Here is a 144,179-nt window from a genome sequence, read left to right on the forward strand (position 1 = left end):
CATCTCCACTCATTGCAAAATGTGCAACATGGACCTGGATCACCTGTCATCTTCACAACAATTGGTAACATAGGCCTGAAAAATCTGTAATCTCCACAGTAATGTATCGTATAGTCCTGAACCTCATCTAATATCTACAACAACCTGTAACATAGGCCTGAAACATCTGGATTTTCGCAAAAATGCGCAGCAAAGACCTGAGATATCTGCAATATTTCTAACAATGTGTAACTTTGTTCTGAACGTCTCTAATCCCTGCAACATTGTGTAACATAATCCTGGAACATCAATAATCGCTCCATCAATGTGTAACACAGGCCTGACCGACCTGTTCCAGGCCTATGTTATACAATGTTACAGAGTTTAGAAATGTTTCAGGCCTATGTTACACAATGTTACAGAGTTCAGAGATGTTTCAGGCCGATGTTATACAATGTTACAGAGATTAGAGATGTTTCAGGCCTATGTTACACAATGTTACAGAGTTTACAGATGTTTCAGGCCTATGTTATACAATGTTACAGAGTTTACAGATGTTTCAGGCCTATGTTATACAATGTTACAGAGTTTAGAGATGTTTCAGGCCTATGTTATACAATGTTACAGAGTTTGTAAATGTTTCAGTCCTATGTTATACAATGTTACAAAGTTTAAATATGTTTCAGGCCTATGTTCTACAATGTTGCAGAGTTTTAAGATGTTTCAGGCCTGTGTGAAACAATGTTACAGAGTTTACAGATGCCTCAGGCCTATGTTATACAATGTTACAGAGTTTAGTGATTTTTCAGGCCTATGTTTCAGTTTGTTACAGTGATTACAGATGTTTCAGGCCTATGTTATGCATTGTGGAAGAGATTACAGATGATTCAGGCTTATGTTGCACATTTTTGTACAGTTCTTTGTTGTCTCTCCCTTGTATCACTGCATCTTTCGAGTTGATTTCCTTTTGTCACTTTACTCTATCAGATTTTATGTTGTTTCCATTTGACATTCACTTGCAGAGGTTTCTGAACAATCGTTGTTTTGAAGGTTACTGGTTTGTCTTTCAGCAGGTTACAGTTGTTCATGAGATTCATTGCCTGAAACGGAAGAATCTGGGCTGGGGAATCGTTTTTATTTTTGTCTCAAACCCCCATTGAAAACAAAACAAAGTGCGCTGAGGACTTTCTCCACCTATTATTTTGCACCGGACTCGGGCCGAGGAGCAGATCTCAGCTCCGGCTGAAATCTCCGTTTTGCTGAAACAGACGGACAAGCTGAATTTAAAGCGGCGCCGACAGCTCCAGGTGGTCGGGGAGGGGCGGAAAGTGGACGGGGAGCGACGTTCGCTGCAGTACGGAAGGTACCGAAAAACTGATTCCTGCACCGGATAGTGAAAAAGCTGCTAGGTATATTTTGCATTAACCGAATGTTACAATTTGGGGAAATGTTCAGATAAACGCAGCTGCAATAACATCTTTATTCTCAAACAGCCAGTGAAATAAACGTCAGCTTTGAAAAGCAAAGTCCGATCAAAAAAATGTGAGCAAATGGTGATTGCATTCCAGTGTTTAAAAGGGGTGTACTGTCAGTCCCGGATCACTCTGTGTCTGTTTAAAAGGGGTGTACTGTCAGTCCCGGATCACTCTGTGTCTGTTTAAAAGGGGTGCACTGTCAGTCCCGGATCATTCTGTGTCTGTTTAAAAGGGGTGCACTGTCAGTCTCAGATCATTCTGTCTCTGTTTAAAAGCGATGTGCTGTCAGTCCCGGATCATTCTATCTCTGTTTAAAAGCGATGTGCTGTCAGTCCCGGATCATTCTGTCTCTGTTTAAAAGCGATGTGCTGTCAGTCCCGGATCATTCTATCTCTGTTTAAAAGCGATGTGCTGTCAGTCCCGGATCATTCTGTCTCTGTTTAAAAGCGATGTGCTGTCAGTCCCGGATCATTCTGTCTCTGTTTAAAAGCGATGTGCTGTCAGTCCCGGATCATTCTGTGCCTGTTTAAAAGCGATGTGCTGTCAGTCCCGGATCATTCTATCTCTGTAAAAAAGTGATGTGCTGTCAGTCCCGGATCATTCTATCTCTGTTTAAAAGCGATGTGCTGTCAGTCCCGGATCATTCTGTCTCTATTTAAAAGCGATGTGCTCTCAGTCCCGGATCATTCTGTGTCTGTTTAAAAGCGATGTGCTCTCAGTCTCGGATCATTCAGTCTCTGTTTAAAAGCGATGTGCTCTCAGTCCCGGATCATTCTGTCTCTATTTAAAAGCGATGTGCTCTCAGTCCCGGATCATTCTGTCTCTGTTTAAAAGCGATGTGCTCTCAGTCCCGGATCATTCTGTCTCTGTTTAAAAGCGATGTGCTCTCAGTCCCGGATCATTCTGTGTCTGTTTAAAAGCGATGTGCTCTCAGTCTCGGATCATTCAGTCTCTGTTTAAAAGCGATGTGCTCTCAGTCCCGGATCATTCTGTCTCTATTTAAAAGCGATGTGCTCTCAGTCCCGGATCATTCTGTCTCTGTTTAAAAGCGATGTGCTCTCAGTCCCGGATCATTCTGTCTCTGTTTAAAAGCGATGTGCTCTCAGTCCCGGATCATTCTGTCTCTATTTAAAAGCGATGTGCTCTCAGTCCCGGATCATTCTGTCTCTGTTTAAAAGCGATGTGCTCTCAGTCCCGGATCATTCTGTCTCTGTTTAAAAGCGATGTGCTCTCAGTCCCGGATCATTCTGTCTCTATTTAAAAGCGATGTGCTCTCAGTCCCGGATCATTCTGTCTCTGTTTAAAAGCGATGTGCTCTCAGTCCCGGATCATTCTGTCTCTGTTTAAAAGCGATGTGCTCTCAGTCCCGGATCATTCTGTCTCTGTTTAAAAGCGATGTGCTCTCAGTCCCGGATCATTCTGTCTCTGTTTAAAAGCGATGTGCTCTCAGTCCCGGATCATTCTGTCTCTATTTAAAAGCGATGTGCTCTCAGTCCCGGATCATTCTGTCTCTGTTTAAAAGCGATGTGCTCTCAGTCCCGGATCATTCTGTCTCTGTTTAAAAGCGATGTGCTCTCAGTCCCGGATCATTCTGTCTCTATTTAAAAGCGATGTGCTCTCAGTCCCGGATCATTCTGTCTCTGTTTAAAAGCGATGTGCTCTCTGTCCTTGATCATTTGGACCGATTCTCTGACCCTCTCCATTCACGGGCCGCGCTCCACGTTTGAAGCCCGAGCTGAGCGAGTGTTGTCTCCCATTGTGACGTCAGAGGCGCAGCGACAGGATCCCGAGACTCAGTCACCCGGTCCCACAAGCACTGATTCTGCACGATATCCGGGGCTGAATGTTCACCAATGGAGCATTGTCTCAATGTACAGACAGGAATGGACAGAGCAGCACTCAGTCTGGGCTGCAATTGGACACTAGTTCAATGTACAAACAGGAAGGGCTCAGTGTGGGGCTCAGTCTGGGCTACAGTGTGACACTGGTTCAACATACATACAGGAAGGGAACAGGATACGACTCAGTCTGGGCTACAGTGTGACACTGGGTAAATGTACAGACAGGAAGGGAACAGGATAGGACTCAGTCTGGGCGACAGTGTGACACTGGGTCAACGTACAGACAGGAAGGGAACAGGATAGGACTCAGTCTGGGCTGCAGTGTGAAACTGGGTCAACGTACAGACAGGAAGGGAACAGGATAGGACTCAGTCTGAGCGACAGTGTGACACTGGGTAAATGTACAGACAGGAAGGGAACAGGATAGGACTCAGTCTGGGCGACAGTGTGACACTGGGTAAATGTACAGAAAGGAAGGTCCCAGGGTTGGACTCAGTCTGGGCTACAGTGAGACACTGGGTAAATGTACAGACAGGAAGGGAACAGGATAGGACTCAGTCTGGGCTGCAGTGGGTCACTGGGTCAAAATACAGACAGGAAGGGAACAGGATAGGACTCAGTCTGGGCTGCAGTGTGAACTGGGTAAATGTACAGAAAGGAAGGTCCCAGGGTAGGACTCAGTCTGGGCTGCAATGAGACACTGTGTCAATGTACAGAGAGGAAGGGCCGAGGCTGGCGCTCATTCTGGGCTTCAGTGGGACACTGGGTCAATTTACAGACGGAAAGGGCCCAGGGCGGGTCTCAGTCTGGGCAGCAATGGGACACTCAATGTACAGAAGGGTCCAGGAGGCCCTCAGTCTGGGCTGCAGAGGGACATTGGGTCAAGGTACAGACAGGAAGGGCCCAGGGGAGGTCTCAGTCTGGGCTGCAGTGAGACACGGTGTCAATGTACAGATAGGAAGGGCCCAGGGTGGCGCTCAGTCTGGGCTGCAGTGGGACACTGGGTAAATGTACAGACAGGAAGGGATCAGGCTGGGTCTCAGTCTGCGCTGCAGTTAGTCACTTGCAATCGGACTCAGTGTTCCTGGGTTTGTGGAGTGAGAACACCCAAGGTTCCCGGTGACTGCTGGAAAGTGCACCTGTGTGGGTCTCCCATTGCCCCCTCAGTGTTGGATGAGAATGTATTCATAAATCTCTGATTGGCCCCTCAGTGAGGGAGGAGGTTTAACCCGCTGTACTCTTGAGGAGGAGTGGGGATCTGGGGTTAAAAGAGATTGGATTTTTTATACCCGGTTTACGCGGGAAGTAAATCACCCGAATGGCACGAAAACCGGGATCCAGGGGGAGGCGTTGTTATCCCGATTCGGAGCATCAGACCGACCACTGAGCCGCTGATATAATGTGGCGGGTGAATGTGGCATGGTATTGGCGATTCGAGACTGTTTCAAAGTGCAAGTCCAGTTGTTATAAAGCAGCGCTCGTATCGTTAAACTAAAAAGTACTGATATTACTGAGAGTATCTGTGTTGATTATATTGCTGATATTACTGAGAGTATCTGTATTGATTATAGAGTTGATATTACTGACAGTATCTGTATTGATTATAGAGCTGATATTACTGACAGTATCTGTACTGATTATAGAGCTAATGTTACTGAGAGTATCTGTATTGATTATAGAGCTGATATTACTGACAGTAACTGTATTGATTATAGAGCTGATGTTACTGAGAGTATCTTTCCTGATTTTCGAGATGATACCACCGACAGTATAAGTTTTGAGTATAGAGCTTATACTTCTGAGACTAGCTTTATTGATCATAGAGCTGATAATACTGACTGTACCTGTGCTCAATATAGCGTTGATATTACTGACTGTATCCATGCTCAATATAGGGCTTTTATTACGACAGCATCCCTGATCATTTTCGGGCTGATAATTCTGACACTGTGTGTTGATGAAAGAGCTGGTGTAATAAAAATATTCACTGACTGACAAAGAATTTTACAGATCAGGAACAGCCCACTTGGCCCAACAGATCTTTGTCTGGATTTATGTTCCACACGAGCGTTCCCCACACTACTTCTTCGCATCCTATCAACTTATCTTTCTATTTCTGGCCCCCTCGTGTATTTATCCACCTTCCCCTTAAATGCATCTGCACTTTTCGCCTCAACCATTCCACGTGGTAGCGAGTTGCACATTCTAACCACTCTCTGGGTAAGATGTCTCTCCTGATTTCGTACTTGGTTTCATTAGTAACTACCTAATATTCATGGCCTCTAGTTTAGGACCTCCCTCAAGGGGTAACATCTTCTCTAGGTCCACCCTATGGAAATCATTTTGAATATAAAGACCTCCATCAGGTCGTCTATCAGTCTTCTCCTAAATAGAGAACAGAGCCACAGCCTGTTAAGTCTTTCCTGATATTGCTGGTAAATAATGCATTGAACCAGTGACTCCAGGAATTGAAAGAAAGTAATGGCAGGAAGGAACACCCAGGCCACAATCTTCTCCCCTAGGACCGGATTAATGCCGGCAATGTCGGCACAATCCAGAGCACGTTAGAAGGGGAACTTAAAACTGCACCAATAAAATATCCGGAGCCGGCAGGCCGTGTTTGTGCATTGCTGCGGTTCAAGCAGATCAGTTAGAAGGACTGCACTGTCAAACTCACAAATTAAAAAACAACTTTCTGTACAATTGTTGTCTTGTCCTGCCAGGTGGGTGCGGGAGAACTGCTGGGACTCGCCCGGCAGAGGCGGAGACTCCGAAACGGCGCCAGAGAGTTCGATGTTCTGACCTGTCTCACTGTTTGTCGACTGAACGACAAGATTCTTATGATAGCGTGGGTTTGGGTGGGGGGTGAATTGAGATCCAGAATCCTGGACACATCAGGTCAGCATCTCGGCAGATACAAAAAGCATCAATTTCAGGACCTTAGTATTTAAAATCTATAGAGACAGAATCTCTTGTTCTGAACTTTTAACCGTCCCCGAAATAAAATCGCAGGTTGGTTTCAGGGTTTCACTGTTTAATTCTGACTGGACACAGGGTGGAACAATGGGTGTGTTTACTATATTGAACAAAGTTTACCTTCGATTCCCTTGCACCGATTATCTGATCTTTTCAGTTGACCCAGAATCTACAACCTATTGGAGGAGGGCATTCCGCATGTCCAGTAAACTTTGTGTGAAAAAGTGCGTCCAGGTTTCACACCTGAAGGGCCCAGCGCTAATTTTAGTGTTGTGCCCCCTTGTCCTGGACACCTCCATCAGAGGAAATGACTTCTCTGTATCTAATGAGTATGGTGTATTATATTTTGGTAGGAAAAATAATGGGGCCACATACTGCTTGGATGATAAGTGTCTAAATAGTGTAGAGGAGCAGAGGGTTCTGGGGGTAAAGATACAGAAATCACTAAATGTGACGATGCAGGTTAATAAGGCCATTAAAAAGCAAATCAAGCACTGAGGTTCTTTCCAGATGGATGGAATTGCAAAGCAGAGAAGTTATGTTAAAGTTGTATAAAACCTTGGTTAGGCCACACTTGGGTTACTGTGTACAGTTCTGGTCTCCATATGATAAAAAAAGGATATAGAGGCACTGGAGAAGGTGCAAAAAGGATTTACTAGGATGATACGAGAACTGAGAGGTTATAACTATCAGGAAAGATTGATCAACATGGAGCTCTTTTCTCTGGAAAAGGGAAGATAGAGGGGTGAACTGATAGAGGTCTTTCAGATCATCAAAATTGCGGGAGAAACCAGAACTAGGGGCCATAAATAAATGATAGTCACTACTAAATCCAATAGGGAATTCAGCAGGAACGTCTTTCCCCAGAGAGTAGTTAGACTATGGAACTCACGACCACAAGGAGTCATTGAGGCGAGTCGCCTAGATGAATGTAAGGGAAGCTAGATAAACATCCGAGTGAGAAATGATATGGTGGGAGGAGAAGATGAATTAAGGAGGGAGGAGTCTCGTGTGGATTATGGACCAGTTGGGCCGAATGGAGTGTTTCAATGCCGTACGTTCGATGTAATTCTGTGCAATTCTCTATTGAATCGTTTTATCAATTTATAAATCTCAATTAACGCACCCAGAGTCCATGCAAACCTATCATTTACCAACACTGTCCACGTAACAATGTACTTAATGAGATATCAACCCACCATTTAAGCACAATGTCCATTTAACGGTGTATTAAATGATATATAAACCCACCATTAAACCACACTGTCCATTAAACAATGTATTTAATGATATATAAACCCACCATTTAAGCACAATGTCCATTTAACGGTGCATTTAATGTTACATAAACCCACCATTTACCCACACTGTCCATTTAACAGTTTATGTAATTATGACCACAATCTGTCCCTGTGATTGATCACAACAATCCGTCCATCCGAATTATCACCACAACCTATCCCGGGGATTGATCACAACAATCCGTCCCTCGGAATTATCACCACAATTTGTCCTCAAACACTTTCTCTCTTCTGACCTCTGAAAATGAGTGAAATTCAATCCTTCTACCGATCACAGCACAGAAATGGTCCTTTCCGGATTTAACAATTTAACTGCTGTATCTTCAGAATATTTACTATGATAAATGTAACTGGGGAAAGACAGTGCTCATTCCACAAGTGACTGAGGTGGTTGATGCTCAGCGACAGCTGAATTCGGCGGTTAAATGGTTAAAGTCCTCACTTTCAGAAACAGCCTCTCCTCAGCTCACTGACGAAACACTGTCTTTTGGCCCCAGGTTTGAAAGCGCAAACATCAGAAAATCGATGGGACTTTGAGCAAACAATGTCCCTGATGCAAATGTAACAATTTATTTCTAACCAAGTATCTTTTTTTACTGAACCTCCCTGGAAAAAGAAGAGAAGAAGTAAAATTTATAACTGACTTTGTTCGCAATTGGCAGCGAATCGTCAAACCGGTTCGATTAGATTCCACCAGAAAGGCCGCTCCCTGTTCTGAAACAAATGAGGAATGTTTGTGTTGAAATCCATCCTCATGTCTGGCAGCAGCTTTCACAGAAGGCGGAGCTCTGAATCTCACATAACAAGGATCAGATCAAATTCCCAAGTTGTGAACTGCTAAAATAAAGCAAGGAACTTGTACTCGATTGGTTTCAATGAAATAACAAGGATATAATTTGCAAAATCTGCACGGACAGTGAGAGACGGAAAATCCTCGCGGGATCAAGGTAAGGTTCATGTTGTGTCAATTTGTTTTATGAATTAACTTTTTCTGCCCCTTCCTCCTTTCTAAAGCCGATTTCCCGCGGTCTGATATGTTCCCCAGCGGATGGAGCTCTCTTGCTCGCGGATGGAACAATTCACTAATTGTTCGCTGAGACACGAACTGAAGGTCGGCTATTTTATACCGGGAATTTCAGGGCTTATCCCTTCATGGGCCCCACCAATCTCCCCACAGATACATTTTAAAGCGGTGACAGGACAGAAAGCAGGAACACGAACTCTGGAGATTTACACAACCGTAGTCCAGCGGTGCCTCCTCTCCAACTTAGAAATTGATATTCAGTAAACAGGGGTGAGAAACTGACCTTTCTCACTCTATATGCATTCATTTGTAACTGTGACACTGGCTTTTTTTACTCACTGAATCGTTTTCTGCACGGTACACTTTTATTTAACTGACCAAAAACTGATGCAACATTCAGTTCAACTTAGTAAAGTTTTAACACAGTCGCAATGGCCGATTATCGCGCTCTACCGGGCACCTGGAAAATCAGCCGATTACAACTACGAGCAGGTCGGAGGATCCATCACTAATCTTTATATAAAAAGTAACCACTGAAATTACCAACAGGTGGGAGGGACCATCACTAATCTTTAGAGAAAGATTAATACTGAATTACAAACAGGTAGGAGAGTCCATCACTAATCATTATATAAAAAGTAACCACTGAATTCCAAACAGGTGGCAGGGTCCATCACTAACCTTTATATAAAAAGTAACTATTGAAATTACCAACAGGTGGGAGGGACCATCATTAATCTTTATACAAAGAGAAACACTTGAAATTACGAACAGGTAAGAGTGTCCATCACTAATCTTTGTATGTAAAGTAACTCCTGAAATTACCAACAGGGAGGTGTGTGGATCACTTATCTTTATTTTAAAAGTAACTATTATATTACAAAAGGTAGGAGGCTGCATCGCTAATCTTCGTTTAAAATGTAATTACTGAAATTACCAACAGGTAGGAGGGTCCATCACTAATATTTACATAAAACGTAACTACTTTAATTACCAACAGGTCGGTGGGTCCATCACTAATCTTTTTAAAGAAAATAACGAATGAAATTACCAGCAGGAGGAGGGTCCATCACTAATCTTTTTATAAAAAGTAAGCATTCAAATTACCAACAGTGAGGATGGTCCTTCAATAATCTTTATACAAAAAGTAACGACTGAATTACAAACAGCAAGGAGGGTCCATCGCTAATCTTTAATGAAAATTAACTACTGAATTACAAACAGCTACCACGGTCCATCAATAATCTTTATATAAAAAGTAATTACTGAAATTACCTACAGGTAGGAGGGTCCATCACTAATCATTATATAAAAGTAACGACTGAATTACAAACAGGTGGGAGGGTCCATCACTAATATTTATTTAAAAAGTAACTGCAGTTATTACCAACAGGTGGGAGGGTCCATCACTAATCTTTATAGAACAGTAACTAGTGAATTACAAACAGGGAGGAGGGTCCATCACTAATCTTCAGATAAAAAGTAACTACAGAAATTACCAACAGGTAGGAGGGTCCATCACTACTATTTATATATAAAGTAACTCCTGCAATTACGAAGAGGGAGATTTGTCCATCACTTGTCTTTATTTAAAAAGTAATTATTGAATTACAAATAGGTCGGAGGCTGCATCGCTAATCTTCTTTTAAAAAGTAATTACTGAAATTACCAACAGGTAGGACAGTCCATCACTAATCTTTAACTAAATAGTAACGACTGAATTACAAACAGGAAGAAGAGTCCATCGATAATCTTTATATGAAAAGTAACTAATGAAATCAGCAACAGGTAGGAGGGTCCATCACTTATCTTTATATATCAAGTAACTACTGAATTACAAACAGCAAGGAGGTTCCATCGCTTATCTTTAATGAAAATTAACTACTGAAATACAAACAGCTACCACGGTCCATCAATAATCTTTATATAAAAAGTAATTACTGAAATTACCGACATGGAGCAGTGTCCTTCAATAATCTTTACATGAAAAGTAACTACTGAACTAGAAACAGGTTGGAGGGTGCATCACTAATCTTTGTATAAAAAGTAACTACTGAAATTACAAACGTGTAGGAGGGTCCATCACAAATCTTTATTTAAAAAGTAACTACATTAATTACCACCCGGTAGGAAGGTCCATCACTAATCTTTATGTAAAAATAACTACTGAATTACAAACAGGTAGGAGGGTCCATCACTAATCTTCAGACAAAAAGTAACTACAGAAATTACCAACAGGTAGGAGGGTCCATCACTAATATTTATATAAAAAGTAACCATTCAAATTACCAACAGGTTTGAGGGCCCGATCTCTAGTCTTTATATATAAAAGCAAGTAACTGCTCAAATTAATCTTGTGTTTGATTACACTAATGTAATTAGTGTAGGTGTAAATTTAAGTTTTTGTTGCTGTTGTCCGTTTAAAGCACTAGTGTGAGCGTGACTGAAACAACAGATAACTGCATCTTACAAGGTCTCAAACTTGGTTGTACATTTATGGTAGAGAATAACTTCAACTATAGTTTGCAGAAATTTCCTGACCGACATGAACCGCTTTTACATTCAAACAGTGTGAAAAGGAAAGCACCGATACTGATAGTTTGATTGGTCGCTCTTGCATTTGCGCACACATACAGCAAGGCGCACACAAAATGGAGAATTATGATTATAAAACAGCCGTCAAATCTTCAACTTAGAAATTTGTGGTGTTTTCTGAGATTGTACGACCCCAAAAGATAACGCAAAGATAAATGTGCAGCATCTGTTTAAAGTTACACGATTCACAATATTATACATTAGTGTTGATATTATTGAACGGAAATTCCTCACCTCCGACAGTGCTCATTAGTCAGGTGCTGATACCATGAGAGATACGGTAAATATATTCAAATAGAAGCACCAACCAAAACACAACTCCATGAACACACGGACAATGTCACTGTCCATAGAGAGCAGAAAAATCACACCCAGCTCCAAACTCTGTATGTAGATAGATATCAGGTTCATAAAATACCGGAATTTAATATCAAAACTCAACACATTAAAAATATTAAAAATAAATCTGTGAATAAAATAATACAACAGCGCCAGACTGGGTAACACCGAGTGAAGGATCATTTAATTCATCACCTCGCTCCATATTGCCCTCCAGAATATTCACTACCTCAGGAATAAGTCTGGTGCTGGCCTGCACGGTGAGTAAACCTGACCAATTGGTGCTCCCAGGGCAGAATCTCGGCCGGCTACAACTGGGTTGTGAAGATCAGTGGGTCTCATTGGGTTTCACTGGGCAGCTGTCTTTGCCGCACCTCATGTGGAGAGTTGATCCTTACAGTCGGGAAATGCTCGATTCCAGAGCGAACAGCTGTTGTACTGATGGGGGAGGAGGGACTTGATATCGCGACAAGGCGACGTTTTATCCTTCTCATTTCAATATTTCACTCTAACCCTCCTATTAATATATTTATTACAGAGCATCAGAATCTTGGAACGCCTGTCACCTCCATGGCTGAAGGACCAAACAGGGGAGAAGACCCAACATCTTCAACAAGAATGAGAATAGACACCGGTAGGTTCAGAACAACCTTTAAAATATCAATTGTGTCCTGATAAAGGGACCAGCTCACGAACAAGAACCTGCAGCTCACACAAGAAGAGACAACCGAGCAGATACTTTGTGGATAGAGAGAAGTGAGTGAACATCGAGTGGGGCAGTGCAGTCACAGGTAGAGAGACATCAGTACTGGAACTGTCCGGTAGATAACTGGTGTTAGGGACTGCAAGGTGGATAGAGACAGTGACTCAGGCTGGCCTTCCTGATGAATAGTGTGACACCAGGGAGTAGGGGGACACCCCGAGTGGCGCAGATGTGACAGGCAGGTTAGGCACAGGAATAGGGGAGCGATAGTGTTGCGAGATTCTATAGTCAGGCGAGTAAACAGACTGTTCTGCAGCCCTGAGCAGGTCCCAATTGGTAAGTTACCTTCCTGGTATCAGAGCGAAGAACTTCCTGGAACAGGTTGGACACTCTATGGGAAGGAAAGGAGAGAGGAAAATAGTCATGGCCGGAACGAATAACAAGGAAAGAGCTCCGTTTATAGAATGAATATTAACTCTGGAGCCCAAGACTGAACAACAAGGCCTGAAGGTGGTGATCTCTGGATTGTTTTGCGCTGGGCTGCTTAAGGAGGACAATATGAGGCAGGTCAATGTCCGGCTGCAGGGCTGGAGCAGGAGGGAAGGGTTCATGTTCTTGGGACACTAGGGTGAGTTGAGGAAGACGGGAAGGGACGGTTACGATCTGAACCGACAAACAACAATAGGGTGAGTTCAGGACGAAGGGAACGGATATATAAACCCATAATTTATCGACATTGTCCGATTAACAGTGTATTTAATGATAAATGAACCTACCATTTACACACACTGTCCATTTAACAGTGTATTTAATGATATATGAACCCACCATTTAACCAGACTGTCCATTTAACAGTGCTTTAATGATATATCAACGAACCATTGACACACACTGTCCATTGAACAGTGTATTTAATAGAATCATAGAATCATAGACAAAATTGTAATAGAATCATAGAAGTTACAACATGGAAACAGGCCCTTCGGCCCAACATGTCCATGTCGCCCAGTTTATACCACTAAGCTAGTCCTATAATGATATATAAACCCACCATTAACACACACTGTCCATTTAACAATGTATTTAATGATATATAAACCCTACATTTACCCACACTGTCCATTTAACAGTGTATTTAATGATATATAAACCCTACATTTACCCACACTGTCCATTTAACAGTGTATTTAATGATATATAAACCCACCATTTACCCAGACTGTCCATTTAACAGTGTATTTAATGATATATAAACGAACCATTGACACACACTGTCCATTTAACAGTGTATTTAATGAAATATAAACCCACCATTTACACACACTGTCCTTTTAACAGTGTATTTAATGAAAAATGAACACACCATTTACCCACACTCCCCATTTAACAGTGTATTTAATGATATATAAACGAACCATTGACACACACTGTCCATTTAACAGTGTATTTAATGATATATAAACCCACCATTTACACACACTGTCCTTTTAACAGTGTATTTAATGATATATAAACGAATCATTGACAAACACTGTCCTTTTAACACTGTATTTAATGATATATAAACTCACCATTTACACACACTGTCCTTTTAACAGTGTATTTAATGATATATATACCCACCATTTACCCACACTGTCCATTTAACAGTGTATTTAATGATATATAAACCCACCATTTACCCACACTGTCCATTTAACAGTGTATTTAATGATATATAAACCCACCATTTACCCACACTGTCCATTTAACAGTGTATTTAATGATAAATAAACCCACCATTTACCCACACTGTCCATTTAACAGTGTATTTAATGATATATATACCCACCATTTACCCACACTGTCCATTTAACAGTGTATTTAATGATATATAAACCCAACATTTACCCACACTGTCCATTTAACAGTGTATTTAATGATAAATAAACCCACCATTTACACAGACTGTCCATTTAACAGTGTATTTAATGATATATAAACCCACCATTTACACAGACTGTCCATTTAACAGTGTATTTAATGACATATGAACCAACCATTTCACCACACTGTCCATTTAACAGTCTATTTCATGACATATTAAACCATCTTTTACACACACTGTCCATTTAAAAGTGTATTTAATGATAAATAAACCCACAATCTATTGACATTGTCCATTTAACAGTGTATTTAAAGATATATGAACCCACCATTAACAACATTGTCCATTTAACAGTGTATGTAATGATATATAAACCTACCATTTACACACACTGTCCATTTAACAGTGTATTTAATGATATATGAACACACCATTTAACCAGACTGTCCATTTAACAATGCATTTAATGATATATAAACCCACCATTTACACACACCGTCCATTTAAAAGTGTATTTAATGATATATGAACCCAGCATTTGGACACAATGTCCATTTAACAGTGTACTTAATGATATATGAACCAACCATTTAACCACACTGTCCATTTAACAGTGTATTTAATGATATATTAAACCACCATTTACACACACTGTCCATTTAAAAGTGTATTTAATGATATATGAACCCAGCATTTACACACACTGTCCATTTAACAGTGTATTTAAAGATATATGAACCCACCATTTACCAACATTGAACATTTAACAGTGTACTTAATGATGTATAAACCCACCATTTACAAACACTGTCCATATTACTGTTTATTTTCTGATATATAAACCTACCATTTACACACACAGTCCATTTAACAGTGTGTTCATGATATATGAACCAAACATTTAACCAGACTGTCCATTTAACAGTGTATTTAATGATATATGAACCCAACATTTAACCAGAATGTCCATTTAAAATTGTATTCAATGACCGATGAACCCAACATTTAATCACACTGTCCATTAAGCAGTTTATTTAATGATATATAAACCCACCATTTACCCACACTGTCCATTTCATAGTGTATTTAATGATATATAAATCCATCATTTACCCACACTGTCCATTTAACAGTGTATTTAATGATATATGAACCCACCATTTACCCACACTGTCCATTTAACAGTGTATCTAATGATATTTAAACCATGATTGACCCACACTGTCCATTTCATAGTGTATTTTATGATATATAAACCCATCGATTACACACACTGTACATTTAAAAGTGTATTTAATGATATATAAATCCATCATTTACCCACACTGTCCATTTAACAGTGTATCTAATGATATTTAAACCATCATTTACCCACACTGTCCATTTAACATGTATTTAATGATATATAAACCCACCATTTCCCCACACTGTCCATTTAACAGTGTATTTAATGATATATAAACCAACCATTTAACCACACTGTCCATTTAACAGTGTATTTAATGATATATAAACTCACGATTGACCCGCACAGACCATTTAACAGTGTATTTAATGATTTATAAAGTGTCCATTTACCCGCACTGTCCATTAAACAGTGTATTTCATGATATCTTACCCACATTTATCCACACTGTCCATTTAAAGGTGTATTTATTGGTAAAGAAAGCCACCATTTACCTGCACTGTCCACTTAACATTGCATTTAATGATATATAATCAAATATTTATCCACACTGTACATTTAACAGTGTATTTCATGATATATGTGCCAACATTTAACCAGACTGTCCATTTAATAGTGTATTTCATGAGATATAAACCTAACATTTACACACACTGTCCATTTAACAGTGCATTTAATGATATATGAACCCAGCATTTAGCCACACTGTCCATTTAACAGTGTATTTAATGATAAATAAACACACAATCTATTGACTTTGACCATTTAACAGTATATTTAAAGACATATAACCCACCATTTACAAACATTGAACATTTAACAGTGTACTTAATGATATATAAACCCACCATTTACAAACACTGTCCATTTAACTGTTTATTTTCTGATATATAAACCTACCATTTACGCACACAGTCCATTTAACAGTGTATTTAATGATATATGAACCCACCATTTAACCAGATTGTCCATTTAACAGTGTATTTAATGATATATAAACCCACCATTTACACAGACTGTCTATTTAACAGTGTATTTAATGATATATAAACCAACCATTACCCACACTGTCCATTAAACAGTGTATTTAATGTTATATAAACCCACCATTTACCCACACGGTCCATTTGACAGTGTATTTAATGAGATATGAACCCACCATTTACCCACACGGTCCATTTAGCAGTGTATTTAATGATCTGTAAACTTACCATTTACGAACACTGTCCATTTAACAGTGTCTATAATGATATATGAACCGACCATTGAACGAGACTGTCCATTTAATAGTATATTTAATGATATATAAACCCAACATCTACGCGCACTGTCCATTTATCAGTGTATTTAATCATATATGAACCCACCAATTTACCGCACTTTCCATTTAACAGTGTATTTAATGACATATGAACCCACCATTTAACCAGACAGTCCATTTAACAGTGTATTTAATGATATATAAACCCACCATATACACACACTGTCCCTTTAACAGTGCATTTACTGATATTTTAAACCACCATTTACCCACACTGTCCAGTTAACAGTGTATTTAATGATAAATAAACCCACAATCTGTTGACATTGTCCATTTAACAAGTGCTTTTAAAGATATATGAACCCAACATTTAACAGCACTGTACATTTAACAGAGTATTTAATGATATATAAACCCACCATTTACCCGCACTGTCCATTTAACATTGTATTTAATGATATATAAACCTACCATTTACCCACACTGTCCATTTAACAGTGTATTTAATGATATTTAAACCATCATTTACCCACACTGTCCATTCAAAGTTTATTGAATGATATTTAAACCATCATTTACCCACACTGTCCCTTTAACAGTGCATTTACTGATATTTTAAACCACCATTTACCCACACTCTCCTTTTAACAGTGTATTTAATGATATATAAACCCATCATTTACCCACACTGTCCATTTAACAGCGTATTTAATGAGATATAAACCCACCAATGACCCGCACTGACCATTTAACAGTGTATTTAATGATTTATAAAGTGTCCATTTACCCGCACTGTCCATTTAACAGTGTATTTAATGATATCTGAACATATATTTATCCACACTGTCCATTTAAAGTTGTATTTAATGTTATATAAAGCCGCCATTTACCTGCACTGTCCACTTAACAGTGTATTTAATGCTATATAATCCCATATTTATCCACACTGTCCATTTAACATTGTATTTCATGATATATGTACCCACCATTTATACACACTGTCCATTTAAAAGTGTATTTAATGATATATGAACCCACCATTTACCCACACTGTCCATTTAACAATGTATTTAATGATAAATAAATCAACAATCTATTGACATTGTCCATTTAACAGTGTATGTAAAGATATATGAACCCAACATTTACCAACACTGCACATTAAACATTGTATTTAATGAAATATGAACCCACCCTTCACCCGCACTCAAAAATTTAACAGTGTATTTCATGATTTATAAAGTGCCCATTTACCCGCATTGTCAATTTAACAGTGTATTTAATGATATATGAACTCAACATTTAACCAGACCGTCCATATAACAGTGTATTTAATGATATATCAAAATACCATTTACGCACACTGTCCATTTAAAAGTGTATTTAATGATAGATGAACCCAACATTCCCCACACTGTCCATTTAACTGTGTATTTAATGATATATAAACCCAACATTTAACCACACTGTCCATTTAACAGTGTATTTAATGATATTAGAACCCAAGATTGAACCACACTGTCCAATTAACAGTGTATTTAATGATATATAAACCCACAATTTATCGACATTGTCCATTGAACAGTGTATTTAATGTTACATGAACACACATTTTAACAACGCTGTCCATTTAACAGTGCATTTAATGATGTATGAACCCACCATTGAACCAGACTGACCATTCAACAGTGTAATTATTGATATATAAATAAACCAATAACACACACTGTCCATTTAACAGTGTTTTTAATGATATATAAACCCATCATTTACCCACACTGTCCATTTAACATTGTATTTAATGATATATATCCCCATCATTTACCCACACTGTCCATTTAACAGTGTGTTTAATGATATATAAAACCACCATTTATCCACACTGTCCATTTAACAGTGCATTTGATGACATATAAACCGACCATTTACACACACTGTCCAATTTACAGTGTATTTAATGATATATTAACCCACCATTTACTCGCACTGTCCATTTAACTGTGTATTTAATGATATATGAACCCAACATTTAACCATTCTGTCCATTTAACAATGTATTTAATGAAATATAAATAAACCATTTACACACACTGTCCATTTAACTCTTTATTTAATGATATACGAACCCAACATTTACCCACACTGTCCATTTAAAAGTCTATTTGATGATATATAAACCCACCATTTAACCAGACTGTCCATTTAACAGTGTATTTAATGATATAGAAACCTACCATTTACACACACTGTCCATTTAACAGTGCATTTAATGATATACTAAACCACCATTTACACACACTGTCCATTTAACGGTGTATTTAATGAAATATGAACCCACCATTTACCCACACTGTCCATTTAACATTGTATTAATGATAAATAAACCCACAATCAATTGACATTGTCCATTTAACAGTGTATTTAATGATATATAAACCCAACATTTACCCACACTGTTCATTTAAAAGTGTATTTAATGATATATTAACCCACAAGTTATCGACATTTGTCCATTAACCAGTGTATTTAATGATATATGAACCCAACATTTAACCAGACTGTCGATTTAACAGTGTATTTAATGAAATATAAATCAACCATTTACACACACTGTCCATTTCACAGTGTATTTAATGATACCTGAACCCACCATTGACCCGCATTGACCATTTAACAGTGTATTTATTGATTTATAGAGTGTCCATTTACCCGCACTGTCCATTTAACAGTGTATTTAATGATATATGAACGTAACATTTACACTCACTGTCAATTTACCAGTGTATTTAATGATATATGAACCCACCATTTATTCGTACTGTCCATTTAACAGTGTATTTAATGATACATGAACCAACCATTTAACCAGACTGTCCATTTAACAGTGTATTTAATGAAATATAAACCAACCATTTAACCACACTGCCCATTTAACAGTGTATTTAGTGATATATAAACCCACCAATAACACACATGTCCATTTAACGATGTATTTAATGATATATAAACCTACCATTTAAAAACACTGTCCATTTAACAGTGTATTTCATGATATATGAACCAACAATTTAACGAGACTGTCCTTTTAACAGTGTATTTAATGATATATGAACACAGCGTCTACTCGTAATTTCCATTTAACAGTGTATGTAATGATATATAAACCCACCATTTACCCACACTGTCCATTTAACAGTGTAATTATTGATATATAAACCCACCAATAACACACACTTTCCATTTAAAAGTGTATATAATGATATATGAACCCACCAATTACACACACTGTCCATTTAACAATATATTTAATGATAAATAAACCAACAATCTATTGACATTGTCCATTTAACAGTGTATGTCCAATTAACAGTTGATTTAATGATATTTAACCCAACATTTACACACACTGTCCGCTTAACAGTGTATTTAATGATTTATAAAGTGTCCATTTACCCGCACTGTCAATTTAGCAGTGTATTTAATGATATATGAACTCAACATTTAACCAGACCGTCCATATAACAGTGTATTTAATGATATATAAACATACCATTTACACACACTGTCCATTTATAAGTGTATTTAATGATATGTGAACCCAACATTTCCCCACACTGTCCATTTAACAGTGTATTTAATGATATATAAACCCACCATTTAACCAGACTGCCCATTTAACAGTGTATTTAATGATATATAAACCCACCATTTACAAACACTGTCCATTTAACATTGTATTTAATGATATATGAACCAACCATTCAACCACACTGTCCATTTAACATGTATTTAATGATATATTCCCCCACCATTTACACACCCTGTCCATTTAACAGTGTATTTAATGATATATGAACCCACCATTTACCCACACTGTCCATTTAACATTGTATTTAATGATAAATAAACCCACAATCTATTGACATTGTCCATTTAACAGTGCATTTAATGATATATAAACCAACCATTGTCACGCACTGACCATTTAATAGTGTATTTAATTATTTATAAAGTGTCCATTTCCCCGCACTGTCCATTTAACATTGTATTTAATGATATATGAACCTACCATTTACACACACTGTCAATTTAAAAATGTATTTAATGATGTATGAACCCACCATTTTACCAGACTGTCCATATAACAATGTATTTAATGAAATATAAGTCAACCATTTACACAAACTGTCCATTTAACAGTGTATTTAATGATGTATGAACCAACCATTTAACCACACAGTCCATCTAACATGGTATTTAATGATATATAAACCCACAAGTTATCGCCATTGTCCATTTAACAGTGTATTTAATGGTATATGAACACACATTTTAACAACACTGTCCATTTAACAGTGTATTTAATGATATATGAAACCACCATTTAACCAGACTGTCCATTTAACAGTGTATTTAATGATATATGAACCCACCATTTGTTCGCACTGTCCATTTAATAGTGTATTTAATGATATATGAACCATCCAATTAACCACACTGTCCATTTAGCAGTGTATTTAATGATATTTCAACCCGAAATTTACCCACACTGTCCATTTAAAAGTCTATTTCGTGACATATAAACCCACCATTTAACCAGGCTGTCCATTTAACAGTCTAATTATTGATATATAAACCCACCAATAACACACACTTTCCTTTTAAAAGTGTATATAATGATATATGAACCCACCAATTACACACACTGTCCATTTAACAATGTATTTAATGATAAATAAACCAACAATCCATTGACATTGTCCATTTAACAGTGTATGTCCAATTAACAGTTGATTTAATGATATATAACCCACCATTTACACAAACTGTCCGCTTAACAGTCTATTTAATGATTTATAAAGTGTCCATTTACCCGCACTGTCAATTTAGCAGTTTATTTAATGATATATGAACTCAACATTTAACCAGACCGTCCATATAACAGTGTATTTAATGATATATAAACATACCATTTACACACACTGTCCATTTATAAGTGTATTTAATGATATATGAACCCAACATTTATCCACACTGTCCATTTAACAGTGTATTTAATGATATATAAACCCACCATTTAACCAGTCTGTCCATTTAACAGTGTATTTAATGATATATAAACCCACCATTTACACACACTGTCCATTTAACAGTGTGTTTAATGATATATGAACCCACCATTTACCCACACAGTCCATTTAACATTGTATTTAATGATAAATAAACCCACAATCTATTGACATTGTCCATTTAACAGTGTATTTAATGATATATAAACCCACCATTGACACGCATTGACCATTTAATAGTGTATTTAATGATTTATAAAGTGTCCATTTACCCGCACTGTCCATTTAACATTGTATTTAATGTTGTATGAACCCACCATTTTACCAGACTGTCCATATAACAGTGTATTTAATGAAATATAAATCAACCATTTACACACACTGTCCATTTAACAGTGTATTTAATGATATATGAACCAACCATTTAAACACACAGTCCATTTAACAGTGTATTTAATGATATATGAACCCACCATTTGTTCGCACTGTCCATTTAAAAGTCTATTTCATGACATATAAACCCACCATTTAACCAGACTGTCCATTTAACAGTGTAATTATTGATATATAAACCCTACAATAACACACACTTTCCTTTTAAAAGTGTATATAATGATATATGAACCCACCAATTACACACACTGTCCATTTAACAATGTATTTAATGATAAATAAACCAACAATCCATTGACATTGTCCATTTAACAGTGTATGTGCAATTAACAGTTGATTTAATGATATATAACCCACCATTTACACACACTGTCCGTTTAACAGTGTATTTAATGATTTATAAAGTGTCCATTTACCCGCACTGTCCATTTAACAGTGTATTTAATGATATATAAACCAATCATTTAACCACACTGTCCATTTAATAGTGTATTTAATGATATTTAAACCATCATTTACCCACACTGTCCATTTGACAGTGTGTTTAATGATATATAAAGCAATCATTTACCCACACTGTCCATTTAATATGTATTTAATGATATATAAACCCATCATATACCCACACTGTCCATTAAATAGTGTATTTAATGATATTTAAACCATCATTTACACACACTGTCCATTTAACAGTGTATTCAATGACATATCAGCCAACCATTTACCAACACTGTCCAATTAACAGTGTATTTTAATGATATATAAACCCACCATTGACCCACACTGACCATTTAACAGTGTATTTAATAATATATAAAGTGTCCATTTACCCGCACTGTCCATTTAACAGTGTATTTAATGATATCTTAACCCATATTTTTCCACACTGTCCATTTGAATGTCATTTGAATGGTATATAAAGCTTCCATTGACATGCACTGTCCACTTAACAGTGCATTTAATGATATATAATCCCATATTGATCCACATTGTCCATTCAACAGTGTATTTCATGATATATGAACCCACCATTTAACTACACTATTCATTTAACAGTATATGAAATCATATATTAAACCATCATTTTCACACACTGTCCTTTTATAAGTCTATATAATGACATATGAACCCGCCATTTACAAACACTGCCCATTTAACAGTGTATTTAATGATATATATACCCATCTTTTACCCACACTGTCCTTTTAACAATGTATTTAATGATAAATAAACCAACAATCTATCGACATTGTCCATTTAACAGTGTATTTAAAGATATATGAACCAATCATTTACACACACTGCACATTTAACAGTGTATTTAATGATAAATGAAACCGCCATTTACACACACTGTCCATTTAACAATGTATTTCATGATAAATGAACCCGCCATTTACTCGCACTGTACATCTAACAGTGTATTTAATGATACATGAAGCCACCATTCACACACACTGTCCATTTAATATTGTATTTAATGATATATAAACCCAAAATTTACCCTCACTGTCCATTAAACAGTGTATTTAATGATATAAGAACCCACGATTGAACCACACGGTCCAATGAACAGTGTATTTAATGATATCTTAACCCACAAGTTATCGACATTGTCTATTTAACGGTATATTTAATTATATATGAACCCAACATTTAACCACACTCTCCATTTACCAGTTTATTTAATGAAATACAAATCAACCATTTACACACACTGTCCATTTAACATTGTATTTAATGATATATGAACCAACCATTTAACCACACTGTCCATTTAACATTGTATTTCATGATATATAAACCCACAATTCATCGACATTGTCCATTTAACAGTGTATGTAATGGTATATGAACACACATTTTAACAACACTGTCCATTTTACAGTGTATTTAATGATATATGAACGCACCATTGAACCAGACTCACCATTTAACAGTGTAATTATTGATATATAAACCCACCAATAACACACACTGCCCATTTAACGATGTATTTAATGATAAAAAACCTACCATTTACACACACTGTCCATTTAACAGTGTATTTATTGATATATAAACCCACAAATTACCAACACTGTCCATTTAACAGTGTATTTAATAATATATAAACCCACTATTTACCCACACTGTCCATTTAATAGTGTATTTAATGATATATAAACCTATCATTTACCCACACTGTCCATTTAACATTGTATTTAATGATATATAATCCCATCATTTACCCACACTGTCCATTTAACATTGTATTTAATGATATATGAAACCACCATTTACACACACTGTCCGTTTAACAGTGTATTTAATGATACATAAACCTGCCATTTACACACACTGTCCATTTAACAGTGTATTTAATGATATATAAACCTATCATTTACCCACACTGTCCATTTAACATTGTATTTAATGATATATAATGCCATCATTTACCCACACTGTCCATTTAATAGTGTATTTAATTATATATAAACCTAACATTTACACACACTGTCCATTTAACATTGTCGTTAATGATATAGGAACCCACCATTTATCCACACTGTCCATTTAACAGTGTATTTAATTATATATGAACCCACCATTTACTCGCACTGTCCATCTAACAGTGCATTTAATCATATACAAAACCAACATTTACCCACACTGTCCATTTAACAGTGTATTTAATGATATATAAACCCACAAGTTATCGACATTGTCCATTTAACAGTGTGCTCAATGATATATGAACCAAACATTTAACCAGACTGTCCATTTAACAGTGTATTTAATGAAATATAAATCAACCATTTACACACACTGTCCATTTAACAATTTATTTAACGATATATGAACCAACCATTTAACGACACTATCCCTTTAACAGTGTATTTAATGATATATAAACACACAATTTATCGACATTGTCCATTTAACAGTGTATTTAATGGTATATGAACACACATTTTAACAACACTGCCCATTTAACAGTGCTTTAATGATATGTGAACCCACCATTGAACCAGACTGACCATTTAACAGTGTAATTATTGATATATAAACCCACCATTTACAAATACTGTCCATTTAACAGTGTATTTAATGATGTATGAGCCCACCATTAACCCGCACTGACCATTTAACAGTGTATTTAATGATTTATAAAGTGTCCATTTACACACACTGTCCATTTAACGGTGTATTTAATGATATATGAACCCACCATTTACAAATACTGTCCATTCAACAGTGTAGTTAATGATATATGAACCCACGATTGAACCACACGGTCCAATTAACAGTGTATTTAATGATATCTTAATCCACAATTTATCGACATTGTCCATTTAACGGTATATTTAATGATATATGAACCCAACATTTAACCATACTGTCCATTTACCAGTTTATTTAATGAAATACAAATCAACCATTTACACACACTGTCCATTTAACAGTGTATTTAATGATATATGAACCAACCATTTAACCACACTGTCCATTTAACATTGTATTTAATGATATATAAACACACAATTTATCGACATTGTCCATTTAACAGTGTATTTAATGGTATATGAACACACATTTTAACAACACTGTCCATTTAACAGTGCTTTAATGATATGTGAACCCACCATTGAACCAGACTGACCATTTAACAGTGTAATTATTGATATATAAAGCCACCAATAACACACACTGTCCATTTAACAGTGTATTAAATGATATATGAACCCACCATTTACACACACTGTCAAATTAACAGTGTATTTAATAATATAAGGACTCACCATTTAACCAGACTGTCCATATAACAGTGTATTTAATGATATATAAACCTCCCATTTGCACACACTGTCCATTTAACAGTGCATTTAATGGTACATAAACCCCGCATTTACCCACACTGTCCATTTTAAAGTGTATTTAATGATACAAGAACCCACGATTGAACCACACCGTCCAATTAAAAGTGTATTTATGATATATAAAACCCACAATTTATCGACATTGTCCATTTAACAGTGTATTTAATGATATATGATCCCACCATTGAACCAGACTGACCATTTAACAGTGTAATTATTGATATATAAACCCACCAATAACACACACTGTCCATTTAACGGTGTATTTAATGATATTTCAACCGACCATTTACAAACACTGTCCATTTAACAGTGTATTTCATGATATATAAACCCACCATTTACCCACACTGTCCATTTAACAGTGTATTTAATGAAATATAAACCCACCATTTACCTACACTGTCCATTTAACAGTGTATTTATTGATATATAAACCCACCATTTAGCCACACTGTACATTTAACAGTGTATTTAATGATATATAAACCCACCATTTACACACACTGTCCATTTAACAGTGTATTTAATGAAATATGAACCCACCATTCACATACAGTGTCCATTTAAAAGTGTATTTAATGATAGATAAACCCACCATTTAACCTGACTGTAAATTTAACATTGTATTTAATGATTTATGAACCCACCATTTCACCACACTGTCCATTTAACATGTATTTAATGATATATTAAAATACCATTTACACACACTGTCCATTTAAAAGTGTATTTAAAGATAAATAAACCCACAATCTATTTACATTGTCCATTTAACAGTGTATTTAAAGATATATGAACCTAACATTCACACACACTATCCATTTAACTGTTTATTTAATGATATATGAACCTACCATTTACAAACACTGTCCATTTAACAGTGTATTTAATGATATATAAACCTACCATTTACCCATACTGTCCATTTAACAGTGCATTTAAAGATATATGAACCCACCATTTAACAAGACTGTCCATTTAACAGTGCATTTAAAGACAGATGATCGCACCATCGACACACACTGTCCATTTAAAAGTGTATTTAATGATATATAAACCCACCCTTTACCCACACTGTCCATTTAATAGTGTGTTTAATGACATATAAACCCGGCATTTACTCACACTTTCCATGTAACAGTGTATTTAATGATACATAAACCCACCATTACAAACACTGTCCATTTAACAGTGTATTTTATTAAATTTAACCACACCATTTACCGAACTGTAAATTTAACAGTGCATTAAATGGGATATAAACCCACCATTTACACACACTGTCTTTTTAACAGTGTATTTAATGATATATGAACCCACCATTTACACACACTGTCTTTTTAACAGTCTATTTAATGATATATAAACCCATCATTTACCCACACTGTCCATTTAACAGTGTGTTTAATGATATATAAACATAACATTTCCAAACACTGTCCATTTAATAGTGTATTTAATGATATATAAACCCAACATCTACTCGCACTGACCATTTATCATTGTATTTAATGATATATGAACCTACCATTTATCCACACTTTCAATTTAACAGTGTATTTAATGATATATGAACCCACCATTTACCCACACTGTCCATTTAACAGTGTATTTAATGATAAAAAAACCCACAATCTATTGACAGTGTCCATTTAACAGTGTATTTAAAGATATATGTACCCAACATTTACCAACACTGTACATTTAACAGTGTATTGAATGATATATAAACCCACCATTTACTCGCACTGCCCATTTAACAGTGTATTTAATGATATATGATCACACCATTGAACCAGACTGAACATTTAACAGTGTAATTATTGATATAGAAACCCACCAATAACACACACTGTCCTTTTAACGGTGTATTTAATGATATTTAAACCGACCATTTACAAACACTGTCCATTTAACAGTGTATTTAATGATATATAAACCCACCATTTACCCACACTGTTCATTTAACAGTGTATTTAATGATATATAAACCCACCATTTACCCACACTGTCCATTTAACAGTGTATTTAATGATATATAAACCCACCATTGACACACACTGTCCATTTAAAAGTGTATTTAATGATAAATAAAAGCACAATCTATTGACATTGTCCATTTAACAGTGTATTTAATGATATATAAACCCACCATTGACCCGCACTGTCCATTTAACAGTGTATTTTATGATATATGAACTAACCATTTACACACACTGTCCATTTAAAAGTGTATTTAATGATAAATAAACCCACAATCTATTTACATTGTCCATTTAACAGTGTATTTAAAGATATATGAACCTGCCATTTACAAACACTGTCCATTTAACAGTGTATTTAATGATATATAAACCTACCATTTACCCATACTGTCCATTTAACAGTGTATTTAAAGATATATGCACCCACCATTTAATCAGACTGTCCATATAACAGTGTATTTAATGATATATAAACCCACCATTTACACACACTGTCCATTTAACAGTGTGTTTAATGATATATGAACCCACCATTTACCCACACAGTCCATTTAACATTGTATTTAATGATAAATAAACCCACAATCTATTGACATTGTCCATTTAACAGTGTATTTAATGATATATAAACCCACCATTGACACGCATTGACCATTTAATAGTGTATTTAATGATTTATAAAGTGTCCATTTACCCGCACTGTCCATTTAACATTGTATTTAATGTTGTATGAACCCACCATTTTACCAGACTGTCCATATAACAGTGTATTTAATGAAATATAAATCAACCATTTACACACACTGTCCATTTAACAGTGTATTTAATGATATATGAACCCACCATTTGTTCGCACTGTCCATTTAAAAGTCTATTTCATGACATATAAACCCACCATTTAACCAGACTGTCCATTTAACAGTGTAATTATTGATATATAAACCCTACAATAACACACACTTTCCTTTTAAAAGTGTATATAATGATATATGAACCCACCAATTACACACACTGTCCATTTAACAATGTATTTAATGATAAATAAACCAACAATCCATTGACATTGTCCATTTAACAGTGTATGTGCAATTAACAGTTGATTTAATGATATATAACCCACCATTTACACACACTGTCCGTTTAACAGTGTATTTAATGATTTATAAAGTGTCCATTTACCCGCACTGTCCATTTAACAGTGTATTTAATGATATATAAACCAATCATTTAACCACACTGTCCATTTAATAGTGTATTTAATGATATTTAAACCATCATTTACCCACACTGTCCATTTGACAGTGTGTTTAATGATATATAAAGCAATCATTTACCCACACTGTCCATTTAATATGTATTTAATGATATATAAACCCATCATATACCCACACTGTCCATTAAATAGTGTATTTAATGATATTTAAACCATCATTTACACACACTGTCCATTTAACAGTGTATTCAATGACATATCAGCCAACCATTTACCAACACTGTCCAATTAACAGTGTATTTTAATGATATATAAACCCACCATTGACCCACACTGACCATTTAACAGTGTATTTAATAATATATAAAGTGTCCATTTACCCGCACTGTCCATTTAACAGTGTATTTAATGATATCTTAACCCATATTTTTCCACACTGTCCATTTGAATGTCATTTGAATGGTATATAAAGCTTCCATTGACATGCACTGTCCACTTAACAGTGCATTTAATGATATATAATCCCATATTGATCCACATTGTCCATTCAACAGTGTATTTCATGATATATGAACCCACCATTTAACTACACTATTCATTTAACAGTATATGAAATCATATATTAAACCATCATTTTCACACACTGTCCTTTTATAAGTCTATATAATGACATATGAACCCGCCATTTACAAACACTGCCCATTTAACAGTGTATTTAATGATATATATACCCATCTTTTACCCACACTGTCCTTTTAACAATGTATTTAATGATAAATAAACCAACAATCTATCGACATTGTCCATTTAACAGTGTATTTAAAGATATATGAACCAATCATTTACACACACTGCACATTTAACAGTGTATTTAATGATAAATGAAACCGCCATTTACACACACTGTCCATTTAACAATGTATTTCATGATAAATGAACCCGCCATTTACTCGCACTGTACATCTAACAGTGTATTTAATGATACATGAAGCCACCATTCACACACACTGTCCATTTAATATTGTATTTAATGATATATAAACCCAAAATTTACCCTCACTGTCCATTAAACAGTGTATTTAATGATATAAGAACCCACGATTGAACCACACGGTCCAATGAACAGTGTATTTAATGATATCTTAACCCACAAGTTATCGACATTGTCTATTTAACGGTATATTTAATTATATATGAACCCAACATTTAACCACACTCTCCATTTACCAGTTTATTTAATGAAATACAAATCAACCATTTACACACACTGTCCATTTAACATTGTATTTAATGATATATGAACCAACCATTTAACCACACTGTCCATTTAACATTGTATTTCATGATATATAAACCCACAATTCATCGACATTGTCCATTTAACAGTGTATGTAATGGTATATGAACACACATTTTAACAACACTGTCCATTTTACAGTGTATTTAATGATATATGAACGCACCATTGAACCAGACTCACCATTTAACAGTGTAATTATTGATATATAAACCCACCAATAACACACACTGCCCATTTAACGATGTATTTAATGATAAAAAAACTACCATTTACACACACTGTCCATTTAACAGTGTATTTATTGATATATAAACCCACAAATTACCAACACTGTCCATTTAACAGTGTATTTAATAATATATAAACCCACTATTTACCCACACTGTCCATTTAATAGTGTATTTAATGATATATAAACCTATCATTTACCCACACTGTCCATTTAACATTGTATTTAATGATATATAATCCCATCATTTACCCACACTGTCCATTTAACATTGTATTTAATGATATATGAAACCACCATTTACACACACTGTCCGTTTAACAGTGTATTTAATGATACATAAACCTGCCATTTACACACACTGTCCATTTAATAGTGTATTTAATTATATATAAACCTAACATTTACACACACTGTCCATTTAACATTGTCGTTAATGATATAGGAACCCACCATTTATCCACACTGTCCATTTAACAGTGTATTTAATTATATATGAACCCACCATTTACTCGCACTGTCCATCTAACAGTGCATTTAATCATATACAAAACCAACATTTACCCACACTGTCCATTTAACAGTGTATTTAATGATATATAAACCCACAAGTTATCGACATTGTCCATTTAACAGTGTGCTCAATGATATATGAACCAAACATTTAACCAGACTGTCCATTTAACAGTGTATTTAATGAAATATAAATCAACCATTTACACACACTGTCCATTTAACAATTTATTTAACGATATATGAACCAACCATTTAACGACACTATCCCTTTAACAGTGTATTTAATGATATATAAACACACAATTTATCGACATTGTCCATTTAACAGTGTATTTAATGGTATATGAACACACATTTTAACAACACTGCCCATTTAACAGTGCTTTAATGATATGTGAACCCACCATTGAACCAGACTGACCATTTAACAGTGTAATTATTGATATATAAACCCACCATTTACAAATACTGTCCATTTAACAGTGTATTTAATGATGTATGAGCCCACCATTAACCCGCACTGACCATTTAACAGTGTATTTAATGATTTATAAAGTGTCCATTTACACACACTGTCCATTTAACGGTGTATTTAATGATATATGAACCCACCATTTACAAATACTGTCCATTCAACAGTGTAGTTAATGATATATGAACCCACGATTGAACCACACGGTCCAAATAACAGTGTATTTAATGATATCTTAATCCACAATTTATCGACATTGTCCATTTAACGGTATATTTAATGATATATGAACCCAACATTTAACCATACTGTCCATTTACCAGTTTATTTAATGAAATACAAATCAACCATTTACACACACTGTCCATTTAACAGTGTATTTAATGATATATGAACCAACCATTTAACCACACTGTCCATTTAACATTGTATTTAATGATATATAAACACACAATTTATCGACATTGTCCATTTAACAGTGTATTTAATGGTATATGAACACACATTTTAACAACACTGTCCATTTAACAGTGCTTTAATGATATGTGAACCCACCATTGAACCAGACTGACCATTTAACAGTGTAATTATTGATATATAAAGCCACCAATAACACACACTGTCCATTTAACAGTGTATTAAATGATATATGAACCCACCATTTACACACACTGTCAAATTAACAGTGTATTTAATAATATAAGGACTCACCATTTAACCAGACTGTCCATATAACAGTGTATTTAATGATATATAAACCTCCCATTTGCACACACTGTCCATTTAACAGTGCATTTAATGGTACATAAACCCCACATTTACCCACACTGTCCATTTTAAAGTGTATTTAATGATACAAGAACCCACGATTGAACCACACCGTCCAATTAAAAGTGTATTTATGATATATAAAACCCACAATTTATCGACATTGTCCATTTAACAGTGTATTTAATGATATATGATCCCACCATTGAACCAGACTGACCATTTAACAGTGTAATTATTGATATATAAACCCACCAATAACACACACTGTCCATTTAACGGTGTATTTAATGATATTTCAACCGACCATTTACAAACACTGTCCATTTAACAGTGTATTTCATGATATATAAACCCACCATTTACCCACACTGTCCATTTAACAGTGTATTTAATGATATATAAACCCACCATTTACCTACACTGTCCATTTAACAGTGTATTTATTGATATATAAACCCACCATTTAGCCACACTGTACATTTAACAGTGTATTTAATGATATATAAACCCACCATTTACACACACTGTCCATTTAACAGTGTATTTAATGAAATATGAACCCACCATTCACATACAGTGTCCATTTAAAAGTGTATTTAATGATAGATAAACCCACCATTTAACCTGACTGTACATTTAACATTGTATTTAATGATTTATGAACCCACCATTTCACCACACTGTCCATTTAACATGTATTTAATGATATATTAAAATACCATTTACACACACTGTCCATTTAAAAGTGTATTTAAAGATAAATAAACCCACAATCTATTTACATTGTCCATTTAACAGTGTATTTAAAGATATATGAACCTAACATTCACACACACTATCCATTTAACTGTTTATTTAATGATATATGAACCTACCATTTACAAACACTGTCCATTTAACAGTGTATTTAATGATATATAAACCTACCATTTACCCATACTGTCCATTTAACAGTGCATTTAAAGATATATGAACCCACCATTTAACAAGACTGTCCATTTAACAGTGCATTTAAAGACAGATGATCGCACCATCGACACACACTGTCCATTTAAAAGTGTATTTAATGATATATAAACCCACCCTTTACCCACACTGTCCATTTAATAGTGTGTTTAATGACATATAAACCCGGCATTTACTCACACTTTCCATGTAACAGTGTATTTAATGATACATAAACCCACCATTACAAACACTGTCCATTTAACAGTGTATTTTATTAAATTTAACCACACCATTTACCGAACTGTAAATTTAACAGTGCATTAAATGGGATATAAACCCACCATTTACACACACTGTCTTTTTAACAGTGTATTTAATGATATATGAACCCACCATTTACACACACTGTCTTTTTAACAGTCTATTTAATGATATATAAACCCATCATTTACCCACACTGTCCATTTAACAGTGTGTTTAATGATATATAAACATAACATTTCCAAACACTGTCCATTTAATAGTGTATTTAATGATATATAAACCCAACATCTACTCGCACTGACCATTTATCATTGTATTTAATGATATATGAACCTACCATTTATCCACACTTTCAATTTAACAGTGTATTTAATGATATATGAACCCACCATTTACCCACACTGTCCATTTAACAGTGTATTTAATGATAAAAAAACCCACAATCTATTGACAGTGTCCATTTAACAGTGTATTTAAAGATATATGTACCCAACATTTACCAACACTGTACATTTAACAGTGTATTGAATGATATATAAACCCACCATTTACTCGCACTGCCCATTTAACAGTGTATTTAATGATATATGATCCCACCATTGAACCAGACTGAACATTTAACAGTGTAATTATTGATATAGAAACCCACCAATAACACACACTGTCCTTTTAACGGTGTATTTAATGATATTTAAACCGACCATTTACAAACACTGTCCATTTAACAGTGTATTTAATGATATATAAACCCACCATTTACCCACACTGTTCATTTAACAGTGTATTTAATGATATATAAACCCACCATTTACCCACACTGTCCATTTAACAGTGTATTTAATGATATATAAACCCACCATTGACACACACTGTCCATTTAAAAGTGTATTTAATGATAAATAAAAGCACAATCTATTGACATTGTCCATTTAACAGTGTATTTAATGATATATAAACCCACCATTGACCCGCACTGTCCATTTAACAGTGTATTTTATGATATATGAACTAACCATTTAACCACACTGTCCATTTAACATGTATTTAATGATATATTAAAATACCATTTACACACACTGTCCATTTAAAAGTGTATTTAATGATAAATAAACCCACAATCTATTTACATTGTCCATTTAACAGTGTATTTAAAGATATATGAACCTGCCATTTACAAACACTGTCCATTTAACAGTGTATTTAATGATATATAAACCTACCATTTACCCATACTGTCCATTTAACAGTGTATTTAAAGATATATGCACCCACCATTTAATCAGACTGTCCATTTAATAGTGTATTTTATGATATTAAACCATGATTTATCCACACTGTACATTTCATAGTGTCTTTAATGATATATAAACCCATCATTTACACACACTGTCCATTTTTAGTGTATTTAATGACAGATGAGCCCAACATTTAACCACACTGTCCAATTAACAGTGTATTTAATGATACATGAACCCACCATTTAACAAGACTGTCCATTTAACAGTGCATTTAAAGACAGATGATCGCACCATTGACACACACTGTCCATTTAGCAGTGTATTTAATGATATATAAACCCACCCTTTACCAACACTGTCCATTTAATAGTGTGTTGAATGAAACATAAACCCGGCATTTACTCACACTGTCCATTTAACAGTGTATTTAATTAAATATAACCACACCAATTACCAAACTGTAAATTTAACAGTGCATTAAATGGGATATAAACCCACCATTTACACACACTGTCTTTTTAACAGTGTATTTAATGATATATAAACCCACCATTTACACACACTGTCTTTTTAACAGTGTATTTAATGATATATAAACCCATCATTTACCCACACTGTCCATTTAACAGTGTGTTTAATGATATGTAAACATAACATTTACAAACACTGTCCATTTAATAGTGTATTTAATGATATATAAACCCAACATCTACTCGCACTGACCATTTATCATTGTATTTAATGATATATGAACCTACCATTTATCCACACGTTCCATTTAACAGTGTATTTAATGATATATGAACCCACAATCTATTGACATTGTCCATTTAACAGTGTATTTAAAGATATATGTACCCAACATTTACCAACACTGTACATTTAACAGTGTATTGAATGATATATAAACCCACCATTTGCTCGCACTGCCCATTCAACAGTGTATTTAATGATATATGAACCTGCCATTTACCCGCACTCTCCATTTAACATAGTATTTAATGATATATGAACCCACCATTTAACCAGACTGTTCCTTTAGCAATGCATTTTATGAAAGATGAACCCACCATTTAACCAGACTGTCCATTTAACAGTGCATTTAATGACATATAAACCTGGCAAAAACTCACTAAATCCATTTAACAGTGTATTTAATGATATACAAACCCACCATTTACAAACACTGTCCATTTCACAGTGTATTTAATGATATATAAACCAACCATTTACCCACACTGTCCATTTAACAGTGTATTTAATGATATATAAACCCACCATTGACACACACTGTCCATTTAAAAGTGTATTTAATGATAAATAAAAGCACAATCTATTGACATTGTCCATTTAACAGTGTATTTAATGATATATAAACCCACCATTGACCCGCACTGTCCATTTAACAGTGTATTTTATGATATATGAACTAACCATTTAACCACACTGTCCATTTAACATGTATTTAATGATATATTAAAATACCATTTACACACACTGTCCATTTAAAAGTGTATTTAATGATAAATAAACCCACAATCTATTTACATTGTCCATTTAACAGTGTATTTAAAGATATATGAACCTGCCATTTACAAACACTGTCCATTTAACAGTGTATTTAATGATATATAAACCTACCATTTACCCATACTGTCCATTTAACAGTGTATTTAAAGATATATGCACCCACCATTTAATCAGACTGTCCATTTAATAGTGTATTTTATGATATTAAACCATGATTTATCCACACTGTACATTTCATAGTGTCTTTAATGATATATAAACCCATCATTTACACACACTGTCCATTTTTAGTGTATTTAATGACAGATGAGCCCAACATTTAACCACACTGTCCAATTAACAGTGTATTTAATGATACATGAACCCACCATTTAACAAGACTGTCCATTTAACAGTGCATTTATAGACAGATGATCGCACCATTGACACACACTGTCCATTTAGCAGTGCATTTAATGATATATAAACCCACCCTTTACCAACACTGTCCATTTAATAGTGTGTTGAATGAAACATAAACCCGGCATTTACTCACACTGTCCATTTAACAGTGTATTTAATTAAATATAACCACACCAATTACCAAACTGTAAATTTAACAGTGCATTAAATGGGATATAAACCCACCATTTACACACACTGTCTTTTTAACAGTGCATTTAATGATATATAAACCCACCATTTACCCACACTGTCCATTTAACAGTGTGTTTAATGATATGTAAACATAACATTTACAAACACTGTCCATTTAATAGTGTATTTAATGATATATAAACCCAACATCTACTCGCACTGACCATTTATCATTGTATTTAATGATATATGAACCTACCATTTATCCACACGTTCCATTTAACAGTGTATTTAATGATATATGAACCCACAATCTATTGACATTGTCCATTTAACAGTGTATTTAAAGATATATGTACCCAACATTTACCAACACTGTACATTTAACAGTGTATTGAATGATATATAAACCCACCATTTGCTCGCACTGCCCATTCAACAGTGTATTTAATGATATATGAACCTGCCATTTACCCGCACTCTCCATTTAACATAGTATTTAATGATATATGAAACCACCATTTAACCAGACTGTTCCTTTAACAATGCATTTTATGAAAGATGAACCCACCATTTAACCAGACTGTCCATTTAACAGTGCATTTAATGACATATAAACCTGGCAAAAACTCACTAAATCCATTTAACAGTGTATTTAATGATATACAAACCCACCATTTACAAACACTGTCCATTTCACAGTGTATTTAATGATATATAAACCAACCATTTACCCACACTGTCCATTTAACAGTGTATTTAATGAAATATCAACCAATCATTTACACACACTGTCCATTTCACATTGTATTTAATGATATATAAACCCACGATTTACCCACACTGTCCATTTAACAGTGTATTTAATGATACATAAACCCACCATTACCCACACTGTCCGTTTAACAGTGTATTTGATGATATATAAACTCATCATTTACCCACACTGTACATTTAATAGTGTATTTATTGATATTTAAACCATGATTTCCCCACACTGTCCATTTAATAGTGTATTTAATGACATTTAAACCATGATTTACCCACATTGTCCATTTAACACTGTATTCAATGAAATATTAACCCATCATTTACCCACACAGTCCATTTAGAAGTGTATTTATTGTGAAAAATCCCACCATTTTCCCACACTGTCCATTTAACAGTGTATTTAATGATATATAAACCAACCATTTCCCCACACTGTCCATTTAACAGTGTATTTAATGATATATGAATCCACCATTTAACCAGAATGTCCATTTAACATTGAATTTAATGATATATAAAAGTTCCATTTAAACACACTGTCCATTTAACCGTGTATTTAACGATAAATGAACCAACCATTTAACGACACTATCCCTTTAACAGTGTATTTAATGATATATAAACACACAATTTATCGCCATTGTCCATTTAACAGTGTATTTAATGGTATATGAACACACATTTTAACAACACTGTCCATTTAACAGTGCTTTAATGATATGTGAACCCACCATTGAACCAGACTGACCATTTAACAGTGTAATTATTGATATATAAACCCACCATTTACAAATACTGTCCATTTAACAGTGTATTTAATGATATATGAGCCCACCATTAACCCGCACTGACCATTTAACAGTGTATTTAATGATATAAGAACCCACGATTGAACCACACGGTCCAATTAACAGTGTATTTAATGATATCTTAATCCACAATTTATCGACATTGTCCATTTAACGGTATATTTAATGATATATGAACCCAACATTTAACCATACTGTCCATTTACCAGTTTATTTAATGAAATACAAATCAACCATTTACACACACTGTCCATTTAACAGTGTATTTAATGATATATGAACCAACCATTTAACCACACTGTCCATTTAACATTGTATTTAATGATATATAAACACACAATTTATCGACATTGTCCATTTAACAGTGTATTTAATGGTATATGAACACACATTTTAACAACACTGTCCATTTAACAGTGGTTTAATGATATGTGAACCCACCATTGAACCAGACTGACCATTTAACAGTGTAATTATTGATATATAAATCCACCAATAACACACACTGTCCATTTAACAGTGTATTAAATGATATATGAACCCACCATTTACACACACTGTCAAATTAACAGTGTATTTAATAATATAAGGACTCACCATTTAACCAGACTGTCCATATAACAGTGTAATTAATGATATATAAACCTCCCATTTGCACACACTGTCCATTTAACAGTGCGTTTAATGGTACATAAACCCCACATTTACCCACACTGTCCATTTTAAAGTGTATTTAATGATATAAGAACCCACGATTGAACCACACCGTCCAATTAAAAGTGAATTTATGATATATAAAACCCACAATTTATCGACATTGTCCATTTAACAGTGTATTTAATGATATATGATCCCACCATTGAACCAGACTGACCATTTAACAGTGTAATTATTGATATATAAACCCACCAATAACACACACTGTCCATTTAACGGTGTATTTAATGATATTTAAACCGACCATTTACAAACACTGTCCATTTAACAGTGTATTTCATGATATATAAACCCACCATTTACCCACACTGTCCATTTAACAGTGTATTTAATGATATATAAACCCACCATTTACCTACACTGTCCATTTAACAGTGTATTTAATGATATATAAACCCACCATTTACCCACACTGTACATTTAACAGTGCATTTAATGATATATAAACCCACCATTTACACACACTGTCCATTTAACAGTGTATTTAATGAAATATGAAACCACCATTCACATACAGTGTCCATTTAAAAGTGTATTTAATGATATATAAACCCACCATTTAACCTGACTGTACATTTAACAGTGTATTTAATGATATATAAACCCACCATTTGCACACACTGTCCATTTAACATGTATTTCATGATATATTAAAATACCATTTACACACACTGTCCATTTAAAAGTGTATTTAATGATAAATAAACCCACAATCTATTTACATTGTCCATTTAACAGTGTATTTAAAGATATATGAACCTAACATTTACACACACTATCCATTTAACTGTTTATTTAATGATATATAAACCTACCATTTACCAACACTGTACATTTAACAGTGTATTTAATGATACATCAAGCTAACATTGACACACACTATCAATTTTAACTCTTTATTTAATGATATATGAACCGAACATTTACAAACACTGTCCATTTAACAGTATATTTAATGTTATATAAACCCACCATTTACCCACACTGTCCATTTAACAGTGTATTTAATGATATATCAACCAACCGTTTAACAAGACTGTCCATTCAACAGTGTATTTAATGATATATGAAACCATCATTTAACCAGACAGTCCATTGAGCAGTGCATTTTCTGAAAGGTGAACCCAGCATTTCACCACAGTCCATTTAACAGTGCATTTAATGATATATAAACGCACCAGTAACCACACTGTCCATTTAACATTGTATTTAATGATATTTAAACCATCATTCACTCGCTGTCCATTTAATTGTGTATTTAATTATATATAAACACATCATTAAAACACACTGTCCATTTAACAGTGCATTTAATGATATATAAACCCTCATTTACCCACACTGTCCATTTAATAGTGTATTTAATGATATTAAAACGATGATTTACCCAAACTGTCCATTTAACAGTGTATCTAAACAGATATAAACCCACCATTTACCCACACAGTCCATTTAAAAATGTATTTATTGTGAAAAATCCCACCATTTGCACACACTGTCCATTTAACAGTGTATTTAATGATATATAAACCAACCATTTACACACACTGTCCATTTAACAGTGTGTTTAATGACACATAAACCCACCATTGACCCGCACTGACTATTTAACATTGTATTTAATGATTTATAAAGTGTCAATTTACCCGCAATGTCCATTTAACAGTGTATTTAATGATATATAAACCTACCATTTAACAGACTGTCCATTTAACAGAGCATTTAATGATATATCAACGCGCCATTTACACACACTGTCCATTAAACAGTGCATGAAATGGGAAATAAACCCACCATTTACCCACACTGTCCATTTAACAGTGTATTTAATGTTATATGAACCCACCATTGAACAACTCTGTACATTTAACAGTGTATTTAATGATATATTATCCAACCGTTTGCTCACACTGTCCATTTAACAGTGTATTTAATGATATATAAACCTAACATTTACACACACTGTCCATTTAAAAGTGTATATAATGCTATATGAACCCACCATTTACACACACTGTCCATTTAACAATGTATTTAATGATAAATAAACCAAAAATCTATTGACATTGTCCATTTAACAGTGTACTTAAAGATAAATGAACCCAACATTTACAAAAACTGTACATTTCTCAGTGTATTTATTTATATATGAACCCACCATTTACCCGCACTGTACATTTAACAGTGTATTTAATGATATATATACCTACCATTTACACACACTGTCCATTTAACAGTGTATTTAATGATACATGAACCCACCATTTACCCACACTGTCCATTTAACAGTGTATTTAATGAAATATAAATCCACCATTTACCCACACTGTCCATTTAACAGTGTATTTAATGAAAGATGAACCCACCATTTCACCACATTGTCCATTTAACAGTGGATTGAATGATATTTGAACCCACAATTTAACCTGACTGTCCATTTAACAGTGCATTTAATGATATATAAACGCACCATTTACACACACTCTCCATTAAACAGTGCATGAAATGAGAAATAAACCCACCATTTACCCACACTGTCCATTTAACAGTGTATTTAATGTTCTATGAACCCACCATTTAACCACTCTGTCCATTTAACAGTGCATTTAATGTTGTGTTAACCAACCGTTTGCACACACTGTCCATTTGAAATTGAATTTAATGATATATGAACCCTCCATTTACACAGACTGTCCATTTAACAGTGTTTTTAATGATAAATAAACCCACCAGTTGCACACTCTGTCCATTTAACAGTGTATTGTATGATTTATGAGCCCACCATTGAAACAGACTGTCCATTTAACATTGTATTTAATGATATATAAACCCACAATTTATCGACATTATCCATTCAACGGTGTATTTATTGATATATGAACCCAACATTCAGCAACACTGTACATTTATCAGTGTATTTAATGATATATGAACCCAGCTTTTAACCAGACTGTCCATTTAACAGTGCATTTAATGATATATCAACCCACCATTTACACACACTGTCCATTTATCAGTGTATTTAATGGTATTTGAACCCAGCATTTAACCACACTGTCCATTTAACAGTGTATTTAATGATATATAAAACCACCATTTACCCACACTGTCCATTTAACAGTGTATTTAATGATATATAATCCCATATTTATCCACACTGTCAATTTAACATTGTATTTAATGATATATAAACCCACCATTTACACACTCTGTCCATTTAACAGTGTATGTAATGATATATAAACCCACCATTTACAAACAATGTCCATTTATCAGTGTGTTTAATGACATATAAACCCATCATTTACCCACACTGTCATTTAACAGTATATTTAATAATATATAAACCTAACATTTACCCACACTGTACATTTAACAGTGCATTTAATGATATATAAACCTAACATTTACACACACTGTCAATTTAACAATTTATTTAATGATATACGAACCCACCATTTTACCACACTTTCCATTTAACAGTGTATTTAATGATATATTAAACAACCATTTGCACACAAAGTCCATTTAAAAGTGTATTTAATAATATATGAACCCAACATTTACACAGACTGTCCATTTAACAGTGTATTTAATGATATATGAACCGACCATTTACGCACACTGTGCATTTAACAGTGTATTCAATGAAAAAAAAAACGACATTTACCCACACTGTCCATTTATCAGTGTACTTAATGATATATGAACTCACCATTTCACCACACTGTGCATTTAACACTGTATTTATTGTTATATAAACCCAGAATTTATGGACATTGACCATTTAACAGTGCATTTAATGGTATATAAAACCTCTATTTGCAAACACTGTCCATTGAAAAGTGTATTTAATTAGATATGAACCCACCATTTACACACTCTGTCCATTTAACAGTGCCTTTAATGATGTATGAACCCAACATTTAACCAGACTGTCCATTTAATCCTGTATTTAATGATATCTAAACCCACCATTTACCCACACTGTCCATTTAATAGTGTATTTAATGATATGTGAACCCACCATTTACCGAACTGTCAATTTAACAGTGCATTAAATGGGATATAAATGGGATATAAACCCACCAATTACCCTTACTGTCCATTTAACAGTGTATTTAATATTATATGAACCCACCATTTGGACACACTGTCCACTTAACAGTGTATTTGATGATATATAAACCCATCATTACCCACACTGTGCATTTATCAGTGTATTTCTTGATATATAACCCCTGCATTTCCCGAACTGTCAATTTAACAGTGCATGAAATGGGATATAATACAAGCATTTACCCACACTGTCCATTTAATAGTGCATTTAATGATATATAATCCCATCATTGACCCACACCGTCCATTTAACAGTGTATTTAATGATATATAATCCCATATTTATCCACACTGTCAATTTAACTGTATGTTTAATGATACAGAAACACAGCATTTTCTCACACTGTCCATTTATTAGTGTCTCTGATGATATATAAACCCACCATATACACGCACTGTCCATTTAAAAGTGTATTTAATGATATATGAACCCACCATTTACCCACACTGCCATTTAACAGTGTATTTAATGATAGATAAACCTAACATTTACACACACTGTCAATTTAACAGTGTATTTAATGATACATGAACCCACCATTTAACCAGACGGTCCATTTAGCAGTGTATTTAATGATATATAAACCCATCATTTACCCACACTGTCCATTTAAATGTGTATTTATTGTGAAAAATCCCACTATTTACCCACACTGTCCATTTAACAGTGTATTTAATGATATATAATCCCATATTTATCCACACTGTCAATTTAACAGTATGTTTAATGGTACAGAAACACACCATTTTCTCACACTGTCCATTTAAAGGTGTCTCTAATGATATATAAAGCCACCATTTACCCACAATGTCCATTTAACAGTGTATTTAATGATATATAAACCCACCATTTACAAACACTGTCAATTTCACAGTGTATTTAATGATATATGAACCCACCATTTGCAAACATTGTCCATTTATCAGTGTGTTTAATGATATATAAACCGATCATTTACCCACACTGCCAGTTAACAGTGTATTTAATGATATATAAACCTAACATTTACACACACTGTTCATTTAACAGCGTATTTAATGAAATATAAACCCATCATTTAGCCACTCTGTCCATTTAACAGCTTATTTAATGATATATAAACACATAATTTACCCATACTGTCCATTCCCCCAGTGATTGAGCTGATTGATGCTCAGACATAGTTTAATTCGGCGGTATAATGGTTAATATCCTCACTTTCAGAAACAGCCTCTCCTCAGCTCACTGACGAAACACGAGCTCTTGGCCTCAGGGTTGAAAGCGCCAACATCAGAAAATTGATGGGACTCAAGTCAACAATGTCCCTGATGCAAATGTAGCAATTTATTTCTAAACAAGTATCTATTTTACTGAAATTCCCAGGAACAAGAAGAGAAAAAGAAAATTTAGAACCAACTTTGTTCACAATTTCTGAAACAAATGAGGAATGTCTGTGTTGAAATCCATCCTGATGTCTGGCAGCAGCTTTCACAATGGGCGGTGCTCTGAGTCTCACATAACAAGGATCGGATCAAATTCCCAAGTTGTGAACTGCTGAAATAAAGCAAAGAACTTGTACTCGATTGATTACAATGAAATAACAAGGATATAATTGGCAAAATCTACACGGACATTGAGAGACGGAAAATCCTTGCGGGATCAAGGTAAGGTTCATGTTGTGTCAATTTGTTTTATTAATTAACTTTTTCTGCCCCTTCCTCATTTGTAAAGCCGATTTCCTGCGGTCAGATATGTTCCCCGACGTACTGAGCTCTCTTTTCCTCGCGGACGGAACAATTCACTGATTGTTGGCTGAGACACTGACTGAAGTCCGGCTATTTTACACTGGGAATTTCAGGGCTTCTCCCTTCATGGTCCCCACCAAACTCCCCCAGACACAATTTAACGCGGTTCTGGGAAAGAAAGCAGGAACACGAACTCTGGAGATTTGCACCATCCTCGTCCAGCGGTGCCTCCTCCCCATGTTAGAATTTGATATTCGGTAAACAGGGGTGGGAAACTGTCCTTTCTCACTCTTTAAGCATTGATGTGTAACTGTAATACTTGCTCTTTTTACTCACTCAACAGTTTTGTGCCGGTTGCACTTTTATTGAACTGATCAAAGACTGATCGAACACACAGTTCAGCTCAGTAAAGGGTTAACTCTTTCGCAATGGCCGATTATCGCTCTCTGCCTGACACCTGGAAAATCAGCACATGGTTACCCGAGGGGTCGGAATGAACGCGATCCAATGACAGGATAGGAGCAACATCGGAGACAAAACGTATTCCTGATTAATTATAATCAATTAGTTTGATTCCAATTAATAGGAGAATGGAGCAGGGACGTCTGTTTTTGCTAAAATATGTTAGCGAGGGTGTTATTTGTTAAACTGGCTCCACTGAAGAAAGGCCGTTCCCTTCAGATTGAAACAAACTTCACGAATGTTTTAAAGGGATACCGGTTCAGGGCGGAAAACATCTTTCACACAGATGGGTGGTTTCTGATCGTTAATCATGGTAATTTGAGTAGTTACTTTTAATATCAACAGGGAGGAGGGCCACAGCACTGAGTGGAATAAATGAAACTTTTGCAGCAGGAACAGAAGATTTATGAAATAGTGAAAAGTTATGAGCAGGAAAACGGAAGGATGTTTTGAAGAAGTAACTCGATATTAAAAATTGAAAACGTGAAAGGGTCAACATTCCAATGAATTTGAGTTCAGATTGTGTGTTATGTCTGTGAATCTACAAAATATTCAAAACACGTTTGGAAAGTCAGAATCATGAGAGATGTGATCTAGTATCTATAAGTCAGGGCCTGGGTTTTCACAGAACACAGTGAAATGTTCCTGGTTATCACATTTTGAGGAGAGAGGACGCCAGTATGAATAAATGGTTCCATGACAGAGGTGGAAAAACATCAACAAACTTTCAGGGCCCCAGCACTAATCTTGATATAAACAGTAACGACTGAAATTACCAACAGGTAGGAGTGTCAATCACTAATCTTTATATAGAAAGGTAACTACTGAAATTACAAACAGGTCGGAGGGTCCATCACTAATCTTTGTATAAAAAGTAACAACTGAAATTACCGACAGGTAGGAGGGTCCATCACTAATCTTTATATAAAAAGTAACAACTCAAATTACCAACAGGCACGAAGGCCCAAAACAAATCTTTATATGAAAAATAATCACTCAAATTACCAACAGGGAGGGGGGTCCATCACTAAACTTTATATAAAAAGTAAATACAGAAATTACCAAAAGGCAGGAGGGTCCATCATTAATCTTTATACAAAAAGTAACATGCCAAATTACCAACAGGTATGAGGGTCCAAGCACTAATCTTCACATAAAATGTTACAAATCAAATTACCAACAAGGAGGAGGGTGCATCACTAATCTTTATATGAGAAGTAACCTCTGCAATTACCAACAGGCAGGAAACCCATCACAAATTTTATATAAATCACTAATTTTATATTAAAATGTAACCACTCAAATTACCAGCAGGTATGAGGGTCCAAGCACGAATGTTTCTATAAAAAGTAACTTCTGAAATTACTAACAGGTAGGAGGGTCCATCCCAAATCTTTACATGAACATTTACAACTCAAATTACCAACAGGTAGGATGCTCCGTCACTAATTTTAAATAAAGAAGTAACCACTGAAATTACCAACGGGTTGAAGGGTCCATCGCTAATCTTTATATAAAAAGTAACTCCTGAAATTACCACCAGGGAGGAGGGTCCATCATTAATCTTTATATAAAAAGTAACTACTGAAATTTCGAGGAGGTAGGAGGTTCCATCACTAACCTTTAACTAAAAAAAAACCTACTGAAATTACCACAAGGTAGGAGTGTCCATCACTCATCTTCATAAAAATGTAACAAGTCAAATTACCAACAGGAAGGAGGGTCCAGCAATAATCTTTATATGAAAAGTAACTACTAAAATTACGTACAGTTCGGAGGGTCCATCACTAAAGCTTACAAAAATAAATAACTACTGAAATTACCAACAGGCAGATGGCCCCATCACTAATCTTTATATAAAAAGTAACAACTCAAATTACCAACCGAGAGGAGGGTCGATCACTAATCTTGAAATAATAATTAACTATTGAAATTACCACCCGGTAGGAGGGTGCATCACTAATCTTTATATCAAAAGTAACTACTGAAGTTACCAACAGAGAGGAGGCGCCATCACTAATTTTATATAAAAAATAACGACTGAAATAATCAATACGAAGGAGGGTCCATCACTAATCTTTACATGAAAAGTAACTAAAAAAATTATCAACAGGAAGAAGGGTCCATCACTAATCTTTAAAAAAAAAAGAATCGACTGAAATTGCCAACAGGTAGGATGGTCCATCACAAATTTTTATTCAAAAATAACTGCTGAAATTACCACCAGGTAGGAACGTCGATCATTAATCGTTATATAAAAAGTAACCACTGAAATGACCAGCGGGTATGAAGGTCCTATCACTCATCTTAACATAAAAAATAACTGCTGAATTTACCAACAGGCAGGATGTCCCATCACTAATCTTTAACTAATAAAAAAAATAACTATTGAAATTACCAGAAGGTAGGAGTGTCCATCACAAATCTTTATAAAAAAGTAACAAGTCAAATTACCAACAGGGAGGAGGTTCCATCAATAATCTTTATATAAAAAGTAACCACTGAAATTACCGAGAGGCATGAGGCCCATCACTAATTTAACAGAGAAAAAGTGACAACTCAAATTAGCAACAGGTAGGAGGGTCCATCACAAATCGTTATAAAAAAAGTAACTGCTGAAATTACCAACAGGGAGGAGGGTACGTCACTTATGCTTACATAATAAGTAACTACTGTAATTACCACCAGGTGGGAAGGTCCATCACTAATCTTTATATAAAAAGCAATTACTGAAATTACCACCAGCTAGGAGGGCCCATCACTAATCTTTACAAAAAAAACCACTGAAATTACCATCAGGTAGGAGTGTCCATCACTAATCTTTACATAAAAATATAGCGGCTGAAATTACCAAAAGGTAGGAGGAACCCATTACTAAACTTTATATAAAAAGTAACTACTGAAATTACCACCAAGCAGGAGGCCCATCACTAAATTTTTATAAAAATGTAACGACTCAAATTACCAACAGGTCGGAGGGTCCATCATTAATCTTTACATAAAAAAGTAACAACTGAAATCACTACCAGGAAGTAGTGTCCATCATTAATCTTTATAAAAGAAAAATAAACTACTGAATTTACCAACAGGCAGGAGGCCGCATCACGAATCTTGATTTAAAAAAAGTAAATCCTGAAATTACCAACAGGTCGGAGGGTCCATCACTCACCTTTACGTAAAAAAGTAACGACTGAAATTCCCAACAAGCAGGAGGTCCCATCCCTTATCCTCACCGTAAAAAATAACGACTGAAACTACCACCAGGTGGCAGTGTCCATCAGAAATCTTGACGTGAAAGGAAACAACTGAATTTACCATCAGGGTTGAGAGTCCATCACTAATGTTTTGTTCAAAAGTAACTACTTAAATTCACACCAGGCAGTCGGGTCCAACGCTATTTTTTATATAAAAAGCAGCTACTGAAATTACCAACAGGCAGGAGGGTCCATCAATAATCTTTACAAAAAAAGATAAACTACTGAAATTACCAACAGGTAGGAGGGTCCTCACTAATCTTTGTTTAAGAAGTAACAAGTGAAATCACGAAAAGGCAGTGGGCCCCATCACTAATTTTATGTAAATAAGTAACTAATGAAATTACCAACAGGGAGGAGGGTCCGTCAATAATCTTTATATAAAATGTAACAACTCAAATTACCAACAGGGAGGAGGGGCCATCATTTATCTTTATATAAAAAGTAAATACTGAAATTACCACCAGGTAGGAGGGTCCATCACTTATGATAATACAAAAAGTAACTACTGAAATTACCAGTAATTATGAGGGTTCCATCACTAATCTTTACCTTAAAAATGAACCACTGAAATCACCACCAGTTAGGATTGTCGGTCACTAATCTTGATATAGAAGTAACTACTGAAATGATCAACGGTTAGGAGGGTCCATCACTAATACTTACATGAAAATTAACCACACAAATTATCTACAGGGAGAAGGGTCCATCACTAATCTTTATGTAAAAAGTAACCACTGAAGTTACCAACATGGAGGAGGGTCCATCACTAATTTCATTTGAAAAAGTAACGACTGAAATTACCCACAGGTGTGGGCGGGGGTTCATCATTAATCTTTATATAAAAAGAAACCACTGAAATTACAAAAGGGAGAAAGGTCCATCACGAATCTTAATATAAAAAGTAACAGCTCAAATTACCAACAGGAAGGAGTGTCCATCACTATTCTTTATATAAAAAGTAAACACTGAAATTACCAACAGGCAGGAGGGACCATCACGAATCTTTATATAAAAAGGAACGAGTCAAATTACCAGCAGGTATGAGGGTCCCATCACTAACCTTTATATAAAAAAGTAACCACTGAAATTACCAAAAGGCAGGAGGCCCCGTCACTAATCTTTACATAAAAACTAACCACTGAAATTACCAAAAGGCAGGAGGCCCCGTCACAAATCTTTACATAAAAACTAACCACTGAAATTACCAAAAGGCAGGAGGCCCTGTCACTAATCTTTCCATAAAAAGTAACGACTGAAATTATCAAAAGGCAGGAGACCACATCACTAATATTTACCTAAAAAAGTAACTGTTGAAATTACCAACAGGTAAGAGGGTCCATCACTAATCTATATATAAAGAGTAAGCACTGAAATTCCCAACGGTCAGGACGCCCCATCACTAATTTTATATAAAAAGGTGACAACTGAAATTACCCGCAGGTAGGAAGGGTCATCACTACTCTTTATATAAAAAGTTACAACTCAAATTGCCAAAAGGGAAGAGGGTCCGTCACCAATGTTTATAAAAAAAGAAAGTACTGAAATTACCAACAAGTATGAGAGTACATTTCCAATCTTTGTATAAAAAGTAATTACTTTTTTTTAATTCGTTCACGGGATGTGGGCGTCGCTGGCAAGGCCAGCATTTATTGCCCATCCCTAATTGCCCTCGAGAAGGTGGTGGTGAGCCGCCTTCTTGAACCGCTGCAGTCCGTGTGGTGACGGTTCTCCCACAGTGCTATTAGGAAGGGAGTTCCAGGATTTTGACCCAGCGACGATGAAGGAACGGCGATATATTTCCAAGTCGGGATGGTGTGTGACTTGGAGGGGAACGTGCAGGTGGTGTTGTACCCATGTGCCTGCTGCTCTTGTCCTTCTAGGTGGTAGAGGTCGCGGGTTTGGGAGGTGCTGTCGAAGAAGCCTTGGCGAGTTGCTGCAGTGCATCCTGTGGATGGTACACACTGCAGCCACAGTGCGCCGGTGGTGAAGGGAGTGAATGTTTAGGGTGATGGATGGGGTGCCAATCAAGCGGGCTGCTTTATCTTGGATGGTGAAATTACCAACAGTTAGTTGGGTCCATCCCTAATCTTCATATAAAAAGTAACAACCAAAATTACCAACAGGTCGGAGGGTCCATCACTCACCTTTACGTAAAAAAGTAACGACTGAAATTACCAACCAACAGGAGGTCCCATCCCTTATCCTCACCGAAAAAATAACTACTGAAACTACCACCAGGTGGCAGTGTCCATCAGAAATCTTGACATGAAAGGAAACTACTGAATTTGCCATCAGGGTTGAGAGTCCATCACTAATCTTTTGTTCAAAAGTAACTATTTAAATTCACACCAGGGAGTCGGGTCCAACGCTATTTTTTATATAAAAAGCAGCGACTGAAATTACCAACAGGCAGGAGGGTCCATCACTCATCTTGAGATAACAAACGTAACTGCTGAAATCACCACGAGGTAGTAGGGTCCATCTCTATTTTTTATAAAGAATAGAAATTACTGAAATTACCAACAGGTAGGAGGGTCCATCACTAATCTTTATATAAAAACTAACCACTGAAATTACCAACAGGCAGGAGGGTCAACCACAAATCTTTATATGAAAAGCAACTACTGAATTTACAAAAGGGAGGAAGGTCCATCACTAATCTTTTTAAATAAAGTTATTACTGGAATTAGCAACAGGTAGGCTGGTCCATCAATTATATTTATAGAGAAAGTAACCACTGAAATTACGACCAGGTCGGAGGGTTCATCACTAATCTTTATATAAAAAGCAACTACTGAATTTACAACAGGTAGGAAGGTTCTTCACTAATCTTTTTTTAAAAAATGTAATACTGGAATTTCCAACAGCTAGGGGGTCCTTCACAAATCTTGGTAAAAGAAAAAAACTACTGAACTTTCCAACAGAGAGGAGGGTCCATCACTTATCTTCATATGAAAAGTAACTACTGAAATTACCACCAGGTGGGAGTGTCCATCGCGAATCTTTATATATAATGTAACTACTGAAATTACCACGAGGCAGGAGGAACAATCACTCATCTTTGTACCAAAAGTAACAACTGAAATTACCAATTGACAGGAGGCCCTATCAGTAATTTTTATTAAAAAAAGGTAACTACTGAAATTACCAACAGGCGGGAGGTCCCATTACAAAACTCCAGCCAAAAATATAACTACTGAAATTACCACCAATTAGGAGTGTCCATCACTAATCTCAATATAAAAAGAAACTACTGAAATTACCAACAGGTAGGAGGCTCCATCACTCGTATTTTTAAATAAAGTAACTGCTGGAATTACCAACAGCTGGGCGGGTCCATCATTAATCTTTGTAAAAGAAAAAAATACTAAAATTACCAACAGGGAGGAGGGTCCATCACTGAACTTTATAAAAAAAACGTAACTACTGAAATTAACACTGGTCAGGAGTGTCCATGACTAATCTTTATATAAAAAGTAACGACTGAAATTACCAAAGGGAGGAGGTCCCATCACTAATCTTTACATGAAAAGTAACTACACAAATTAGCAAAAGGGAGGAGGGTCCAACATTAATCTTTAGATAAATGGTAAACACTGACATTACCAAAAGGGAGGAAGCTCCATCACTAATCTTTATATGAAAAGTAACTGCACAAGTTAATCTTGTGTTTGATTACACTAATGTAATTAGTGTAGGAGTAAATGTAATTTTTGTTTCTGTTGTCCGTTTATTACACGAGTGTCAGCGTGACTGACACAATCGATAACTACATCTTACAAGGTATCAAACTAGGTTGCACATTTAAGCTAGAGAATAACTTCAACTATAGTTTGAAGAAATTACAGAACGATTTTAATCTCATTTACATTTCCACAGTGTGACTGATAGTTTGATTGGTTGCTCTTGCCTTTGCGCACACACAGCGAGGCACACACAATGTGGAATCATGATTGTAAAACAGCCGTCAAATCTACAACTTGTATATTTGTGGTGTTTTCTGAGATTGTAAGACCCCTAAAAATAATACAAAAATAAATGTGCAGCACCTGTTTAAAGTTACACGATTCATAACATTATACATTCGTGTTAATATTAGTAGAACGGTGTAAAATTCCTCACCTCCTACAGTGCTCATTATTCACGTGCTGATACCATGAGAGATATGGTAAATATATTCAAATAGAAGCACCAACCAAAACACATCTCCATGATCACACGGGCAATGTCACTACGCATAGAGAGCAGAGAAATCACACCCAGCTCGATATTGTGTATGTAGATAGATATCAGGTTCATAAAACACCAGAATTTAATATCAAAACTCAACAAACAAAAATAATCAAACAAATCTGTGAATAAGAAAATACAATAGCGCCAGACTGGGAAATAACGAGTGAAGGTAATTCATCACCTCGCTCCAGTTTGCCCTCCAGAATATTCACGACCTCAGGAATAAGTCGGGGTGCTGGCCTGCACTGTGAGTAAATCTTACCAATTGGTGCTCCCAGTGCAGAATCTCGGCCGTCTTGAACTGGGTTGTGGAGATCAGCGGGGCTCATTGGGTTTCACTGGGCAGCAGTCTGTGCCGCACCTGATGTGGAGAGTTGATCCGAACAGTCGGGAAATTCTCGATTCCAGAGCTAACAGCTGTTGTACTGTTGGGCGAGGAGGGATTTGGTATCACGTTTAACGAGGCGACGTTTTATCCCTCTCATTTTAATATTTCAGTCTAACCCTCCGATTAATATATTTATTACAGAGCATCAGAAACTTGGAACGCCTGTTACCACCATGGCTGAAGGTCCAAATAGGGGAGAAGATCCAACATCATCAACAAGAATGAGAATAGACACCGGTAGGTTCAGAACAATCTTTAAATATCAATTGTGTCCTGAAAAAGGGTCCAAATCACTAGCAAGAACCTGCCGCTCACACAGGAAGAGGAAACCGAGCAGATACTATGCAGGTAGAGGGAAGTGAGTGACCATCCAGAGGGGCAGTACAGTCATAGGTGGAGTGACCTCATTATTGGAACTGTCCAATAGATACCTGGTGTTCGGGACGATAAGAGGGATAGAAAGAGTGACTCAGGCTGGTCCTCCTGAGTAACAATGTGAAAACAGGGAGCAGTGCGGGGCAGCCCGAGTGGGGGAGGGGGGAGAGGCAGGTGGGGCACAGGAATTAGAGAGCGATAGTGCTGGGAGATTTTCTAGTCAGGGGTACAGGGAGACTCTTCTGAAGCCATGAGCATGTCGCAAATGTTAAGCTGCCTCCCTAGTGCCATAAAGAACAACATTCTGGAACAGATGGGACCGTCTCTGGGGAGTAAAGAATAGCATAATATATTCATGGTAGGAAGTACTAACACGGATAGAACTAGGTTTATACAGGGAATATTAAGATTTAAGCTCTATACTGAAAAACAAGGCCTCAATTTGGTGATCTCTGGATTGCTTTGCACTGGGACACTTAAGGAGGAAAATATGAGGCAGGTCAATGTGCGACTGCAGGGCTGGAGCAGGAGGGAAGGGTTCATGTTCTTGGGACACTCGGGTGAGTTCAGGACGAACGAAAGGGACAAACAACAATGGTTTGACAGACTGGGTACATGGAGCAGTGGGAAGGTTTCACCTGATGGGACTGGAGCGTGTGAAATATCTCGATCTGAGACTAGAGAGTGGAAATAATAAAACTGTTGAAGCAGGAACAGAAAATTTATGAAATAGTGAAAAGTTATTAGTAGGAAAATGAAAGGAGGTTTTTAAGTAGTGACACAAGAAGTAACTTGATATTAAAAGCGAAGAAAAACGATAACGGGTCAACATTCCAATGAATTGGAGTTCAGGTTGTGTGTTATTTCTGTGAATCTACAAATCATTCCAAACACGTTTGGAAAATCAGAATCATGAGAGATGTGATGTAGTGTCTGTACAACAGGGCCTTGGTTTTCACAGGACAGGGTGAAATGTTTCTAGTTATAACGTTTTGAGGGGAGAGGAGGCCAGAATTAATAAATGTTTCTATGACAGAGCTGGAACAACAACATCAACAAATTTGCATTCATATAGCAACTAAACGGGGTAAAATGACCAAGGCACTCCAGAGGAGCGATTATCAATTTGACACCAAGTCGCATAATAAGGTATGAGGATGCGTGATCAATAGCTTGGTCAAAGAGGTAGGTTTTAAGGAGCGTCTTAAATGAGAAGAGAGAGGCGGAGAGGTTTAGAACAGAAGGAAGTTCCAGGGAGCTATTTGAAGGTAGAATCAATATGTACTCAGTTATGCAATAGGAAGGGAAATATCACAATTGTTGATGGGTTTTGCAGGCCAGCAAGCAGTGGAGATGAGATAGAGGAAACTGGGGGGAAATAGTTGTGGTGAAAGAAGATTTGGGGAGATACAAAGTATTTCCCTTAGTTTCTAAAAATGATGGCGGAAGTTACATTTTGTTGCAATAGAGGAGGCTGAAGATCCAACGTTGGAGATAACAGTAGAGAAGGATTTGGGTCTGAATTTAATAGCCAAGGTGGATATGTCACCGGGCCCAGAGATAACTCACCCGAGGGTGTTAAAGGAAGTCAGTGAGGAGATTGGAGGGACTTTGATCATAATTTTTCAACCTGCAAAATTTTGATAACACAATTGTTATCAAAAATATCCAGATGGACTGAAGGAGACCAAGTAAAGTCTCTGTTAAAATAGGGAGGGAGGGGTCAACTCGTCAACGAGAGACCAATTAGTCCACTCAATTGTGGGCAAACTCCTCGAAGCAGTAATTTCAGTTCGTATTAGTGAACTTTTATGATTCGAGGAAGGCTGGAACGGATACATTTTAGACATTGAACATTTTATTAGACTAATTTGATATACATTTGTTGAGACGTGACTATACAGGTCAATGGATTGTAACATATGCGGTATATATGGGTTTTCAGAAGGTATTTGATATCGTGGCTCACAGGAGGCGTCAGCCGTTTGGTATAAGAGGAAATGTCGCCGCCCGGATGGAAGGTCGATAATGTGTTTAGTTTTCTCCATTGTTGTTCACAGACCGAACACTGCGATCACTGAGTTCTTGACAAAGTGCGACGGTTACCAACTGATCCAGTTGACGCAATTCTAAATGAACGGAGTGAAAATAATGACAGTCACTCAGCTACATCCTGTAAATACTGACACTCACTCAGGAACATCCTGCAAATACTGACACTCACACAGGAACATCCTGTAAATACTGACACTCACTCCGGAACATCCTGTAACTACTGACACTCACACAGGAACATCCTGTAAATACTGACACTCACTCAGGAACATCCTGTAAATACTGACAGTCACACAGGAACATCCTGTAAATACTGACACTCACTCCGGAACATCCTGTAAATACTGACACTCACACAGGAACATCCTGCAAATACTGACACTCACTCCGGAACATCCTGTAAATACTGACACTCACACAGGAACATCCTGTAAATACTGACACTCACTCCGGAACATCCTATAAATACTGACACTCACATAGGAACATCCTGTAAATACTGACACTCACACAGGAACATCCTGTAAATACTGACACTCACACAGGAACATCCTGTAAATACTGACACTCACTCAGGAACATCCTGTAAATACTGACACTCACTCAGGAACATCCTGTAAATACTGACACTCACACAGGAACATCCTGTAAATACTGACACTCACATAGGAACATCCTGTAAATACAGACACTCACCCAGGAACATCCTGTAAATACTGACACTCACACAGGAACATCCTGTAAATACTGACACTCACATAGGAACATCCTGTAAATACTGACACTCACCCAGGAACATCCTGTAAATACTGACACTCACTCAGGAACATCCTGTAAATACTGACAGTCACACAGGAACATCCTGTAAATACTGACACTCACTCCGGAACATCCTGTAAATACTGACACTCACACAGGAACATCCTGCAAATACTGACACTCACACAGGAACATCCTGTAAATACTGACACTCACTCCGGAACATCCTGTAAATACTGACACTCACTCAGGAACATCCTGCAAATACTGACACTCACTCCGGAACATCCTGTAAATACTGACACTCACACAGGAACATCCTGTAAATACTGACACTCACACAGGAACATCCTGTAAATACTGACACTCACTCCGGAACATCCTGTAAATACTGACACTCACTCAGGAACATCCTGTAAATACTGACACTCACACAGGAACATCCTGCAAATACTGACAGTCACACAGGAACATCCTGTAAATACTGACACTCACACAGGAACATCCTGTAAATACTGACACTCACACAGGAACATCCTGCAAATACTGACACTCACTCAGGAACATCCTGTAAATACTGACAATCACTCAGGAACATCCTGTAAATACTGACACTCACTCCGGAACATCCTGTAAATACTGACACTCACACAGGAACATCCTGTAAATACTGACACTCACTCAGCAACATCCTGTAAATACTGACACTCACTCCGGAACATCCTGTAAATACTGACACTCACACAGGAACATCCTGTAAATACTGACACTCACACAGGAACATCCTGTAAATACTGATACTCACACAGGAACATCCTGTAAATACTGACACTCACTCAGCAACATCCTGTAAATACTGACACTCACTCCGGAACATCCTGTAAACACTGACACTCACACAGGAACATCCTGTAAATACTGACACTCACATAGGAACATCCTGTAAATACTGACACTCACTCAGCAACATCCTGTAAATACTGACACTCACATAGGAACATCCTGTAAATACTGACACTCACTCAGGAACATCCTGTAAATACTGACACTCACCCAGGAACATCCTGTAAATACTGACACTCACTCAGGAACATGCTGTAAATACTGACACTCACTCCGGAACATCCTGTAAATACTGACACTCACTCCGGAACATCCTGTAAATACTGACACTCACCCAGGAACATCCTGTAAATACTGACACTCACTCCGGAACATCCTGTAAATACTGACACTCACTCCGGAACATCCTGTAAATACTGACACTCACACAGGAACATCCTGTAAATACTGACACTCACACAGGAACATCCTGTAAATACTGACACTCACACAGGAACATTCCGTAAATACTGACACTCACACAGGAACATCCTGTAAATACTGACACTCACCCAGGAACATCCTGTAAATACTGACACTCACTCAGGAACATCCTGCAAATACTGACACTCACACAGGAACATCCTGTAAATACTGACACTCACCCAGGAATATCCTGTAAATACTGACACTCACTCCGGAACATCCTGTAAATACTGACACTCACACAGGAACATCCTGTAAATACTGACACTCACATAGGAACATCCTGTAAATACTGACACTCACACAGGAACATCCTGTAAATACTGACACTCACTCAGGAACATCCTGTAAATACTGACACTCACTCAGGAACACCTGTAAATACTGACACTCACTCAGGAACATCCTGTAAATACTGACACTAACTCCGGAACATCCTGTAAATACTGACACTCACTCCGGAACATCCTGTAAATACTGACACTCACACAGGAACATCCTGTAAATACTGACACTCACTCAGGAACATCCTGTAAATACTGACACTCATGCAGAATCTTCCATTAAATACTGACACTCACTGAGGAACATTCCGTAAATACTGACACTCACTCAGCTACATCCTGTAAATACTGACACTCACACAGGAACATCCTGTAAATACTGACACTCACACAGGAACATCCTGTGAATACTGACACTCACGCAGAATCTTCCATTAATACTGACACTCAATGGGGAACATTTCATAAATACTAACACTCACTCAGGAACATCCTGTAAATACTGACACTCACTCAGCTACATCCTGTAAATACTGACACTCACTCAGGAACATCCTGTAAATACTGACACTCACTCAGGAATATCCTGTAAATACTGACACTCACACAGGAACATCCTGTAAATACTGACACTCACTCAGGAACATCCTGTAAATACTGACACTCACTCAGGAACATCCTGTAAATACTGACACTCACTCAGCTACATCCTGTATAGTCACGTCTCAACAAATGTATATCACGCAGAATCTTCCATTAAATACTGACACGCAATGGGGAACATTCCGTAAATAGTGACACTCACTCAGCTACATCCTGTAAATACTGACACTCACTCAGGAACATCCTGTAAATACTGACACACACACAGGAACATCCTGTAAATACTGACAATCAATCAGGAAAATCCTATAATTATTGACACTCACACAGGAACATCCTGTAAATACTGACACTCACTCAGGAACTTCCTGTAATTATTGACACTCACACAGGAACATCCTGTAAATGCTGACACTCACTCAGGAACTTCCTGTAATTATTGACACTCACACAGGAACATCCTGTAAATACTGACACTCACACAGAAACTTCCTTTAAATACTGACACTCACTCAGGAACATCCTGTGAATACTGACACTCACTCAGTAACGTCGTGTAAAACTGACACTCACTCAGGAACACCCTGTAAATACTAACGCTCACCCAGGAACATCCTTTAAATACTGAATTTCGCTCAGGAACATCCTGTAAATACAAACATTCACACAGGATCATCCTGTAAATACTGACACTCACACAGGAACATCCTGTAAATACTGACACTCACACAGGAACATCCTGTAAATACTGACAATCATGCAGGATCTTCCATTAAATACTGACACTCAATGAGGAACATTCCGTAAATACTGACACTCACTCAGGAACATCCTGTAAATACTGACACTCACTCAGCTACATCCTGTAAATACTGACACTCACTCAGGAACATCCTGTAAATACTGACACTCACTCAGCTACATCCTGTGAATATTGACACTCACTCAGCTACATCCTGTGAATACTGACACTCATGCAGAATCTTCCATTAAATACTGACAAGCAATGGGGAACATTCCGTAAATAGTGACACTCACTCAGCTACATCCTGTAAATACTGACACTCACACAGGAACATCCTGTAAATACTGACACTCACACAGGAACATCCTGCAAATACTGACACTCACTCAGGAACATCCTGTAAATACTGACAATCACTCAGGAACATCCTGTAAATACTGACACTCACTCCGGAACATCCTGTAAATACTGACACTCACACAGGAACATCCTGTAAATACTGACACTCACTCAGCAACATCCTGTAAATACTGACACTCACTCCGGAACATCCTGTAAATACTGACACTCACACAGGAACATCCTGTAAATACTGACACTCACACAGGAACATCCTGTAAATACTGATACTCACACAGGAACATCCTGTAAATACTGACACTCACTCAGCAACATCCTGTAAATACTGACACTCACTCCGGAACATCCTGTAAATACTGACACTCACACAGGAACATCCTGTAAATACTGACACTCACATAGGAACATCCTGTAAATACTGACACTCACTCAGGAACATCCTGTAAATATTGACACTCACTCAGCTACATCCTGTGAATACTGACACTCATGCAGAATCTTCCATCAAATACTGACAAGCAATGGGGAACATTCCGTAAATAGTGACACTCACTCAGCTACATCCTGTAAATACTGACACTCACACAGGAACATCCTGTAAATAGTGACACTCACACAGGAACATCCTGTAAATACTGACACTCACACAGGAACATCCTGTAAATACTGACAATCAATCAGGAAAATCCTATAATAATTGACACTCACACAGTAACATCCTGTAAATACTGACACTCACTCAGGAACATCCTGTAAATACTGACACTCACACAGGAACATCCTGTAAATACTGACACTCACTCAGCAACATCCTGTAAATACTGACACTCACTCAGGAACATCCTGTAAATATTGACACTCACTCAGCTACATCCTGTGAATACTGACACTCATGCAGAATCTTCCATTAAATACTGACAAGCAATGGGGAACATTCCGTAAATAGTGACACTCACTCAGCTACATCCTGTAAATACTGACACTCACACAGGAACATCCTGTAAATAGTGACACTCACACAGGAACATCCTGTAAATACTGACAATCAATCAGGAAAATCCTATAATAATTGACACTCACACAGTAACATCCTGTAAATGCTGACACTCACTCAGGAACATCCTGTAATTATTGACACTCACACAGAAACTTCCATTAAATACTGACACTCACTCAGGAACATCCTGTGAATACTGACACTCACTCAGGAACATCCTGTAAATACTGACACTCACTCAGCTACATCCTGTATAGTCACGTCTCAACAAATGTATATCACGCAGAATCTTCCATTAAATACTGACACGCAATGGGGAACATTCCGTAAATAGTGACACTCACTCAGCTACATCCTGTAAATACTGACACTCACTCAGGAACATCCTGTAAATACTGACACACACACAGGAACATCCTGTAAATACTGACAATCAATCAGGAAAATCCTATAATTATTGACACTCACACAGGAACATCCTGTAAATGCTGACACTCACTCAGGAACTTCCTGTAATTATTGACACTCACACAGGAACATCCTGTAAATGCTGACACTCACTCAGAAACTTCCTGTAATTATTGACACTCACACAGGAACATCCTGTAAATACTGACACTCACACAGAAACTTCCTTTAAATACTGACACTCACTCAGGAACATCCTGTGAATACTGACACTCACTCAGTAACGTCGTGTAAAAACTGACACTCACTCAGGAACACCCTGTAAATACTAACGCTCACCCAGGAACATCCTTTAAATACTGAAATTCGCTCAGGAACATCCTGTAAATACAAACATTCACACAGGATCATCCTGTAAATACTGACACTCACACAGGAACATCCTGTAAATACTGACACTCACACAGGAACATCCTGTAAATACTGACACTCATGCAGGATCTTCCATTAAATACTGACACTCAATGAGGAACATTCCGTAAATACTGACACTCACTCAGGAACATCCTGTAAATACTGACACTCACTCAGCTACATCCTGTAAATACTGACACTCACTCAGGAACATCCTGTAAATACTGACACTCACTCAGCTACATCCTGTGAATACCGAAACTCAAGCAGAATCTTCCATTAAATACTGACACTCACTGAGGAACATTCCGTAAATACTGACACTCACTCAGCTACATCCTGTAAATACTGACACTCACTCAGCAACATCCTGTAAATACTGACACTCACTCAGGAACATCCTGTAAATACTGACACTCACACAGGAACATCCTGTAAATACTGACACTCACTCAGCAACATCCTGTAAATACTGACACTCACACAGGAACATCCTGTAAATATTGACACTCACTCAGCTACATCCTGTGAATACTGACACTCATGCAGAATCTTCCATTAAATACTGACAAGCAATGGGGAACATTCCGTAAATAGTGACACTCACTCAGCTACATCCTGTAAATACTGACACTCACACAGGAACATCCTGTAAATAGTGACACTCACACAGGAACATCCTGTAAATACTGACAATCAATCAGGAAAATCCTATAATAATTGACACTCACACAGTAACATCCTGTAAATGCTGACACTCACTCAGGAACATCCTGTAATTATTGACACTCACACAGAAACTTCCATTAAATACTGACACTCACTCAGGAACATCCTGTGAATACTGACACTCACTCAGTAACGTCGTGTAAAAACTGACACTCGCTAAGGAACATCCTGTAAATACTGACACTCACTCAGGAACACCCTGTAAATACTAACGCTCACCCAGGAACATCCTTTAAATACTGAAATTCGCTCAGGAACATCCTGTAAATACAAACATTCACTCAGGAACATCATGTAAATACTGGCACTCACTCAGGAACATCCTTCAATTACTGACACTCACTCAGGAACATCCTGTTATTATTGACACTCAATTGGCAAGCCCGGAATGCCCACTTACATATTTAGAGTTACCAGGAGGCCCCCTAATTGCTTCTCCCACCCGGAATACCCTGTGTAGCTGTACATGCTTAGCAGGCGACCCCATAATCCCATCTCCCATCCTGCAAAACCCACGTTAATATACAGACTTACTAGGAGACCGGTAATTATATCCTCCATCTCAGAAATTTCACCTAGATGTAAAGACTTTCAAGGAGACCCTCTAATTATATTTTACAATCCGGAAGCCACGAAAACATGCAGGCATGTACCAGGATACACCGTAATTTCATCTCCCATCCAGGAAACCCAATGTGGTTATCGGGATTTGCCAGCAGACCCCATAATTACATCTCCCATCCTGGAAACCCATCTAGATATAGAGACTTATGGGGGGTTCCTGCAATTACATTTACTATGCCGGAAAATCGTCTAGATATAGACACTTAATGGGAGATTCTATAATTGCATATCAAATCATGAAAATCCGATATAGATTTAGATAATTACCAAGAGAGCCCCGCAATTATATCTCATTTCCAGAAATCTCATATAAATATGGGTAAGTAACAGGAGCTCCCTGAATTGCATGCCCCAACTCCCATCCAGAAAACCCCTTCTGAATATCGAGACTTCCCAGTAAGCATCGTAATTAGATCTTACGTCCGTAAAATTCCAGAAACACATGCAGGCTTATCAGGAACTCCAGGAGAAGTGAAGATGGGGCAATGAACGACGAGAACAGTAATACAGTGAAAGATAGTTCAAAAACTAATAGCTGGATATAGAGACTGATCAACAATAGCATCATCAGCGATGAGCAGACAGGAAGCGGGAAGAACAGTCGTACAGTTAAACACCATAATTAATAACTGGATATAAAACTTACCAGGGACACCGAGAGCAGTTAGGCGGGCACAGTAAATGACTGGAACATTAATAAAGTGACTTATGGTGTAAAGAACTAATAGCTAGATATCGAGAATTTCCAGTGACACCGAGAGCAGTTAGGCGGGCACAATAAATGACTAGAAAAGTAATACATTGAATCATGGTTTATAGAATTAATAGCGAGATAAAGAGAATTACCAGGGACACCAATAGAATGGAGGAGGGAATGGTAAATGACAAGAACAGTAATTTGTGAAACACACGTTATACAATTAATAGCTGGATATAGAGTCGGACCAGAAGCAGAAACAGCAGCGAGGAGGGGATGGTAAATTCCCAGAACAGTAATACAATGAAACATGATGCACGGAACCATTCTAGTAAATCTCTTCTGCATCCTCTTTAAGGCCTTTGCATTTTTCCTAAAGTGCCGTGCCCAGAACTGGGCACAATACTCCAGTAGTGGCCGAACCTGTGTTTTATGAAGGTACATCATGACTTCCATACTTTGTACTCTGTGTCTCTATTTATAAAGTCCAGGAGCCCGTATGCTTTTTAAAACGCATCTTCAACCTTCCCTGCCACCTTGAAAGATTTGTGCACATATACCCCCAGATCTCTCTGTTCTGGATCGGCTTTTAGAATTGTGCCCTTCCATTCATACTGCCTCCCTTCGTTCTTTCCAACAAAATGTATCACTTCGCACTTCTCTGCGTTAAATTCCAACTGTCCCGTGTCCGCACATTCCACCAAGCTGTCTATATCCTCTTGAAGTCTATTACTATCCTCCTCACTGTTCACGACACCTCCAATTTTTGTTTCATCTGCAGATTTTGAAATTCTCCCCGATACACCCAAGTGCAAGTCATTAACATATATCAAAAAAGCTGTGGTCCCAGTACCGACCACTGGGGAACACCACTGTACAGCCCTCCAGTCCGAAAAAAAATCGTTCACCATTATTCTCTTTCTGCTGTCACTTAGTGAATCCCTGCTTCCCCATTTATCCCACGGGGCTTCAACATTGATGACAGCCTACTATGCAACACTTTGTCAAACGCCTTTTGGAAGTCCATATACCCAACATCAACCGCATTGCCCTTATCAAACCTCTCGGTTACCTCATCAAATAACTCAATCAAGTTCGTTAAACACGATTGTCCTTTCACAATTCCGTACTGGCTTTCCTTAATTAATCCCCACTTGATCAAGTGACGGTTAATATCGTCCCGGATTAGCTGCCAGTCTATTCTCTCTTTGCCCCTCTCATTTCCTTTTCCACTTCCACTCTGAACTTTTAACATTCAGCCTGATTCTCACTTGTATTATCAACCTGAGATCTGTCATACGCCCCCTTTTTTCCCTGCTTCATTTAACTCACTATTTCTTCGTCATCAAGGGAGATCTGGCCTTAGTTTCCCTACCTTTCCCCCTCGTGGGAATGTATCTAGACTGTACCTGATTCATCTCCACTTGAAAGGCTACCCATTATTCAATTACAGTTTTGCCTGCCACTCTTTGATTCCAATTTACCCGGGCAGAACCGTTCTCATCCCCCTGAAATTCGCCCTCCACCAATTGAGCATTTTGCTCTCGAGTACTCCTCTGAGTTACCCATTTATAAACAGGGCCGCACCCTGAACACGGCCGGACCCTGAACACGGCTGGACCCTGAACACGGGCCTCACACTGAACATGGGCCGCACACTGAAGACGGGCCGCACTCTGAACATGGGCTGCACTCTGAACCGGGCCGCACCCTGAACACGGGCCGCACTCTGAACAGGGCCGCACCCTGAACACAGACCCCACTCTGAACACAGAGACACTCAGAAGCAGAACACACTCTGAATAAAGTCTCCACACTGTACACATACCCCATTCTGAAAATAGACCCCACACGGATCGCAGATTCCACTCAGAACACAGACCACATTCAGAACACAGACCACACTCCGAACACAGACCTAACTCCGAACTCAAAGCCCTCTCTGAACACAGACCCAATTATGAACACAGACCCACTCTGAACACAGACCCGACTCTGAAGATTTCTATGTTCGTATAGAAAGAGATTTATTGTACATCTGGACGATGCTGTTCCTCTCTCCTCATTTTTCCTTCACCCCCGTGGCTCCACCCACCTTTTGAACATTACATATGTCATTTACATTCCCCGCTCCTCTTCATCCCCGAATTCACCTCTCCTCCACTTTACTTCTTTCTGTAAATATTCTTTAAATCTGCTTTTTATTTCCCCATTTCACCTGCCTGTCCCAGTAACTTAAACATTTTGGTCATTTTCCAATTCAATTCCTTCCTTTGCATCCCAAGCAACAAAGCCACCTCATCGAAAGAACATTCAGCCCTGGGACTAAAGGTTTCAGATAAAGTTGCTATGTGGAGCTCAGACCCGTGGATATTTCGCTCCAGTAATGAAAGATATCCTTAATAGTCCCTGAATTGATAAAATTGCTCTAAGGTGCCTTTCGAGTGCCTTCAAAAACATGCTTAAAACCTGTTTAATACCTGTTCCTTCAAAATTATTTTCTCCGCCTATCTCCTTACCACGCACTGCCTCTGCATCACATTTTGCGAGATGTTGAATTCTTTGTAAAGTAATCTCCGATATCTATTTACAAAGCCTGACACTGAGCACAGACCGAAACTGAACATTGTCCCCACTCTGAAAACTGTCCCCACGCTGGTAACACAGAGCCCGCAGGAAGCGGGGTGGGAGACGGTGTAATCAATGTAGCTATCACAGCCGGTGTTCTTAATCATTCCCTGAATTGGCAGCGTTGCTCTGAGGTTCCGATCATGTGGACGCAAAAGGAAGCCTATTTCTTCAAAAGGCTTTTCCTCCATTTTCTCTTTAACCCGCTCTCTCTCTCTCTCTCTCCCACATTCTGCGTGCAATCGAATTCTTTATAAAGTAATCTGAGGTATCTATTCATGAACAAAGCCTCACACTGAATACCGACCACCACTGCATTAGGGCCATAATCTGAACAGAGACACCTCTCTGAACACAGACTCCATTCTGAAGATGTCTTTGTTAGTGTACAGGCAACTTTTTTGTACATCTGGACGGTGCTCTTCCTCTCCCCTCATTTCTCCTTCATCCCCCGTGGCTTCACCCCGCTTTGTATCATTACTTATGTCCTTTAGATTTCCCCCTCCTCTTCTTCATCGAACCTTCCTCTCCTCCATTTTATTTCTTTCTCTGAGTATGCTGTCAATCTGATTGTTATTTCCACCATTTTAGTTGCTTTTCTCTGTAAATATGACACTTTGTTCAGTTTTTAAATTAATTCCTTAATCTGGTTCCTAGCAACAAAGCCACCTCATCGACAGAATATATCGAGATTGCTCAGGGGGAAGGAGGAATTCTGTTTCGTTGAAGGCGCAATTCTCACAAAATTGTATCCAGAACAAACTATAAGACACCGCCCTGTGTCACATGAGGGGATCACTACGAACATTCAATCCTGGTGCTTAAATAGCTGAGATAAAAGTATTGGGCGGAGTTCAGGCCTAAAAATATTTAGTGCCATTAATGTAAAGATGTCCTTTAATATGTCCTGAATTGTAAGGTGGCTCTAAGGTATCAACAAGTGCCTTCAAAACCTGTTTTAAAACCAAGTTCTTCAGAGAGCTTTGCCTCCATCTATCTCTTTAAGACGCACTTTCTCTCACATAATGCAAGCTGATGAACCCTTTATAAATTAGTCTGAGGTGTCAATTTAAAAACAAAGCCTGACAATGAACACAGATCCGACACTGAACACAGACTCCTCTCAGAATAAAGACACCACTCTGAACACAGACAACACTCTGAACACAGACAACACTCTGAACACATACACCCCACTCTGAACACATACACCCCACTCTGAACACTCTCACCACTCAGAACACAGACCCCACTCTGAACACAAACCTCATTCTGAACACAGACCCTACTCTGAAGATTTCTGTGTTCGTATAGAAAGAGGTTTATTGTACATCTGGACGATGCTGTTCCTCTCTCCTCATTTTTCCTTCACCCCCGTGGCTCCACCCACGTTTGGAACATTACATATGTCATTTACATTCCCCTCTCCTCTTCATCCCCGAATTCTCCTCTCTTCCACTTTAGTTCTTTCTGTAAATCCTCTTTAAATCTGCATTTTATTTTCCCAATTTTACCAGCCTGACTCAGTAAACCAAAAATGTTGGTCATTCAAAGGAACGCACAAATATTGAGAACGGGTGTAGTTAGTGTTTAAATATAACACTAGAAAACTTAGAGATTCTACCAATATTTACAAAGGCTACGTGTTCTTGCTACTAACTTATGAGAGGGTAAGGCAAAACTCTTATTTAAGGGGATTCACACACTCTACAACGGTTGCAAAGCGATCCAGACAATATACCAATATTTACAAGTAGATCCATAGACTGCACTAAACTTTACTGGACGTGAAGAGACTGGAGTAATATTTACATGGGATCCAGAAACTGTTAGTATTTGGAGAATGATGCAGAGTTGGTGCCAATATTCATGGGGAGTATCCAAAGATGTTTCAATAATAATGGGAAATCATGAGATGGCCCAATAATTTTAGAATTATCCAGAGCCTTTATCGTTGTATGTAGGAATATTTACAGGGAAACCCATAGACTGTGCGAATATATACAGTACAATCCAAAAATTGTACCGTTACTGAAAGGTAAACTCAGAGACTGTACCAATATTTCCAAGATAATCCATTGACTTAACAATATTGACGGGTTATCCAGAGATTACACCAATATTGGCAGGGTGGTCTTCAAGCTGACTAGTAAATGATTCAGTTTCTATCTCTGAGTGTAAACCCAATCCTTTAGAAATGGGTAGAAACTAACTGAAATTAATTAATAAATCACGTTCAGAAATAATCTGCAATCTGTAATTGAAGCTGCTGTCGCTTCACACCGATGCTATCAGATTGCGGGTCTCATAGTTTCTGTTCCTCCAAATATTAATTTATATAATGTGCTGAGCTTTTAGATTTACAACTGTGAAATATTTGGATAAATATATGTTGTGATATAAAATGTATTGGGTTGAAAGTCGTTAAATGAACCTGTTTATTCAGTGACTGTACTTCAATCAGCCTCCACGGCCCTAATTGTTTCACTGGAGAGTTTCCCTTTGCTATAAATAAGGAGCTCCTTGCAATGTGTTATCCCATATTGTCAGGTGAAGTACCACCTCCGGCCTTAACAGGGATCAGCGGCTCGACAGAGAGTGGGAGAAAGCGTCTGAATCAGAGAACAATAAATTGGAAAGTGACAAGAATGGGCCATAATCTGAGGACAATCGATTGGAACGTTACAACAATGGGTCATAATCTGGTTACAATCGATTGGAATGTTACAACAATGGGCAGGAGTTTCTCCTGGTAGTTTGATTATCTTTCTGCAAATTATGATAGACTAAGATTAGCTGTTCGGATATATTTGGCACTTCGGATTATTCAAAAGATTTACTATCCCATCCTCGCTGTTGCAGGTGTCCCTGGTAATATTCGATATAATTAATTCCCTAAACCATGTTTAACTTTATTACTGTTCTTCTCATTTACTTCCCCTTCCTTGCTGTTGTTGCTGCGCCTGGTAAGTCTCTATATCAAACTATCGATTCTATAATCCACGATTAACTGTACGCCTGTTCCTCTCATTTATTTCTTCAAATTCGCTGATTTTGGTGTTCCTGGTGAGTTCTATATCGAACTATTATTTATATGTCCCACGTTTCACTGTATTACATTTCTTGTGAGTTACCATCCCGTCCTTTCTGCAGTTAGTGTTCCGGGTTAGTCTCCATATTCACCCATTAACTCGATAAAACAGGTTTCACTGTTTTATTATTCATGTCATTTATAATTCCCTCCTCGCTTCCATTGGTGTCCCTGGTAATCCTCTATATCCAATATCCAGCTTATTAATTCTCCAAGTCATGTTTCACTGTATTACTGTTCTTGCAAATTACAATCCCCTCCTCGCTGCTGTTGGTGTCCCTGTTAACTTCTATATCAGCTATTAATTCTAGAACACGTGTTTCACTGTGATACTGCTCTTCCCGTTTCCTGTCTACTACCCGCTGATGATGCTATTGTTGATAAGGCTCTATGTCCAGCTGTTAGTTTTGTAAGCTACCTTTCACTGCATTACTGTTCTCGTAATTCACTGCCTCATCTTCACTTCTCCTGGAGCTCCTGCTAAGCATGTATGTATATATGGGGGATTCGGGACGCAAGGTGTAACGACGATGTTTGCTGGTAAGTTTCTATATCTATATGCGATCTCTGGGAAGGAGATGTAATTGCGGGGTCTCCTGGTAAATCTTTATATCTTCATGTGTTTCCAGGATGCGAGATGTAATTACGGTGTCTCCTGGTCAGTTTCTATATCTACATGTGTTTCCAGGATGCGATATGTAATTACGGTGTCTCCTGGTCAGTTTCTATATCTACATGTGTTTCCAGGATGCGATATGTAATTACGGTGTCTCCTGGTCAGTTTCTATATCTACATGTGTTTCCAGGATGCGAGATGTAATTACGGGGTCTCTTGGTAAGTCCGATATCTACATGTGCTTCCAGGATGCGAGATGTAATTACGAGGTCTCCTGGTAAGTCTCTATATCTACATGTGTTTCCAGGATGCGATATATAATACGTGTTCTCCTGGTAAGTCTCTATATCCAGATGGGGTTGTCGGGATCGGAGATGTAATTACGGGGTTTCCTCGGAAACCTCTATATCTATATCGGTTTCCAGGATGTGAGGTAATTACGGGTTTTCCTTCTCAGTCTCCATCGCTAAATGATTTTTCCGGGATGGGAGATGTAATTCTGGGCTGTCCTCTTCAGTCTCTATATCTATCTGGGGTTTCTCCGATGGGAGATATAATTACGGAGGTCTTCTGCTGAGAAATTATATCTATATGGGGTTTCCAGGATTCGAAATGCAATTAAGGGATCCCCTGGTAAGTTTACATCTGTATATGGTTTCCAGGATGGAAACTGGGTCTCCTTGGATGTCTCTAAATCTGTATGGGGTATCAGGGATGGGAGTTATAATTACAGGATTTAGTGCTCTGTCCCTATATTTGTATGGGTTTTCCCTGATGGGGGATGTAATTACGGGGACTCCACGTAAGTCTCTATATCAATATGGGTTTTCCGGGACGGGCGATCTAATTTTTGGGTCACCTCGTAAGACTCTGCACCTCTATGGGGTTTCTGGAATGCGAGATAAAATGACGGGATTCTGCTGCTAATTCTGAATATCTATGTGGGGTTTCTGGGGTGTTAGATGCAATTACAGGCGTCTCCTGATAAGTCTTGATATCGATGTGGGGTTTCCGGGATGGGTGATCTAATTACGGGCACTCTTCTTAAGTCTTTATATCTTTAAGCGGTCTCTGGGATGGTTGATGTAATTGCGGAGGTTTCCTGCTAAGTCTATATATCTATGTAGGGTTCCAGAATGGGAGATGTAATTCCGATATCTACTGGCATGTCCCTTTATCTATATGGGTTTTCTTGGATGGGAGATGTAATTACGGGAACTCCTGCTAATTCTCTGTAATTTATATGGATCTTCTGGGATGGTAAATGTAATTACATGGTCTCCTGGTAAGTTTCTATATCGATATAGGGTTTCTGGGATAGAAGAGAAATTACTGGGTCTCCTGGTAAGTCTCCATATCGATATGGGGTTTCTGGGAAGGGCGACATAATTGCGGGGTCTCCCGGTAAGAATTTATACCCATATGGGGTTTCCGGGATAGAAAATATAATTACAGGGTCTCCTGGTAAGTCTCTAAATCTATATGGGTTTTTTCGGGATGGAATTTTTAATCAGAGGGTCTCTTGGTAAGTCTCGATAGAGATATGGTGTTTCCGGGATGGAAGATATAATTACGGAGTCTCCTGGTAAGTCGTTAGATCGATATGGGGTTTTCCGTGATGGAAGATATAATTGCAGGGTCTCCTGCATCGCCTCTATTATTATATGGGGTTTCGAGGATGGGAGATGTGTTTCCGCAGGTCTTCTGGGTGTGAGATTTAATGCAACATGGGTCCCTGGGAGTTTAGCTGTATGATCGGGAGCCTGAGTGTGATGTTGTTTTAAGCGGGCCGTTGGGGTGTGTTAGTATTTAAAGTGGGTCCCGGACAGAATGTCAATATTGATATATAATCCCTGGTATTGTGTCAATATTCACAGGAAGTGTAATTTTAGTTGTCAGTATTTACAGAATGTTTGGGAGTGGTTGAGCGTTTACAGGGGTTCGTACAGTAAGACAGGATTCACAGGGAATCCCCGGGAATGTTAACAATCAAGTTCTGAACCTTGGAGTCTCTCAGAGATGCCATAGAATCCTCGGAGAATGTCATTATTAATAAATAGTACTGGAAGTATGTCACTATATACACCGGGTCAGGGAGTATGTCACTATATACACTCGGTCTGGGAGTATGTCACTATATACACCGGGTCTGGGAGTATGTCACTATATACACCGGGTCTGGGAGTATGTCACTATATACACCGGGTCTGGGAGTATGTCGCTATATACAAAGGGTCTGGGAGTATGTCACTATATACACAGTGTCTGGGAGTATGTCAGTATATACACAGGGTCTGGGAGTATGTCACTATATAGACCGGGTCTGGGAGTATGTCACTATATAGACCGGGTCTGGGAGTATGTCACTATATAGACCGGGTCTAGGAGAATGTCACTATGTAGCCCGGGTCTGGGAGTATGTCAGTATATACACGGGGTCTGGGAGTATGTCAGTATATGCACAGGGTCTGGGATTATGTCACTATATAGACAGGGTCTGGGAATATGTCACTATATACACAGTGTCTGGCAGTATGTCATTGTATACAACATGTTGCGAGTTGCGTCACATTATTCGTAGGATGTTCGCAGGCGAGTTCACGGATTTATAGGATGTTTCTCAGTGAGTATCAGTATTTACAGGATGTTCTATCGTAAAGTTCAGTATTTGAAGAATGTTCCTGCATGAGTGCCAGTAATTAAAACATGTCGGTATGCGATTCATGTTATTCACTGGATTTTGCTGCATGAGTCTCAGTGATTACAGGAAGTACCGTATGGATTATTACTATTCACAGGATGTAGCTATGAGGATGTCCATATTTAGAGGATATTCCTGAGTGAGTGTCAATATTTACAGCATGTTCCTGAGTGAGCATCAGTATTTAGAGAATGTTCCTGGGTAAGTGCCAACAGTACAGAGTGTTGCTGTGTGAGTGTGAGGATTTGAAGGAGTTTCCTGAGTGTGTGTCAGTATTTACATGATGTTCCGGGGTGACTGTCAGTATTGACAGGATGTACCTGTGTGAGTGTCAGTATTTACAGATCATTCCTGTGTTATTGTCAGTATTTACGGGTTGTTCCTGGGTGAGTGTCAGAATTTCCAGGTTTTTATTTCCCGAGAGAGTGTCAGTATTAACTGAATTTACTTGTATAAGTTTCAGCATTTACAGGATGTTCCTGGGTGAATGTCGGTATTTACAGAATGTTTCTGCTTGAGTATCAGTATTTACAGGATGTTCCTGAATGAGTGTCAGTATTTACAGGATGTTCCTGAATGAGTGTCAGTATTTACAGGATGTTCCGTGGTGAGTGTCAGTATTTACAGGATGTTCCTGAGTGAGTGTCAGTATTTACAGGATGTTCCGAGGTGAGTGTCAGTATCCAGTCGATGTTCCTGGGTGAGTGTCAGTATTTACAGGATGTTACTAGGTGAGTGTCAGTATTTATAGATTGTTCGAGGGTGAGTGGCAGGATTTACAGGTTGTTCCTGGGTGAGTGTCAGAATTTACAGGGTTTTTTTTGTTCCCGAGAGAGTGTCAGTATTAACTGAATGCACTTGTATGAGTGTCAGTATTTATAGGATGTTCCTGGGTGAATGTCGGTATTTACTGACTGTTTCTGCGTGAGTATCAGTATTGACAGGATGTTCCTGAGTGAGTGTCAGTATTTACAGGTGTTACTGAGTGAGTGTCAGTATTTACAGGTGTTCCTGAGTGAGTGTCAGTATTTATAGGATGTTCCTGGGTGAATGTCGGTATTTACTGACTGTTTCTGCGTGAGTATCAGTATTGACAGGATGTTCCTGAGTGAGTGTCAGTATTTACAGGATGTTCCTGAGTGAGTGTCAGTATTTACAGGATGTTCCTGAGTGAGTGTCAGTATTTACAGGTGTTACTGAGTGAGTGTCAGTATTTACAGGTGTTACTGAGTGAGTGTCAGTATTTACAGGTGTTACTGAGTGAGTGTCAGTATTTTACAGGATGTTCCAGAGTGTATGTCTGTATTTACAGATTATCCCTGGGTCATTGTCAGCGTTTACAGGATGTTCCTGAGTGAGCGTCATTATTTACGGATTATTCCTTGGTCAATGTCAGTATTTGCTGCTTTTTTTCCTGAATGAGTTTCTATATTTGCAGGATCTTCCTGTGTGAGTGCGAGTACTTACAGGACCTTCCTGCGTGATGTTTGTATTTACGGCATGTTCCTGGGTGAGCGTCTTTATTTAGATGATGACACTGGGCGAATGTCAGTATTTACAGGATGTTCCAGATTGAGTGTCTTTATTTACAGGATGTTCCTGAGTGAGTGTCTATATTCACAGGACGTTCCTGGGTGATTCTCAGTAATGACAGGATGTTCCTGGTTCAGTGTCGTAATTTGCTCTATGATCCTTACGACTGTCAGTATTTAACGATGTTCCAGGATGAGCGTCTGTATTAACCGGACGTCCCGATTGAGTGAGAGTATTTACAGAAAAGCCCTTGAGTCAGTATCAGTATTTGCAGGTTGTCCATGAGTGCATTTCTGTGTTGCAGGATGTTCCTGTGTGAGTGTCAGAATTCACAGGATGTTCATGAGTGAGTGTCAGTATTTACAGGATGTTCATGAGTGAGTGTCAGTATTTACAGGATGTACCAGGTGAGTGTCAGTATTTATCGGATGTTCCTGGGCGAGGATCATTATTTACAGTATGTTCCTGATTGAGTGTCAGTATTTACAGGACGATCCTGAGTGATGTCGGTATTTATAGGATGTTTCTGAGTGAATGTCAGTGTTGACGGAATATTCCTCTGTGAGTCCTGTATTTACAGGAGGTTCGTGCGTGAGTGCCAGTATTTACAGGATGCTCCTGAGTGTCAGTATTTATTGAAAGTTCCGGAGTGACTGTCAGTACTTACAGGACGTTCCTGAGTGAGTTTCAATATTTACACGGCGTTCCGGAGTGACTGTCAGTATTTACAGGTTGATCCGGAGTGAATGTCGATATTTACAGTATGTTCCTGATTGAGTGTCAGTATTTACTTGACGATCCTGAGTGAATGTCAGTGTTTACAGGATGCTCTTGAGTGAGTGTCAGTATTTACAGGATGCTCTTGAATGAGTGTCAGTATTTACTGGATACACCTGGTGAGTGTCTGTCTTTACAGGATGTTTCTGAGTGAATGTCCAGTATTTACAGGATTCTCCTGAGTGAGTGTCAGTATTTACAGAAAACTCCTTAGTGAGTGTCAGTATTTAAAGGATGATCTTAAGTGAATTTCAGGATTTACAGGATAATCCTGAGTGAGTGTCATTATTTACCGGATGTTCCCAAGTGAGTGTCAGTATTTACAGTTTGTTCCGAGGTGAGTGTCAGTATTTATAGGTTGTTCCGACGTGAGTGTCAGTATTTAGACGAAATTCCTGGGTGAGTGTCAGTATTTACAGGATGTTACTCGGTAAGTGTCAGTATTTATAGATTGTTCGTAAGTGAGTGTCAGGATTTACAGGTTGTTCCTGGGTGAGTGTCAGAATTTACAGGGTTTTTTTTCCCGTGAAAGTGTCAGTATTAACTGAATGCACTTGTATGAGTGTCAGTATTTATAGGTTGTTCCTGGGTGAATGTTGGTATTTACTGACTGTTTCTGCGTGAGTATCGGTATTGACAGGATGTTCCTGAGTGAGTGTCAGTATTTACAGGTGTTACTGAGTGAGTGTCAGCATTTACAGCTGTTACTGAGTGAGTGTAGTATTTACAGGTGTTCCTGAGTGAGTGTCAGTATTTACAGGTGTTACTGAGTGAGTGTCAGCATTTACAGCTGTTACTGAGTGAGTGTCAGTATTTACAGGTGTTACTGAGTGAGTATCAGTATTTACAGGATGTTCCTGAATGAGTGTCAGTGTTTACAGGTGTTACTGAGTGAGTATCAGTGTTTACAGGATGTTCCTGAATGAGTGTCAGTGTTTACAGGTTGTTCCTCGGTGAGTGTGATTATTTACAGAATCTTCCTGAGTGAGTGTCAGAATTTACAGGATGTTCCTTGGTGAGTGTCAGTATTTACATGATGTACCAGGTGAGCGTCAATATTTACAGGATGTTCCTGCGTGATGTTTTATCTACACGATATACCAGGTGAGTGTAAGTATTTACAGGATGTTCTTGAGTGACTGTCATTATTTGCTGGCTGTACCTGGTGAGTATCTTTATTTACAGGATGTTTCTGAGTGAATGTCAGTATTTACCGGATAATCCTGAGTGAGTGTCATTATTTACCGGATGTTCTTGAGTGAGTTTCAATATTTACAGCATGTTCCTGAGTGAGTTTCAATATTTACAGGATGTTCCTGAGTGAGTTTCAATATTTACAGGATGTTCCTGAGTGAGTGTCTGCATTTCCAGGAATGTTCCTGAGTGATTGTGAGTATTGAAACGATGTTCCTGAGTGAGTGCCAGTATTTACCAGATGTTCCTCAGTGAGTGTGAGTAATTACAGGATGTTCCTGCTTGATTGTCAGTGTTTAAACGATGTTCCTGAGTGAATGTCAGTATTTACAGGATACTCCTGAGTGAGTGTCAGTATTTACAGGATGTTCCTGAGTGAGTGTCAGTATTTACAGGATACTCCTGAGTGAGTGTCAGTATTTACAGGTTGTTCCCGAGTGAGTGTCAGTATTTATCGGTTGTTCCTAGTTGAGTGTCAGTATTTAGACGATGTTCCTGGGTGAGTGTCAGTATTTATAGGTTGTTCCTAGTTGAGTGTCAGCATTTAGATGATGTTCCTGGGAGAGTGTTAGTTTACAGGTTGTTACTCGGTGAGTGTCAGTATTTCCAGGATGTTCCTGGGTGAGTGTCAGTATTTATAGGTTGTTCCTGGTTGAGTGTCAGTATTTAGGCGATGTTCCTGTGCGAGTGTCAGTATTTACAGGATGTTCCTGGGCGAGTGTCAGTATTTACAGGATGTTCCTGGGCGAGTGTCAGTATTTACAATATGTTCCTGGGCGAGTGTCAGTATTTACAATATGTTCCTGGGTGAGTGTCAGTATTTACAATATGTTCCTGGGCGAGTGTCAGTATTTACAATATGTTCCTGGGCGAGTGTCAGTATTTACAATATGTTCCTGGGCGAGTGTCAGTATTTACAATATGTTCCTGGGTGAGTGTCAGTATTTACAGGATGTTCCTGGGTGAGTGTCAGTATTTGCAGGATGTTCCTGGGTGAGTGTCAGTATTTGCAGGATGTTCCTGGGTGAGTGTCAGTATTTACAATATGTTCCTGGGTGAGTGTCAGTATTTACAGTATGTTCCTGGGTGAGTGTCAGTATTTACAGGATGTTCCTGGGTGAGTGTCAGTATTTACAATATGTTCCTGGGTGAGTGTCAGTATTTACAATATGTTCCTGGGTGAGTGTCAGTATTTGCAGGATGTTCCTAGGTGAGTGTCAGTATTCACAGGAAGTTCTTGAGTGAGTGTCAGTATTTACAGAATATTCTTGTGTGAGTGTCAGTATTTATAGGATGTTGCCGAGTGAATGTCAGTTTTTACAGAATGTTCCCGAGTGAGGGTCAGTATTTACAGGATGTTCCTGAGTGCGTGAGTATTTACAGGATGATCCTGAATATGTGTCAGTTTTTACAGGATTTTTCTGAGTGAGTGTCAGTGTTTAGAGGATGTTCCTGAATGAGTGTCTTTATTTACACGATGTCGCTGAGTGAGTGTCAGTATTTACAGGAAAGTCCTGAGTGCATGTCCGTAATTACAGGATGTTCCTGAGTGTGTGTCAGTATTTTCAGGAAAGTCCTGAGTGTGTGTTCGTAATTACAGGCTGTTCCTGAGTGTGTGTCAGTATTTTCAGGAAGATCCCGCTTGAGTGTCAGTATTTACAGGATGATCCTAAATGAGTGTCAGTATTTACAGGCTGTTGCTGAATTAGTGTCAGTATTTACAGGATGCTCCTCGGCGAGATTCCTTCTTTATACGATGTTCCTGGGTAGGTCTCAGTATTTCCACTATGTTCCCGAGTGATTGTCAGTATGTACGGAACGATCCTGGGTGATTGTCAGTATTTACAGTTCGTTCCTGAGTGAGAGTCAGTATTTACAGGTTATTCTTGAATGTGTCAGTATTGACAGAATGTTCCTCACTGATTTTCAGTAATTACAGGATGTTGCTGAGTGAATGTCAGTATTTACATGATGTTACTGTTTGATTGTCATTATTTACAGGATGTTCCTGGGTGAGTGTCAGTATTTACATGATGTTCCTGATTGCGTCAGTATTTACAGGATGTTCCCGAGTGTCTGTTAATATTCGCAGGATGTCCCTCAGTGTGTGTCACAATTTACAGAATGTTCCAGTTTGAGTGTTTGTATTTACAGCATGGTCCTGGTTGAGTGTCAGGGTTTACAGGATGTTCCTAGGTGAGTGCCAGTATTTACAGATTGCCTGGTTGAATGTCAGGATATGCAGTCTTTTCCTAGGTGAGTCACATTAATTACAGAATGTTCCTCGTTGACTGTCTGTATTTACAGCACGGTCCTGGGTGAGTGTCAATATTTACAGAATATTCCTGTTTGTGTGTGAGTATTTGCAGGAATTTCCTGTTCGACTGTCAGTATTTACAGAATGTTCCTTGCTGAGTATCTGTATTTACAGGATGTCACTTGGTGAGTGTCAGTATTTATAGATTGTTCCTCGGTGAGTGTCAGTATTTAGACGATTTTCCTTGGTGAGTGTCAGTAATTACAGGATGTTACTAGGTGAGTGTCAGTAATTACAGGATGTTACTAGGTGAGTGTCAGTATTTATCGATTGTTCCTGAGTGAATGTCAGTATTGAGAGGATCTTCCTGGGTGAACTCAGTTTTTTCAGGATATTCCTGGTTGAGTGTCAGTATTTATAGGATGTTCCTGGTTGAGTGTTAGTATTTACAGGATGTTCCTGGTTGAGTGTCAGTATTTACAGGATGTTCCTGGTTGAGTATCAGTATTTACAGGATGTTCCTGGGTGAGTGTCAGTATTTACAGGATGTTCCTGGTTGAGTGTCAGTATTTACAGGATGTTCCTGGTTGAGTGTCAGTATTTACAGGATGTTCCTGGTTGAGTGTCAGTATTTACAGGATGTTCCTGGTTGAGTGTGACTATTTACAGGATGTTCCTGGTTGAGTGTCAGTATTTACAGGATGTTCCTGGTTGAGTGTCAGTATTTACAGGATGTTCCTGGTTGAGTGTCAGTATTTACAGGTTGTTTCTAAATTAGTGTCAGTATTTGCTGGATCTTTCTATTTGTGTGTCAGTAATTATACGTTATTCTCAAATGATTCTCACTCTTTACTGGATGTTCCTTTGTGCGAGTCAGTACTTGTGGGATGCATAAACTTTGTTTGTATTCCCGTTAGTTTAAAATCTGAGAAGTTATCTAATCGACGTGTTTAAAGTCATAAATGGATTGAATCGGGTAGATACCGACAAATGCTTTCTATTCTGGTGGAATCCAAAAGTAGCGGGCAAATTATTCCATTTCGGAGCGAAATCAGGAGGCACTTTTTGACCCAACGGGTAGTGGAAACCTTGAACACTCTTCCCCAAATGGCTGTGTGTATTGGGTCAATTCACATTTTCGAGACTGAAATCGATAGTTTTGTGTTTATTAACAAATTATATGGATCAAAAGGGCGGTAAAGGAGTTGAGATGTCGATCAGCCATGATCTTATTGGATGGTGAACAGACTCGAGCGGCTTAATGGCCCACTCCTGGTCCTTTGTTCCAGATTCGCATTGACTTATTGTTATAGAACCTGTACTTACCAACGCACTCGGGCTTTGCCTGAATGGGCACGCACCCTGGTAACCCTGTAAATATTGACTCACCCACCCATGTAAACACTGACACATTCTGGCGTCTGCCTGAATATGTACAAGCTCTGGCACTGTTTCGTTCGGCCTCAGCTGGAGTGTTGTGCCCAATTCTGGTAACCATACTTTAGAAAGTTCGACAAAGAAAGAGTGCAGAGGCCATTGGCTAAAATGGCAGCAGGGATGAAGGGTTTCATTATGTGGAGAGACTAGTGAAGCTGGAATTGTTCACTTAGAGCAGAAAAAGCCATGGGGAGATTTAATAAAGGCCTTCAAAATAATGAGTGGTTTTGAGAGAGTAAACAAGTAGAAACTGTATCCACTGGCAGGAGGATCGGTAACCAAAGGAACGGATTTAAGATCATTGGGAAATGAAGCAGGGGGAGATGAGGAGATTTTTTTTTTCATGCAGCGAGTTGTTATGATCTGGAATGCGTTGTCTGAAAGGTGGTGGAAGAAGATTTAACAGTTGCTTTCAAAAGGTATTTGGATATATACTTGAAAAGGAAATATTTTCAGGGCTATAGGGAAAGGGCAGGGGAGTGGGAATAATTGGATAACTCTTTCAAAGAGCCGGCACGGGTACGGTGGGCCGAGTGTCCTCCTTGTGTGCTCTAAGATTATTTTACTGTATGAAATACTGACACTGTCCACCGACCCTTGTCTAGACTGACACGGTCTGGAGACTGAATGAAAAGATCAACATTAATGGGGGATTTAGTGACTGTACCAAATTTTCAGGGGTTTCAGGGATTATACCACATTAACACGGGATCCGGAGACTGTAGGAATATTGAAAGTTGGATCTATGGACTTCCCAAATGTTGATAGGGGCGCCTAGAATCTGTTGCCTTACCTACAAGAGTTGAAGGGACGGTACATAGAAACACAAAAACATAGAAAATAGGAGCAAGAGTCGGCCATTCGGTCCTTCGGGCCTGCTCCGCCATTCAAAATAATCGCCGCTGATCGTCCAACTAAGTCCCCTGTTCCCACTTTTTCCACATATCCCTTGATTAAAAAGTGGGTCCACAGGTTATGACAATATTTACTTTGGAACCACGGATTGTATTAATATTTATACGTGGATCAAAGGCTCTACCAATATTTAGAGGGGGATCTAATTCATTGGAAACCTATTATCTTTCATGTGTAATTTAATCCCGTTCTTTTATTTAATTCTCAATCCACTCCTGATTCCAGCAGAAATCCCTGTTTGATTCTCTATTTCCCAGTCCAATCACTATTATTATATTTAAACTCTGTCTCCAGTAGAAAGCCGTATCACAAGTATAATAATCAGATCCATCACTGGATGCAGTAAAAAAGCAGCAAATTTCACCCCGAACTCCAACAAACTGCTGCTTTTGCTCCCAGCCTGATGTATAATTTCCCTGTTTATTTCCCTTCCTTACAGTTAACTTAGTGACGATTGTGATCCTATCCCAAGGAAAGTGCGGTCTCTCCAAATGTGTCACTCGCTACCTGGTGGCCATGGCAGCGGTGGATCTCCTAGTCGTTTTCATCGATCTGATATTGAGACAGATTCCGATTGTTTATTTCGAACAATTTATTTTCCTGTACGACATCCCCGTGTGTAATATCCACGCCGTCCTGCTTTTATGCAGCGACAGACTGTTCTGTCTGGTTCACCGTCACTTTCACCTTTGATCGATTTGTGGCCATTTGTTGCCAGAAACTGAAAACTAAATATTGCACCGAGAAAACGGCGGCTGTGATTCTGGGAACAGTGACTGTGCTGAGCTGTTTAAAGGACACCACCTGGTACTTTATGTTATCGTGTGGGTATGCTCTTGGCAACCTTCCCTGGTTTTGTGCTGTAGACGGTCGTGTTCAAGATTCCCGGGTGTGGGGAGCAATCGAACTCCTTCATTATATTCTAAACCCGGGGGTCCCATTTGTTCTGATTCTGCTGCTCAATGTTTTAATCGTCAGACACATTGTAGTGGCCAACAGAGCCCGCAGGAGACTCCGGGACCACAGCAGTGAAGAGAGTCCCAGTGACCCAGAAATTACGAGTCGAAGGAAGTCCATTATTTTACTGTTCGTCATCTCGCGGAATTTCATTCTGTTATGGGCGATGTTTATGTTGTATTCTATATGGATGCGGGTGTTGGATTTCGTCGGTGCGACTGTAATTCCGCCTATCGCTCCAATGGAACTGGGATTCATGCTCCAGCTCCTGAGTTGCTGCACAAACACTTGTATTTATGCTGTGACCCAGACTAAATTCAGAGAGCAGTTGAAGAAAATGCTTAAATATCCCTTTTCTCTAGTTGTTAAAATCATTAAATGATGAGCAGAACAGAACAATTCCCAGCATCAGAACTCAATCCTCTTTAATATTCTGTCCGACCCGCTCCGCCACGGTGTTCTGTGATATCGAGATATTGGGGTCAATCGGCTGTGACACTGAACCAGTCCAAAATGCGATCATCGGTTCCCAATTTGAATGGAAGTTTGCGGACGATCACAACCTCTGAGGTCCCTGCGGTGGCTCTTGAATGGGGCCGGGAATTTCACTACTGCTTCCTGTCGAGACATTGTGGGTCTGTCCAATCGGTGGAAGGTGTTTTAAATTATTGAAGGAAATTATCAATTAAATGTTCAGTAACATGACGGAAGACTCCTTTGAATATCAGCCAAATTAAATAGACAACAAGTGAACATTTACAAGAAACACCCGGTAAACATTAACAGACTCAAGGAAACACGCTGTGAACTTTCACAGTCGCACAGAATGGCCCTGTAAATAAATTCCGTCTCAGAGAAACACCCTGTAAATATTAACATTCACAGAAACAACATGTAATCATTAAAAGTTTCACAGAAACACCATATAAATATTAACATTCTCAGAAACACCCTGTAAATATTAACATTCACAGAAACCACCTGGAAACATTAACAGTTTCAAAGAAACACCCTAAAAATATTAACTGTCCCACAGAAGCACCCTGTAAATATCAAGTGTCACAGAAAGACCTTATAAGCATTAATGCACTCACAGAAACTTCCTGTAAATAATAACCGTCTCACAGATACAACCTGTAAAGAACAGATTCACAGAAACTAGTTGTAAATAATAACATACTCACTGAAAGACCTGTAAATATTAATATAATCACAGAAATACTGTAAACATTAACAGATTCAAGGAAAAACTCTGTAAACATTAACAAGTCTCACAGATACACGCAGCAAGTACGAAAATACTGACATCTTTCCATACTAATACATTGCCAGGATATGTTAACAAACTGACAGACGCTTCCTGCAAATATTACCGTTGATGAACAGACACCCTGTAACAACCAAAACACTGCCAGAGACTTCCTGTAAACACGAACATAATCCCAATGACTCATGAATATTAACACACCGATAGATTACAGAGGTTAATATTAACACTCTCACTGAGACACTCTGTGCTTCATTGCCCAAGGCCAGAGACACCCTGTGAACTGTAAAACACTCCCGCTGATATCAGCAATATTAACACCCTGACAGGGACATAGGTGAATATTAACAACAACAACTCCCATTTATACAGCGCCTTTAACGTTGTTAAACGTCCTAATGCGTTTCACAGGAGCGATTATCAAACAAAATTTGACACCGAGCCGCCGAAGGAAATATTAGGACAAGTGACCAAATTAATCGTGAAGAGGTAAGTTTTAAGGAGCGTTTTAAAGGGGGAAAGGAAGGTTGAGAGGCTGAAAGGTTTAGCGAGGGCACTTCAGAGATCAGGCAGCTGAAGGCATGGCCGCCTTGGTGGGGCGATGAAAAGCGGGGGAAGGCAAGAGGCCAGAATTGGAAGGGCGCAGAGATCTCGAAGGGTTGTCTGGCTGGTGGAGGTTACAGAGATAAGGTGGGGCGAGGCCGTAAATGGATTTGAAGGCAAGGATGAAAATTTAAAAATGAGGGGTTGCTGAATCGGGAGCGAATGTACATCAGCGAACACAGAGGGGTGATGGGAAAACGGGACTTGATTCGAGTGAGAATTACGGCAACAGAGTTTTGGATGAGCTCAAGTTTGCAGAGGGTGCAAGGGTGGAGGCCGGCCGGGAGAGCATTGAAGTAGTTGAGTCTGGAGGTAACAAAGGCATGGATGATGGTTTCAGCAGCAGATGAGCTGAGACAGGGGTTGAGATGGGCGATGTTAAGGAGGTTGAAGTAGGCGGTCTTGGTGACGGAGAGGATATGGGGTCAGAAGTTCATCTCAGAGTCAAATAGGGAGCTCAGATTGTGAACGGTGTGGTTCAGCCTCACACATTGGCCAGGGAGAGGGATGGAGTCAGTGTCCAGGGAATGGAGTTCGTGGCAGGGACCGAACACAACGGCTTCGGTTTTCCCAACGTTTAATTAGAGGAAATTTCTTTTCATCCAATACTGGATGACGGAGAAGCAGCCTGACAAATTAGAGGCAATGGAGGGGTCGGGAGAGGTGGTGGGGATGTGGAGCTGGGTCTCGTCAGCAGCCTGAACTGGTTCCTCCCGGACTGAGCAGGATTGCTTTTTCAACAACACATCATCAGTGGTGTGAAACTAAGCTGACTCACGACGGTCTGATCGGAGCTAACGTTCAATATTGGAGTGTGAACAATCCAGCGCTGGGTGAAGTCTACTTCACAATGAGAGGAACAGCCGACATCGAAGGATCAAAAAGCGACATCCCGACCAGCGCTGGATCGCCACAGGCCGTCTGGAACCTGACGTTGTGTTTTCGGATGATCTCGGTGAGGCGCAGCATGTGGAGGAGAAATAGGCGGGGGCCAAGGAGAGAGCAATGCGGGATTCCGGGGGTAAAGGTGCGGGAGCGGGAAGAGAAGCCATTGCAGTTGATTCTCTGACGATGACTGGATTGGTGGGAATGGACCAGGCGATGGCATTCCCTCCTCGGCAAAGAGTGAGGGGAAAGACCGTACCAAAGTGAGAGGGAGAGAGAGAGACACACAGTGCAAGAAGTGGTGAGAAATAGAGCGGGATAGATGAGAGAGTTGGAGAGACAGAGGGGGAGAGAATTAAACAGAAACAGAGTAAAGGTGTGACACAAACTCAGACAGAGCACGAGAGAAAATGAGCATCGCACACTGGTCCAGAATTAATATATCGAATCGCAAATAAGACAAGGTTCAATCGGCCCCCTGAACCCTCTTTTTAAACCTCCTTTTTATACCACTTTTATCCCCCCTTATTAAATCCACTTTAACTTATCATTTGAAACTTCATTAAACCCCTTTTAATCCCTTTTAAACCTCATTTTTAAACCCGACTATTTAAGTCATTTTGGCCCCTTTTTAAACCCATTTTTTTGAGAGACTGTCTTTCTCCAAACTCTCCCACTGTGGTTCCTTTTGAAACCCATCTCTTTCTCACCGAGCTCACAGTCTCTCTCCTAACCTCTTTTAAACACATTTACCGCCCGTTTAATAATTTAACCTCCTTAAACCGCTTACAACTGTCCTGTTTAAACCTTTTAACCTCTTGAACCACGTTTTTGTCCTCCAACCCCCTTTTAAAAGTTTAACCCCCTTTTTAATCTTTTAACTTATTTTGACCTCTTTTTAACCTCTTTAATACCATTTCAACCAATAACAAATTTAACCCCGTTTAACCGTCTTTTTAACCCCCTTTATAACATTAGTCTCCTTTTAAACCCTTTTGAAGCTCTTCAACATTATTCTTAATCCCCTTCTGTGAGAGAAGCAAAGCGTTCCCCAGATATTGGGCAAAATGGAGGTTTGCAGACAGTGAGAGGGGGGAGGGGCTCTGGCCTCGGTGCGACTCACAGGAAGTGACCTCGCCGCGTAAGACAATGATGACCCAAAATGGCCGCCTCCAAGGCTGTTGCCACGCCCACTCCGCAACCGACATTTTGTCCTTTCCCAGAAGTAAGCTCGCCACGTCGATGCCAGCTCAACGTATCCACCTCTGGGACCAGCTGGGCTCCGCATGCTGCCCCGCAGCCGAGCGACCGGTTGAGGTGTCATGTGACGCCATCTCCCAGAGTGCAGCGTGGCCAGAGCTGTGGTTCGATCGGGGATTTTCTCCGCGCGCTGGATTGTGGGAAGGCGTGGTCGCCATCGCCGCATCCGTCCAACCAGCTGCTCAAATTGGCGATACCGCCGCCCTCCAATGGTGACCGGCACCGAAAGGAGCTGGAGTTGGGATTCAAACCCCGGGAGGCAACCAGCATCGCCCTTCGGCTCCTTCCAACCACCTGAACACATTCACCAGCCCATAAACCCCTTCTCACTCCCTCAAGCCCTTTCCCAAACACTGAACGAGTTCCCTGAACAGCTTCTCACCCCCTGAAGCCCTTCCCACACTCTGAATTCCTTACTCTCACAACGAACCCCTTCCCATCCCCTGAAGCTCCTTTCAACCCCATGATCCAATTCTCGATACACTCAACCGCTTCTCCTCCCCTAAACCCCTTCCCATCCCCTCAACCCCTTTCTACCCGCTGATATGATTTAGACCACCTGAGCATCTTCCTTAAATCATTACCATCCCCTGAACCACATCCCATTCCCTGAACCCCTTCCCTCCCTCTGAAACCCTGCCCCACATCATGAACCATTTCCAATACTCTCGACCCCTTCCCCTCCTCTTGAACACCTGCACACCCAATAAACCCATTCCGCAGCCCAAGATTCCCTGATCCCTTCCCAAACCCATGAATCTCTTTCCAACCCTCTGAAACCCTCCCATTCCCTTCCCACCCTTTAAGCAGTTCCCCACACCCTGATCCCCTTCCCGAACACCTGAACCCACATAGATTTGCACTGAGGCTTCAAATATTCAGTATATTTATTATTGACATGGATAACACAATGGAGAGCCATTTTCCCAAGTTTGCAAATGACACATGGATTGATGGCATCGCATGTCGTGGACATGGGAGCAGAAAATTACAAAGACACATTTGTAGATAAAGTGAGTCGGCAAAACTGTGGCAGATGACTTCAAAGAAGTTACGTCTGAGGTCTTCCATTTTGGACCTAAAAAACGATCAATCCGAAGATTTCTTTAAATGCTGTCATTCCCTTGAGAATAGAAGATTCTAATTCGAATAGAAGATCTGATTAAAGTGTATAAGATGATAGAGAGGAATTGTTTCCTCTGGTGGGGGAGTGCCGAACAACGGGAATAACCTTCAAATTAGAGCCTGGCCGTTCAGGGGTGAAGTCAGATCGAACTTCTTCACACAAAGGGCAGTGTAAATGTGGAACTCTCGCCCCCAAAAGCTGTTGAGGCTGGGGATCCATTGAAAATTCCAAAACTGAGATTTATAGCCTTTTGTTAGGCACGGGTATTATGAGTTATGGAAGCAATGTGGGAAGTCGGAGTTAAGATTCGTATCAGCCAGGATCCAATTGATCGAAACTAGCTCGAGGAGTTGAATGGTCTACTCTTGTTCCTACGTTCCTAATTTACTATGTTCCAATGGAAGAGGGGTGGAAGTGATTATCCTCGGGGTCGGTGCTGGGCCCACCTCTCCGCTCCGTACATATCGACTATTCGGATTTGGGAATCTGGAGCACAATTGGAACATTTGCTGATGACACAAAATTAGGAGATTTGACAACCAGCAACGGAAATTTAAATCAGTTCAGGAGGACATTGATGGTTTGGTGAATGGATTGACAGGTGGCAGATGCCGCTTAATGTGGAGAAGTATGAAGCATTTTGAATAATGGTCCGTCAATGCCTCGAATTTAAATTCCCCATCCTCGAGTTAAATCCGTCCATGGCCTTGCCCCTCCCTCTCTCTTCATTCTCCTCCAGCCTTACATCACCCGCCACACCGAGAACTCTGCACTCCTCCAATTCTTGCCTCTTGTGCATTCCCGATTTTCATCGCTCTAATACTGGCGGCCGCACCTTCAGCTGCCTAGTCCGTAAGCTCTGGAATTCCCTCCCTAAACCGCTCCGCCTCTCGACCTGTGACTCCTCTTTTAAGACGTTACTTAAATTTACCTCTTTGACCAAGCTTTTAGGTAACTGTCCTAATGCCTCCTCATGTGGCTCAGTGTCAAACTGTGTTTGATAATGTTCCTTGGGATGCGACTTGGGACGTTTTACTCCGTTAAATGTGGTAGATAAATGCAAGTTATTGTCGATTATAGATATAGAATCATAGATTCAACGAATGGTTACAGCAGAAAAGGAGACCATTTGGCCCATCGTGCCCGTGCCTGCTCTTCGTAAGAGCAATCGATTTCGTTCCATTCCCCTGCTCTATCCTCGTAACACTGTTAGTTTTATCCAGTCAAATATTTATACAATTCCTTTTTCAAAGCCACCATTTAATGTGCTTCCACCACTCTTTCAGACAGGACATTCCAGATCATAACTACTCGCTGTGTAAAGAGTTGTTCCTCATGTCGCCTTTGGTTCTTTTGCCAGTCGCTAAAATCTGTGTCGTTTGTTTCTCGACTCTTCGGCCAATCGGAACAGTTTCTCTTTATTTACTTCATGTAAACCCTTCATGATTTTGAACACTTAAAATCTCCTCTCACCCTTCTCTGCTCCAAGGGGAACAATCCCAGATTCTCCAGCCTATCAACGGAACTGAACTCCCTCATCCCTGGAACCATTCTTGTAAATGGTTTCTGCAACCTCTCGAAGGCCTTCACATCCTTCTAAAAGTGCGGTGCCCAGGATTAGACACAATGCTCCAGCTGCGGCGGAACCAGTGTTTTATAAAGGTTGAAAATAACTTCCTTGCTGTTGTACTCTATGCCTCTATTTATAAAGCCCAGGATCCCCTGTGCTTTTTTAAGCGCTTCCTCAAGCTTTCTGTCACCTTCAAAGATTTGTCCACATATACCCCCAGGTCTCCCTCTACCTGCACCCCCTTCAGTATTGCAACATTTAGTTTATATTGCCTCTCTTCTTCATCCAGGGAGCTCTGGCTTTGGTTGCCCTACCTTTCCTCCTTGTGGGAATGTACCTAGTCTGTACCCGAACCATCTCCTCTTTAAAGGCTGCCCATTGTTCGATTACAGTTTCTCCTGCCAATCTTTGCTTCCAATTTCCCAGGGCCAGATCCGCTCTCAACTCACCAAAATTGGCTGACTTCCCATTAAGGATTTTTACTCTCGACTGTTCCTTGTCCTTTTCCATCAATTATCCAAACCTTAGGATATTATGATCACTGTTCCCTAATGTGCCCCCACTGACATTTGTTCCACTTGATCCACCTGATTCCCCAGAACCAGATCCAGCAATGCCTCCTTCCTCGTTGGTCCAGAAACATAGTGATCAGGGAAATTCTCCGAAACACACTTAAATAATTCCTCCCCCTCTTTGCCCTTCACACTATTACTATCCCAGTCTATATTAGGATAGTTGAAGTCCCCAGTTATCACTACTCCGTAGTTTTTGCTCCTCTCTGTAATTCCCCTGCAAATTTGATCCTCCATATCATTCCCAAAATCAGGTGGCCTATAGAATACACCGAGTAGTCTAATAGCACCTCTATTGTTTCTTAACTCTAAACAAATAGATTTTATCCTTGACCCCTCAAGGACATCCCCTCTCTCCAGCACTGCAATATTCTCCTTCATCAATACTGCCACCAGCGCCCCGCCCCCCGCGTCATTTTTTTCGTTCACGACCTTTCATGATCACCTTGTATCCACGAATATTTAGTACCCAATCCTGCCCTTTTATGAGCCAGGTCTCTGTTATCGCCACAACACCATATTACCACGTGGCTATTTGCGTCTGCAGCTCACCAACCTTATTTACCTTGCTTGGTGCGTTTACGCACATGCACTCTAAACCTACCTTAGACCTTCTCGTATTCTCTCTTAGTCTAATCCCACCTAATAATGTATTATTTCTTACTCTAGTCTCTCCCAATCCTGTGTGGACATTGTTTCTCCTTTCTAATGCTACATCCTGGTGCCCATCCCCGTTATTGTATGTCAATATTACAGAGTTTTTCATTAAGTATACACAGCAAACAATTTAACGTTTTATTTTTAGATTTCAAATTAGCTTTTGTATAATTTAAAATATTAAGTAGGAATCAACTGGCCTCCCTATAAATCCAAACAACATGTTTATAATCTAAGGTAGCATTTGTACAATTTAACAAAGCATATTTAGCCCTCAAAACTATATATATAGATATATATATGTTTGTGTGTGTGTGTTTGTGTGTGTGTGTGTTTGTGTGTGTGTAATTTAATGCACGATAACTATCAATTAAAACCACATATCTAAAATTTCAGAGAACAAGTATAACTTCATGCAGTGGATGAATCATTTAAAACCATGAATTTATTAAAGCAGTTTTTACTTATTTAAAATGACATTCTTGTAATCGAAAGCAGCCATTTTTACACACGATAGCCATCATTTAAACAAACTTGTGGCATTCGATCTCTATCATCTAATTTGAAAATACTTGTTCGAATGTTTCTTATTCTTTATATGCCCATGTTCAAATTCACAGGACACTGACCATTTCAATGGGAGTAAGGAGAGAATGGATGACTTGATAATGGAGATTGAATCTTCACTGCCTCCAATTACATCCTGCCCTTTCACCGAGCTCAGTTTTTAGTTCTATCACCTCTGAGTCAGTAGGTCGTGGGTTCATTTCCCAATCCAGAGACTTAAGCCCATGATCTAGGTTGGCACTCCCGGTGCCAGTACCGAGGGAGTGCCTAACTGTCCTGGGTGCCATTTTTCAGATGAGACGTTAAACCGAGGCCCCATTTGTCCTCTCAAGTGGACATAAAAGATTCCACGACCACCGTTGGAGGAAGAGCAGGGGGAGTTCACCCTGGTGTCCTGGGACAATATGTATCCCTCAACCAACATCACTAAAAACAGATTATCTGATCATTCTCACATTGCTGTTTGTGGGACCTTGCTCTGTGCAAATTGGCTGCCGCGTTTCCCCAATTACAACAGTGACTACGTTCATTGGCGATAAAGCGCTTTGGGACGTCCTGAGGACGTGAAGGTGGCTTTAAAATTCAAATCTTTCTTTCACCAGAAAACTGCATGTGATTTTTCCTTCAAATTTGTTCAACAGTTTCTCATCGAAATATCTCGGGATTTTCCCTCTGCTTCGGATCTTTGGGATAATGAGCAGGTACACAATTTGGCCGGATGTGACTCGTGGTGTCTCACATTGATCTCTATTGGGGCCTCTACCATTCACTGTATTTATTAACGACTTAGATGACGGGATAGAGAGCCGCATATACAAATTTTCTCGATGACACAAAGACAGGCAGCATTGTCAGCAGTGTAGCCGGAAGCAAAAAACTACAGAGAGATATTCACAGATTAAGTGAATGGACAAAACTGTGGCAAATGTATTTCAATGCAAGCAAGTGTGAGGTCATCAACTTTGGACCTAAAAAGGATCGATCAGAGTACTTTCTAAATGGTGAAAAGCTCTATACAGTGAAGGGCCAAATAGACTTTATATGTAGATTATTGAAATGTCATGGACGGGTACAGAAAATAATCAAAAGGGCTATTGGAAATGCTGGCCTTTATATCCAGTGGACTAGACTACAGGTGGTAGAAGTTATGCTACAACTATACAAAGCCCCGGTTGGACCACTCCTGAATACAGTATTCACTTCTGTGCTCCGCACCAAGGAAATATATATTGGCCTTAGAGGGAGCACAGCGTAGATTTACTCGAATTATACCTGGACTCCAATGGTTAAATTACGAGGAGACATTGCGCAATCTAGGATTGTATGCCTTGGAATTTAGAAGACTAAGAGGTGATTTGATCGACATTTTCAAGATATTAACGGGAACTGATAGGGTAGATGGAGGGAAACTATTTCCGCTGGTTGGCGAGTCTGGGACGAGGGGACATAGACTAAAAATTAGAGCCATGATTTTCAGGAGTGAAGTTAGGAAACATTTCTGCACGCAAAGGCTGGTAGAAGTTTGGAAACCTCTTCCATGGACAGCTTTTGATGCCAGCTCAATTATTAATTTCAAACCTGAGATTGATAGATTTTTGTTAACCAGAGGTATTAAGGGATATGGGGCTAAAGAGGGCGTATGGAGTTAGGCCACAGATCAGCCATGATCTTATTGAATGGCGGAACAGATTCGAGGGGTTAAGTGGCCTCCTCCTGTCCCTATGCAACACATTTATAAATCACTGTGGTCGACCGCGGCTGGAGCACTGTGTCCAATTCTTGGGGACCACACTTTAGGAAGGATGTCAAGGCCTTGGAAATGGTGCAGATGAGATTGACAGGTGTAGTTCCAGGAATGAGGCAGCTCAACTACGTGGTGCGACTAGAGAAATTGGAATTGTTCTCCTTAGAGCAGAAAAGGTTAATGGGAGATTTATTGGCGGTCTTCAGATTTAAAAGGTGTTTTGCTATAGTTCAGAAGGAGAAATTGTTTCAACTGGCAGGAAGGCTGCGAACCAGAGGACACAGATTTAAGATAATTGGCCAAATAACCAGAGAGGGGAGATGATGAGGAATTTCGTTTGTGCACCGAGTTGTTTTGTTCTGGAATGCGCTGCACGAAAGGGCGGAGGAAGCAGATTCATTGGTGACTTTTAAAAGGGAATTGGATACATAGTTGAAGGGGAGAAAGTTGCATTGCTATGTGGAATGAGCAAGGGAGTGGGACTAATTGGATAACTCTTTTAAAGAGCCAACACAGGGGCTGATGGCCGGCGCGGACACGATGTGTCGAAGGACCTCTCTCCGTGCTGTCTAACTCTGTGACAGGCACGATGGGCTGAATGGCCTCTTCCTGTGCTTTCAGACTCATCAAACGCTGCGGTGTAATACTTCGTGCTACCAGAAGATGGTACCTTTGTCTAAAATATTCCCCCTCCCGCCCAGTGGACTGCTGGTGAAATGCAGCCAAGTTTACATTTCACAGGAACTCTGGTAACATTAGTGATACAAGTGAAATTGATCTTTGCTTTCTCCCTCCTCGCACGCCATACACATAACGACTGTCGCTGAGGGACGGGCTCCACAGACCCAGGCTGCCTCAGTGACACTTCATAACAAGGACCTTATCTCCTCTGTCACAGGTTCACTCGTTGTCAGCACCTAACGCAGGGGTCACTGCTGACAAGGAGTGGTAGAGGGAGAGAGACTGACAGACAGAAAGGAGAGGGATGGAGAGATAGAAGGTGAGAAAGAGATAGAAAGATAAAGAGACAGACATACACACACGGAGACAGAGAGAGAGAGAGGAGGGGTGGGGTAGACAGAGAGAGAGGGAGGTGGTGGCAGAGAGAGAGGGAGAGAATATAAGATCATAAGGAGATAAGAAATAGCAGCTGGAGTTGGCGATTCGGTCCTTCGAGCCTGCTGCGCCATTCAATCAGATCATGGCCAATCTTCTACCTCAACTCCTCAACGACTGATCATCCACAGCCCTCTGTGGGAGAGAATGCAAAGGTTCACAACCCTCTGAGTGACGAAATTCCTCCTCATCTCCGTTTTAAATGGCCCACCAGTTATCCTGCGACTATGCCCCTAGTTCGAAACTCTCCAGCCAATGGTAACAACCTCTCAGCATCTACCCTGTCTAGTTTCTCGATTCTCTAGCCGGGGAAAGGGAAGCAAGAGCTAGAGGAAGAGGCAGAGAGATGGAAAAAGACCGAGAGAGTGATGAACACACAAACACAGAGTGACAGAGAGAGTGAGACAGAAAGAGAGGTAGAAAGAGAGGGAGAGTGAGGGGCTGGGGTGAAGGAGAGAGACAGTAGGAGAAGGAAGGACGGCAGAGAGATGAAGAGATGGAGAGACATAGAGAGATAGAGAGACGGAAAAAGATAAAACTACAGAGAGAGAGACACGGAGGGGCAGAGAGACACAGAGAGGCAGAGAGAGAAATAGAGGAGAGAGACAGAGATGGAGTCATATAGAGAGACAGAGACAGAGAGAGAGAGAGATTGACAGAGAGAAATACAAAGATACATAAAGAGACAAAGCGAGAAGCCAATTGAGAGAGAGAGAGAGAGAGAAAGGAAATGGGACAGAGAGGGAGACAGAGCTAGACAGAGGAACAGAGAGAAAGAGACAGAGAGAGTCTGGAGAGGGAAGGGGAAAGAGACACAGAGAGACAGACAAAGACTGTGCAGGTTGAGGAAATAAATCTGTAATGATCAACAGAAAATGAAAAGAGAGAGTGTGAGAAAGATAGAGAGAGACAGATTGCGAGATATAGAGAGACAGAGAAAGAGAGACACAGAGAAGGGAGGGAGCAAACGGGAAGACAGTGAGAGAGAAAAAGACAAAAAATATCACAAAGAGTGACAGAGAGCGAGCAGAGAAGAGTTAGACAGAGAAATTGAGGTAGTTGGAGAGGGGAGCAAAGAGAGAGGTTGATGGAGAGAGCAATCCAGCTAGTCCCACTCCCCCGCCCTTTCCCCGTAGCCCTGCATTTTTTTCCATTCAATTACTTATCCAGTTCCCTTTTCAAGGCCATGATGGGATTTGCCTCCATTACCCCCTCGGGCAATGAATTGCTGATCCGAACCATTCACTGAGTAAAGAAAAAATCCTCATCTCACTTTTGGTTCTTTTGCAAATCACCTGAAATCTATCTCCTCTGGTTCTTGACCCTTACGCCAGTTTCTCTCTATTTAGACCCTTCATGATTTTGAATACCTCCATCAAATATCCTCGCAACTGTCTCTGTTCCAAGAAGAACAAACCCAGCTTCTCCAGTCTATCCACGTAACTAAAGTCCCTCATCACTGGATTCAATCAATAGATCTCTTATGCACCCTCTGCCCATGAGTCGATCTACTTTATGGTAACTAATCGGCCCCACCCCTCGTCGTACTACCTGTTTACTGTTTACATGCCTGCAGTAGATTTTTGGATTCCCTTTTATGTTTGCCGCCAGTCTATTCTCATGCTCTCTCTTCCTCTCTCTTTGCCCCACTTATTTCCATTTTCACTTCCCCTCTGAACTTTCTATATTCTGCTTGGTTCTCACTTGTTTTATCAACCTGACTTCTGTCATATGCTCCTATTTTCCGTTTCATTTTACTCTCTATCTCTTATGTCAGCCAGGGAGCTCTGGCTTTAATTGCCCTACCTTTCTGCCTGGAGGGAATGTGCCTAGACTGTACCGGAACCATCTCCTCCTGAAAGGCAGCCCACGATTCAATTACAGTTTTGCCTGTCAATCTTTGATTCTAATTTACCCGGGCAAGATCTGTTCTCATCCCATTGAAAATTGCCCTGCTCCAATTCCAATTGAGTATTGTGCTTTAGAGTTGTCTGTGTCCTTTTCCAAAGCTATTCTAAATGATCGCACCTCCCGAAATGTTCCCCCACTGAAACATGCTCCACTTGGCCCACCTCATTCCCGAGAACCAAGTCCAGCAATGCCTCCTTCCTGGTTGGGCTGGAAACCTACTGGTTAAGAAAGTTATCCTGAATACATTTCAAATATTTCTCCCCCTCTGTGCCCCTTATATTTTTCCTATCCCAGTCTATATCAGGACAGTTGAAGTCCCCCGTTATCACTGCTCTATGGCTTTTGCACCTCTCTATAATTTCCCTGCAAATGTGCTCCTCCATATCCTTCCCACTGGTTGGTGGCCTGTAGAATACACCCAGGAGTGTATTGGCACCTCTTTTATTTCGTAACTCCCTCACCCCTCCAGGACATTCTCTCTCTCCAGTACTGCAATATTCTCATTGGGTGTCTGTGCGATTTCAGCTACGATGGCCGATAGGTTCAGGTCGTTGGATTCAAAATCCATTGGGCTTTCCCCGGGCAGATTCTAACTCTGCTAGTGGTGGAACTTTTCAGTTATTCGAAAACTGTTATGTTTTTTTATCCTTTCACCCTGGAGACCAATGGCCCCGAAACTGCTCAGGATTCTCTCCAAAACATTTCATTTTCTCGTCAGTGGCCTCGTGGCCTCATTCACAAGGCGTCTGACTTTGGTAGGAATCGTGTTGTTATTCGAAGATTATATTTTGGTGTCCTGCCGCGGTCGTTTTAGACACAGGATGTAACCTTTTCCTGCATGTTCAGAATGTGTTTTACACCCGTCCATTTCTAACTCAGAGTCTTCAGTCTGTCCGGCATTTGTACATCCCGTGGCGAGAGTGGATCTCCCATTGAAGTTTACTTACAGAAGTTGAGTCTCCATTTTCAACATTGTCGAATTCCCATTCCCTCGAAGAACTAAGCCAAGCCGAAGGAGGGAATAAGATCGAATTACAGAGAATGTTAAGCAAAGAAACAGTTCATTCGGCCCAACTGATCAATGCCGGTGTTTATGCTCCACATGAGCCTCCTCCCAACTGACTTCATCCAATCCTATCAGTATAACCGCATATTTCCTTCTCCCTCAATGATTGAGAGAGAGGTTTTAAATATGTTTTTGGATGCTCTTGATAGGCACGTAAAAGCCGGTCTGCCCATTTAAGGCACGGTTTGGCACAAATCCAACCTCTCAGCAAGGACTGTGATGAAAATCCCACGTTCATTTTAAGTAAGACCTTCAGATCCGTTGCGGCCGAAGTTTAGACTCTCTGTGACACCCAGCCTCATGATGGGAGGAGACTCGTGTGAAGCATGAACTACGGCATGGACCTGTTGCGCCGAATGGCCTTGTTTGTGTGCTGTACATTCGATGTAATTTTTCGTGAAATAGGCCTGAAACAATTCTAATCTCTGAAATATTCTGCAACAGGGCAGAAACATCTCTGATCTCTGCAACAAGTGTTACATAAGCCTGAAGCACATCTATTAATGACAGAAATGTGCAACATAGACCTGAAACATCATCAATCTTCGCAGCAATGTATAACATGTGCCAGAAACATCTGTAATCGCTGCAGCAATGTGTAACATGGGCCCGAAAAGTCTCTAATCTCTACCACAATGAGTAACCACATCTCTAATCGTTACCACAATGGGTCTGGAACATCTGTAATCTCTGCAACAATGTGTGCATCGGCCTGATACATTTCTAACCTCTACAACAATGTATATAATAGACCTGGAACAACTCTAATTTCTAGAAAAATGTGTAACATTGGCCTGAAACATCTGCACTCGCTAAAACAACGAGTAACACAGACCTGAAACATCTGTAATTGCTATAACAATGTGTAACATAGAAATGAAACATTTATAATCGCCATAACAATGTACAGCATAAGCCTGAAATATGTCTAATCTCTACAACAATATATAATATAGGCTTGAAATATTTGTAATTTCCACAACAATGTATATCACAGGCCTGAAACATCACTAATCTCCACAACAATTTTTAATATATGCTTGCAGTATTACGAATCTCAACAACAAATTATAACATAGGCCTGAAATATCCCTAATCTCCATAACAATGTACAAAATAGGCCTGAAACAAGTCCAATCTCTACATCATTGTGTAAAATAGGGCCGAAACATCTCTAATCTCAACAACAAAACCGGGGAACTACAGGCCAGTGAGCCTAACATCAGTGGTAGGAAAATTATTGGAAAAAATTCTGAAGGACAAAATTAGTCTCCACTTGGAGAAGCAAGGATTAATCAGGGATAGTCAACATGGCTTTGTCAAGGGAAGATCATGTCTGAATAATTTGATTGAATTTTATGAGGGGGTGACGAGGCGTGTGGATGAGGGTAACGCAGTGGATGTGGTATACATGGATTTCAGTAAGGCCTTCGATAAAGTCCCCCACAGGAGACTGGTCAAGAGCCCATGGAATCCAGGGTGCCTTGGCACTTTGGATACAAAACTGGCTTAGTGGCAGAAGGCAGAGGGTGATGGTCGAAGGTTGTTTTTGTGACTGGAAGCCTGTGACCAGTGGGGTACCACAGGGATCGCTGCTGGGTCCATTGCTGTTTGTGGTCAACATTAATGACTTGAATATGAATGTAAAAGGTATGATCAGTAAGTTCGCTGATGATACAAAAATTGGTAGGGTGGTAAATAGCGAGGAGGATAGCCTCAGTCTGCAGGACGATAAAGATGGGTTGGTCAGATGGGCGGAACAGTGGCAAATGGAATTTAACCCGGAAAAGTGCGAGGTGATGCACTTTGGAGGGACTAACAAGGCAAGGGAATACACAATGAATGGGAGGACCCTAGGCAAGACAGAGGGTCAGAGGGATCTTGGTGTGCAAGTTCACAGATCCCTGAAGGCGGCGGAACAGGTAGATAAGGTGGTAAAGAAGGCATATGGGATACTTGCCTTTATTAGCCGAGGCATAGAATATAAGAGCAAGGAGGTTATGATGGAGCTGTATAAAACACAGGTTAGGCCACAGCTGGAGTACTGTGTGCAGTTCTGGTCGCCGTACTACAGGAATGATGTGATCGCTTTGGAGAGGGTGCAGAGGAGATTCACCAGGATGTTACCAGGGCTGAAGAGAGACTTGGAAGATTGGGTTTGTTTTCCTTGGAGCAGAGGAGGCTGAGGGGTGACATGATTGAGGTGTACAAAATTATGAGGGGCAGAGATAGGATGGATACGAAGGAGCTTTTTCCCTTCGTTGAGAGTTCTATAACAAGGGGGCATAGATTCAAGGTAAAAGGCGGGAGGTTTAGAGGGGATTTGAGAAAGAACTTTTTCACCTAGAGGGTGGTTGGAGTCTGGAACTCACTGCCTGAGAGGGTTATGGAGGCAGGAACCCTCACAACATTCAAGAAGCATTTGGATGAGCACTTGAAATGCCATAGCATACAAGGCGACGGACCAAATGCTGGAATATGGGATTCGATTAGACTGGGCTTGATGGCCGGCGCGGACACGATGGGCCGAAGGGCCTCTCTCCGTGCTGTCGAACTCTATGACTCTGTGTCGATTATACAGCAAGAAACCCGCGATTTTATTATTCCACGGATGGAATGCCGTGCTCAATATTAACATTAACACTGAGCGCCAGGTCTGGATCTGACGTTTACCCCGTGGTGCGGGACCCCCTCCGCGTTTCTATTTCCCAAAAAATGAAAATCAGAAAATAATAATCTCACCCAGCAGAATTGGGGATTGTTCGTATTTTGCAGGACAGGATGAGGCCGCTCGGCCCGTCGGGCTTGGATCGTAAATTCTGTTCACATTCTCCGCTCGGTGTTGTTCTCCGTGTACATTTTTAATTTACCGATTTGTCTTTTCTTTTATTTTCCTTCTCTCTCTTTTGCAGACTGAGTTGGAAAGAGGTTCGCTTTGGAGGAGAAACATTTCGTTCAAAGATTTGAACATTGTTTATTCTGATTGTAGGTTTCTCGGAGACCCAGCGGGAGTTCAGTTCTCAGTTTCCTGATTGGTCGGAAACAGTGGAGCCAACTTGCTGCGAGAGAAAACAATAAATGAACAACATCAACAAAGTGAAAGGAAGAGAAAGAAACAAGCAGAGTCTTAACAACCCCTGGCCCGGGTTTAAGATCATTTGGTGAAACATTCGAACAGCGGCCGCGTGGCCTAATGGATAAGGCGTCTGACTTCGGAATTAATTGATGATGTTATCAGAAGATTGCAGGTTCGAGTCCTGCCGCGGTCGTTTTTACATTTGTTCCAACGTGCGCCATATCTGTTTTTCACCGACAGTTTCTCACAGTGACTGACCGAATGGAACGGAAATATGTAAATTCCTTTGCTTACAGAAGCTGACTCTGCATTTTCAATATTGTCGATCTGGGTGCACGGTCAGGACATAGTTTAAAAGTAGATTTATTTCTACTGTTTGGATTCAGAAATGATCGGCTGATCCATTGTGCTCTGTCCGGATGGGTCCGAATCCCATCCGCGTCGTTATTGTATTGACAAGGCCCGACATAAATTTTGGACAATCAAAACGGGTTTGAATGCTGTGATTATCAATCCGACACCAGTGTTTTAAGTGTTTTAAGTCTGTGTCTCTGGATTGTTTACATTTTGTTTAAATGGAGAGGGATAATTGGAATTATTCACCTGCCCTACTCAGATAATGGTCGAGCAGAGAGGGCAGATCGGAGAGAAGTCTTTCTGTCCTTCCTTGCTGCCTCTGGGGTTTACAGCGAATGAAAGGTTCACGGGAATAACAAATGATAAGGGAGCTGGAACATAAAGAGTTAACTTTATCCATCAGGAAGAAATCTAATTTCAAAACATTTTAACAATCTTGAACCAGTCCAGTTATTAGATTTACACCAAGTCTGTACATGTTTTTCTGTTTCGTGTCATCTGCAAACTTTGAAATTCTGCCCTGTCCATCCAAGTCCATGTTGGACATTATCTATTTCAAGCCGATGATATCAGGCCTTCTTCACCAAAATCGTTTTCAATGTTAGACTTGCATTACCAAGTAAGATTTTGAAGAATATATTAGATAAGAAACTACATTGCCGTCTGGATATGCAACGTAATCAAAAGCTTCCTGATTTCCCTGTGAAAATCCGAGCTCGAATTTTATGTCCCGCCCCACCCCCACCACCAGAGGAAATAACTTCTCTGTATCTACTCTTGCGAACCGTTTTATCATTTTAAATACCTCAATCAGATCAACCTTTCAAACTGAAGGGAATACAATCCAAGTTTATGCAACCTGTCCTCATGATTTAACCCTTTAAGACCAAGTATGATTCTGGTGAATCTGCTCTGCACCCCCTCCAAGGCCAATATATCCTACCTGAGGGGCGGTGCCCAGAACGGAACGCAGTTCTACAGATGTAGTCTGACCAAGGCTCGATACAACTGAAACATAACTTCCTCCTCTTTATATTCCAGTCTCCTTAAGATAAAGGGAACATCACTTTAACCTGGACACACAAATCCCTTTGCTCCTCCACTGTTCCTAATATCGCGACATTTAGAACATTTTCCGATTGATTGGATCCAAAGTGAATTACCTCACACTTCCCCACATTGAACTCCATTTAACACAGTTTTGCGAGTCACTTAATCTGTCTCTGTCCCTTTGTAACTTCCTGTTCCCATCCATTCAGGTAACTGTGCCTCCGATCTTACTGTCATCTGCAAACTTGGATATAAAACTCTCTATTCCTTCATCCAAGTCCACTGAGAAATATTGGGAGCACATTCCCGAGTGTTCACTGAAATCCGGGTCCTTAATGTTCTGAGGAATCCAAGAAATCCAACGGTGTTTCCCCACAGAGGTTTCAGTGAGCGCTGCAGTAAATCTGGCCCTCGGGACTTGATTGAAAACCCTCAGTTTTTGCTGTTCAATCAGAATTGTCTTTGCATCCCGTGCTGGCGAGTCAGGGATTAGTGTTCCAAGAATCAGGAATAAGATCAGGAACCAGATCTTGCCGACTGCGCTACTGGAGAAATATGAGTTCGATTTTTTTTTGATCTGCTCGATCAGTTTGAATTTGACCCAGAAACAGGAAGCGGTTTTGGTGAAACTGATCCGAGGGTGAAGCGCGAAGGTGTTTGAAGCGATGAGCTGCTCAGTGATTGGATCCAGCCCGTGTGGCTCGGGATCCCCGTCTGGTCTCCGTCGCCGACACTGTTTTCTCCCTGATCGGTTTCCCTCTGCTTTCACCAATTGCCCCAGGGACCACCGTTTATATCTGGATTCAGCACCAGGCAGAGAGATAGAAACAACTGTCTGCTGTTTATTGACTTGATCGGGAGGTTAATGTCACCGATGGCTGATTCACTGAGATCTGTGCTCAGCCACCATTTGGTTTGGTTCCCTGTACGACGCTTGTTCTCGCCGGGTGAAGAAGACAGATTTTTGCTTTCACCAAGTTGACACAATACTGGACCAGCCTAATTTTCTGTGTGAATAACTGGGATAAGTGGTCAGAGAAGGCTGTTGTAAACCGCAGTGGAACAAAGTATAACTTTTGACGGATCAGAATTATTTCACGATCATTAAAATCCTGCAATTGCTGGGACCTCCAGCCACAATGATGCATTCACGGCGTGCGCCATTGTCGAGAGGTGAATGTTGCAGCAATGAGATACGGGATGGGGTGAATTGCCCATAATTTCTGGAACATTTGCGCCGCTCCACCGGAAGACTCGATTCAACAATAAAAGTTGTTTTCGTCGCTCAGCCCACCGTTGCCGTCAACCGTGATGCCGAATTCGCTGTATTTACGTCATTAATCGCGCCGCAGTCACGAGCAATTGGAGAATAACGGCAAATGAAGTATGAGGCAGCAAGAAATGACTGAGAAAAGTCTCTCAGCTTCTCTCCTGCATTCTCACTCTCTTTCTCTCAGGTGCATCATTTTGTTCCTTTTCAATCGTTTTTGTTTCTCTCTCCTGCTTTCCATCCTTCAATCCAACACCGCCTTCTTTCTTGGAAAAAGGCGCTTCTGCCATCCACAACTATGAGAGAAGCGATTTGGTGATAATTGACTCAGAACAAAAGCATAGGAAAGTTTGGCTGTGATTTCTCACCAATCATTCAATGAAAGCCCCAAAACGAGATTTACACCGGTACACCAACGAACTAGAAGTAAAGGGAATCAGGGGTTACGAGGAGCGGGCAGGAAATTGGACATGAATTTAGATTTGAGGTCAGCATCAGATCAGCCATGATCTTATTGAATGGCGGAGCAGGCTCGAGGGGCCGATTAGCCGACTCCTGCTCCTATTTCTTATGTTCTTTATACGCTGGCAATTGAAACACACAGCCACTGCAAAATTTCGCCACCACCCACAGCCGATGAGCCATCCTTTCAGACTGTTCCTGTCCATCCAGTCTCGCTTTCTATTCCGATGTTCAGCACCATCGAGTTGTACACTAATTATTTCAAGTGAACAATATCAGCCTCTCTTCACCAAATTTTGAATGTACAACTTGTCTCATCAAGTAAGATTTTCTAAAATCGATATGCTCTGAAGCCACATTGCCGTTTGTGTGAGAATAGGTACACTAGGTAGACTAGCGCTGGTACATATTGCCTAATCTAAAACACACACACTTTAAACTATTGTGCAGTCGTTGTGGGAGGTCCCCCAAAGGAGGAGGTCAGGACCTGGTGTATCACAGACATTACTCACCAACATTTCGTGGGAAGAGATCAGAAATGTAATAGGATCAGACCAGATAGTGTGGAGAGAGTGTGGGAATACAACATGATGAATAGGGCTAGATATATGATGTACTGACAGGGAATAAGGAAGAGAAGGTCATGACAGATATCCATGGTTTCTCATGCAGAGACCGATGAACAAAAGATCGATGTTATTGCGCAGACGCATTGAAGGAAGAGACTCAACAAAGTCTCTTGGCACAGGTATCAATGTCATAACGTTGGGAAAGAGTCGCGCAAATGTGGCGCCGTGGCTCAGTGGTTAAAGCACCTGTCTTGTAAACAGGGGATCCTGGGTTCAAATCCCAGCGGTACCTTTAGCTTATGTTGTTTGTCTCCATGTTTTGTTGCTCCCATTTTTCCACCCGTTTCCTCCTCCACATTTGTTACTTGCAGAACCCCTTGGTTCACTTTCCTGCCTCTCTGTGTTGACTGCCGAGTTAAATTCGTTCCGGAGATTCCCATCCACGGGTTTACAATTGCAACGAATCATCTCCGTAAGGTTAAAGTGCCCCCTGCTCCTTTATATTTCCATTAAATATAAAAATTCAGCTGTTCGCTGATATTCTGTATTTTCCCCAATCAATTAGACAGGAGGGAACGAATCTTTCTGTGAGGACGTTGGACAAACTGATTCTAGGGTAGAGCTAAACATTCATGGTGGAGATTAAACACAGACCAATACCGCGGGAGCGCTTCTGGCCAGCTCCCTTTTCTTTTGCTTTTCCCGTTAATCTTTCATTCGCTGTAAACCCCAGAGGCAGCAAGGAAGGACAGAGAGATCTATCTCCGATCCGTCCTCTCTACTCGACCTTTAGCCCATTACAGCAGGTGTAAAATTCCAATTGTCCCTCTCCATTTAAACAAAATATGAACAATCCTGGGACACAGACCTAAAACACCGGTGTCGGATTGATAGTAATATCATTCAAGCCCATTTTCATTCTCCAAAACTTACGTAGGGCCGCAACAAAAGTTCAATACAATTACGACACGGATGGGATTCGGACCCACACGTAAAGAGCAGAATGGATTATTCGACAATTTCTGAATGCAAACAGTAGAAATAAAGTCACTTTTACACTATGTCCTGCCCGAGCACCGTGACCGAGAATGTTGAATGTGTCGGGCCAACTTCTGTAAGGAAAGGTATTTACGGATTTCCGTTCAAAGAGGTCAGTCACTGCAAGAACGATCGGGGATAAAACAGTAACGGCACACGTTAGAAGGATTGTAAAAACGACCGTGGTAAGACTGAAACCTGCAATCTTCTGATAACACCCCGATTAATACCGAAGTCAGACGCGTTATCCATTAGGCCACGCGGCCGCTGCTGCAAAGTTTCAGCAAAAGATCTTAAACCCGGGGCAGGGTGGTTAAGACTCTGTTTGCATCTTTCACTTCCTTTCACTTTATTGATGTTGTTCATTTATTGTTTTCTTTCTTGTAGCAAGTTGGCTCTACTGTTTCCGACTGATCAGGAAACTGACAACCGAACTCCCGCTGGGTCTCCGAGAAACCTACAATCAGAATAAACAATGTTCAAATCTTTGATCAAAATGTTTAGCCTCCAAAGCGAATCTCTTTGCCACCCGGTCTGCAAAATAGAGAGAGGGGATATAAATTGGATATCAAATCAGTAAACTAAAAATGTACACCGAGAAAGACACAGAGCGGAGATTGTGAACAGAATTTACTGTCCAAGCCAGACGGGCCGAGTGGCCTCATCCTGTCCTGTAAAATGTGAACAATTCCCAATTCTGCTGGGTGAGATAATTAGTTTCTGATTTTTTTGGGGGGAAATATAAACGCGGACGGTGTCCCGCACCACGGGGTAAACGGGTCAGATCCAGACCTGGCGCTCAGTGTTAATGTTAATATTGAGCACGGGATTCTATCCGTGTAACAATAAAATCGCGGGTTTCTTGCTATATATTCAACACATTCCCTTGCTGTGTGTTTAATCAGGGCAGGGGATGTTTTGCTGTTTTAGTGATAATCATTTTTCAGGAAATCAGCAAACTCGTCTCGAAACATGAGATTTCCAGTTTCTATTTCGCTAAATGGAGTTGAGGTGCTGATCAGCGATGAGCTGCTGTGACTCCGCCGCGCCGGTTTAACCGGAATTAGACGTTTCAGTGAAGTGAATGAACCGTCTCAATCCGGTTTATTTCTTTAGTTGTAACATTGGTTATTTTGAGTGACAGATTTATCGAACATTCATTGAGAGTTCAGTTGTCAGTTTTCTGATCAGTTTGAATCTGAAGAAGTTAAAAATAAGGAAGGAAAATATTAATAAAGTCAAAACTCGAACTGATCCAATCACCTGGTCTGCGTCTTTAAAGGTAATTCGTTCTCCCCGGAGCCCTGTTCAATATATTAAAATGCAATCTTTCTTCCTGTGGCCCCAAGTTCCAGGTACCATATCGGATCCAGTCGACTGGCGCACGAAGGAAATGTTTGGGGGGAAAATTGGATAAGGGCGGTTTTTGGACGCGGGTAGCGTGATGCGCTGTTTCTCCTCGCCCAATGACCCTTGCGCTGGCTGGACGCAAGATTCGCTGGACGGAAGACTCACCTGCAATCAGCGTTCCATTCTCGGCCTTGCACTTGGAATCAATGCAACACGCGCTTTCCACCACCAGAGGGAGCACAATCGCTTAAAGGGAGGTTGCATCTTCGAGATCTCTCAAAGACAGCTGGGACCTCTTATTTGCCGAAAATAACAGTCTACTGTCTGCACGGAATCTGAACTGAGATGAGACATCGCACAAGTAAAACACAGATGCAGGTTCCATCCCTATGTTTACACATGATGAGTTATCTTTAAACACTGAACAAAGGTTGAACACAACTAAATCTCACATCCTTCAATCTGCATGCCAGATCTCACCAATCTGCCGATCTGAGTTGGTACCAGGCCTGGAGAGTGCATGCACCAAGGTTCCCTGCTGGTGCTGAGAGACCTTGGTGCAAGAGGTGGACAGAAGGAGGGACATTCTATATCCCCGAGGGTTGGAGGGGGTCGGGGGGCAAGAGGCGTCCAGACATATATCCAAAAGACAGCGGGAGGCAGCGGGGGACGAAGTTAATGCCAGTCCTACAGCATCATAGACTTGGATACATTGCAGGAAGAAGTTCAATGCTTTGATATGAGTCGTCAAGGTGAGTGAGGTCAACTCTCAAGTGGCATCTCCAACGAGCTGAACCACGCAATACATCCACCATCCCCCACATACCAACAAACTCTTTCCATCAGTATTCAACTCTTGTAACCAGAGGCTTCCTCTCACCCTTACACGTTACCACTGTTGCAAGCCGCCCACCCACAACTCACAGGCCACACACACTGGCAGCTATTTTGCCATGACAGGCACATCACCCAGACACACGTCCCGTTTTTTGGCAGAAGAAGGTGGCGCATATCAGGAGGCAGCAAGTGGCAGTGGCATTTAGCACGTCGAGCCTGTTCCACCATTCAATGAGATCATGGTTGACCTGTGACCTAACTCCATATACCCGGCTTAGCCCGATATCCCTTAATTCCCTTGGTTCACAGAAATCGATCAATCTCAGATTTAACATTCACAAGTGCGCTACCATCAACTATTATCTGCAGAAGAGCGTTTCAAACGTCTCCCACTCTTTGCGCAGAGAAGCCGAGGTTAAGTTAACGCAACACAACTGGAGAAAAGAAAATGTCTCAAGATGTTGTGCAGATTGAAGCTGAATATGAATTTATCGCAATTCACGCGGTGTCATGAATGCAGAATGAAAATGCTCCTGCATTGGGCGGTCATCGAGCCCCCGCTTCCTGTGTGGCAGGCAAGAATTCGACCAATAAAACACCAACGCCCAAGCGGGCAGGTGCCGCCATGTGTCCACTTGGAAACCGACCTGAAAGAACAGACAATCTTACAAACCGAAAATGAGAGTGTTTGATGAGATTATTAATCTGACGTGATTCCAGTAGCAAAATCGTTTAACGCGGGTATTGATATAACAGTATCAGGGCTCGAGAAATCCCGCGGTTGTGAGTTCGTGCCTCACCTTGAATGTTTGAGTCTTTTGCTTCTGATCATTTCCACCGGATCTGAAGGTACCGCTGGTGTGTTCCATGAAGCATCTCCTTCTTCGTGTTCTCATGTGAGGACTTCGGGTCCTCTGGCCGGCCTTATTGCAATAGCAGGTGTGAGTTTATTTGTTAATAGGCGGGAGAGGGGCGATTGGCGACAGCATGAAATGTGAAAGGAGGCGGCACGACGTCTTTAAACCGAAAGAACCGAAATCACAATTCTTCTTTTGGTGAAATAGACATTCTTCTGTTTTTAGTGTCGTGCATGAAAAAGCGGATCGAGCGGGAAGATGGATTCGAGATCGAAGATCAGCCCTGACCTTATTGAATGGCGGAGCAGGCTCGAGGGGCCGTAAGTCCGACTCCTGCAACTATTTCTTATGTTCTTATGTAACAGCTGACCCGCTCCTGGTGGCTTGGCTGTTTGTTTTGCAATATCCCGCCCCGCCTATCCGCTTGATCCAGTTTGTTGCTCCCACTTTCACATTCAACTTGTTTCTCGTCCCTGGTCATGTGAAAAAATTGCAGATTGCAGAAGGTTCAAAGCCTGAAGGAAGATCAACGGTGGATGGAATGAAAGCAGCGATTTTGCCAATGACGAAACGCTCACTTTTCCTTTATTTTTCGTTGTTCTCTCTTCGAGTAAACTTTGGCGAAAGGAGAGCGAAATTCAGTGACTGTGAAATGACCAGGGGTTCTTGCAGCACAAGATGAAATTGGCGACATCAGCATCTGAGAGGCTGAAATGGTTCACATTGTTCCCGAGTTTCGGTAAGAGGCAGCACGGATTGATTTGTAGCGCTGAATGTCTCTGCATTCGACCGCCCACGGAGATGATGCTGGAAGTGTCTGCAAGGAGAGGGTGGGGGATAAAAAGTATTTAATTTATTCGAGCAAATAAATCCGAATTTTCCTACACGAAAATTCAAACAGAAAAATGTCTGTTTCACGAAAAGAAGAATTGTGTGATCGGTTCTTCAGATTGAAAGATCTCGTGCCGCCTCCTTTCCCATTTCATGCTGTCGCCAATCGCCCCCTCTCCTGCCTATTAATAAATAAACTCACACCTGGTATTGCGATACGGCCGGCCAGAGGACCCCAAGTGCCCACATGAAAACACGAAGAAGGAGATGCTTCATGAAACATATCAGCTCCGGTGGAAATGTTCAGAAGCAAAAGGTAAATCTGCTCCAGGTGAGGTTCGAACTCACAACCTCGGCATTTGCTCCAATCTGATACTGTTTTTTCAGTACCGCGCGCTAACCGATTGCGCCACTAGAGCCGCCCACGATTAGTGTGCCCAGCAAACAGTGTCATTTACGGCCTGTGAGACTGTCTGTTCTTTCAGACAAGTTTCCAAGCAGACAACTGCCGTTCGGACATTGGTGTTTTCGTTGTCGAATTTTAGCCTGCCGCACAGGAAGCTGGGGTTTGATTCCCGCCCAATGCAGGAGCATTTTCATCTGCGTTCATGACATCGCGTGAATTGGCATATTTTCTTTTCTCCACGTGCGTAGCGTTGACGAAACCTCGGCATTCTGTCCTCTGAAACAGGATCAGGAATTGAGTCAATTTTCACTGTCAGTCGGGGTACAGCCGTATTTAATTGGGATTTGAACCCGGGACCGCTCACATACACAACCAGTTAAACCGCCCGAAGCCAACATTATACGCCTCAAACAACAGGGAACCACGAATACTGCTGCACAGACAATGTATAAATCGCAGCAACGCACAGCAGACTACCCAGCCTTTCAGGCCACTTCTGTTCATCCAATCTCGTTTTCTAATCCGATGTACAGCAATGTCAAGTTGAGCACTAACTATTTCAAGTCATCAATATTGGACTCTCTTTACCACATGCGTTTTGAATGAACGACTTGTATTATCAAGTAAAACTTTACAGAATTTATTGCTCCAAAGCTACATTGTCAACTGTCTCGGCATCCGCAGGTTATCCACTGAACCAAAAGTATAATAAAATTGCTAATTTTTCACTGTGAGGGCGATGAGATATGAATATGGAGACATTAGTTCCGAATTCATCGGCTGGGTTGCACTTTTCCTTTTCCCCCTGTCTCTCTCCATCTTATTTCTATCTCCCTGTCTGTCTCTCTTTGTCTTTTTATCTCTCTCACCCTGTTTCACTTTCTTTGTCGCTTTCTCTCTGCCCTGTCTCTCTCCCTTCCTTTCTCTTCCCTCTATCTTTGTTTTTCTCTCACTTTTTTTCTCTCTATCTATCTATCACCCTCTTATCTCCGTATTTTTTTATTCTTCTGTGTCTCACTCTCTTATCTCTATCTCTCATTCTCTCACGATCCCGATGTCCCTCCATCTTGTCTCTCTCTTTCTCCCTTTTTTCTGTGACTTTTCCTCTCTATCAACTCTCTCTATCTCTCTTACTATTTCTCTCTCTCCATGTCTTTCTCTCTCTGTTTTTATTTTACTTTCTCAATCTTGCCTCCGCCTCAACAATTTCCCTGTCCCTCTCTGTCCCTCTGTCTTTCGAGTCTGCTTTGTATCTCTCCGACCACACACTCTCTCTCTCTTTATTCTCTCGAACACTACTCTCTCTTTCATTCTCGCTCTGTATATCACTCTGTCTCCCTCTTGTCTTTCTCTTTCTCAGTGTCTCCCCTCTGCCCCCTCTCTGCTCTCCCTTTCACTTTCTCAGTGTCTCCCTCTCCCCCTCTTTTTTGTTTCTGTTGATTATTTTAGAGTTGTTTCCTCACACTGCACAGTCTTTCTCTCTGTCTCACTGTGCCTCTCTCTCATTTTTTTCTCTCTGAATCTGTCACACTCTCTCTGTCTCTCTTTGTGTGTCTCTCTCGCTGTGCCTCACTCTGTCTCTCTCTTTCTCTCTGTCCGTGAATCTCTCTCTGTTTCTCTCTCTGTCTCTATCTCCCCTCTCTCTCACTTTCGTTCTGACTTTCTCCCCACCTCCCTCTATCTCTGTCCCCCTCTCACTCTCTGTCTCTCTCTGTCTCTCCCTCTTGTCTTTCGCTCTCTCACTGACTCTCCTTCTGCCACCCTCTCTATTCTGTCTGTTGCTCTGTCTCTTATCTCTCGCTATCATCCTCTTCCCTTGGTCTCTGTCTCTCGTTCGCTGTCTCTCTGTCTCCTCATCTCTCTCTCTCTCTCTCTCTCTCTCTCTGTGTCTCTCCATCTAACTCTCTGTGTCTCTCTCTCCGTCACTCTTTGTCTCTCTCTCCGTCTCGCCCCTCTCTCTCTCACTCTGTGCGTGTGTGTCCTTCTCTCTCAGTTCCTTTCCCTCTCGTTCTCTCCCTCTACGTTCTGTCTCTCTCTGTATTTCTATCTCTCGGTCTCTCTGTTTCTCTCCCGCTACCTCCCTCAATCTGCATCTTTCTCGATCTCTATCTCTGTCTCTCTGTCTCCTCATATCTCTGTCTCTCCCTCTCGATCTCTCTCTCTCTGACTCGCTGTGTGCGTGTGTGTGTTTGTCTTTCTCTTTCTGTGAGGTCGAAGAGATATGAATATGGAGACATTAGCTACGAATTCATCAGCTGGGTTGCACTTTTGCTTTTCCCGCTGTCTCTCTCCATCTTATTTCTATCTCCCTGTCTGTCTCTCTTTGTCGTTTCATCTCTCTCACCCTGTTTCACTTACATTGTCCCTTTTTCTCTGCCCTGTCTCTCTCCCTTCCTTTCTCTTCCCTCTATCTTTGTTTTTCTATCTCTTTTTTCCTCTCTATCTCTCTATCACCCTCTTATCTCCGTCTCTTTTCTTCTTCTGTGTCTCGCTCTCTCTTATCTCTATCGCTCATTCTCTCACGATCCCTCTGTCCCTCCACCTTGTCTCTCTCTTTCTCCCTCTTTTCTGTGACTTTTCCTCTCTATCCACTCTCTCTATCTCTCTTACGATTTCTCTCTCTCCCTGTCTTTCTCTGCTTTTATTTTACTTTCTCAATCTTGCCTCCGCCTCCACAATTTCCCTGTCCCTCTCTGTCTCTCTGTCTTTCTAGTCTGCTTTGTCTCTCTCCGACCACTCTCTCTCTCTCTCTCTCCCCGTCTTTATTCTCTCTAACTCTACTCTCTCTTTAATTCTCGCTCTATATATCACTCTGTCTCCCTCTTGTCTTTCTCTTTCTCAGTGTCTCCCCTCTGCCCCCTCTCTGCTCTCCCTCTCACTCTCTCAGTGTCTTCCTCTCCCCCTCTTTTTTGTTTCTGTTGATTATTCCAGTGTTGTTTCCTCTGTCTTTCTCTGTCTCACTCTGCCTCTCTCTCTCCTTTTTTGCCTCTGACTCTGTCACACTCTCTCTGTCTCTCTTTGTGTGTCTCTCTCGCTGTGCCTCTCTCTGTCTCTCTCTTTCTCTCTGTCCGTGAATCTCTCTCTGTTTCTCTCTCTGTCTCTATCTCCCCTCTCTCTCCCTTTCGCTCTGACTTTCTCCCCATCTCCCTCTCTCTCTGTCCCCCTCTCACTCTCTGTCTCTCTGTCTCTCCCTCTTGTCTTTCGCTCTCTCACTGACTCCCCTTCTGCTCCCCTCTCTGCTCTGTCTCTTGCTCTCTGTCTCTTATCTCTCGCTATCTTCCTCTTCCCTTGGTCTCTCTCTGTCTCTCGTTCGCTGTCTCTCTGTCTGCCTTACGCTCACTCTCTCTTTTTGTTTCTGTTAATCATTACAGATTTGTTTCCTCTCTGCCTCACTGTATCTCTGTCCGTCTCTCTTTGTCTCTCTCTCCCTTTCTCTCTCTGACTCTCCCTGTCTCCCTGTCTCTCTCTCTCTCTGTCTCTTTCATTGTCTCTCTCTCTCTGTCTCTCTCATTGTCTCTCTCTCTCTCCCCGTGTTTCTGACTATGTCTCTTTGTATGTCTCTGTCCATCTATGAGACTCTATGTCTGTCTCTGTCCCTCTATCTCTGTCTCTCTATCTCTCTCTCTCTCTCTCTCTCTCTCTCTCTCTCCCTGTGTCTCTCCATCAAACTCTCTGTGTCTCTCTCTCCATCACTCTTCGTCTCTCTCTCCGTCTCGCCCCTCTCTCACTCTCTTTCTCTGTGACTCTCTGTCTCTGTCACTCTGTGCGTGTGTGTCCTTCTCTCTCAGTTCCTTTCCCTCTCGTTCTCTCCCTCTACGTTCTGTCTCTCTCTGTCTTTCAATCTCTCGGTATCTCTGTTTCTCTCCCTCTACCTCGCTCAATCTGCCTCTCTCTCTGTCTCTCTGCCTCCTCATCTCTCTGTCTCTCTCTCTGTATCTCTTTCCCTCTGACTCGCTGTGTGCGTGTGTGTGTTTGTCTTTCTCTTTCTGTCTCTTCCTCACCCTCTTTCTCCATCTCTCTCCCCTCCTGACTTTTTTACAAAGCGAGTGGTTGTGATCAGGAATGATCACCCCCCTGAGGGGGTGGTGCATGCAGATTCAACCGTGGCTTTCAAAAGAGAATTGGATAAGCACTTGAAGGGGAAAAAATCTGTGCTACCGGGATAGGGCAGAGGGGTGGTTCTAGCTGGATTGCTGTTGCAGGGTGCCGGCACCGACTCGACGTGCCGAATGGCCTCCTTCCGTGATTCAACCATTCTCTGCATCTATGATTCCAAAAATCCTCTGGGGTGAGCGAGAACGTTTTCGGCAAAGATGCCATCTTCTGGTAACAGGGATTTTTACACCTCAACTTTCGTTGAATCTCACAACACCGGAGGAGGCAATTCAGCCCATCATGGCGATGTCGGCTATTTTTCGGCTATCCAATTAGTCCCACTCTCCAGCTCTTTCATAATAGCCCTGCAATTTTTTTCTCTTCCATTATTTTCCAATTCCATTTTTATAGTCACAATTGACTCTCCATCCTCCACCCCTTCTTGCAGTGCATTCCAGATTATAACAACACGATGTGTAAACTTTGCAATGGAGTGAAGAGTGAGGAAAATTAGCAGAATACTTCTGGAGGACATAGTCAGACTGGTAAAATGTGCAGTCACATGGCAGATGCAATCTAATGCGGATAAGTGTGAAGTGATGCACTTTGTGAGGAACAATATGGAGAGGGACACGATGATGTAAATTATGTTATTTTGAGGCGGAGGGGATGCAATTACAGAGGACCTGGGTGTGCATAGTCTCAGAATAGGGCAAGTTTATAAGAAAGCGTATGGGATACTTGACTTTGTAAACAGTGGCATTGAATACAAAAACAAGGAAGTCCATGCGGAACCGTTACAAATCACTGGTTAGGCCTCAGCTGGAGAATGAGGTACAATTCTGGGGATCAAACTTTAGTAAGGATGTCAAGGAATTGGAGAGGTTACAAAGGAGGTTTATCAGGAAGATATCAGGGATGAGGGACTTAAGTTATGTGGAGAGATCAGCGGACCTGGATGCAGCCACCAGCCTCTGACCTGATCCGCGGCACTCTGCAGGTTCGCTCCAGATTGAACTCACTGATGATCTGTCAAGCAGCCCAAAGTGTCAAGTCACTTTCCACATCTCGAACAGTCAAACACTTTGTTCCTGTATCAATACACTGTTTCTGTCCGGGCTCCTCGGTTTTATCCCTGTTTTCAATGTAACGTAACCTGTCTTCTCTTCAGCCATTCTGTGTTAGGTCCAACAAATCAGCAGCAATGGGACTTGGACTGATGGGATGTTGATGTTCTTGCAGGACCTGTTTCTGCTCTCATCTCACTTGTACATGTAATGCCTATTGGGTTCGGCCCAGAACCACACACTGGAATGAAACAACCTCAGTATCCACGTCATCAGAAACAGTGACATCTGCACACATTCCTTGCAGGCCATTGGTGCTGGGAATGGGCTCGGTTGGGCTGTAGTTCAGCGTGAGACAGACCACATTGTTACAATGAAGCTGGGAAAGCCCTGAGATATGATGCTATTAAGGGCATCACACCAGTAATCTATTGGAGCGGTCATGGCTGCCACTCCGGAAGAATCTCCACCAGACCCCTTGCTGTTGCAGGAATCGCCTGGACTGCCTCATTGTCCAGGGTGCTCTGCACGGCCTTACATTCCTCCTGTGCTGTTTTACAAATGCGGCTCTTGAACTTCTACAACTGATCGTCCATCTCCAGAATGTGGGAGGTGACTGTCTCCACGGCCTGATCATTCAGCCTGTGCGAACAATTCGAAGTTCTGTTGTAGACTGGAGTCCTGAGATCTGCGGCCTTGGGCCCCTCAGCCAAGGGCAGTTGTTTCTCGGCCTCCGCAGGGGAGAAACGTAGAATTACTTGCAGCTCCTCCTTCACTCTGGTGTTCGGTGCTTCACCCTGTGAGATACCCTCAGTCTCACTACATACATTCTCTCGAGAGGGTCCTCCTGGGCTGGTGATGGAAACGGTGAATCGGGTGCAGGAATGGACGGTTCGGAGTTACCAAGCTCAGTGTCATATCCTTATTTCTTTAAATGGTGAGAAAATTTAAAATTAACAAGAACTTTAATTGCTGTTGCTTTTGAAACAATAAAATGTCCCAAGGAGCTTCACAGCAGCGTTATCAGATACAATTTGACAATTATCCACAAAAGGAGATATTCGGACAGGTGAACGAAAACTTAGTCAAAAAGTTAGTTTCTAAGGAGCGTCATAAAGGAGTGGAGAGAGGCGGAGGGGTTTAAGTCGGGTATTCCAGAGATTTGGGACCAGCCAGCTGAAGGAAAAACCGCCATTGGTGGAGCGAATAAAATTTGGGAGTGCACAAGAGGCCATAATTTAAGGTACGCAGTGATCTCGGAGGGTTGTAGGTCTGTGGAAGGTTACATCGAAAGGGAGTGGTAAGGCCGCAGAGGGATCTGAACACAAGGATGAGAATTTTAAAATCGAGGCATTGGCGGACCGGGAGCCAATGGAGGTGAGCGAGCACAGTGGTGATGGACAGTTTCAAAGCGAAGAACCGTGTGCAGGATTAGAGGGACGTCTCCACGCGACCTGAACACAGCACCGGAGGTTCTCTAAATGGTTCAGCGACTGGGATACAATCTCCCCATTAATTGCTGTCCACTTGCTCGGTGTATGTGGAGGTTTGACCGGGCCGTGTTATCTTGTTTCCCAGGTAGGAGCAGTGATGAGACGTCTGAGGCTGCATTTGCTGCTTTCCACCGGCAGCGGGTGATTGGAGAGAGCGGGGCCGGACAGGCGGCCTCAATGTTGCTGCTTGTCGCGGCATCATTCACTCAGGCAGCTGGGGAACAGCGAAAAACTGATGGCTTTGTTGCCGCGGCTGAAATGCAGTTACAACCTATTGTTATTAAGGGAGGCAGCGCTGCGGGATCCTTGAATGTTCTCTCACAGATCAACTGAAACCAGTCGAAATGTGCAGCTTTTAGAGGAGCTTTCCGCATCTTCAGAGCAGGAAACGGGAGTGAAGTAGAGATACTGCCGGTATGTGTGTCGTGTTGGACTGTGTGTAGAACTGTACAGAGAAATAAAGAATATACCGGGGCTGTGTGATATGGTATTTTATTCATATTTAACCCCCCAAGTGAAATCTTCCACCGTTTGAATTGATTTATTTTCAATGAAGATCGTTTGCAAAATGATGCTACTCGATTTCGAACCGTGAACTTACTGTATATTAGGTAAAAGTGATAACCGCTACACTGCGGAAACTCAGCTCTGTAAATTATTATCGGAACAACTCAGAAGAGTAGAGCGGGATCCAAATATTTTCAAAGCGGGAGGTGGATTCGATTCCCGTTCAGGGAATTAACCTTTACAAAAGAGTTTATTGTATTCATTACACAAAACTCATTAAACTCGGTAAAAAAAGATGAATAATTGTTCTAATCGCCATTAATGAACCGATAACGTTTTGTTTCAGACTGAAGGAAATCCGAACATGGTTACCGAGACAGTCAAAACTTTAAAAAGTTTTTGTGTTTTGCATGTGCGGAATTGTCTCCCGTTCTCATTTTACAGACGGTATTTTAGGACTTGATTAAAAATGTTCCGTGTTTATGACACCAGGACTCTGGTGCAACCTTTGTAAAATTCCCCACCTCATTAAAACACAACGGTAACTACTGCTCCACTCAATCATACAACCCCAACTAGTGCCCCTCATTTAAAGAAACTTAACTAGAGCCCCCCACTATTGTACAACCTCAAGTGTGTATTTTCAAAGTGTGAGTGTGTTTTTTTGACTGTAATATTTAAGTAATGGCAGCCTCCGATCCCTCCGTGTCTATGGAAAGTTTGTTAGTGACGAAAGTCGAATCGCGCCCTGACAATACAGGGAAATGGACTTCACATGTGTGTATTTCAGAACATCTTTCACCATTCAGTAACCAAGGAAGTAAAACACTCACAACGACGAAACAACACTCGAACACTCTGAATTTCATTTATCATGTTATCAAAAACACATTAAGGTTGAAGTTCACATGCAAACCGCCTGCGAATATGATTATTGAGATCACAGGCCCATTTCCCTGCATTGTGTGTGGGAGATGTTTTCCACTAAAATCCGTTCCTGTGGATAAAATGGTGTCGCCATAACCACACCTGCGGTTAATCAGCAATTTCCATTGGACAACACTGGGAGAGAGCGTGGTCAAGTGGCCTGAGCCCGGACATTGATGCTCCAATATTGTGAGGGCGCAATTCGACTTTCGTCACCATCTTTCCACAGACACGGAGGGATTAGAGGCTGCTATTACATAAATATCACATTCAAATAAACACACTCACACTTTGTATTTACACACTAGAGGTTGTACAATAGTGGCGGAGAGGGTGGCGGTATTAGTTCAGGTTTTTTAATTGAGGCGGCACTTGGTGTGGTTGCAAGATCGAATGGGGGCAATAGTTACTGTTGTGTTTTAGTGAGGTGGAGAATTTAAATTATTTTAAGATTCATGGTGACATAAACACGGAACATGTTTTTTAACCAAGTTCCAAAATACCGTCTGTAGAATGAGAATGGATGACGATCAACATGGACAAAACAAAAACCATATATTACATTTTTGATGGCGACTAACGAACCTTGTTAGGCTTTCCGGCAATCTAAAACAGAACGTTACCGGTTGATTAATGGATTTGAATGTTACACCCAGGAGCGAGGATGGCCGCAGGGTCTAAGGCCAGTTATTCAGATTGCGTGGGTTCTTATTCTGCTCGTGATGTTCAGTAATTCAGCACAGAATCAGAGAATGGTTACAGCACGGAAAGAGGCCATTCGGCCCAGCGAGTCCGTGCCGGCTCTCAGCAAGAGCAATACAACGAGTCACACTGCCCCGCCCTATCCCCGTGGCATTGCAATTTTTCCATTGCAGGACTTATCCAATTCCCATTTCAAAGCCCCGATTGACTCTGCCTCCACCGCCCCCTCAGGCAGTACATTCCAGGTCACAACCATTTGCTGTGTAAAAAAGTTTTGCAACACCAGGTTACAGTCCTGGTTATATATAACCTGGTGTTGTAAGACTCCTTACATTTGTCCACCCCAGTCCATCACCGGCATCTCCACATCATAAAAAAGTTTGAACAAAGCATACGGGATCCTGGGCTTTATAAATAGAGGCATGGAGTACGAATGCAAAGAAGTTATGATGAACTTTTATGAAACACTGGTTCGGCCACATCAGGAGTATTGTGCCTAGTTCTGAGCACCGTACGTTAAGAAGGATGTGAAGCCTCGCTGTGCAAAAAAGTTTTTCCTCATGTCGCCTTTGGTTATTTTGCAAGTCACCTTCAATGTTTGTCCTCTGGTTCTTGACCCCTCCTCCAATGGGAACAATTTATCTCTATCAACTCTGTCCAGACCCTTCATGATTTTGAATACCTCTATCAAATCTCCTCTCAAACTTCTCTCCTCCAAGGAGATCAACCCCAGCTTCTCCAGTCTATGCACGTCTCTGATGTCTCTCATCCTTGGCATCATCCCGGTAATTCTATTCTGCAACCTCTCTGAGGCCTTCACATCCTTCCTAAATTGTGGTGCCCAGAACTGGACACAATACTCCAGTTGTGGCCGAACCAATGTTTGACAAAGGTTCATCATAACATCCTTACTTTTGTACTCTGCCGCTATTTATAAAGCCCACGATCCCATATGCTTTCTCCACCGCTTTCTCAACCTGCCCTGCCTCCTTCAACGATTTGTGCACATATACTCCCAGATCGCTGTGTACCTGCACCCATTTCAGTTCATAAGCTTTAGTTTATATTGCTTCTCCTCGTTCTTCCGACCGAAATCCAGCAGCGGAGAGAGAGGGGCATTCTGGGAGAAGTCGGTTCAGTCACCTCCACTGAACAGTGGGTAGCAGAAGAAGCCCTTCAGTGACTACCAGGAGGAAAAGCATCCAACCAGCAGAGCAGACAGAGGGGCATTCTGGGAGAAGTCGGCTCAGTCACCTCCACTGAACAGTGGGTAGCAGAAGAACTGGTGTCGAGGAGCAGTTAAAACCGAAACACAACACTTGTGTTTCCCTCTCTCCCTCCTCCTGCAACCAAAAAAACAGGAGGATCTGTGAGGAGGGCAAGCAAGTTGACGAGGAGGAGGATCGAGCTACTGCAGCTGCTGGAGTTATGAAGTTAAAGCCAACAGGTAAGTGATTGGATAGTGACTGGTAAGTAGTTTTACTTTTTTTTTCTTGACATTGTAGATGTTGTTAAGCTAATTTAAAGGTTAAGTCATGGCAGGAGATCGCAGACCCGTGTCATGTTCCTCTTGTGGGATGTGGGAATTCAGGGATACTTCCTGTGTCCCTGGTTCCTTCACCTGCGGGAAGTGTGTCCAGCTGCAGCTGCTTGACGGCTCTGGAGCTGCGGATGGATAAACTTTGCGGCATCCGCGACGCTGAGTAAGTTGTGGATAGCACGTTCAGTGAGTTGGTCACACCAGATAAAAATTACTGAGGGTGATAGTGAATGGGTGACCAACAGACAGAGGAAGAGTAGGAAGGCAGTGCATGGGGTCCCCTGCGGTCATCTCCCTCCAAAACAGGTATACCGTTTTGGATACTCTTGGGGGAGATGACTCACCAGGGGAAGGTGATAGCGGCCAGGTTCATGGCACCGTGGCTGGCTCTGCTGCACAGGAGGGCAGGAAAAAGTGTGGCAGAGCTATAGTGATAGGGGACTCGATTGCAAGGGGAATAGACAGGCGTTTCTGCGGACGCAACCGAGACTCCAGGATGGCATGTTGATCCCTGGTGCAAGGGTAAGGGATGTCTCGGAGCGGTTGCAGGACATTCTGGAGGGGGAGGGTGAACAGCCAGTTGTCGTGGTGCATATAGGTACCAACGATATAAGTAAAAAACGGGATGAGGTCCTACAAGCTGAATTTAGGGAGTTTGGAGTTAAACTAAAAAGTAGGACCTCAAAGGTAGTAATCCCAGTGCCACGGGCTAGTCAGAGTAGGAATGACAGGATAGCTAGGATGAATACGTCGCTTGAGAGATGGTGCAAGAGGGAGGGATTCAAATTCCTGGGCCATTGGAACCGGTTCTGGGGGAGGTGGGACCAGTTCAAATTGGAGGGTCTGCATCTGGGCAGGATTGGAACCAATGTCCTGGGGGGAGTGTTTGCTAGTGCTGTTGGGGAGGGTTTAAACTAATGTGGCAGGGGGATGGGAACCGATGCAGGAATTCAGTGGGAAGTAAAGTGGTGACAGAAACAAAAGGCAGTAAGGGAGAGTGTACAAAACATGACTGGACAGATGGGCTGAGAAAGCAGGCAAAGACCAAGGGAAGTCTAGATTAAAATGCATTTATTTCAATGCACGAAGTCTGATGGGCAAGGCAGATGAACTCAGGGCATGGATGGGTACATGGGACTGGGATGTTATAGATATTACTGAAACATGGCTAAGGGAGGGGCAGGACTGGCAGCTCAATGTTCCAGGGTACAGATGCTATCGGAAAGATAGAGCAGGAGGCAAGAGAGGAGGGGGAGTTGCGTTCTTGATTCGGGAGAACATCACGACAGTAGTGAGAGGGGATATATCCGAGGGTTCGCCCACTGAGTCTATATGGGTAGAACTGAAAAATAAGAAGGGAGAGATCACTTTGATAGGATTGTACTACAGACCCACAAATAGTCAACGGGAAATTGAGGAGAAAATATGTATGGAGATGACAGACAGCTGCAAGAAAAATAGGATGGTAATAGTAGGGGACTTTAACTTTCCCAACATTGACTGGGACAACCATAGCATTAGGGGCTTGGATGGAGAGAACTTTGTTGAGTGTATTCAGGAGGAATTTCTCATTCAGTATGTGGATGGCCCGACTAGAGAGGGGGCAAAACTTGACCTCCTCTTGGGAAATAAGGAAGGGCAGGTGACAGAAGTGTTAGTGAGGGATCACTTTGGGACCAGTGATCATAAGTCCATTAGTTTTAAGATAACTATGGAGAATGATAGGTCTGGCCCAAAACTTAAAATTCTAAATTGGGGAATGGCCAATTTTGATGGTATTAGACAGGAACTTCAGGAGTTAAGTGGGAGAGTCTGTTGGCAGGCAAAGGGACGTCTGGTAAGTGGGAGGCTTTCAAAAGTGTGTTAAAGAGGGTTCAGGGTAAGCACATTCCTTATAAAGTGAAGGGCAAGGCTGGTAGAAGTAGGGAACCTCGGATGACTCGGGAGATTGAGGCCCTAGTCAAAAAGAAGAAGGAGGCATATGACATGCATAGGCAGCTGGGATCAAGTGGATCCCTTGAAGAGTATCGAGATTGCTGGAGTAGAGTTAAGAGAGAAATCAGGAGGGCAAAAAGGGGACATGAGATTGCTTTGGCAGATAAGGCAAAGGAGAATCCAAAGATCTTCCACAAGTACATAAAGGGCAAAAGAGTAACTAGGGAGAGAGTAGGGCCACTTAAGGATCAACAAGGTCATCAATGTGCGGAACCACTAGAGATTGGTGAGATCCTGAATGACTATTTCACATCGGTATTGACGGTTGAGAAAGGCATGGATGTTAGGGAACTTGGGGAAATAAATAGTGATGTCTTGAGGAGTGTACATATTACAGAGAGGGAGGTGCTGGAAGTCTTAACGCGCATCAAGGTAGATAAATCTCCGGGACCTGATGAAATGTATCCCAGGACGTTATGGGAGGTTAGGGAGGAAATTGCGGGTTCCCCAGCAGAGATATTTGAATCATCGACAGCTACAGGTGAGGTGCCTGAAGATTGGAGGGTAGCAAATGTTGTGCCTTTGTTTAAGAAGGGCGGCAGGGAAAAGCCTAGGAACTACAGACCGGTGAGCCTGACATCTGTAGTGGGTAAGTTGTTGGAGGATATTCTGAGAGACAGGATCTACGGGCATTTGGAGAGGCAGGGACTGATTAGGAACAGTCAGCATGGTTTTGTGAGAGGATAATCATGTCTCACAAATTTGATTGAGTTTTTTGAAGAGGCAACCAAGAAGATAGATGAGGGCTGTGCAGTAGACGTGGTAAACATGGGCTTTAGGAAAGCCTTTGACAAGGTGCCGCATGGTAGGTTGTTACATAAGGTTAGATCTCACGGGATCCAAGGTGAGGTAGCCAATTGGATACAAAATTGGATTGACGGCAGAAGACAGAGGGTGGTTGTGGAGGGTTGTTTTTCAGACTGGAGGCCTGTGACCATCGGTGTGCCTCAGGGATCGGTGCTGGGTCCGCTGTTATTTGTTATTTATATTAATGATTTGGATGAGAATTTAGGAGGAATGGTTAGTAAGTTTGCAGATGACACCAAGATTGGTGGCATTGTGGACAGTGAAGAAGGTTATCTAGGATTGCAACAGGACCTTGATAAATTGGGCCAGTGGGCCGATGAATGGCAGATGGAGTTTAATTTAGATAAATTTGAGGTGATGCATTTTGGTCGATCGAAACGGGCCAGGACCTACTCCGTTAATGGTAGGGCGTTGGGGAGAGTTATAGAACAAAGAGATCTGGGAGTACAGGTACATAGCTCCTTGAAAGTGGAGTCACAGGTGGATAGGGTTGTGAAGAAGGCATTCGGCATGCTTGGTTTCATTGGTCGGAACATTGAATACAGGAGTTGGGATGTCTTGTTGAAGTTCTACAAGACATTAGAAAGGCCACACTTGGAATACTGTGTACAGTTCTGGTCACCCTACTATAGAAAGGATATTATTAAACTAGAAAGAGTGCAGAAAAGATTTACTAGGATGCTACCGGGACTTGTGGTTTGACTTATAGGGAGAGGTTAGATCGACTGGGACTTTTTTCCCTGGAGAGTCGGAGTTTAAGTGGTGATCTTATAGAAGTCTATTAAATAATGAGGGGCATAAATAAGGTAGATAGTCAAAATCTTTTCCCAAATGTAGGGGAGTCTATAGACTCCCCTACATTTGGGAAAAGATTTTGACTATCCCCCTGCCACGAGGGGACATAGATTTAAGGTGAGAGGGGAGAGATACAAAAGGGTCCAGTGGGGCAGTTTTTTCACTCAAAGGGTGGTGAGTGTCTGGAACGAGCTGCCAGAGGCAGTAGTAGAGGCGGGTAGAATTTTGTCTTTTAAAAAGCATTTGGACAGTTGCATGGGTAAGATGGGTATCGAGGGGTATGGGTCAAGTGCAGGCAATTGGGACCAGCTTATTGGTATAAACTGGGCGCCAAGGACATGATGGGCCTCAGGGCCTGTTTCCATGTTGTAAACTTCTATGATTCTAAATATATAATTTCACACTTTTCTGCGTTGAAATTCATGTGCCACGTGTCTGCTCATGCCGCCAGCCTGTCTCTATCCTCTTGAACTCTATCACTATCCTCCTCACTGTTCACTACCCTTCCAAGTTTTGTGTCATCTTCAAATTTTGAAATCGTGGCCCGACAATCGGAAAAACAACCGTTCACCACTGCTCCCTGTTTCCTGTTACTGAGCAAATTTCGTATCCATGCTGCCATTGTCCCCTTTATTCCATGGGCTTGAACTTTGATGAAGAGCCTATTATGCGGCAATTTTCACACGCCTTTTGAAGTAAATTTACACCTCATCAACCGCATTGCCCTCATCGACCCTCTCTGCTGCCCCATCAAAAAACTCAATCAAGTTCGTCAAACATGATTGGCCTTCAATAAATTCGTGCTGGCTTTCCTTAATTAATCCACACTTGTCCAAATGACTATTAATTTTGTCCATATTTATTGTTTCTAAAAGTTTCCCCACTCCCGAGTTTAAACTGAGTGGTTGTTGAGTTTATCCTTATACCCTTTATTAACACGTGTGTAACCACTGTACGATCACTGCACCACACATCAGTTCCGTTAGTCTTGCCCCAACATTGCAATGCTGCACACAATACTGCTTGGAAAAGATGGGTTTTCGGGGAGGCAGAGACAGGAGAAATTATTATGGGGAATAAGGAAATGGCAGAGACGCTGAACAAATATGTTGTATCTGTCTTCACAGTAGATGGCACAAAAGGTACCGGAAGTAGTGGTGAACCAGGGGTCCATTGAGAGTGACGAACTTAAAGAAATTAAGATTAGTAAAGACAAGGTATTGGATATATTAATGGGACTAAAAGCCGACAAATCGTCCTTGACCTGATGGCTTTCATCCTCGGGTTTTAAAAGAGATGGCTGCAGAGGTAGTGGGTGCATTTGTTTTCATCATCCAGAATTCCCTCGATTCTGAGGCAGCAAATGTAACCCCGCTGTTCAAGAAAGGAAGGCGAGAGAAAACAGGAAACTACAGGCCAGTTAACCTGACATCAGTGGTAGGGAAAATGATAGAATATTTGATTGGGCTGTGATGAAAGGACACATAGAAAATCATAATGTGATTAGCGAGAGTCAACACGGTTTTATAAAAGGGAAATCGTATTTGACAAGTCTATCAAAGTGTTTTGATGGTCTAACCAGCAGGGCAGATATGGGGGAACCAGTGGATGTGGCATGTTTGGATTTTATAAAGGCGTTTGATAAGGTGCATCAAAAGAGGTTTCCATACAAAATAAAGACTCGTGGAGTCGGGGGGTAATATATTAGCATGGTTTGAGGATCGGCTGACAGACATAAAACACAGAGTAAGAAGAAACAGTTCATTTTCGGGTTGGCCGGTTTTAACTAGTGGGGTGCCGCGAGGATCAGTCCATGGCCCTCATCTATTTACAATCTATATTAATGACTGAGACGTGGCGACCTAGTGTAATGTAGCCAAGTTTGCTGACGGTACAAAGCTAGGTGGGAAAGTAAGCTATGAGATTGACACTTAGAGGATGCAAAGGGTTAAAGGCAGTTTAAGTTATTTGGCAAATCGGCAGCAGATGAAGTATAATGTGGGGAAATGTGAAATCATCCACTTTGTAGGAAGAATAGAAAAGCAGAATATTATTTAAAATGTGAGAGACTGGTAAATATTGATATTCAGAGGGATATCGGTGTCGTTATACACGAATCACAAAAAGCTAAAATGCAGGGACAGCAAGCAATAAGGAAAGCAAATGATATGTTAGGCTTGATGGCATGTGGTTGGAGTATAAGAGTAAGGACATCTTGCTGCAATTCAAGAGGTGTTTAGTTCACGCCTGATTTACTGTGTCCGTTTGGGCGGGCCTCCTTACCGAAGGAAGGATGTACTTGCCTTAGATACAGTGCAACGAAGGTTCACTAAATTGATTCCAGGGATGAGAGGGTTGTCCTTTGAGGAGAAATTGTTTTGATTGGGCATTTTTTCTCTGGAGTTTGGTCCGCCATTTAGGATTGAGATGAGAATAAAATCTTTCCTCACAGGATTGTGATTTTTTGGATTTCTCTACCCAGCGGGCTGTGGAAGCTCAGTCGCTGAGTACAGTCGAAACTAAGGGAATCAAGGTATTTGGGGATCGGGCGGGAAAACGGAATTGTGGTAGAAGATCAGCCATGATCTGATTGAATGGCGGAGCAGGCTCAAGGGGTCGTATAGCCTAATGATGCTCCGATATCTTATGTTCATCTGTATCGGTGCACCGTGGAGAGTAGACTTTCAGTCAGTCCCTATGGTCTATGGATTGCACCAATATTTAGAATGGATGTAGCTGGTGTTCAAATATACAAGGAGAAAACTTAGAGACTGTGCCAATATTTGCAAAGGCTACAGAGTTCTTGCCATTAAATAATGAGAGGTTAAGGCTGTAATTCTTATCTCAGGGGAACCACACGCTCTACAACGATTGCAAAGCGATCCAGAAAAATAAACAATATTTACAATAGATTCCATAGACTGCACTGAAATTCATTGTGCATGGAGAGACTAGACTAATATTTACATGGGATGCAGACAGTTTGATAGGATTTCGAGAGGGATGCAGAGATGGTGCCAATATTTATGTGGGTTATCCAGAGGTGTTTCAATAATACTGGGAAATCTTGAGATGGCCCAATAATTTTAGAATTATCCAGAGCCTTTATCGTAGTCTATAGGAATATTTGCAGGGAGACCAATAGACTGTGTGAATATATACAGTACAATCCAACAAATTACCGATACTTAAAGGTAGATCCAGAGACGGTACCAATATTTGCAAGATTATCCTTTGATTTCCAAATATTAACGGGGTATCCAGAGATTACACCAATATTGGCAGGGTGTTCTTCAAGCTGACTGATAAAATGATTCAGTTTCTAACTCTCAGTGCAAACCAAACCCTTTAGAAATGTGTAGAAACTAACTAAAATTAATTAATAAATCACGTTCAGAAATAATCTGCAATCTGTAATTGAAGCTGCTCTCGGTTCACACCGATGCTGTCACATTGCGGGTCTCATAGTTGCTGTTCTTTCAAATATTAGTTATAATAATGTGCTGAGCTTTTAGATTTACAACTGTGAAATATTTGGATAAATATATGTTGTGATATAAAATGTATTGGGTTGAAAGGCGTTAACTGAACCTGTTTATTCTGTGACTGTAATTCAAGTCAGCCTCCACGGGCCCTAATTGTTTCACTGGAGAGTTTCCCTTTGCTATAAATATGGAGCTCCGTGCAATGTGTTATCCCATATGTCAGGTGAAGTACCACCTCCGGCCTGAACAGGGATCAGCGGCTCGACAGAGAGTGGGAGAAAGCGTCTGAATCTGAGAACAATAAATTGAATGTGACAAGAATGGGCCACAATCTGAGGACAATAGATTGGAATGTTACAACAATGGGTCATAATCTGGTTACAATCGATTGGAATGTTACAACAATGGGCAGGAGTTTCTCCTGGGAGTTTGATTATCTTTCTGCAAATTATGATAGACTAAGATTAGCTGTTCGGATATATTTGGCACTTCGGATTATTCAAAAGATTTACTATCCCATCCTCGCTGTTGCAGGTGTCCCTGGTAATATTCTTTATTATTAATTCCCTAAACCATGTTTAACTGTATTACTGTTCTTCTCATTTACTTCCCCTTCCTTGCTGTTAATTCTCTATATCAACCTATCGATTCTATAATCCACGATTAACTGTACGCCTGCTCCTCTCATTTATTTCTTCCAGTTAGCTGATTTTGGTGATCGTGGTGAGTTCAATGTCGAGCTATTATTTATATGTCCCACGTTTTACCGTATTACATTTCTTGTGAGCTACCATCCCCTCCTTTGTGCAGTTAGTGTTCCTGGTTATTCTCTATATTCACCTATTAACTCTATAAAACAGGTTTCACTGTATTATTATTCTTTTCATTTACAATTCCCTCCTCGCTGCTGTCGGTGTCCCTGGGAACTTCTATATCAGCTATTAATTCTATAACACGTGTTTCACTGTAATACTGTTCTTCCCGTTTACTGTCTGCTCCTCGCTGATGATGCCATTTTTGATAAGCCTCTATATCCAGCTTTTAGTTTTGTAAACTACCTTTCACTGTATTACTGTTCTCGTAATTTACTGCCTCATCTTCACTTCTCCTGGAGCTCCTGCCAAGCCTGCATATGTATATGGGGTATTCGGGACGCAATGTGTAACTACGATATTTGCTGGTAAGTTTCTATATCTATATTGTATCTCTGGGAAAGAGATTTAATTAAGGGGTCTCCTGGTAAGTGTCTATATCTACATGTGTTTTCAGGATGCATGATGTAATTAAGGGGTCTCCTGGTCAGTCTCCATATCTACATGTGTTTCCAGGATGCGAGATGAAATTACGGGGTGGACTGGTAAGCCTCTATATCCACATGTGTTTCCAGGATGCGAGATGTAATTACGGGGTCTCTTGGTAAGTCCGATATCTGCATGTGTTTCCAGGATGTGAGATGTAATTACGGGGTCTCCTGGTAAGTCTCTATATCCATATGGAGTTGTCGGGATCGGAGATTTAATTACCTCCTCGGAAACCTCTATATCTAGATCGGTTTCCAGGATGTGCGGAAATGACGGGTTTTCCTTCTCAGTCTCTGTGGCTGCATGATTTATCCGGGATGGGAGATGTTATTCTGGGCTGTCCTCTTCAGTCTCTGTATTTATATGTGGTATCTCCGATGGGAGAAGTACTTACGGAGGTCTTCTGCTGAGAAATTATATCTATATGGGGTTTCCAGGATTGGAAATACAATTAAGGGATCCCCTGGTCAGTCAACATCAATATTTGGTTTCCAGGATGGAAACTAGGTCTCCTTGGATGTCTTTAAATCTGTATGGGGTATCAGGAATGGAAGTTATAATTACAGGAATTCTTGGTCTGTCCCTATATCTGTATGGGTTTTCCGTGATGGGAGATGAAATTACGGGGACTCCGCGGAAGTCTCTCTATCAATATGGGTTTTCCGGGATGGGCGATGTAATTTTGGGGTCTCCTCGTAAGACTCTGCACCTCTATGGGGTTTCTGGAATGGGAGATAAAATTACGGGGTTCTGCTGCAAGTTTTGAATATCTATGTGGGGATTCTGGGATGTTCCATGTAGTTACAGGTGTCTCCTCATAAGTCTTTATATCGATATGGGGTTTCCGGGGTGAGTGATCTCATTACGGGCACTCTTCTTAGGTCTTTATATCTTTAAGCGGTCTCTGGGATGGTTGATGTAATTGCGGAGGTGTCCTGCTAAGTCTTTATATCTGTGTAGGTGTCTAGAATGGGAGATGTAATTCCGATATCGACTGGCATGTCCCTTTATCTGTATGGGTTTTCTGGGATGGGAGATGTAATTATGGGAACTCCTGGTGATTCACAGAAATTTATTTGGATACCTGTGCGAGTGTTATTATTTGCAGATCATTCCAGGGTCATTGTCAACATTTACAGGTAGTTCCTGGATGAGTGTCAGTAATTACAGGGTTTTCCTGAGAGAGTGTCATTATTAACGGAATGTCCTTGTAGAGTGTCAGCATTTAGAGGTTGTTCCTGAGTGACTGTCAGTGGTTACAGGATGTTCCTGAATTTGTGTCAGTATTTAAAGGATGTTACTGAGCGAATGTCAACATTTAAAGGATGTTTCTGCATGAGTGTCATTATTTATAGGTTGCTCCTGTGTGAGTGTCAGCATTTACAGATTTTTCCTATTTCATTGCCATAATTTACAGGATGTTCCTGATTGTGTGCCAGTATTTACTTGATGTTCCTCTCTGAGGCTCAGCATTGACAGGATTTTTCTGAGTGAGTGCCAGTATTTGCAGATTATACCTGGGCCATTGTCATTATTTACAGGATGTTCCTGATTGTGTGTCAGTATTTACTGGATGTTCCTCTGTGAGTCTCAGTATTTACGTGTTGTTACTGAATGAGTGTCAGTATTGATAGGATGTACCTTAGCGAGTGTCAGTATTGATAGGATGTTCCCGAGCGAGTGTCAGTATTGATAGGATGTTCCCGAGTGAGTGCCAGTATTTACGCGATGTTCCAGAGTGAATGTCAGTGTTTACCAGATGTTCCTGAGTGAGTGTCCGTATTTAAAGGATGTTCCTGAATAAGTGTCAGTGTTTGCAGGATGTTCCTGTTTTATTGTTAGTATTCACAGGATGTTCCTGGGTGAGTGTCAATGTTTACGGCATGTTGCTGGGTGTGTATCAGTATTTACAGGTTTTTCCTGAGTGACTGTCAGTTTTTCCAGGATAATCCTGAGTGAGTGTCATTATTTACCGGATGTTCCCGAGTGAGTGTCTGTATTTACAAGCCGTTTCTGAGTGAGTTTCAATATTTTCAGGATGTTCCTGAATTAGTGTCTGTATTTATGGGTTGCTCCTGAATGAGTGTCAGTATTTACAGGATGTACCTGAATAAGTGTCAGTGTTTACAGGATGTTCCGTTTTAGTGTCAGTGTTTGCAGGATGTTGCTGAGTGTGTATCAGTATTTACAGGTTTTTCCTGGGTGACTGTCAGTATTTACCAGATGTTCGTGAGTGAGTGTCAGTATTTACAGGATAATCCTGAGTAAGTGTCATTATTTACCGGATGTTCCCGAGTGAGTGTTTGTCTGTACAAGCCGTTCCTGAGTGAGTTTCAATATTTACGGGTTGTACCTGAATGAGTGTCAGGATTTATCGGTTGTTCCTCGGTGAGTGTCAGTACTTATTGGTTGTTCCTCGGTGAGTGTCAGTATTTATCTGTTGTTCCTCGGTGAGTGTCAGTATTTATCGGTTGTTGCTCGGTGAGTGTCAGTATTTATCGGTTGTTCCTCGGTGAGTGTCAGTATTTATAGGTTGTTTCTCGGTGAGTGTCAGTATTTAGACGATGTTCCTGAATGAGTGTCAGTATTTACAGGACGTTACGTGGTGAGTGTCAGGATTTACATGATGTACCAGGTGAGTGTCAATATTTACAGGATGTTCCTGTGTGATGTTTTATTTGCAGGATGTACCAGGTGAGTGGCAGTATTGACAGAATGTTCCTGGATGAGTGTCATTATTTACAGGATGTTCCTGGGCGAGTGTCATTATTTACAGGATGTTCCTGGGCGAGTGTCATTATTTACAGGATGTTCCTGGGCGAGTGTCATTATTTACAGGATGTTCTTGAGACAGTGTCAGTATTTACAGAATATTCTTGAGTGGGTGTCAGTATTCTCGATTGTTCAGAGGTGCGTGTCAGTATTTGTAGGATGTTCCTCAATGAGTGTCATTTTTTTCAGGATGTTCCTTCGTGAGCGTAAGTATTTGCAGGATGTTCCTGTTTGAGTGTCAGTATTTACAGGATATTCCTGAGTGCGTGAGTATTTACAGGATGTTCCTGAATATGTGTCAGTTTTTACAGGATTTTTCTGAGTGAGTGTCAGAATTTACCGGATTTTGCTGAATGAGTGTCTTTTTTTACAAGGTGTTCCCGAGTGAGTGTCAGTATTTACAGGAAGGTCCTGAGTGTGTGTCCGTAATTACAGGATGTTCCTGAGTGTCTGTCAGTATTTTCAGGAAGATCCCGCTTGAGTGTCAGTATTTACAGGATGCTCCTCGGCGAGATTCCTTCCTTATACAATGTTCCTGGGTAGGTCTCAGTATTTAAACGATGTTTCCGAGTGAGTGTCAGTATGTACGGAACGATCCTGAGTGAGCGTCAGTATTTACAGTTCGTTCCTAGGTGAGTGTCAATATTTCCATTATGTTCCCGAGTTTGTGTCATTGTTTACAGGATGTTCTTGAGTGAGTGTTAGTTTTTACAGGATGTTCCTGATTGTGTCATTATTTACAGGATGTTCCCGAGTATCTGTTAGTATTCGCAGGATGTCCCTGAGTGTGCGTCACAATTGACAGAATGTTCCAGTTTGAGTGTTTGTATTTACAGCATGGTCCTGGGTGAGTGTCAGGATTTACAGGATGTTCCTAGGTGTGTCAGTATTTACAGAATGCTCCTGGATGAATTTCAGTGTATACAGTATATTCCTAGGTGAATCACATTATTTACAGAATGTTACTCGTTGACTGTTTGTATTTACAGCAGGGTTCTGGGTGAGTGTCAGTATTTATAGAATGTTCCTGGGTGAGTGTCAGTATTTAGAAGATGTTCCTTGGTCAGTGTCAGTAATTAAAGGATAGAGTCATAGAGTCATAGAGTCATACAGCACGGATAGAGGCCCTTCGGCCCATCGTGTCCGCGCCGGCCATCAGCCCTGTCTACTCTAATCCCATATTCCAGCACTTGGTCCGTAGCCTTGTATGCTATGGCATTTCAAGTGCTCATCCAAATGCTTCTTGAATGTTGTGAGGCTTCCTGCCTCCACAACCCTTTCAGGCAGTGAGTTCCAGACTCCAACCACCCTCTGGGTGAAACATTTCTTTCTCAAATCCCCTCTAAACCTCCCGCCTTTTACCTTGAATCTATGTACCCTTGTTATATAACCCTCAACGAAGGGAAAAAGCTCCTTAGTATCCATCCTATCTGTGCCCCTCATAATTTTGTACACCTCAATCATGTCCCCCCTCAGCCTCCTCTGCTCCAAGGAAAACAAACCCAATCTTCCCAGTCTCTCTTCATAGCTGAAGCGCTCCAGCCCTGGTAACATCCTGGTGAATCTCCTCTGCACCCTCTCCAAAGCGATCACATCCTTGCTGTAGTGTGGCGACCAGAACTGCACACAGTACTCCAGCTGTGGCCTAACCAGTGTTTTATACAGCTCCATCATAACCTCCTTGCTCTTATATACTATGCCTCGGCTAATAAAGGCAAGTATCCCATATGCCTTCTTTACCACCTTATCTACCTGTTCCGCCGCCTTCAGGGATCTGTGAACTTGCACACCAAGATCCCTCTGACCCTCTGTCTTGCCTAGGGTCCTCCCATTCATTGTGTATTCCCTTGCCTTGTTAGTCCCTCCAAAGTGCATCACTTCGCACTTTTCCGGGTTAAATTCCATTTGCCACTGTTCCGCCCATCTGACCAACCCATCTATATCGTCCTGCAGACTGAGGCTATCCTCCTCACTATTTACCACCCTACCAATCTTTGTATCATCAGCGAACTTACTGATCATACCTTTTACATTCATATCCAAGTCATTAATGTAGACCGCAAACAGCAAGGGACGCAGCACCGATCCCTGTGGTACCCCACTGGCCACAGGCTTCCAGTCACAAAAACAACCTTCGACCATCACCCTCTGCCTTCTGCCACTAAGCCAGTTTTGTATCCAAAGTGCCAAGGCACCCTGGATTCCATGGGCTCGTACCTTCTTGACCAGTCTCCTGTGGGGGACTTTATCGAAGGCCTTACTGAAATCCATGTATACCACATCCACTGCGTTAACCTCATCCACACTCCTAGTCACCCCCTCAAAAAATTCAATCAAATTAGTCAGACATGATGTTCCCTTGACAAAGCCATGTTGACTATCCCTGGTTAATCCTTGCTTCTCCAAGTGGAGACTAATTTTGTCCTTCAGAATTTTTTCCAATAATTTTCCTACCACTGATGTTAGGCTCACTGGCCTGTAGTTCACCGGTTTTCCCTACTCCCCTTCTTGAATAATGGTATTACATTAGCGGTTCTCCAGTCCTCTGGCACATCCCCTGTGGCCAGAGAGGTTCTGAATATATGTGTCAGAGCCCCCGCGATCTCCTCCTTTGCCTCACACAGTAGCCTGGGATACATTTCGTCCGGGCCTGGCGATTTATCCATTTTTAGGCCTGCTAAAACCGCCAATACCTCCTCCCGCTCGATGTTAATATGTTCGAGTATATCACAGTCCCCCTGCCGTATTTCTATGTCTACATCGTCCTTCTCCATAGTGAAAACAGATGCAAAAAATTCATTTAGAACCCCTCCTACATCTGCCGGCTCCACACACAGATTGCCATTTTTGTCCCTAATGGGCCCTATTTTTTCCCTCGTCATCCTCTTACCCTGAATATACTTATAAAACATCTTAGGATTTTCCTTTATTTTGCTCGCCAGTGTTATTTCCTGGCCCCTCCTTGATCTCCTAAATTCTTTTTAAGTATCCCCCTGCACTTTTTGTACTCCTCTAGGGCTTCCTCCGTCTTTCGCCTTTTGTATCTGCCAAAAGCCCTCCTTTTTTTCCTAATCCATTCTCGTATATCCCCTGACATCCAAGGTTCCCGGGAGTTCTTGGAACCACCCTTGACCTTTACGGGAACATGTTGCCATTGTATGGTCTCAATCTCCCTTCTGAAAGACTCCCATTGCTCCGATGCGGATTTTCCTACAAGCAGCTGATCCCAGTCCATTTTGGCCAGATCCTGCCTTATCCTATTAAAATCGGCCTTCCCCCAATTTAGAACCTTTATTTCCGGCCCCTCCCTGTCCTTTTCCATGACCACCTTAAATCTCACCGAATTATGGTCACTGTCACCAAAGTGCTCACCTACTAGCACTTCTTCCACTTGGCCGGCCACATTCCCTAGAATTAGGTCCAGTCCCGCCCCCTCTCTTGTAGGACTTTCTACATGCTGGCTCAAAAAGCTCTCCTGGATGCACGTTAAGAATTTTGTACCCTCTAAGCCTTTTACACTCTGAGTATCCCAGTTAATATTGGGGAAGTTGAAATCCCCCACGATTATTACCCTATTATTTGCACAATTTTCTGAGATTTGCCTACATATCTGTTCCTCGATCTCCCCCTGACTGTTTGGGGGCCTATACTACACTCCCATCAAAGTGCTTGCCCCCTTTTTGTTTTTAAGCTCCACCCATATGGCCTCATTAGAGGAACCTGCTAATATATCATCCCTCCTTATGGCAGTAATTGATTCTTTAATTAATATTGCGACCCCCCTCCTCTTATACCTCCCCCTCTGTCTCGCCTGAAGATTCTGTACCCCGGAATATTGAGCTACCAGTCTTGCCCCTCCCTCAACCATGTCTCTGTGACAGCAACAATATCATACTCCCATGTGTTTATCAACACCTTCAGTTCATCCACCTTATTCGCAAGACTCCTTGCATTAAAATAGATGCCATCCAGCCTTGCCCTTACATATTTGCCCTGTCTTCCAAGCTGACTTGTTTTTTTCTCTATATTTGGCTGCACATCACCCCCTATTGTAGCTCCACTCTGTATCCCATCCCCCTGCCAAGTTAGTTTAACCCCCCCCCCCCCCCCCAACAGTGCTAGCAAACCTCCCCGCAAGGATATTTGTCCCGCTCTGGTTCAGGTGCAACCCGTCCGACTTGTACAAGTCCCACCTTCCCCAGAAGCAGGCCCAGTGATCCAGGAAACTGAAACCCTCCCTCCTGCACCAACTCTTTAGCCACGCATTCATCTGTTCTATCCTCCTATTTCTATACTCACTAGCCCGTGGCACTGGGACTAATCCAGAGATTACAACCTTTGAGGTCCTGCTCTTTAATCTGCTACCTAGCTCCCTAAATTCTTGATGCAGGACCTCATCTCCCTTCCTACCTATGTCGTTGGTCCCAATGTGGACCACGACCTCTGCCTGCTCACCCTCCCCCTTGAGAATGCCCTGTAGCCGCTCAGTGACATCCATGACCCTGGCACCAGGGAGGCAACAAACCATCCTGGAGTCACGTTTACGGCCACAGAAACGCCCGTCTGTTCCCCTTACGATAGAATCCCCTACCACTATAGCTCTTCCACTCTTTTTCCTCCCAGCCTGTGCAGCAGAGCTACCCCTGGTGCCAGGAAGTTGGCTGCTGCTGCCTTCCCCTGATAAGTCATCCCCCTCAACAATATCCAAAGCGGTATATTTGTTTGAGAGGGGGACGGCCACAGGGGACCCCTGCACTGCCTGCCTGCTCTTCTAACTCTGCCTGGTGGTCACCCAATTACTTCCTGCCTGTACAACCTTTACCTGCGGTGTGATCATCTCACTAAACGTGCTCTCCACGACGTTCTCAGCATCGCGAATGCTCCATAATGACTCCATCCGCAGCTCCAGTGCCGCAATGCGGTTTGTCAGTAGCTGCAGCTGGATACATTTCCCGCACACTTGGTCGTCAGGGACACCGGAAGGGTCCCTCATTTCCCACATAGAGCAGGAAGAGCATAACACGGTGCTGGGCTGTCCTGACATGACTTACCCTTTAACTAATTAATTCAAATTAAATGAATCCCAACAATTTCACTTCAATTAAAAAGGTATACTCAAGGGCCCTTGCTGAACAGCAGTCCCCCACTACACAACAGAGACCAGAGAATCCACAAACTCTAACCTTAGACAAATTCAGCAGGAAAATACTCACCAGCCAATCACTTACCTCTTCCTTGGTGACGTCCCACTTAGATTACTTTTTGCTTCTTATTTATCTTCGGTCCAGGAGTTAAGTCCCTGTGATGTGGCACAGTAGTGGTCTCTTGGTGCAGGTGTGCTGCTGCTTTTATTCCACAATCTCAGTCTTCTACTCTCAGGTCCACTACCGCTCTGCAGGAAAAGCAAGGCAAAGCAGCACCTCCTTCCCCCACTTCACCAAACTCCCACACTTACCGAACTCTCAGCACTCTGTGTTGTCCTCACACCGTGCTGTCCGCACTGACAGACCCCTGTATTTCTACAGTTGAGACTCAGATGAGTCAGGCCTGCCCCACCTTCAGGTACCAAATTGAATCTAGCTAACCAATTAACTTGCTACAGCAGCTCTCTGCTGAAGCCTGACAGAAACTTAGAAATTTAAACTTTTAAATTGACCTTAAACAGTTGAAGCAATATGCACTAGATTTAAAGAGATTAACCCTTCAACTCCCACACTTACCGAACTCTCAGCACACTGTGTTGTCCTCACACCGTGCTGTCCGCACTGACAGGCCACTGTATTTCCTAGCTGAGTGTCAGTATTTACAGGATGTTACGAGGTCAGTGTCAGTATTTGCAGGCTGATCCTACGTGAGTGTCAGTATTTAAAGCATGTTCCTGTTTGAGTGTCAGTACTTACAGGATGCTCCAAGCTGAGTGTTGGTATTTACAGGATGTTGCTCGGTGAGTGTCAGTATTTATAGATTGTTAATAGGTATATGTCAGAATTTAGAGGATGTTCTTGGGTGAGTTTCAGTTTTTTCAGGGTGTTTCTGAGTCAGTGTAAGTATTTGCCGCCTGTTACTAGGTGAGTGTCAATATTTACAGGATATTCCCAGGTGAGTGTTTGTATTTACAGTCTGTTCCTCGCTTAGTGTCAGTATTTCAAGAATGTTCCTTAGTGAGTGTCAGTATTTTTAGGGTATTCCTGAGTGAGTGTCAGTATTTACAGGATGTTCCGAGGTGAGTATCATTATTTACACAATTTTCCTGAGTGAGTGTCAGTATTTACAGGATGTTTTTAAATTAGTGTCAGTATTTACAGGATGTTCCTGGTTGAGTGTCAGTATTTTTAGGATGTTCCTGGTTGAGTATCAGTATTTACAGGATGTTCCTGGTTGAGTGTCAGTATTTGCAGGATGTTCCTGGTTGAGTATCAGTATTTACAGGATGTTTTTAAATTAGTGTCAGTATTTGCTGGATCTTTCTATTTGTGTGTCAGTAATTATAAGTTATTCAAAAGTGATTCTCACTCTTTACTGGATGTTCCTTTGTGCGTGTCAGTACTTGTGGGATGCATAAACTTTTTTGTATTCCCTTTCGTTTAAAATCTGAGAAGTTATCTAATCGAAGTGTTTAAAGTCATAAATGGATTGAATCGGGTAGGTCCCGACAAATGTTTTCTATTCTGGTGGAATCCAAAAGTAGCGGGCAAATTATTCCATTCAGGAGCGAAATCAGGAGGCACTTTTTGACCCAACGGGAAGTGGAAACCTTGAACACTCTTCCCCAAACGGCTGTGTGCATTGGATCAATTGACATTTTCTGGACTGAAATCGATAGCTTTTTGCTTATTAACAAATTATATGGATCAAAAGGGGTTTAAAAGGTGTTGAGATGCAGATCAGCCATGAACTAATTGGATGGTGAACAGACTCGAGCGGCTGAATGGCCTACTCCTGGTCCTGTGTCCCAGGTTTGCATTGACTTATTGTTACAGAATCTGTAGAATATCAACGCACTCGGGGTTTCCTGAATGGGCACGCTCCCTGGTAACCCTGTAAATATTGACTCACCCACGCATGTAAACACTGGAGCATTCTGGCGTCTGCCTGAATATGTAAACGCTCTGCCACTGCTTCGTTCGGCCTCAGCTGGATTATTGTGCCCAATTCTGGTAACCATACTTTTGAAAGTTCGTCAAAGAAAGAGTGCAGAGGCCATTAGCTAAAATGGTAGCAGGGATAAAGGATTTCATTGTGTGGAGAGACTAGAGAAGCTGGGATTGTTCACTTAGAGCAGAAAAAAGCCATGGGGAGATTTAATAAAGGTGTTCAAATTAATGAGGGGTTTTGAGAGAGTTAGAAAGTAGAAACTGTATCCACTGGCAGGAGGGTCGGCAACCAAAGGAACGGATTTAAGATCATTGGGAAATGAAGCAGGGGGAGATGAGGAGATTTTTTTTAATGCAGCGACTTGTTATGATCTGGAATGTATTGTCTGAAAGGTGGTGGAAGAATATTCAACAGTCGCTTCCAAAAGGTAATTGGACAGACACTTGAAAAGGAAACATTTTCAGGGTTATACGGAAAGGGCAGGGGAGTGGGACTAATTGGATAACTCTTCCAGAAGAGCCGGCACGGGCACGGTGGGCCGAGTGTCCTCCTTGTATGCTCTGAGATTATTTTACTGTCTGAAATATTGACACTGTCCATTGACGCTTGTCCAGACTAACACGGTCTGGAGATTGAATGGAAAGATCAACATTAATGGGGGATTTAGTGACTGTACCAAAATTTCAGAGGTTTTCAGAGACGATACCACATTAACACGGGATCCGGAGAATTTACCAATCCTTAAAGTTGGATCGATGGACTTCCCGAATGTTTATCGTGGCGCCGAGAATCTGTGGCCATATCGACAAGAGTTAAAGTGACGGTGCGATGTTGACAAGTGGGTCCACAGATTATGTCGAAGTTTACTTTGGAATCACGGATTGTACTAATATTTACACATGGATCAAAGGCTCTACCAATACAGGCTCTACCAATACAGGGGGATGTGATTCATTGGAAACCGATTATCTTTCATGTGTAATTTAATTCCTTTATTTTATTTAGTTCTCAATCCACTCCTGATTCCAGCAGAAATCCCTGTTTGTTTCTCTATTCCCAGTCCAATCACTGTTATTATATTTAAACTCTGTCTCCAGTAGAAAGCCGTATCACAAGTATAATAATCAGACCCATCACTTTATGCAGTAACAAATCATCAAATTTCACCCCGAACTCCATCAAACTGCTGCTTTTGCTCCCAGCCTGATGTATAATTTCCCTCTTCATTTCCCTTCCTTACAGTTAACTTGGTGACGATTGTGATCCTGTCCCGAGAAACGTGCGGCCTCTCCAAATGTGTCACTCGCTACCTGGTGGCCATGGCAGCGGCGGATCTACTGGTCGTTATCATCGATCTGATATTGAGACATATTCCGATTGTTTATTTCGAACAATTTATTTTCCTGTACGACATCCCCGTGTGTAATATCCACGCTGTCCTGCTTTATGCAGCGACAGACTGTTCTGTCTGGTTCACCGTCACTTTCACCTTTGATCGATTTGTGGCCATTTGTTGCCAGAAACTGAAAACTAAATATTGCACCGAGAAAACGGCGGCTGTGGTTTTGGGAACAGTGACTGTGCTGAGCTGTTTGAAGAACATCACTTGGTACTTTATGTTATGGCGTGGGTATAATCTTGGCAACCTTCCCTGGTTTTGTGCTGCAGATCGTCGTTTTACAGATTCCCTGGTGTGGGGAGCAATCGAACTCCTTCATTATATTCTAACCCCGGGGGTCGCATTTGTTCTGATTCTGCTGCTCAATGTTTTAATCGTCAGACACATTGTAGTGGCCAACAGAGCCCGCAGGAGACTCCTGGACCACAGCAGTGAAGAGAGTCCCAGTGACCCAGAAATTACGAGTCGAAGGAAGTCCATTATTTTACTGTTCGTCATCTCGGGGAATTTCATGCTGTTATGGGCGATGCTTATGTTGAATTCTATATGGGTGCGGGTGTTAAGTTACAAAGGTCAGACTGCAATTCCGCCTATCTTTCTAGTGGAACTGGGATTCATGCTCCAGCTCCTAAGTTGCTGCACAAACACTTGTATTTATGCTGTGACCCAGACTAAATTCAGAGAGCAGTTGAAGAATATGCTGAAATATCCCTTTTCTCTAATTGTTGAAATCATTAAATGATGAGAACAACAAAAAAATTCCCAGCATCAGAACTCAATCCTCTTTTATATTCTGTCGGAACCGCTCCGCCCCCGGGCTCTGTGCTAGAGAGATATTGTGGTCAATCGGCTATGACACTGAACCAGTCCAAAGTACTATCATCGGTTCCTAATTTGAATGGAAGTTTGCGGACGATCACAACCTCTGAGGTCCCTGCGGTGAATCTTGAATGTGGCCGGGAATTTCACTACAGCTTCCTGTCGAGACATTGTGGGACTGGACAATCGTTGGAAGGTGTTTTAAATTATTGAAAGAAATGATCACTTAAACGTTCAGTAACATGACGGAAGACTCCTTAGAATAATAAAAAACATAAATGGAGAATAAGTGAACAATTACACAGGAACAGAAACACCCAGTAAACATTAACAGACTCAAGGAAACACGCTGCAAACATTAACAGTCGCTCCGAATGGCCCTATAAATAATAACCGTCTCACAGGAACGCACTGTAAACATTAACATTCACAGAAACCACCTGTAAACATTAACAGTTTCACCGAAACGCCACATGAATATTAACAGTCTCACAGACACACTCTGTAAATATTAACAGACTCACAGAAACACTCTGTAAACATTAACAGTCTCACAGAAACAACCTGAAAACATTAACAGACTCACAGAAACAGATTGTAAATAACAATATGCTCGCAGAAAGAAACTGTAAATATTAATAGAATCACAGAAACACTGTAAACTTTAACAGACTCACACAAATACACTGTAAACATTAACAGACTGTCAGAAACACTGTAAACATTGACAGATTCAAGGAAACAGCCTGTAAACATTAACAAGTCTCACAGATACACGCAGCAAGTATTAAAATACTGACATCATTCCATACTAATACATTGCCAGGCACTTCTTGTCAGCAACGAATCACTCCCAGAGACCCCCAAGATCTGTTAACAAAATGACAGAAGCATCCTGTAAATATTACCGTTGATGAACAGACACCCTGTACCAACAACAACACTGCCAGAGACTTCCTGTAAACAATAACATACTCCCAATGACTCATGAATAGAAACACACCGATAGATTACAGAGATTAATATTAACATTCTCACTGAGACACTCTGTGCTTCATGGCCCACGGCCAGAGACACCCTGTGAACTGTAAAACACTCCCACTGATGCCAGGGATATTAAGAACCTGACAGAGACACAGGTGAATATTAACAACAATAACTCCCATTTATGCAGCGCCTTTAACGTAGTAAAACGTCCCAGGTCGTTTCACAGGAGCGATTATCTAACAAAGTTTGACACCGAGCCGCCTAAGTAAATATGAGGACAAGTGACCAAAAGCATCGGTAAAGAGGTAGGCATTAAGGAGCGTTTTAAAGGGGGAAAGAAAGGGTGAGAGGCAGACAGGTTTTGCGAGGGCACTTCAGAGGTTCGGCAGCTGAAGGCATGGCCGCCAGTGGTGGGGGGATGAAAAGCGGTGAGGGGATGAAAAGCGGTGAAAGGCAAGAGGCCAGAATTGGAGGGGCGCAGAGATCTCGAAGGGTTGTCGGGCTGGTGGAGGTTACAGAGATAAGGTGGGGCGAGGCTGCAAATGGGTTTGAAGACAAGGATGAAAATTTTAAAATCGAGGCGTTGCTGGACTGGGAGCCAATGTCGGTCAGCGAACACAGAGGGGCGGTTGGAGAACGGGACTTGATTCGAGTGAGAATTTGGACAGTAGAGTTTTGGATGAGCTCAAGTTTGCAGAGGGTACAAGGTTGGAGGCCGGCCGGGAGGGCATTGAAGTAGTTGATTCTGGAGGTAACAAAGGCATGGATGAGAGTTTCAGCAGCGGATGAGCTGAGGCAATGGGTGGAGACCGGCGATGTTACAGAGGCGGAAGTCGGCGGTCTTGGTGATTGAGAGGATATGGGGTCAGAAGTTCATCTCAGATTCAAACTGGGCGCGAAGGTTGTGAACGGTGTGGTTCAGCCACACACATTAGCCAGGGAGAGGGATGGCGTCAGTGTCTAGGGAATGGAGTTACTGGCAGGGACAGAAGACAAGGGCTTCAGTATTCCCAAAGTTTAATGGGAGGAAATTTCTGTTCAACTAATACTGGATGACGGAGAAGCAGCGTGAAAAAGCAGAGGCAGTGGAGGGGATGGGAGAGATGGTGGGGATGTGGAGCTGGGTCTTGTCAGCAGCCTGAACTGGTTCCTCCCGGACTGAGCAGGATTACGATTGCAACAACACATCATCAGTGGTGTGAAACTAAGCTGTCTCACGACGGTCTAATCCGAGCTCCCGTTCAATATTCGAGTGTGAACAATCCAGCGCTGGGTGAAGTCTACTTCACAATGAGAGGAACAGCCGACATCGAAGGATCAAAAAGCGACATCCCCACGAGCGCTGGATCGCCACAGGCCGTCTGGAACCTGACGTTGTGTTTTCGGATGATGTCGGCGAGGCGCAGCATGTCGAGGAGAAATAGGCGGGGGCCAAGGAGAGATCATTGGGTTTTCCAGAGGTAAAGATGGAGGAGCAGGAAGAGAAGCCGTCGCGGGTGATTCTCTGACTCGACTGGATAGATGGGAATGGACCAGGCGAGGACAGTCCCAACTCGGCAAAGAGTGAGGGGAAAGAGCGAACCAAAGTCAGAGGGAGAGAGAGAGACACACAGTGAAAGAAGTGGTGAGAAATAGAGCGGGACAGATTGGAGATAGTGTCGCAGAGAGAGAGGGGGAGAGAATTAAACAGAAACAGAGAAAAGCTGTGACACAAACTCAAACAAAGTACGAGAGAAAAAGAGCATCGCACATTGGTCAAGAATTAATCTAGAATCGCAAATAACACCCGGTTCAACAGGCCCCCGTGAACCCTATTTTTAAACCTCCTTTTATTACCTCCTTTTTATACCAATTTTATTCCCCTTTTTAAATCCACTTCAAATTGTCATTTGAAACGTCATTAAACCCCTTTTAATCCCTTTTAAACCTCATTTTTAAACCCAACTATTGAAGCCATTTTGCCCCCTTTTTAAACCCATTTTTTGGAGAGATTGTCTTTCTCCAAACTCTCCCACTGTGGTTCCTTTTGAAACCCATCTCTTTCTCACCAAGCTTAGTCTCTCTCCGGAAACCTTTTTAAACCCGTTTAAAACCTCACTAACCTCCTTTTAACTATTTAACCTCATACACCGCTTATTACGATCGTTTTTAAAACTTTTCACCTCTTAAACCAAAATTTTACCACCAACCCCCTTTTAAACTTTCACCCCCGTTTAACTCATTTTGACCACTTTCCTACCCTTTCAACCAGTAACTTATTCAACGCGTTTCAACCCTCTTTTTAACCCGTTTATAACATTAGTCCCCTTTTAAACCCTTTTTAAGCTCTTTAACATTCTTCTTAATCCCCTCCTGTGAGAGAAGCAAAGCGACCCCCAGACATTGAGCACAATGGAGGTTTGCAGACTGGAGGAGGGGGCAGGGGCTCTGGCATCGGTGCGTCTCACAGGAAGTGACCTCACCGCGTAAGACACTGACGACTCACATGGTCGACTGCAACGCTGCTGACCAGCCCGCTCCGCATCCGACATTTTGTCCATACCCAGAAGTGACCTCGTCACGTCGATGCCAGCTCAACATGTCCGCAGCCGGGCCCAGCTGGGCTCCGCCTGCTGCCCCGCACCCGAGTGACCGGTTGAGGATTCACCTGGTCAGGTGAAGCCATCTCCCAGAGTGCAACGCGGCCAGAGCTGTGGTTCGATCGGGGCTTGTCTCGGCCGCGCTGCATTATGGGAAGGCGGGGTCGTCATCTCCGCATCCGTCCAACCAGCTCCTGAAATCCGCAAAACCGCCGCCCTCCAAGGTGGACAGGCACCGAAAGGAACTGGAGTTGGGATTCAAACCCCGGGAGGCAACCAGGATCGCTCTTCGGCTCCTTCCAACCACCTGAACACATTGCCCACCCCATAAACTCCTTCCCACTCCCTCAAGCCCTTCCCCAAACACTGAACGATTTCCCTTAACAGCTTCCCAACCCCTGAAGCTCTTCCCACACTTTGAATTCCTTATACTCACAATGAGCCCCTTCCCATTCCCTGAACCCCTTTTCAACCCCATGAACGAATTCTTGATACACTCAACCGCTTCTCCTCCCCTAAACCCCTTCCCATCCCCTGAACCCCTTTTAACCCGCTGGTATGATTCCAACATCTTCCCCAACTCCTCACCATCCCCTGAACCTCTTCCCACTCCCTGAACACCTTCCCACTCCCTGAACGCCTTCCCTCCCACTGATACCCTGCCCCACCCGCTAAACCATTTCCAATACTCTCGACCACTTCTCCTCCCCCTGAACACCTTCCGACCCAATAAACCCCTTCCCGAGCCCATTAATCCCGAATCCCTTCCCAAACCCTTGAACCACTTTCCCACCCTCTGAATCCCTACCATCCACTTCCCACCCTTGAAGCAGTTCCCCACACCCTGATCCTCTTCCCCAACACCTGAACCCACAAGGATCTGCGCTGGGGCATCAACTTTTCAGTCTATTTATTATTGACATGGATAACACAATAGAGAGCCATTTATCCAAGTTTGCAAATGACACAAGGATTGATGCCATAGCAAGTCGTGTACACGGGAGCAGAACATTACAAAGAGATATTTGTAGATTCAGGGAGTGGGCAAAACCGTGGCAGATGGACTTCAAACCAGTTAAATATGAGGTCATCCATTTTGGACCAAAAATGAGTAGATCCTAGAATTTATTTAAATGGCTGTCATTCCCTTGAGAATCGAAGCTTCTAATTCTAATGGAAGATCTAATTGAAGCGTTTCAGATGATAGAGAGGAATTGTTTCCTCTGGTTTGAGAGTGCAGAACAACGGGAATAACATTAAAATTAGGGTGAAGTCAGATAGAACTTCTTCAAACAAAGGGCAGTGTAAATCTGGAACTCTCGCCCCCAAAAGCTGTTGAGGCTGGGGATCCATTGAAAATTCCAAAACTGTGATTTATGGACTTCTGTTAGGCACGGGTATTATGAGTTATGGAACCAATGCGGGTAGATGGAGTTAAGATTCAGATCAGCCATGATATATTTGATCGAAACAGGCTCGAGGAGTTGAATGGTCTACTCTTGTTCCTT

The 144,179-nt window shown here is 40.8% G+C and overlaps 1 long non-coding RNA gene and 3 other non-coding genes across 4 annotated transcripts; 3 read left to right on the forward strand and 1 right to left on the reverse strand.

The window, feature by feature from the left end:
* The first annotated feature begins 8,070 nt into the window (after positions 1 to 8,070).
* Positions 8,071 to 82,986, forward strand: LOC137315160 (uncharacterized). The gene is made up of 5 exons (XR_010961334.1): positions 8,071 to 8,519; positions 12,069 to 12,164; positions 44,694 to 44,974; positions 53,537 to 53,632; positions 81,342 to 82,986. It is a non-coding gene; the product is annotated as an uncharacterized lncRNA (long non-coding RNA).
* Positions 82,987 to 99,382: 16,396 nt separating this feature from the next.
* trnar-ucg (transfer RNA arginine (anticodon UCG)) lies at positions 99,383 to 99,472 on the forward strand. The gene is given in 2 exon segments: positions 99,383 to 99,419; positions 99,437 to 99,472. It is a non-coding gene; the product is annotated as a tRNA-Arg (tRNA).
* A 3,734-nt stretch (positions 99,473 to 103,206) lies between these two features.
* Positions 103,207 to 103,279, forward strand: trnat-ugu (transfer RNA threonine (anticodon UGU)). The gene has a single exon. It is a non-coding gene; the product is annotated as a tRNA-Thr (tRNA).
* A 4,944-nt stretch (positions 103,280 to 108,223) lies between these two features.
* trnaf-gaa (transfer RNA phenylalanine (anticodon GAA)) lies at positions 108,224 to 108,319 on the reverse strand. The gene is made up of 2 exons: positions 108,282 to 108,319; positions 108,224 to 108,259 (listed from the first exon to the last, which is right to left on the reverse strand). It is a non-coding gene; the product is annotated as a tRNA-Phe (tRNA).
* Between the last annotated feature and the right edge of the window lie 35,860 nt (positions 108,320 to 144,179).

Source organism: Heptranchias perlo, unplaced genomic scaffold, assembly GCF_035084215.1.
Source record: "Heptranchias perlo isolate sHepPer1 unplaced genomic scaffold, sHepPer1.hap1 HAP1_SCAFFOLD_54, whole genome shotgun sequence".
In the NCBI taxonomy this organism is placed as follows: Eukaryota; Metazoa; Chordata; class Chondrichthyes; order Hexanchiformes; family Hexanchidae; genus Heptranchias; species Heptranchias perlo.